General features: G+C 49.1%; 3 protein-coding genes across 7 annotated transcripts; all 3 read right to left on the bottom strand.

Annotated features, from left to right (window-relative positions):
- Positions 1 to 7,681: 7,681 nt before the first annotated feature.
- Positions 7,682 to 18,034, bottom strand: ZNF436 (zinc finger protein 436). 2 transcript variants are annotated; one of them, XM_069477455.1, is made up of 4 exons: positions 17,558 to 18,034; positions 16,181 to 16,273; positions 15,257 to 15,383; positions 7,682 to 11,442 (listed from the first exon to the last, which is right to left on the bottom strand). In XM_069477455.1, the coding sequence occupies exons 2-4, from the start codon at positions 16,211 to 16,213 to the stop codon at positions 10,190 to 10,192; spliced, it is 1,413 nt and encodes a 470-aa protein (XP_069333556.1). In that variant the 5' UTR covers positions 16,214 to 16,273; positions 17,558 to 18,034; the 3' UTR covers positions 7,682 to 10,189. The 2 variants fall into 2 exon arrangements, with proteins under 2 accessions (XP_069333556.1, XP_069333557.1); XM_069477456.1 differs by lacking the exon at positions 16,181 to 16,273.
- A 6,309-nt stretch (positions 18,035 to 24,343) lies between these two features.
- Positions 24,344 to 58,548, bottom strand: TCEA3 (transcription elongation factor A3). Its single transcript, XM_069479533.1, has 11 exons — positions 58,376 to 58,548; positions 52,658 to 52,720; positions 51,795 to 51,900; positions 51,161 to 51,302; positions 45,390 to 45,452; positions 37,020 to 37,183; positions 36,774 to 36,830; positions 33,730 to 33,884; positions 30,337 to 30,483; positions 28,558 to 28,629; positions 24,344 to 26,204 (listed from the first exon to the last, which is right to left on the bottom strand). Exons 1-11 carry the CDS (start codon positions 58,442 to 58,444, stop codon positions 26,196 to 26,198), a joined length of 1,047 nt encoding a protein of 348 aa, XP_069335634.1. The 5' UTR covers positions 58,445 to 58,548; the 3' UTR covers positions 24,344 to 26,195.
- A 2,361-nt stretch (positions 58,549 to 60,909) lies between these two features.
- ASAP3 (ArfGAP with SH3 domain, ankyrin repeat and PH domain 3) lies at positions 60,910 to 108,753 on the bottom strand. Of its 4 annotated transcripts, none has more exons than XM_069479530.1 (25): positions 108,565 to 108,753; positions 84,756 to 84,828; positions 84,517 to 84,662; positions 81,510 to 81,584; positions 80,472 to 80,521; positions 73,395 to 73,506; positions 73,076 to 73,161; positions 72,530 to 72,605; positions 72,262 to 72,348; positions 71,968 to 72,077; positions 71,002 to 71,071; positions 70,604 to 70,691; positions 69,387 to 69,435; positions 69,105 to 69,295; positions 68,892 to 69,025; positions 68,533 to 68,627; positions 68,116 to 68,293; positions 67,109 to 67,194; positions 66,832 to 66,947; positions 66,259 to 66,326; positions 66,067 to 66,174; positions 65,738 to 65,933; positions 64,701 to 64,926; positions 64,028 to 64,118; positions 60,910 to 63,035 (listed from the first exon to the last, which is right to left on the bottom strand). In XM_069479530.1, the coding sequence occupies exons 1-25, from the start codon at positions 108,691 to 108,693 to the stop codon at positions 62,961 to 62,963; spliced, it is 2,715 nt and encodes a 904-aa protein (XP_069335631.1). In that variant the 5' UTR covers positions 108,694 to 108,753; the 3' UTR covers positions 60,910 to 62,960. The 4 variants fall into 4 exon arrangements, with proteins under 4 accessions (XP_069335631.1, XP_069335630.1, XP_069335632.1 ...); XM_069479529.1 differs by having other exon boundaries at positions 71,968 to 72,083; XM_069479531.1 differs by lacking the exon at positions 80,472 to 80,521 and having other exon boundaries at positions 73,395 to 73,529.
- Between the last annotated feature and the right edge of the window lie 15,155 nt (positions 108,754 to 123,908).

The following is a 123,908-nucleotide window of genomic DNA, read 5'->3' on the forward strand; positions in this document are numbered from 1 at the left end:
CTCAAAATAAAATAAAATAAAATAAAATAAAATAAATTCCGCCTCTAAAAACTAAAAAAAAAAAAACACTAGTCGGGAGAGGTGGTGTGAGCCTGGAGTTCAGCGACTTGGGGCGGGGCTTAGGTGGGAGGAACTCTTGAGCCCAGGAGTTCAAGGCTACAGTGAACTATGATGGCACCACTGCACTCCAGCCTAGGCAACAGAGCAAGAATTTGTCTCTAAAACAATAAAAAAATTAAAAAAATCATTATGATCAATTTGATGAATAAGTTAGAAAATACTACGTAGGGTCCAAAGCCAACTGTGATATAAGATGAGAACATTTTCCTTATGTGGTTTACAAATTGGCCTTGTATGCAATTTGAACTTATTCTGAGAAATAACAGTATCTAAGAAAAAAATTGTGGCTTCATGAGGTTTTAACTTTGGAGAGCAACAGTCCTTTGGATAGGTTCGTTGGAAAAGAAAATGTCTTATAAAGATTATACCTATATGGACTTCATACTAGTTAACACATGTTAGTTAGGCACTTATATTATCTCATTCAGTGCTCACAACAATATATGAAGCAAGTACCAAAAGGCATCCTCTCCCTTTTGCAGATGAAGAGACTAAGGCCCAAATCAGAACTGAGACAAACTCCTGTGTAACTCCAAATTCTATCTTCTTAATCATTATGTTATACAGCCAAAAGAGATTAATCTAAACCTTCCTCTTTTTAAGTCTTCATATTCTCAAACCTGATGCTGGTAGTCTCTGATTTTGAATTTCTTTTGTCCTTATTATTTTTTTTCATGAGTTCTCTGTTCTCCTTGGGTTCTGAGGGATAATGGAAAAGTAAAAAAAGAAAGATTGCAGAGTGAGCTCTCTCTTCTAAACTTCCAGTCCCCTAAACAAACTAAAGAAAGTAATAATCAATTTTGAAGTCCAGTTAGGATTGTTAAATCCAATTTAATAGCCAGGTGTGGTGGCTTGCTCCTGTAGTCCCAGCTGCTGAGGTGGTAGGATCCCTTGAGCCCAGGAGTTTGAATCTAGCCTGAGCAACACAGCAAAGCCCCGTCTCTAAAAAAAACAAAACAAAAATCCACTTTAACAGTGCTCAACAGGCCAGGCATGGTAGCTCACACCTGTAATCGCAGCATTTTGGGAAGCTGAAGCAGGAGGATTGCTTGAGCCCAGGAGTTTGAGATAAGCCTGGGCCACATAGTGAGACCCCCACCTCTACAAAAAAATTTTAAAAATTAGCTGGGCTGGTGGTGTGCACCTGTAGTCCTAGCAACTTGGGAGGCTGAGGCAATAGGATCACTTGAGCCCAGTACTTCAAGGCTGCAATGAGCTATGATCCAGCCTCTGCACTCCAGCCTGGGCAACAGAGTGAGACCCTGACTCCAAAAAACAAACAAACAAAAAAGAGTGCTGAACACTTGGTTACAACATTCTTCCATTCCACAACAGTGGATTCCCTGGCTCATCACCAGGACCTTGGTGCACCCACCCACTAACACTGAACTCTATAGCCTTTTTAAAGAGACAGACAGCCAGGCATGGTGGCATGGGCCTGTAGTCCGTTGGGAGGCTGAAGCAGGAGGATCTTTTAAGCCCAGCCTAGGAAACATAGTGGGACCACCCCCATCTCTAAAAAAAATAAAGTAAAAAGACAGAAAAATAAAAAGAAAGAATTTAGGCTGCTGCCTAAATCCCAGAAATTGAATTCTAGGAGACTGTTGTACTTTATTGAGTTCTAATTATTTTAAGGCTTTCCTGTAGGCAGGCAGAAGAGCCACATGCTGCAAATCTTTTATAGAGGTGTTATTGTAAGCTTTTAACTAAAATCCAGTAGAATTGTAACATAATTATTATCCATATTCAAATATACAAGTTAAATATATAGTTCCACAAATCAGATTCTATAGGAGATTTTGAGTCCTGTTCCCAACATTGGTGTGGTGCCATGGAGTAATTAGAGGATTTAGTATAACTTGAGTGTGTTTTGAAAATTCAGTAAAACAGTAAGAATTAGTTATTAATAGACTACATATATAACTAAATTCTCATTACCCTTTTAAAATATCCATTAAAGGAAGGGAGCAAGTGCTCTCTAATTATCATTAGTAATAACAATAATAACTTATATTTAACAGTTTTTCCATTTAAAAGAGTTTCAAATATCATATCTCATTAGACATCTTTGCTGCAATTGGCCATCTTGAAATGTGCCACATCCTTGGTCCTGGGACTCTCCTCTCCAGGTTCTTCTCTCGGTTCTGTAATACTTCCTGCCAGGACCTCTCCTCTGTGCACTGTTACCTGTTGGTGTTCCCAGGATTCCATCCTTGACACAGTTCTCATCCCCTGTCATGGTCATCTCATTGACTTGCATGGTTTTCACTACTTGACTTCAAAAAAAATGTTTAAGTTTTTTTTCACTTGTTTTCTTTTTTCCATGCCCTCTCCTGCTCCATACCCTCCCCCCCGTTAAAGTTTATTAAAAGCAGTTGCAGACATATGAATTATACTGTATAAGAAGTTCCTCATCAGACAAGAAGAATCAGCAAATTCACTGTGTTAATTACAATACATTTTTATAACTTTGTATTTTAAAAAATGCAAATCTCCAAACAGGTACCACTCACTATTCCCATTTCTTTATCTGTTGTACCACTTTTGGTCCTGAGCACTCATATTGCCAACTGCCTGCTGGGCATAGGAATATATGTTTGGATGTAACAGTTTCCTCAAACACAAGGACGAGTCTCTAAAGATTATTTTTATCTCCTACCACTTGATCCCTTCCTCTGAACCTCACCCATACTGACCCCACCCATACCGATCGGCTGCTGGTTGTTCTTCCAATGTGCCAACTGCTGCCTCAGCACTTTTACATTTGCTCTTCAGTAAATTGAGCACTTAGAATAGTTAATTTAACCCCAGATATCCTGATGACTTGTTCAGAACTCTGCTCAAATATCACTTCTTTAGAGAGGTTTTCCATGACCACCCCCTCTAAAAGCAGTCCCCATTCACTCCCTTATGTTTTTCGTTGCACTTGTTACCACATGATATTAATCTGACTTTATCGTCCATCTCTCCCACCAAAATATAAGTTCAACAATTGTCTCATTCAGTCTTATGCCAGGCACAAAAGTTGATGCCCAACAAATTTTTGTTAAATGACTTAACTAACTTATAATCTTTATCCCACCCCAGACTTTCCTCTTTGTTGCGTTCTGGGTGCATTAATAGCATACTCGTCTATCCAACAAATCACGTACCTTGAAAATCTGTATTTCATAGGTTTTAACTCCTTATCATAAATCACTCCTGGAAATGTTTGAGAGTATGCCTGGAACCAGGACCGAAGGAAGAGTCTGAATGGAGACCTGCCCCCTTCTTTTCCTATTCTGGCTCTGTCCTATTCCAGGAAGGCCCTCATGCCCACATGTGTGGCAACCCAATCTGCAGGTCCAAACTCTGTCCATCCCCTCAAACCCTAGGGGTACACACAGGCATCTTGATCTGCCCTCAAAAGAACAAATATGAGGAACAGCTTGGAAGTTTGCTGTTTCTTTGGGCAAAGAAGTCTAGGGTCCTGGACACTTAAGAGTTTGTGATCTAGAAGGAAGGGGGAGGGTGAGCTATGCATGGGCATGGCTCCTTGGCCCCATGGGGGATGGTGCAGTTGGCGGAGGGCCAAATAGAGCCTTTTAAAAAGCAAAACCTGGTGGCTCATGGCTGTTATCCCAGCACTTAGGGAGGCCGAAGTGGGAGAGTTGCTTGAGACCAGGAGTTCAAGGTTTTGGTGAGCTATGATCATGCCACTACACTCCAGCCTGAGCAACAGAGCGAGACCTTGTCTCAAAAAAATATAAAAAATTAAAAAGCACGGCACAAGGAGGCAGCTCCATCACCCTGGTCTAATGACAGTACTACCTGGGATGAAACCCAAACTCCAGTGAAGGGTGGACATAGATAAGCATGAAGTCAAGAAAGCATGCTTCTTCCCTCCTTTGCCTAAAAACCAAAGATTTAAGTTTTATGCCTCAAGAGCTATCTATGTGGAGATTTAGAAATGAAAACTTTGGGTAAAACCCCACCAGAAAGCTGGACTTCATCAATATTTAAAGCTTTGGTTCTTTGGAAGACACTACTGAGAGTGAAAAGACAAGACAAAGACTGGGAGAAATATTTGCAAATCATATATCTGATAAAGGAGCTGTATCCACGATAGATAAGGAACTCTCAAAATTCAATAAAAATAACGTGATCCAAAACTTTCACAAGATTCTGAAAGGGATCTAGGTCCTCCCCCAAATATTAACCACCACTGGTTTATGTACTTGGCTTGGCGTATTCAGAGATTGACCAAATGCCAGACTGAGAGTAGGGAGCTTAGAATCCTGTCCAAGCTCCCTGTATTGGGAGCCTGACTTGCAACACGTTTCAAGGCTACCACAGAAAGAGCCTATTCCTATCTAGCCTATTCCTAACTGTCCAAAGATGATAATGAGTCATCATTAAGTATAGGAGCAGCCAGGGAAGGGACTATCCTTATCCTAGCTTTCCCTGGAGGTGGGGGGTCTTAGATGGGTTACATCACCTCTGGGTCCCTTTTTCCTCTTATATAATGCCCCCCAGATGCACCAAGGACAGAATTTCTACAGTTTTTTTTTTTTTTAGTAGCTTGGTGTAGTGGCAAATCAGAAATAAAATCACCAACCTTGCTGAAGGGAATGAAGTTTTTACATATTCTCCTCTTATTTATTCAAGAAAGATTTTTGCCTGCTTGCTCTAGGGCAAATATTTGCTAGGGGTTGAAGACACAATGGTAAGCAAGACTCAGTGACTCCTTCAAGGATATCAAGGTTTAATGGAGGAGACAAAAAATGGAGGAGTGAAGTGCTTTTATTGGGATAAACCACGGAAAGGAAGGAAAGAAAGGAACTCCTGATCCAGTCTTGTGGGCTCAGGAAAGCTTTCCAAGAGCAAGTAGGTTTGAGACCTGAAGGATGAGTAGGACATCGCCAGTAGAGTGGAGAGAAAGAGATGCAGTCTGGGGTGTTGCAAGTGCAGGGAAAGTAGAGAGAACTGGAGTTGGGGAGAGCCCCAGAGGCCAGATCACGGATGGCATCGTTAGAAGTCACGCCAAAGGAGTTTAACTGTTTACTGCTAGCAATGGGAAGCATGAAAGGGCTTTACACAGAAGAGTGGCATTAAGGGACTTGCCTTTCAGAAAGATTGTTCCAGCTGCAGAAAGGGAGAATAGACTGAAGGGGGTCAACGTACAAAAGAGTCCTCATTAGTATAGTGGTGAGTAAAATAAGTTCAAAAGAAAAACTAAAATAATAATTTAATAAAGATAAAAAAATAGAAAACAGGAAACCCAATAGGTCATTTCAGTAAACAAGGTATGGCCCAGTAGTGGCCTGAGTTATTGCTAATATTTTGAGCGCCATAATCTCATGTAATCTTTGCAACTCTATGAGGTAGACATAATTACTCCCATTTGCAGGTGGGGAATCCAAGGACTAGCACAACTAAGCAATTGCTCCAAGTCACATGGTAAGTGGTGGCAGTAAAGAGAGGCAGACTGATTTGAGCAATGTTTAGGAGGTGGCATGGACATGACTGGATGGCTAATTATACAATTAATATTCATGACTGATTTGAGGAGTGTGACGTCCTCAACCCTGCCCTCAGGAAGCCTTGATACATTTCCCTGCAAGGGCTAGTACACACCTTGGCAGCGTCCTTCCTCAAGATAAGATGACAACCAAGCTTAAGTGCCCATGCAGTGGCATGAGGACTGCTGGCCACTGGACTATAATTATGTATGAGTTAAATATGATGTGCAAAGTTTCTAACTTGGGTAACTGGGCCATGACTGAGTTAGGAAGTACAGGAGAAGCAGGTGAGGAGTGGGGAAAGAACGTGGGAAGTTGAGTTCGAGGTTTGCTTTCAAGGTGCCTGGGTAATTTCCAACTGGAGCTGTCCAGAAAGCAGCTGCAGGGGCTGGTGTGAAACTCAAAGTGAGATTTTGGTGTCAGGCTCAACCTCTCCCAAGAGGAAAAATAAAACAAAACCACCTTTGGAGAAACTGAAGATGATACAAACCTTGAAAATGAAGCATCTAGAAAACCAGATAATGCAATGGGATTTCCCACAAAACCATTTTAGGTCATTACAGGGTAATTTTCTCCCATTAGTTTTATTCCTCAGTTGTTTTTCACTAAATATTTTAACAGTAAAGCTTGAAGTCTCCCATAAATAAGAAGGGCCCAAGTCTGCTACTCTACGGAAGACGTAGGTATCTAACAACTGCTTCCAAAGAGTCCATTTCTCCAGGGCATGGGAACTCCTTTGGGAGCAACACTAAGTTGTGAAACACTAGGGAACCATTTAGCAAATTATCATTTCAGTGCACTCAGTGGTTTCCTAATGGTCTGGAAACATGGCTATAACCTACCTCTAGTCTCCTAGAGAACAGTTCCCACAGAAGGAAATTTGCTCAATAATAGTAACAATGGTGAAATATTAACCTATCCAATACCCTTAGCGGTTCTGGAGCTATATTCCTCCAGGTTAATCAGCATTTCCCTTAATTTCCTTCCAAGCAATGAAAAATGCTGAACATGTAGTAAGGAGAAATGTTTTTTAAATGTTCTGATAAAATTTCTTTTTTTTGCAAGTCTTGGCTATAGGGCTAAAATTTTTCTTTCATATTTGGATTTTTCTCCAATATAAAGCACTTCCATCTCTACCTTTGCCTGGCCCTCCACTTAAATAAGATTTCATAAGAGAAAATGATTTGTAAGTGAATTGAAAATTGTGGCCACACCCTGGCAATACATAATCACTGCCTTGGGCAGACTGTGCAACTATATTAAGAATAGAGTCTTTGTTTCTAAGAGGTATCTCTGCTCTGGGAACACAATCCAAGTTTAGTAGAAATAGTTTTATTCTTAATGGATATGTCAAGATATCTCTTAAGGCAACAGGCCTTCTCTCATTTTTCCTTTTGGATGTGTTGGGTTTTATTCCTTCTCCAAAGCTAATGAGTCACCCATACAAAATATTTCCATGTTGCTTTCACCACCAGTATAACCTTCATAGGAAACTGTCGAGGTTTTTGCATCTTCCCAAGACATGGCAGTATCTAGAGGGCTCAAGACACCATACTCCTAAATTTCTCTTTTTTTTTTTTTTTTTTTGAGACAGAGTCTCACTCTGTTGCCCAGGCTAGAGTGCCGTGGCGTCAGCCTAGCTCACAGCAACCTCAACCTCCTGAGCTCAAGGGATCCTCCTGTCTCAGCCTCCCGAGTAGCTGGGACTACAGGCATGCGCCACCATGTCCGGCTAATTTTTTCTATATATATTTTTAGCTGTCCATATAATTTCTTTCTATTTTTAGTAGAGATGGGGTCTCGCTCTTGCTCAGGCTGCTCTAGAACTCCTGAGCTCAAACGATCCGCCCACCTCGGCCTCCCAGAGTGCTAGGATTACAGGCGTGAGCCACCGCGCCCGGCCATACTCCTAAATTTCTACAAGAACATCTGTATAAAAGATCTGTACATCTGTACAAAATGCATCAGTGTAAAGACAATCATGCTCAATTTTAATGAATTGGATGAAAAGCCATTCTATGAATCACTGCTGGATTATTAAAATAATTCTCAGGTTTCTTTGATTTTAAAAATTATCCTTTTAATTATAGAATATTGTTAGAATAATACAGATGTAGATAAACACTAGGATAACTGTGACCAATACCATATGTTTTACATGTTTACTTGTTCATTCACTCTCCACAACCATAGAAAACAGGCACAAAGTGTTCACGGCAAGTGCAGAAGCAGCCAGGGACTTGGGAGCAGAAGGCATGCAAAAAGCATTACTGAAGAGAGTCTGATACATAACCTCTACACAAAGTTCAACACAGCAAATGGGCGGCAATTGGCAGAAAGAGAGGAGACAGAGCTGGTGTGGCCCTGGCCCTCTGAACTTCCCAGCTGCACTGTACATGTATAGAGACATGGCTGGGCACTTAGAACCCTTCACTTCTAAGAAGCCAAAAGCAGCAGCAAGAACAGGGTGGGATGGGACAAGAAGAATAGGGAAAGAAAAGGGGGTGGAATGCAGTTAGGTCATGAAGATGCTGTCTTCTCTGGCCACTCCCAAGCTGATACCCACAGTGGCTCACAGAAGCAACAGGAGAACTTTCATATTTATTAAAACCATCAGCAACACTGATACAGGTAAAGACATATTTGAGTTTAGTTACCAAGAACATATGCATCACCCAACAATTAAAATATGAATACCCACAGTCTGCTAGATTTTGTGTAGAACAAAAAACATGCTCCCTGTCTGAGTCTGTACTTAAATAGGAGTGGCAACATAAAGAAACCCCCTTGGTGGAGTGGCTTTTCATTGTTATTTCCGAGGTTGTGTCATTTGCAAGCGATGTAGTCCCACACAACTGTGGGTCACAGTAACTGTGAGTACACTACCCAAGAGAGACCACTGGCTCCTTTAATACCAAGTCCCAAAGAGCTATGGCAAAAGCATTTTTCAAATGTTACAACATTCACAATAAAGCACAGTAGAAATAAACTGAGGCACGCTCAAAAGAAAAAATATTCCTTACTCCAGTCCCGTCTCCGGGGCACCAATTCCCTCCACCCCCACATGCTTGGATAAGCATCAACATTTGGGATATTTCTTAATTCCTACTCTGGTTGAGATAAGGAGAACTGACACTACTGGGCTTAAATTGGGTCAACTCTTATTTTTAACCACTTGTATCTGTAGGCTGGGAGAATGCAAATACATTCCTACCTAGGTTTATTAATTCCTTCTGAGTAGGCCGAAGAGTTCTTCATTGCCATAGAAGATATTTCAGTCTGAGAACAGGACAATCAGCCCATTTGTCCAGTCATTACCTCCCACAATTGACGAACGCATACAAACAAGTGCTTAGTTCTGTACAAAGACAGACCTTACAGGAGAGTGCACATTAGAGCACTAGTGCTTAAATTTTTTTCCATAAAGAATAAAAAAGGACATTTCTCACATTGGAGTTATATCTGTAATTCTGTCACTTGATCTGTACCACCCAAGAACATGCTAATTCTATGTGAATGCAGTTTCTGCTATTAGAAAAACCACAGGAATACACATTTCACTGTACATACACATGCCCTGATGCAAGCTAAGATAAACACTGGGATGTGGCCCTTATTAAATCCTAGAGTTAGCAGGATAGGACGAATTGATCTTAAAGATTAGAGGGGAAAGACAGAAATGACCTGCATTCTTTGGGAAGAGACTCTGTGCTTCCTTCCCTGAAGGAGTCAGTTTGCTCCCTATACTCCACCATCACTTATGGTCCTATCTTTCCTTGAAGATATTTTCACTACAATGTTCCCTATAGAGATCCCCGAAGAAAATTTATAAATCTGACTAATGGCAATAATAACAGTGGGCATCTTTTGCTAAAGTCATCATCATTGATTTGTCCTTGGTCCCAAACCTGGGTCTCATTTTTCCTTTCAAACCGTTTCTTCAGTTAGCTTTCACAAAGATGCAAGCTTTAAACAAGTTAATTGGAAACAATGAGGAGAAAAGTTATAATCATTGCCTTCATTGTGCAGAATCCTGCTCTCAGGAAGATGAAAAGATACAAACGCATAAGTAACTCAAGGAAAAAGCCTTTTGGAGGGGAAGATGTGTATACCCAACTACTATGGTGTGTGAATAGGCATGGCAATTCAGGCCAAGTCTCTAGTTGCCTTTTTCCAAAGTAGCAATGACCACCCCATTATGGTCCCGTGTTTCCCCTAGCACAGTTCTTTGGGCCAAGGATGAGAGAAAAAACTTTTAAAATTTACTCCATTTCCAGGCCTGGGAATTCACCAGCATTTGTCCCCTGGTCTTCAGATTTCCTTGTGGGGCTGCTTTTGGTGAAGTAATCCATTCAGTGAATAAAAATCACTGTTTTGGAGGAGTGGATAATGTTCCCAAAGCTGTGGGTCGGAATTTCAAATGGCTTGTCTTCTTTGATGTTTTAAATTGTGGCCCACAACTAGGAAAGTGAGTACCATAAAAGCAGCTCAGTCTTGAGGCAGCTCATTGATATCAAACAAAATTGGGTCTTCAAATGAATCACTTCTTAGTATTATAATTACAGGACTTAGTCGGTATGAACTCTCTTATGTTTAATAAGAGCTGAGCTTCGGCTGAAACTCTTCTCACATTCAGTACATTCATAAGGCTTCTCTCCCGTATGAACTCTTTGATGTGTGATGAGGTTGGAGCTCTGGGTGAAACCTTTTCCACACTGCACACACTCATAGGGCTTCTCTCCTGTGTGGGTTCTCTGGTGTTTAATTAGATCTGACCTTTCACCAAAGCTTCGCCAACACTCATTACACTCATAAGGCTTCTCTCCAGTGTGAATTTTCTGGTGTGTGATGAGATGAGAGCTCCGGCTGAAGCTTTTCCCACAAGCATTGCATTCATATGGCTTCTCTCCAGTGTGGGTTCTCTGGTGCTGAACCAGGTGTGAGATGCGGCTGAAATTCTCCCCACATTCATTACAGTGGTATGGCTTTTCTCCCGTGTGGGCTCTGCGATGACGCACAAGGTCTGAATTCTGACTGAAATTCTTCCCGCACTCGTCACACTTGTAGGGCCTCTCCCCTGTGTGGACTCGATAGTGTTTGATGAGATCAGATCTCTCACTGAAGCCTCGGCCACATTCGTTACACTCATAAGGCTTCTCACCTGTGTGGGTCCTCTGGTGCTGAGCTAGGTGAGAGCTCCGGCTGAAGCTTTTCCCACACTCCTCACACTCATAGGGTTTCTCCCCACTGTGGGTCCTTTGGTGCTGAATTAGGTGAGAGAGCCGGCAGAAACTTTTTCCACACTCATTACATTTGTGAGGCTTCTCTCCAGTATGGATTGTCTGATGCTGAATGAGATGAGAACTTCTTCCAAAACTTTTCCCACATTCATTACAGTCATAGGGCCTCTCTCCAGTGTGTGTTCTTTGATGCTGGATAAGGTGTGAGCTACGACTGAAGCCCTTTCCACATTCATAACATTTATAGGGTCTGTCCCCAGTGTGGGTCTTCTGATGTCGATTAAGGTCTGAGATCTGACTGAAGGCCTTTCCACAATGAGAACATATATGATATCGGATGCCTGTGTGGACTTCTTTGTGGACAAGCAGATCAGTGACTTGTTGGAGAGGATAGCTTACCCACTCTTCTGCTGTTAAATCTCCCCACTGTCTTTCTGACCTATCTCCACTTTCAAAGGCCTCTTCACTTTCAGTATTTTCCTCAGCATTCCCAACAGGTCTTTCAGATGTGGTCCCAAATTCTACATCTTCACTCATCTCTTGCTTTGGATTCACCTCGTTTTCACTCCTGATCTCAAAATCTATAATAAAAGGTAAATAATAAGACATGAAATGCACACAAAAAATATCTACTGTGTGCCAGGCATTATACTAAATTCTTTGTTTTTTTAAAGATACAGGGCCTTACTCTGGCACTCAGGCTGGAGTTCAATGGGGTGATGTTAGCTCACTGCTGCTTCGAACTGGGCTTAAGTGATCCTCCTACCTCAGCCTCCAGAGTAGCTGGGACTACAGGTGTGTACCATATACCCAGCTAGTTTTTGTTTGTTTGCAGAGACAGGATCTCACCATATCACCCAGGCCAGTCTCAAACTCCTGGCCTCAAGCAATCCTCCCACCTAAGCCTCCCCAAATGCTGAGATTACAGGCATGAGCCACCATGCCTGGCCCCTAAATTCTTTACATGAATTATTTCATTCATTGTCACAACCATCCTGAGAGTCAGGCATTGTGATGATCTTTATTTTATGAATGAGAAATCCAAGACCCAGACAAGTGAAGTAACTTGCCCAAAGTCATAATAGTAAATGGCAGAGCCAGGATACAAAGAGGTCTGTTGATAAAAAAAAATTCATGCTCTGCATCACTATAGTTATGGTTCTTCAAGAAAAATATATATACTCTTGAACTGAAACAGAAAAAATGAGATTCTAAATTAGAACCTGTAAAAGCCAATTAGGTATTTTATTTGTGAGTGTATTTTTCTAACTTGTCAAGCCTTCATCATTAGAATTATAAAATATTTACTAAGAACCTACCATGTTAGTATAGAGAAAAATTAATTTTTAGATGTTTTAGACATAATATCTACGTTATATCTTAGTTGACACAAAAAGTGACTGCCCAATGTCACTTGTTACTTTCCAGCAGCTTTTTTTTTTTTTTTTTGAGACAGAGTCTTGCTTTGTTGCCCGGGCTACAGTGAGTGCCGTGGCATCAGCCTAGCTCACAGCAACCTCAAACTCCTGGGCTTAAGCAATCCTACTGCCTCAGCCTCCCAAGTAGCTGGGACTACAGGCATGTGCCACCATGCCCGGCTAATTTTTTTTCTATATATATTTTAGTTGGCCAGATAATTTCTTTCTATTTTTAGTAGAGACGGGGTCTCACTGTTGGTCAGGCTGGTCTCGAACTCCTGACCTTGAGCAATCCACCCGCCTCGGCCTCCCAGAGTGCTAGGATTACAGGCGTGAGCCACCGCGCCCGGCCTCCAGCAGCTTTTTAATGAAAATAGGGTTGGGAAGGTTGGAGAAGGCAAAAAAGATGTCTGGCTCAGAACATTTTTGGCATTGACTAAGTTTATTTCATATGCAGTCTTCAAATGAAAATCAAAATATACAACACTGTCTACAAGAACTTTATACCAGGCTGGGTATGGTGGCTCACACCTGTAATCCCAGCATTTTGAGAGGGAAAAGTGGGAGGATTGCTTCAGGCCAGGAATTCAAGACCAGCCTGAACAACATAGTAAGACCCGGTCTCTACAAAATAGAAAAATTAGCTGGGCGTGGTGGTACAGGCCTGTAGTGTGAGCCTGTAGTCCCAGCTACTCCAGAGGCTGAGGCAACAGGATCACTTGAGCCCAGGAGTTTGAGGTTGCAGTGAGCTATGATGATGCCACCACACTCTGGCCCAGGCAACAACACCAAGAAAAAGAACTTTATACCAGACACCGCATTTTTTTCAAATTGTGTTTCTTAATTCTTAATACACTCTTCAGAAGGATTAGTAGATATGTTGGGAGAAAAAGGTCTAGGATAAATTAGTTTGTAAATGGTACATACAATATTCTCTATTTAGAAATCTACAATGCCTGATAACACATTAAAGATTCCAAGTAATCTTGAGATAAAGAAGCCTTATAAACCTGTATGTATGTATGTATTTATAAGACAGGGTCTCATTGTGTCATCTATATCATATAGAAAGTGCTCCTGAAGGCAGTACCTGGCACCCAATAAGTAGTAGTACTAGGTGGCTGTTGTGTTTTTGAGCCTCAGAAGATTGTTCATCCATAAAACGGGGGTGACAATCCCTTTTCAAAGGCACTGGTGAATTTTTTTTTTTTTTAAGAGGCCTCAGCCTCCCAAGTAGCTGGGGCTACAGGCTTACACTATTACACCTAGCTAACTTTTTCTATTTTTTGTAGACACAGGATCTTGTGATGTTGCCCAGGCTGGTCTCAAACTCCTGGCATCAAGCGATCCTCCCAAAGTGCTGGGGTTACAGGCGTGAGCAACTGCACTCAGCCTGTAAACATTATTTAACCCACTTCCAAACTTATTTGGGCAAGAAACCAGTTTTTTGGTGCTTCTATCCTTCTAAAAACTACTCCTTGGGCTAGACTATAGAAATGTAAGTTTACTTTTTTTATTTTTTATTTTTTATTTATTTTTTTTTTTTTTGAGACAGAGTCTCACTCTGTTGCCCAGGCTAGAGTGAGTGCCGTGGCGTCAGCCTAGCTCACAGCAACCTCAAACTCCTGAGCTCAAGCCATCCTCCTGTCTCAGCCTCCCGAGTAGCTGGGACTACAGGCATGCGCCACCATGCCTGGCTAATTTTTTCTATATATATTTTTAGCTGTCCATATAATTTCTTTCTATTTTTAGTAGAGGTGGGGTCTCGCTCTTGCTCAGGCTGGTCTCGAACTCCTGAGCTCAAACGATCCGCCCACCTCGGCCTCCCAGAGTGCTAGGATTACAGGCGTGAGCCACCGCGCCCGGCCTACTTTTTTTATTTTTTGAGACAATGTCTTTTTCTGTCACCCTGGCTGAGGAGTGCAGTGGCTTGATCACAGCTCATTGCAGCTTCGAATTCTTGGGCTCAAGCGATTCTCCTGTCTCAGACTCCCAAAATGCTGAGACTACAGGCATGAGCCACTGCGTATGGCTTACATTTTTAAAAGATTCAGATTTTTTGTTTTTGTTGGATTAAGTGGAATATTTGGGTTATAGACTACAATAGATCTGGGTAGGTAACTATTTATGGTTGCTTTTCTAAACAGAGGATTCAAGAAACTTGGGACATCTGAGAAAGTCCAAGTTAAAAAGGAAAGCCCTCAGAGTCACCTTTTGTTCTGGGAAAAACTACGGGAATAAGGATTTAAAAAAAAGGATTAGTCCAAACGAATGGCAGATGACCTAGTGAACCATACATGCTTGCTAAGGTCTGTCAAGTCTTAACAGGAGACAAAATAAGTCAAAATACTGTTCAGTTCGAGAATATACTGTTTATTCTAGTTATACCCTGACAAAAGGATAGCTAAGAGAGAAGACAGGTTTGCAGACCATGAAAGATAATTAGCAGTTCTAATAAATTTTTGTGATTCTGGAGCAACAGTTGATACACTTGAAATCTATGATCATGAAACATCTCTAGACAATAACCCACTCAGTTAAAGAACGTAAGGCAGAAGCAAAGCAAATCCCAAAAGGTGGTTTTTGTCCTCCCAATAACCTAGGTCAGAACCCCTCACTGTCTAGTGTCTTAGAGTAAAAGCACCATTTACAGGGGCATTTATATCCTGGCAAGCACCATTATGTCAGACCTGTTTGGTCAGTGATCTGTACAAACAGGCTGGAGAATGGCAAATGACTCAGGGTACAAGAAATCTGAGTGTTTCTACAATGTTCAGAAACATTTTTTTTCCTTTTTAGACAATATAACCTGGATGTTCCCACATTCAAAGATTTGCCTAGGTCGTGACTTAAGCCAATATCCAATTAAGTGCTTTAAAAATCAGACAATTAGGCTGACAATTAGGTTGAAAGAGCAAAGTCATTTTGACACAGTCTCAAAAACGCGAGGGCAAAGAAAGGTAGAATCCTTACTTACCTAATGAGACAACATTTCCATAATTCTCTTGCATAACATCCCTGTAAAGGTCCCTTTGTGTAGGGTCCAGAGGTCTCCATTCTTCCCGGGTGAGATACATGGCCATATCTTCAAATGTCACAGGTGCCTGAAATCACACAATGCTTCCTCAATACTTGGTGTATCTAGGAGGTTACTACCAGGTTTTCTTCTTGAAATTAGAGGCATGATTAGAAATGTCGAGGAGGCAAAAGATATTAAGTTTGATCTGTAGAGTGCAAAGAAGCAATAAGCGAACAACAGATGTGGTAAAGAAGGGAACAATTTCTAAGCTGATTGCTCTGGTCTCATGGCCAGCTATCCTTGCCCCACTCGGGGAGCCTTATACTCTAGCCACATTTCTCAGAACACATCTAGCACTTACATCGCCCCATACCTTGCTTCACAATGTTCCTCTTTTCCTGGAATATCTTTCTCAGACTAGTGAAATTCCACTATTCTTTATGGTCCCGCTTCAGTACCAACTGTTCTTCAGTGCCCCCCAACCTTCTGCTCGGTTCCACTCCTCCCTCGGATGCCCCAGATAGACTAAATCGCTCCCACTTCTTGGTTCCCACACTACAGTACTTTGTTCCTAAGGCAAATAGAGAACTTATCACGTTGTGTCACGGCTAACCGGAGGTGTCTTTTTCCCTACAGATTGTGACAAGGCGCGTAGCGCCAGTCTCATCCATCTTTTATCTCCCCAGTATTTCAAGGTATACCACATGTGTTCAATATGTGCTTGCTTGTCGCTATACTGGCCTGGTACCAGGCCTCTGGAGGCAGAAAACCGAAGCTAGCAAATTAATCCCAGGGAATTTCCTACAGGGGTTTTCAGAGCAGTGAAACGCCAGATGAGGTGGGTAAGCAGAGGCAAGGTCCGAGAAGCCACCCCCGGCTTACCTGGGACCCAGCCATGAGCAGGGTGGCTGCCATCTCGGGCACAAGGGTTCGCCTCCCGGGAGAGAGAGCAGGAAAAGCAGCTAGCAGACAGCACTGAAGGAGGCGAAAAGCAGGGCGTGAGGCACCGAAAACAGGCCCTGCCCACTCCCCAGGGCTGGAGTTCTGGCCGCAAGGCGGGCAGGGAGGGCCCTGGACCGGGGCCGGGTCACTCTCCTCCCTGACCTGCGATCTCGACCCGCCCTCTGTGTTTCCGCCACCACGGGGTGGAGGCAATGCCGAAAACCACTAGGACAGCCCCCTGGCTGGGTCCCTCCCGGGCTAGGGGTCAGGAGACGCTGTTTCAGGGAGGAGGCTCTCAGCCCAGCCCACAGAACGCCTCCGCTCTTCCATCTCGAGGCTCGTCCTTTCCGGCAGCTGCCTCAGCCAGTCAGCAAGCGAGGCTCCCAAACCCTCTGCCAATTAGATACCGAACACTAGGCCCACCTCCTGCAGCGTGGCCGGGCTCCTCTACCGCGCCTGCGCCTGCCCCGGCGGCCTGCCGGGAGTTGGAGTTCCATTCGGGCGTACAAAAGCCAGACAGCGGCCAAGCGCCAAGGAGGGAAAAAGAACAAAAGGGCGAAGAGGGAAGCGCGTCCTTCTTGCCAGGGCGGAGTAGCTCTCGCTTTCTCCTCGTGGAGCCCACGGTCCGCTTAAGCCAGGGAGGTTGCCCTGCTTCTCACGTCCCTAGAAGCTTCTCTTCAGTCGGACCTTAGTATCCGCGATGTCAGGCCTAATTTAGGCGGTGGCCTGTGTTGGGCTCCGCTAGGATTAGTCCTGAGTTGACAACTCAGGTCGGAGGGGAGAGCGGCAGCCGCCCACTCCCCTGGGGCGACTCCGAGGCCGCGCTGGAACTTTGGGCCCCGCCCCCGCACTACATCTCCCAGCAGCGCCCGCGGCGCCGTCCGCCGCGCGCAATCCGGCTCTCGGGGGTCCGGCGCCGCCCGGCCGGCGAGTGCGGTCCGCGGCTGAGCCCGTGGAGTCTCGGCTCCATCGCTGTTAACCCTGTAGGGGCGTATGACCGCGTCCTTCTAAGGAGGCGCCCCTTGAGAGGCGGACCGAGTTGCGCCCAGCTGAGGGGAAGCAAAAGCTCTGAGGGAAATCAGAAGCAGGGTAGGGGACAGGGCGTGTACAGAGGAGATAGCCGGGCCCCACGGCGGGGGCGGGACGTCCTCGTCATCCCCGAGGGCTTGTCCGCTAGAACGGTTCCCGGCGACCTCCCGCTTGGAAGGGACCCTGGGCCTCTGAGGGCCTGCTCCAGGCGGGCCCTCAGGATGTTAGCAGTCCCTGTCCGGTGGAGGTAGGAAGCCGACAACCCGAGTTAGGGACGAACAGACTTACCTCTTGGCCCGCAAAAGAATCCGCTAGATCGCCGGCTCCAAGATCTGAGAGGCCTCAAACAGATTCCAAAGCCGCGGAATTCTTTTAAGACCTGGCGTTCAGAAAGAGTCTAGAGATTACTGGTAGATCCCGGCGATCTCAGACCCGCAGGTAGATCTCGAATCCGTAGACTGCAGGCGAAACCCGGAGATCGTAGTCTGATACCAAAGACGCACAGATTCCTGAGACCTCAGACTCTGAGGCAGCTCAGAGAAACCACAGGCTCATAGGCAGATCCCTGAGACCACAGCGGCTGGCCAAGAAACGCCACCAGCGACTAAGCTGCATTCAGCTGGAGTTCCTCGGAACGGAAGGACTTGCAGCCTTCCCTTTCCCCGCCAGGATGAGGGAATTAGACAATGGAAGTCGAGCGCTGGGGATAGCAGGCATTCTGCGTGGGGAAGAGCTCGGAGCTTGCTGCAGCCTTGGAGAGGGAAGTGATGGAAAAAGAATATAACAGCTTATTAGGGACTCCCACCCTCTTCAAGTTATAAATATCCCCAGAACCTTGGCTACGTGCCCGGAAGCCTGTTGTCTCTAACTGTACAGGAGACTTGTCTGCCTGGGCTAGGAAAGGGGATTTTCTTTTGTTTTGCAGATACATCCACCCACTGAGGGACTTGAATTTTTTTTTTCAAACATGACTCCAGGCCATGCTCTTATTAGTGAGTGTCCTGTTCCCAGTGCCCAGTTATTTATGGTTAAATTATTCAAGTGTCTAAAAAGAACTAGTAGGACCCTACCAAGCCATAATGTAGATTCTCCCACTCCTACTCCTCTTCTCACCCCCAACTGTGGGGCTAGGAATTTTTTAAATGCCACAGAATTGTACTATCCTACCCCATCTAAAATTGATCTGGGCACCACATAAAATGGGATCCTAGAGGGTTCCCAAGAGGAAAGAGTGTGGACGTCAAGGTCAGACAGACTTGGGTTGGAATCCAGGCCGTGTTCCTTTGGAATGTCACTGCGTCTCTCACTGAATTTCTCTCTTTCTGTAAAATGGGGGGAATCATTGCCTAATGATGTTGCGAGGACTAAGTGAAATGACTTAAAACCCTCCACACAGAGTGAGCACTCAGATGATACCTGTTATTATTATTAATCCTGGTTTGGTAGTAGAGAGACTTCAGCCAGAGAGGTCTTTGGGTACAACAGCTAAGAAAGTCTGGGCAATCATAGTGGCTCAATAGCTGTGAGAATCTGCGGGTGACCTTATCCTCACATTGTGTTTCTGCTGGAAATTCACATGGAACTGGAAGCTGGGCCAATTGGTGGGTTCAAGTGCAGGGTGTGTTGAGCCTAGTAGAGCAGAGGTACTTGGGGCTGCCAACAGCCCAGCAAGCTGAGGCCTCACACTCAGGGAAACCTCTGGGTCAGGGATTAATAACCAAACTCTTGGAAGAAAGGAGGAGGGAGGTCAGTTCAGACTTCGGCTGAGTAATTGCAGGTTTCTAACTGGGCCTAAGGTGTGCTGTGGACCTGAGCTGCTCAGCCCAGCAGGGCTCCCTTTTCCTCCCTTCCGTGGCAGATTGCTTTGTAAACTTCCTTAGGCCTACCCCCACCCCCTTACTCCAGCACTTTAAGTCCTTCTTTGTCCTCCTGTTCTTTTATTCCCCAGGCCTGCGGGGAGAGGGTGGGCAGGACGACTCTCCAAGCTCAGCTTGGCTGCTTGCCTCCTTCTGTGAGTAAGTGCTTTTCTCTTTCTTCACCTGGGACCCTCCAGAGGGTGGAGGAGAGGAGAGGCTGAGAGCGGATGGAAAGCTTGACTACATTTGGAGCCCCTGGGGGGGGGGGGGAAGAGGGGGAGAAAAGACAGTGGCTGAGGGACTTCCTGTTGCAGCCTTCAGCTGGACTCTAAGGGTTGGGGTCACTCAGGGAGGAGGTGGCTTCCTGCCGCATTGTTCAGGACTTCAGTGTTTCTCAGGAATACTTACTGTATGTGGGTTTCCAATAACCAACTTGGAAAGCTGTATATACATTACTCAGCAAACAGTGAGCACCTACTGTGTGCAGAGACTACAGTGCAGCCTATCACTGGAGAAAGGGCCAGGAGAGTCATTTGGCCAGGGTCTTGAATTTAGGCTTTTGACAGTATCTCTAAATGAGATTATACATTTTGTTGGATCCACTGGCCGATTTGATCAAAGACCCTCCTGTATATCCTTAAACTTGTGCTTGATTACCAGACCACTGTGCCTGTAGAGCAGTGTGAATTATTATATTTTAATAAATCCTGGCATTGGTGAGCAGCTCAATTATGTCATAGTGTTTTTAATATCAGAAACATTAAATTTTGTTAAACATTTTAAAATACGCCTTAATGTTTGTAACACTGTTCTGTCAACTCTTCATTTTCAAATGGACAGGGAACCTCAAAAAATCAAAGTGGGCTGGGTGTGGTGGCTCACGCCTGTAATCCTAGCACTTTGGGAGGCTGAGGCAGAATGATCACTTGAGGTCAGGGGTTCAAGACCAGCCTGAGCAACGTAGCGAGACCTATCTCTACAAAAAATAGAAAAATCAGCCGGGTATGGTTCCCTGTGCCTGTAGTCCCAGCTATTTGGGAGGATCACTTGAGCCCAGGAGTTTGAGGTTGCAGTGAGCTATGGTGACTGCATTCTAGCCCGGGCAACAGAGTTAGACCCTATTTCAAAAAAAAAAAAGGAAGCTCAGGTCACTTGGATTTTTGTTTTTCTGTTTTGTTTTGTTTTTGAGACAGGGTCTCCCTCTGTTGCCAGGGATAGAGTGCAGTGGCGTCAGCCTAGCTCACTGAAACCTCAAACTCCTGGGCTCAGCGATCCTTCTGCCTCAGCCTTCCAAGTACCTGGGACAAGTGTCCACCACCACTCCCAGCTAATTTTTCTATTTTTTGTAGAGCTGTTGTCTTGCTCTTCCTCAGGCTGGTCTCTCCTGACCTCGTGTGATCCTCCTGCCTCAGCCTTTTAGAGTGCTATGTGTGAACCACCACGTCTGGAGGACCTGGGCTTCTCCTGACTCCTGCTAGGAGGGGTGATAAAGACTCATCACTGCACAAGGAGTTGGGGACTGGGGACACATTGACTTACAAATGTGCAGTCCAAATGCTATAGTGAGGGGTGAACTAGTCTACACCCAGGAGGAGGACTCCTAGCTGGGGAGGAGGGGAGGAGGCTTCACAGGGGAGGTAAAATCTGAGCTGGCTTGCAAAGTCTGTAGGAATCTTGGAGGTAGAGAAGGTAGGAGGGAAAGCATTCCAGTCTTCAGCATGTGCAAAGGCATGGAGGCGTGAAAGGACAGAGTGAGTTCCAGAATGGCTAGGACTGGTTATGGCTAGAGGGAAGAGTGTGGGGGTGGAGCGGCAGGGGGAGGAAGCAGAGCAGGGACACTCTCTTAAGTCCCCTTGCCTGCCTGCCCATTTGTCTCTGCCTTTGGCTGCGGATCTGCAAAGCTGGTGGAGGTGCAGATGGGGGCTGGCCCCGGGTGAGAAGAGCAGATTGACTCTGCAGGAGAAGAGGGGAGTGGAGAGGACTGGGAGGCTCTTTATGACCTCATGCATTTGTGTTGGTTTTCTCCAAAAAGAGTCAATATTTTCCGAAAATGTAGACAATTGCATTAAAAATGTACAACAAACTTATTTAGTATTTTTCACCTACTTAAAGATATCAAATAGACCCATATTCACTGAACTCTATTCTGTATCTGACCTGGGCTGGGAAATAGACCACCACCCTTCAAATGATTGCAAGGCTACTGTGAGGATTAAATGTGAGAATGGCACAGAGGAGGGTCTTGGCACATGGTGGCCATCATTATTATGGGTGGAGGTAAAACACATCACAGATGCTCTGTGAGTGAGATGAAGCCATATTTCAAAGTGGCTCAGAACATGACCAAGGGCTTGGGTTCAAATCCAGGCTCTGTCTCCTAGAAGTGAATTACTCTCTGAACTTTGGTTTTCTAGATCTGTAAAACTATAGTAATACAAATTCATAGAGACAGAAAGTAGAATAGTGGTTGCCAGGGCCTGGGGGAGGGAGAAATGAGGACTTGTTTAATGAACATAAAGGTCCAGTTTGCAAAATGAAAAGAGCTCTGGGGATTAGCTGCACAACAGTGTGAATGTACTTAACCCTACTGAACTGTGCACTTAAAAATGGCTAATGTTATGTGTATTTTACTACGATTAAAAAAAAAGTGTAATAATGGTAACCTAGTTCATGGGGTCAGAGGGCTAGTTGAGACGGTCAATGTAAAGTGCTGCCCTATACTCGGTAATAACAATAGCCAACATTTACTAAGCAGCCACTATGTGCCAGGCATGAGTCTCAGTGCTGTGCTTGTATTAACTAAATGAATCCTCACAACAACCCTTTGTGCTAGGAGCTATTATTACCACCATTTTACAGAGAAAAATGGAAGCATGGAGAAACTATATAATGTGCCCAAGATGCCCAACTAGTAAATACTCAATGATTAATAGGTATTACTGTCACTGTCACACAAAGAAATATATATATTTTTTTTCTAAATTCTTTTTTTATTTCCCCAAAATTCATATGTTGAAACATACAAAGAAATATTAACGGGATCATCCTCATCATGGTAGAATGCAACGTGTGCTGTGACAGTTTCACACTGCCGTGGGAGTTCTAAGGAATTATCTCATGCTGCCAGGGGACCAGAGACTTTACAGAAAATGGGCATGTGAGGTGATGCCTTGAAGAATGGGTAAGATTTGGACCGGGCTGGGGAGAAGAAATCAGAATAGGCAGTCACAGTGGGAAGGCCCACTGGGTATTCAAACACAGGGCAAATCTCTTCCTGAGGCTGGAGCACAAGATGAGCCACCGAAGCCAAGCCAGGCAGAGCTCGAGAGCCCAGTGGAGCACAGAAATAAAAGCCTCCAGGCCCCTCAAAAAAAAGGCAGAGGGCAGATGGAGTTTTCAAAGTCAAACCAAGGAATTGAATTTTACTTGGTAGCTGGTGGATCCTGCTCAAGGTGATTGGGAGAATGATTCTCAGAGCCAGCAGGGTGGATGAGGGAAAATAGGGAGAGAGTGCTTTGACTTGGGAGAACAGTAGAGGCCTTTGTGCCAGTCCTAGGAAAAAGAAAACCTCAAAGGCCACGTTGACGGTGATGGCAATGGAAAGACGGGTCAGCCAAGGGAGGGACTGTACAACTGATAACCGGCAGAGAGGGCAAGGGAACAGGGTCACAGATGGTTCTAAGGAATGAACGACTTGACAGAAATAGAAATGGCAGAAGAGGTGACTTAAAGAAAAGATGTGAGGTCAGTTTCAGATTGTGCTGAGAGGGCTGGAGGGCGGGTACTTGGGAGGAATATCCAAATAGTCACTTGGTAACATAAGTCTTGAGACAAAGCAAAATCGGAGCTCATGACAAGAGATTTGGCAGTCTGGATGAGATTACTAAGAAAGACTTATTCTCTGTAGCAGCAGTCCCCAACCTTTTTGGCACCAGGGACCAGTTTCATGGAAGACAATTTTTCCATGGACTGGGGAATGGGGTGGGGGGGATGGTTTCAGGATGATTCAAGCACATTACATTTATTGTGCAGTCAAACCTCTCTGCTAATGATAATATTTGCAGCCGCTCCCCAGTGCCAGCATCACCGCCTCAGCTCCCCCTCAGATCATCAGGCATTAGGTTCTCCTAGGAGCGCACATCCTAGATCCCTCGCATGCACAGTTTACAACAGGGTTTGTGCTCCTATGAGAATCTAATGCCGCTGTAGATCTGACAGGAGGCAGAGCTCACGCAGTGATGTGAGTGATGGAGAGTGGCTGTAAATACACATGAGACTTTGTTCACTCACCTGCAGCTCGCCTCCTGCTGTGCGGCCCGGTTCCTCACAGGCCACAGACTGGTACTGGTCTGCGGCCCGAGGTTTGCAAATCAAAGCTCTATAGTATTTTAGGTTCCTGGAACTGTTTGAAAACATCTTGTAAATTGATCATAGGATTTTGAATGGACTTTTGAAATTTTCAAGGTCTTTCGGCTGTAACATTCCAGTGAGACCTCTCCTCCATCCTGAGCATGTTGCCTGTTTCACATCACCTAAGATCGTCTTTTTCCTCCTGTAAGGTAACCATGTCCCCTCCCCTAGGAAGCCTTCCTGGGTGGCAGAAGGTCATGCTAACTCACGTGTAGCTCACACCCTCTTCATCTTTGATATGAAGGAGATGGGGTTTAACCATGTGTTCTAGCCAACAGCACGTGGAGACACTCTGTGACAAGGAGCACAGCATGCCAGGAAGGACTCAGAGGCCACTGTGGCTGCAACACAAAGTGTGGGTGCGAGGCAGAGGCCCTGCCAAGAGTAGTGGGGGAAATGGAAGGTTGTAATGGGGGATGGTAGAGTGGGGGACTCTAATGTGATCAGATTTGCAGTTTTGAAAATGCCGGTCTGTCTTGTGGACAGCGTGAATTGGATTGGATCCAGTATGGACACAGGAAGGCTCGTGGGCATGGTATGGCCACCTGCTGACGAACAGTCTGTAGCCTGTTCATGCTCTTCTGTGTCCTTTTGTGAATACAGACGTATACTGTATAGATGTGTAGACTTGAGCTGACTTGTTCTCTTGATGTTTAATCTGACTCATCTCTTTTGTAAACAGTAAGGTTATTGAGGGTGGAGATCCAGTTTCGTTTTTTCCCTATGACACAGGGAACACAACAGATATTCAGACTACTGAAGATCGCCCCAGGGTGCCACCTTTAAAAACTCACCCCAAAGTAACCTTTATTGACCTCATTAATTGACAGTGGTTTCTAGTTTGTTCTTCTTTTGGTTTCTAGACATTTGGAGGGAAGACTAGATAATGCAGAGAAAGATCTGGATATCTAAGCCCTTACTACTCATAGTGTGGTCACACCATGAGCATTGGCTTCTCCTGAGTGCTTGTTAGAAATGAAAACTCTCAGGCCCCATCCCAGACCTGCTGAATCAGAATCTGCATTTCAGCACAAACCCCAGGGGATTCCTACCCGTATTACAGTTTAAGAAGCACCTGGGTTCCTAAGCAACATTCCCCTGCACTTCTGTGGGTAGTATTCGTACCTCAAATGCGGCATGTATCACACATCCCATCTGGTGTGGAGTCTGTGCCTATGGTTTCTTTCGCTGCCAGGCTGTGAACTCCTAGAAGGTAGGGGCTGAGCATATGAATAGCTCCAGATCTTTTACAGCATCGAGCACAGTGACAGAAAGTAGACCTCGGTTCCAGTCCCTGTTCCCCCATCCATGAGCTCTGTTGTATCATTTGTGAGAGGATTTTCAATCTTTCCAAGGGACTCACCCCAAATCTAACTGTTAAGTAGAAGATGGTGGCAGATGTCTGTACTTCATTTATTTACGGGCTTCATCTACTGGAGAAAGCATGTGATGGGTGGAAGGAGGAAGATGGTTACCAACTCTAGAGTGGATCATGCCCAGGGTGTATCAGGAATTTGGGCTATAGTCCCAACTGCTGCCCTAAGGCTTTTCCAGAAGTTTCCAGCTTTGCCTAAAGTTCCTATTAGCATCAAAAGCAAGCCAGTATCATCATGAGAGAAGCATGACAAGGTCCCTGTGCTCTACAAACGTCTTCTGAAGCTCAGGCCACAGATGGAGCAGTGAGGAACACATTGCTAGGGCCTGGGCAGATTCTGAGGCTCAAGAAGGGGACATGGGGACATGGAAGTCAGGGGCACTGCTGTAATCTTCACTCAGAAAGCCTGAACTCAGGCCGGGCGCAGTGGCTCATGCCTGTAATCCTAGTACTCTGGGAGGCCGAGGCAGGAGGATTGCTTGAGCTTTGGAGTTAGAGACCAGCCTGAGCAAGAATGAGATGCCATCTCCATTAAAAAATAGAAAAATTATCTGGGTGTGGTGGTAGGGTGCACCTGTAGTCCCAGCTACTAGGGAGGCTGAGGCAGGAGGATTGCTTGAGCCCAGGAGTTGACACCACGGCACTCTAGCCTGGACAACAGAGCAAGGCTCTGTCTCAAAAAAAAAAAGGCCTGAGCTCAAGAGGATCCATCCGCCACCCAGAAGGACCCAGCCTAGAGTCCTCAAAGGCCCTACAGCCAGCTGTAGAGAGGGAATAGCAGAGTTTGGGAAGAGATGAGCAAAGAGTAGGGAAGAAACATTTCTACGTGGTGCAGAAGTAACATCTGCTGAAGCCAAACCATTTATCAATGGTTCTGCACGTGCAACTCTGGGGTGGGGGTGGGGTAAGATCCGTGTTGATCTGGTATTTGTCAATTCAGAAAAGGCTGAGAGATTTGGATGGGAGGGAAGGAACTGGAAGCGAAGGTCTGCCAGCCCACTGTTGAAAACAGGACACCTCGGGTCCGAGGCTTGGAGGTGTTTCTACAAGAGGTTTGTCAATACAGATTCTTAGGATCGTACTCCAATTAGGCTCCCCCAATAGCCAATTGTTATTAATGACTGATTATTAATTTCCAGAAGATTCCTCCTCTAATCCCTACTACCCCATTCAGAGTTCAGTATTTTTCTTCATTTTAGTCTTTATTTTTTCTCAGTTCAGACAGTGTAATGCTTCCTCTTCGTTCTCCTGCACGGTGTTCATGGCAATGCTGGCCACTGTTCCGTCAGCAGAACTACAGAAGCAAAAAGGCAACAGAATGTGAGAGGTTTGTCTGCATCATCCAAGGAGGCTGTGGGGGGAACGTGAAAAAGGAGGGGGCGTCCGGAGCTACACAGGCCAGAGTCCAGATTCCAGCTCTGCCATTATTAGCTGTGTGACGGTGACCAAATCACTCACCTGTAAAATGCAAGCATCGTGCCTGCGAATGGTATCAGGTAATAAATGAATAGTAATCATGTCAGAAATGTGGTGGGCTCTCAATTTATGGTTGAGAACATCACTGTGACTATTATTCATCACTTGGTTAGACTTTAGGTCTCCCACATGGCAACTGTCACTATCTGAAAATGTCAGAAGCTGTGTAGTTGCCACCTCTGCTGAGTCCTGTCTCTCCAACTAATAGGAACGAAGGAGGAGAAGCAGGATTTAGAGCATGCAGAATATCCTTTCCCTGACAGTAACAATCACAAGAGCTACCCTTAATTGAGCATTTACTCTGTGCTGGGCAGTATTAACATGTGTTAACCCATTTCATCCTTACAATCACCCTATGAAGTAGGCACTAGTATCAGTCTCATTTTTACAGGTAAGGAAGCAGCTCAAAGAAGTTAAGTGACTTGCCCAAACTCCCAAAATACTAGTAGTTAACACACTTAAAATAGTAGGAATAGTGGTTTTTATGTATCAGGCACGTCTGTGCTTAGGGCTTTGTTGTATGGTTGTATAAGTTGTTGACTGCACAAAAGAGCCTAGCTAAAGGAGCAAGTTGAGGCGGAAACTCAGCCCATGCTGTTTGCTCTGTACCCTGGCACATGGCTATGTCTGCCTGGAGGAAGGGACATCTTTTGCTAATTTGACAAAGAAGGCATATGAGCTGTTAGAGGCCTTGTTAATGCGTTACATGTATCTTCTTCTCTAATCCTCGAAACAGCTCTGTGGGCTAGATATTAATACCCCCATTTTACAGATAAGGAAACGCAGGCTTAGTGCATTTAGGTCACTTAGCTAAGTTACTGTGAAAGGGGTAAAGCTAGGATTTGAGCCTGTGCCAAAGCCCATGCGCTAAACCACTAGGTCACTATGCTGACTCCATGCCTAAGTGCTTGAGAAGTGAATGAAGAAAAAATACATAATCATCTGGCTTTTACCTTAAAAGATATGGAAGTTCTAATGTGGTCCCAGTAAGGGCTATTGAGGCCCTCAGTAAGAAAAATAAATTTATCAGGAATTTAGAACACTGTCTTTCAGTGCTCCAAACTGTGACTTTGTCTTGTTATTTAACTATTTCTGTAGCTCAATTTCCTCGTCCAAAAGTGCAAATAATATTATAAAAGGGGGCCAGATGCAGTGGCTCACGCCTGTAATCCTAGAACTTTGGGAGGCTGAGGCAGGAGGATTGCTTGAGTCCAGGAGTTCGAGACCAGCCTGGGCAACAGAGCTAGACCCTGTCTCTAAACTATATATTTTATCTCTCTCTCTATATATATATATAAAGGAATAGTTCTTGTAGTTGTTTGCAACATGTGTGCATATGTAATAATCCTCACATCAACCCTGGAAGAAAGGCTTTATCATTATCCTTTTGCTCAAGGACGTGAGTGACATGCTTAGAATCACACAATGAGTAGGGACCTGAAATCAGGGCTCTCCACTTGATCTTGGACTCCTTTCTATGTACCTTAGAACTTTTAGAGCACCTGCGGCCTGCCTGGTGGCCCAGATATCACACAGCGCACGTGCAAGTCAGATGGCAACTGGAAACTGACATAAATCACATGACCAAAAGAAGACCTGGCAGGGAGGAACACTCTTGGCTCCATGCCCCAAAACAAAACCTCTGCCTTTGCAGGAGCTGGGCCGTTACCTTGGGCATTATAAGGCTTTTCCAGAGCTGCCTTAGATGACCTGGTGGCATTAGGGGGCAACTCCCCTCTGACAAGGTTCAGCCTTCCTGTCTCTCATCCCTGGCTGTGGCCAGGTTCAAAGGAAATACCAGCTGTGAAAGCACTTTGCAAAGAGGCGTGGTCCAAATGCAGAGTGTTATTGGTTTTCCTCCCCTCTGTGGGTCTCAGGAAGCCAATTCCATCTGTGCTGAAATGACAGACTTGCCCATACTGTGACAAAATGTGGGCTGCTGCCCCCACACCAGTTTGGTGCCCTTCCAAAATTAAAACATGCACAAACACTCTCTCCCCGCCTCCCCAACAACAACCCACCACTGCCTGTGGCTCTGCAGGCCTAGTCTGTGCAGGCTGGCAAGCCCCCACCCCATGCACGAGGCCTCTTCTGGGCTGTGGGTATACTACTCCTTATACGGGGCAGGGTCTGTGGATGACAGGGGAGGGGAAAGATAGAGGCACACAGACCTTCCAGCGATTGCCACATTCGTTGCATAAGACAAAGGTAGTCATGGGCTCATCAGCGCTCCTTGTTTGCACCTAAGAGAGAGAAGACCCACTCATGAAATCATTCCCCTGCTCTAGCACCTGCCATGGCTCCCACTGTCTTTAGGAGTAGGTCCGAATCCCAGAGGTTGGCACTGATATTCCCACCCCACCCTGGCAATTCACTTATCACTGAGAACTCCATCGTAATGTACACTTTCCTCTCTGGCAGTCCATCAGCTCACTCCCAGTATCTCACTGGCTTAAGTTGACCTTTGCATTTTCACTCTTGTTGAGCCTTTGCAATTGATCTCTCGTGCCTCAAAACTCATCTTCTACAGGAAGTGTTCTCTAACTCACCCCTGAACACACCCTGCTGGACAGACTCACTGTCAGAACTGGAGTGAGCTGGAAGCATCCGTAGAGATCATCTAGTTCATGGTCCTTATTTTACACGTGCAAGAACTGAGGCCCAGAGAGAAAAGGCACTTGAGGATCACAGGGACTACTTAATTAAGTGTTTTCTAGCTTCTCATCCCCTTCACCTCATCGTTCAGGTGTAGGAACTGGATTTCTGACGGCAAAGCCCTGGCATGTCCACATTTAACAGTTGCTGTTCTGATTGTCCAAGGCCAGCCCTGCTTGGCCACGACATGTAGCAAGTCATTACGTTGCTGACATTCAGCTATGAATGCTGTCAGCTGGGAATCTGTGGTATGGGAGGAACCACTCCCACCCTCCACTAATGAGTGAGCCCAGCAGTCTGCCAGGAAGACACAGCCTTGTCGCTGGAAAGCGGTGACACCTGAGAAAGGGTATCAGTGGGGCTCTCTGTGGGAGAGGACACTTGCTAATGGGCAGTTGACTCGGGAAGAAGGCAGGGCACAGGAAGCACATCACTCCGCATGGAACCGTGCTTGGTTGGGAGAGAGCAGGAACTTGCACAAACATCTCTGAATTCCTGAGTCAAAATTCTCCCAGGGACGCCTCCACCATGGCAAGCCTGTATTTCTGCTGTAGCCACAGAGCACCGGTGCTCCTGATAAATCTTGCTTGGCAGGCAGATGGAGGAATGAACAGAGTTCTAGAATGACTAGACAACAATTAGAATCCAAGAATATTGGCGCTCCAGGGGCATACATACCATGTGCAATTTTCTGAAAATTGCAGGAAACAGGAGGCCATTATCTGTTTTTAAGGGAAGGAGCCCCATGGCTTCTGAGGCTCCCCATGCCAGGGCAGTGGTCTCCACCCTTAGGACTCAGGGCGAACCCCTTAGGCTTTACTGACCGAGTTAGCTGGGCTGCAGGCAGAAAGGTCTGAATCTGGGTTTGTTACTATCTCTGCCACTGGCCTGCTCTGCCACTTTGGGCAAAGCTGCAAAGCCCGTCTACCCCCTGTCTGGGCCTCAGTTTCCCTGTGTGTATAGTGAGGGAGCTGGGTCTCACATGGCTAAGTTTTCTTCCAACCATCTGTGACTCTACAGCAGTTCTGTGCTCTGTGAGTCTGGTTCTTCTTAGTCCCACTTCAGGGCAGGCTGGAATACACTGGCCAAGCGTCACAGACACCTAGCTGGGTGATTCCAAAGTCAGGAGAACATTCTCTAAAAGCTACAGGTGCACAGGTTGGTGTACTAAGGGTTGCCCTTCTCTCTGCAGCCTGGACAGTTTTAGCCCTTTTCCCCGTCCGGCTCTTTCCCTAAGCTTCTCTCGGTTCCCCACCTCCATGCTCCTGTGGCCCCCTCCATCACACTGTCCATACCTGGTTGTAGGTGCAGTTCTTCTTCTTGCATTTGCTGCACTGGAAGAGGTCAGTGGTGGTGCCGCCAGTCTTGGCCATCTGGTGCTCACGGATGGCCTCCTGGGTCATGGCGTTCCTCAATTCCCTCAGCTCGTCACTGGCCATTTCCTGGAGAGAAAGGAGTAGGCCCTTCAGAGTTCGGGAGCCCCAGAGGTCCTGCCCCACACCCAGTTTCTAGAGAGCTTGAACAGAGGAGGAGGGAACATGCTGGATTGAGTGCCAGGAGCTGGAGGGAGGCCTGGAGTCCTGGTCCTGCCCCAGCTGGGAGAAAGCTGTACCTGAAGAGTCCTCATTCCACCCATGGCTGGAAGGTCAAACCTGGGGGCTCTGGCTGGGCCCAGGTGAGTAAGGCACGTCCAGGACAGTGGCAGGCCAACAGCCTCCGCCCAGGGTCAGCACTCCGTGCACGCGCCTTCAGATCTGGTGCTCACCCTGCTGCCAAGACCTTGGCCTGAAACTTCCTGCTTGAGCTGGCACGACCACTGCCCACCTGATCTGTGATGCTCCCCTTATCCTTCCAGTCTGGCCTTGACCCAGTGCCCGTTTGAGCTGTGATCCCTGCCCAGCCATCTGCTTAGTGGGAACTTTGTCTCAACTATCCGTGACTTGCCGCTGCTACCCCCACCTCAGCAGAACGCTGCAGCTCTTGGGCCCACACAGACAGCTCACCTGTGAGCATGCATTGCAGAACATCTGTGGGTCCCTGCAGAACAGTCTCTGCCTCCCACCAGCTCGCTGTCGACATTCCGTATCTGCTTTGCCCAGGCCCTTCCCTTCCATCTCTCTGGCCCTTTGACTCCCCTAAAGCCTCTGCCAGAGGAAAGCAGAGAAGGGGATGCTCAAACTGGAGAGAGCTCTAGTTAAGGGTTGGTAGGTAGGGAGGACGATGGCTGAAGCTAACGTTAAAATGAGGATTTGGTCTGGCTAAACATTTCAATTGTTGCTGTCTGTCCTGACTCCTTAAACCATGGAGAACTGTGTTGGCATAAAGGTCAAATCATTTTAGAGTGCTGACCTTGCATTATAATCACTTAGACTTGATAAAATGCAGATTCTTATGAATGGGAGAGGTTAAGGGCAGGCACAGGAATATGCATTTTTATTAGTGTCCCCAAGTTATTCTGGTGCACACTAATGTTTCAGTCCTAGCGTGCTAAATTCAAGGGCTAGGTCCTAACCAATGGCAGGGGCATACAGTAAAACAAGTCAACTGAAAGCCATATAAATAAAAAGCAGCTGCCTTTAATTTGGGGGTACGGAAATTTTCCACAGCATAATGTATTCATTCATTCAAAATTTATTGGATGCCAATTTACTGAATGCCTTTAACTGAAACAGTGTGCTGGTAAGCTGGCTTTGCCTGCGGGGGTGCCTGGTCTGTAGCATTTGTCAACTTTCATGGTATAAATGCTCCCACCATGGCCAATTTCAAGCTACTGATGTGATGTAACTGAATGCAGAGTTGGGAAGAGCTACACGTAATCATCTCTCTTGAGCTGGCAGGAGCAGACTCAAGCACACCACTGCCTCTGAGCCCAAAGGGTTCGGCTATGGAGATTTGGTTCCTGCCCCCGGGTTTTACAACCATTTACACAGGACAACAAGAGAGGGAAGGACGCGCTAAAGCAGAGGCACACAGGTGCAGGGGAAAGCACAGAGTATGGTGGCCAGGTGTTTGGGGTTAGCGTGGGTCATGAGGAAGCTAATACCTTAACCAGTCTTGAAAGACAGGAGTTCCCAAGGGGGAGGGCACATTCCAGACAAATAGAGTAGCAGGTGCAAAAGATCACAGGACAAGAATAGCAAGTGTGGGGAAGAGTATTTGGGGGGGGTTCAAGCTAAGGAGTGTGGGAGAACGTGGCTGGAGGTCAGATTGTGGAAGGAGGGTCTTGGGTGCCAGCTAAGAGTCAGAACAGAAAAATCTATCCACTCACCCACCAATCCATTTACCCAGCTCTGCCCTGACTCATGTAGAATGAGGCAGCATCAAAGACACATGGAGGAAGTGCAAGAATATAGAAAATAAGGTGAAAAAAGAGGGAAACGAGAGTAGGGGGTGACCCAGATGTTCATGTTGTGTAACTGTTAGGGAAAGACGCCAGATGTGAACTCGATGCACACTCGCTGAGCCCTGGGACGCGTTGTCAGCGCTGGGTGGACAGTGAACAGACAAGAGCCCCCTCCTCACGGGGCTGACGGATGGTATGTCCACTCAGCAGCGCTAACAAATATCTCAGAGCCTACTCCATTCTCTGATACGTCTGGGTAGGGAGGAAAAGAGAGAAGGGGGAAGGATGAAGGAGTCAGGTGAAGAAGGAAAGGTGAAAAGAGAGTCGGGGTCCAGGGATGCGGAGGGGCATCCATCCACCTCTCCCCGTGGGCTGCCTTCTGCCTCCTGAGCCCCAGCACAGCGGGCAGCCCCGATCCCCAGCTGTGATTTTTCTTTCTGGAGCAAAAACTGTCCTGTATTTTTTTATAGAGACTTCCTGCCTGGGGCAAAAGGTGAGCCAGGATGAAGGTCTCCTTGGTGTTCCTGTGTTGGGATCCTAACCCCAGGAGGTGAGGTCTTTGGGGGAGGATTAGGCCATGGGCGTGAAATTAGTGCCCTTCTACTAAGGGCCGCAGAAAGACCCCTCGTTGCTTCCGCCACGTGAGGTCATGGCCGTCTAGGAGGAAGTGGGCCCTCACCAGACACTAACCCCCAAATGTGACAGCTCCTTGACCTTGGACTGTCCAGCCGACAGAACTGAGAAATAAATGTCTGTTGTTTATAAGCCACCCAGTCTGTGGCATTTTTGTTTAGCAACCTGAACTGACTACGACACGCTGTAAAGCCGAGCTGCAGTTTATAACTCTGGGCATATGTTGCTATTTGCCTGAAAAGATCAGATATTTTAAACTAGACAGAAAGATAACCCTGGCCCACCTGTGCCAAGGTCCCCATTTTACCCTAAGGCCAGGGCTCTTGGTTGTTTGGTTTGAGGAAAGCAGTGAACCCTCTCCTCAGAAAAATGTACATACGCTATGTAACACATACACACACTCCCTAACATACACCACACACACATCATACACACTCCGCACATCACACACACAACACACATACTCCACACAAAGCCACACATTTTATACACCACACATACGTATGTATACCACACATACACAGCACACATCATACACGCCGCACAGTTAATCCATATCCATGGCTGTGCTCGGGATCCTGCTATCCAGAGCGCCGTGGGGACGCTGGGATGGTTCTGGGTGAAAAGCTCGGGGCTCAGTCTGCTGAGTCACAGCCACTGCCTCTGGGACCCGGCCGAGCGGGAGGGGCCTGCCCTCCCCCACCCCCCTCACCTCTGCCGTCATCTTGGCAATGAGCCCCGCGGGGATGGCCCCGCTGAGCACATTCCGCCTCAGGCCGGGGTTCCTCGGGTCCTTGAGGTTGCTGATTCGGCTGCGCACACGGTTCCGGTACTTCATGTCCGTGCTCTTGAGCTCTTGGTAGATATGTGACATGGTCAAGGGCCAGCCAGCCACTCGTGGAGGGAAACAGAAGGATGCGAGCCTTGCCCCGAAGCCCAAGGAGCCCCAGGGCCGTCTCTTCCTCTCCTTGGACTTCAACAGGGGTCAGGACCCCTTGTGACCTCTGACCTCCCCAAGTGGGGCTCTCACTTGGGCACATGGCGTCAGCCGAGTATCACAGACAAGAAACAACCTCTGAGGTAAGATCAGATCGTAGCAAGCACTGTGGCGTCAGGAACCCCGGGAACAGTCACCCTGAGTTTGCCCAAGCCTCTCGTGTAACCTCGGGTGAGTCACATGACCTCTCTGTGCCTCAGTTTCCTTATTTATAAAACACAGGGCTGTGACGAGGATTCAGTGAGCCAAGCCACACGATGCACTAGCGTGGTGTCTGGGACACATCAAGTGCTCAACATTTACAGGCTGTTAGGATGATGACAATGATGAGGACAACCTCTAGTTTGGAAGGGTCCCTCCCTGGAGGTTGCGAGTCCAGCTGTCAGAGGAAAAGCTTAAGAGCCATGTGTTTCAGGCTCTAAGTGTTGTCCTGAAGAAATCATTGAGCTTCGTTTCATCTGGTGTTCCCAATACATTTGATCATGGAGCCCTGCCCCGCCCCCTTCTCCCTATAACACCTAACACCACGCTGGGAAGGGCCGGGCAGTTACTGCTCCCATTAATAAATGAGGCAGCTGAGGCTTAGAAAGGGTCACAGGGCAAATTCCCGGCAGCGACCGGGCTGGAAGCCAGACCCCCTCCTAAAGGTAATGCTCTCCCCACTCATCTCGCAGAAAGTCACCACTGGCCACCGACCACACTGAGTTCCTGTCCAAACACTCCATCCCAGACAGGCCTCCCTCACCCGCAGGCAGGCGTCCGAGCCTCCCACTCCTCCAGCCTCTGGAGGAGCTCAGGGAACACGGCCTGATTCTCTCGGTCTCCCGAGCCAAGCAGAATCGGGAAGACAAAGCCGTTGCTGGAAAAACCATATACAAGACAGAGACTGCGGGGAGTGTGGAAAATGGAAACAGATGACTTGCTGGAAGTGGTAGGAAGGAAGGTGGTATTATTTCTTTTTTCTGTTATTGTTGTTTTAAGGTTGTTTGTCCAATAAAAGTGTGAAAAGCAAAGAGTATGCCACAATGCATGTGAAAGCTAAAAAAATGTGTTCAAAAAAAAATGTGTTCATTCGGGATTCCTGGAGTGTGTTGCTATGTGGGGAGGGCAGGGTGGTCGATATTTTCATCAGCCCCTTCCTGACTTCTCCGTTTCCGAGACCACAGCAGACCCGGGGTCACCAAGCCCTCAGAGGAGGGCACACGTGTCCCAGGGCCGCCATGTCAGAAGAGAATTGCTCCAAAGAGGATGGATCTTTTTTAGGACACAGAGCAGTCAAGCGCCCAGATTTATCCTCCCCCTGACCTCCCACCAGCTAAGAATAAAGAGCGAAGGAGCCTGAGGCAGTTTTCATTTCCCCTCCTTTAGAAGAGGGACATTGGTTCCTGGAGGAAGTGAGTGAGGAGGAAAGGCCCGGAGTGGAACTGGTACGAGACCACCCACTTTTGTTTCAAACTGGGCTTGAAAGCAGATGGGACGACCGTTCGGGAGAAAATGAAAATCAAGTTTGGGATAGTCCTAATACCTCGTGCTCTGTGTTCCTGAATTAATGGGAAATCATGCAAATGTACTTTCTGAGGTGCTGGGTGGCTGAGGTATTGCTGATGCATCATTACATGGTGGTGGAGGGAAAGGACCAGAAAGTGTTGCAGGGTATCGGGGTGGCCTCGGGCAGGAGATGGAAACAGGCAGATCTGTCGTCTGCAGATTGGCCCCGGCCCTCCCGAACAGACCCAGCTGAGCTCTCTAGCTAGAACCCAGGAGACCTCAAAAGGGTCACATGCACCTCAGGGTGACACTTAGACTCTCTGTGCCCTGATTCTGTTCCCCTCCCTCCCCACCTCTTTATCTCTGACATGCAAACCTTTGTCTCCGATGAAAGAAATTCCACGATTTTATTCAGTGGGGGCGCGGAGGGGAGGCATTTTTTTCTCCTAAGCCTAAGATCTCTTGGTGCAGTGGATCCATATCACAGTGACGGTCACCTCCCCTGTCCATAGAGGGCCCCTTTCAGATGAGAAGTGGGGGAGTGGGCACAGGGAAAGGGTTCACTATATGGAATTCAAAGACCAAGGTTTCCAGTCCAGCTCTGACACCAAGTAGTTCCCAAGCCTCAGTTTCCTCATCTGCAAAATGGGAACAGCCCCCGCCTCACAGATTGCTGTGAGGTTAACAGAGATAGGAAGTGTCAACTGCCCAGCACAGTGCCTGGTGTACATTTGAGAGTATAAAATGGGAGCTGTTAACATCAGAGGGGGACGAGGGGAGAGGCTGAGCATGAGAAATGCCATCTGTTGTGTCTACTCTGAGCCAGGAGGCAATGACTCGATCAACTGAGACACATTGTGATTTGGCCTCAACAGCTGTTGAGCCCTCAGGTTCTAGAGTCATACTTTCTGGGTTCAAATCCCAGCTCTGCCACTACTTTAGCTATACGACCTTTGGCAAGTGACTTAACCTCTCTGAGCCTCAGTGACCTCACCTATAAAACTGGAGCGATCAGGGGACCTACCTTTTGGGGTTGTTCTCAACACTGAATGACGTACTGCTGATTTTCAGGTTTTGCTGGCAGTTGTGAAATGTAGTAATAAATGTTAGCTAGGATTAAGAGCTCTAATTCAGGGGCAGAGCAGGGGCTGTTCCCAGAGCCCTTCCCTGTTCCCCTCCCCCGTCCCCCACTGTCCCAGGTCCCTTGCACTTGGCAGGCCCTGCTGCTAGACGGTCCAGGCACCCACAGACCCGGCACAGTTCAAGGATATGATCTTCGATTTCTGATGCCATCTTGTCACAGTTGACTCCATATTCCTTGTAATCGTCTAAGAGAGATCAGGGAAATGCAGGCGTCAGCCAGACGCAACCTTGGCAGTGAAGCCTGCTTGTACTTCAGGACTGCGGTGTTCCTGAAGCACCCGCAGGGCGCAGAGAAAGACTGAACCTCACCTGCCCTTGGGGCGAGTGGGAAAAGGGACCCTTTCCCTCCCCGTCCCTGGCCCAGGCCCTCTCACCGTCTGCCTTCAGGGCCGCGGACAGCATCTCCACACACTTGTCCCGGACAGAGTCCCCTGTGAGATAGCAGGGCGCCAGCAGGCAGATGGAGGGGGCAAACGTCGGGGTCAAGGGGCTGCTGGGGGTTTTGGGGGTCTCCGCTTTCGATTTGCTGCTGTTTGATCTGAGGACGACAGTAACAGACATTTTGATAATACAGATAAAGCATTTATTGAGCACCATTCTAGATGTTTTTATGGACTCCTTTAATCCTCGTAACAACCCTATGACGCAGATACTATTTTAGGCACTTGCCATGGATCATCTCATTTAATCCTCATAACAACCCCATGAGGTCAACACTATTCTTATCCCCATTTGAGAGATGCATTTTAAAGTGTATCGCAGAGAAAGATGTCTTTAAGGGTGCACTTGACTCAGGTCATATAATAGCAAACCCATAGAAACAGAACTCAAACCCAGGCAGTTGAACTCCAGTAGCCAGTGTTTTAGCCGTAGCGTAGCACCACCAATAATTATACTGCAATCTATTATGCACTGTGCTAGCTGCTCTCTCTATACGCTCTCATAAACATGGGAACCATTTATTCACTCATTCAATAAGTAAATACTTATTTTTAAACATTTATTTTATTTTATAGAGAGGGTCTCACTACATTGCCCAGGCTGGTCTCAGACTCCTGGCCTCAAGCAATCCTCCCACCTAGGCTTTCCAAAGTGCTGGGATTAACGGCGTGAGCCACTGCACCCGGCACAGGGAGTTACTGTTTAATGGATATGGAGTTTCAGATTGGAAAGACAAAAAAAGTTCTGGGGGTGGACGGTGGTGATGGTTGCAGAGCAATGTGAATGTACTTAGTGTCACTCAACTATACACTTAAAAATGGTTAAAATGGGACAATTTTATGTTATGCTTATTTTACCACAATAAAAAAAATCTATATGGTAAGTGCAATCAATAAGCGTAGCCAGGAAGCCTGAAATATACGAGGACAGCTAATCTGTTCTATATATTTGGGTAAATCTTTTTTTTTTTTGAGACAGAGTCTAACTCTATCGGCCAGGCTAGAGTGCTGTGGCGTCAGCCTAGCTCACAGCAACCTCAAACTCCTGAGCTCAAGCGATCCTCCTGCCTCAGCCTCCCAAGTAGCTGGGACTTCAGGCATGTGCCACCATGCCTGGCTAATTTTTTCTACATGTTTTTGGTTGTCCAGCTAATTTCTTTCTCTTTTTTTAGTAGAGACGGGGTCTCGCTCTTGCTCAGGCTGGTCTCGAACTCCTGACCTCGAGCGATCCACCCTCCTCGGCCTCTCAGAGTGCTAGGATTACAGGCATGAGCCACCGCACCCGGCCTATTATTTGGGTAAATCTTAATCCATCTGAAATGACAGAATAACCGTTTTCTTATGCTGTAAATGAAAGGTTAAAATGGCAAATTTTGTTTCATATACTTTACCACGATAGAAAAATAGTAAAAAAGAATGAAATACTGATACATGCAACCAAAAAAATCAGGCTGAGGCTCAGACTCCAACTGTTATTGACCCCTCCTTTGTCCTTGTGAAGTGGTACAGGTGATACAGTGACAGGTGTCGCCCAGCATCCCTGCCGTTGCCTGTGCCAACCAGCCTCATGGTGCCATGGCTTACATGTGGCTCTAGAGAGGTCAAAAGGTCACGCTACAGTGCAATTCAGTCCAAAGACTTCAGCAAGGGATGGAGAGGCAGAGTTGGCCACTCAGGAGCTGATGGGAAAATGTACTCTTGGCAGAAATGCAGGGGAGCGTGGATTCCACGGTTTGCGTGGGCCATGTTGAGCGGCTCAGGGCAGCTGGAGCATGAGGGCGAGGAAGCTTCAGTTGGAGAGAAAGGATCTGGCCAAACTCTGGGGCTTGTGAAGGATGGTGATAACAAAGGCCACCATGTACCACGTGTTTGCTACTTACTCTTCTTGATAACCCTGGGAGTCATGAATTACTGGCCCCATTTCATAGATTAGGGAAGGGAGCCTTGGAGAAGTGAAGTGACTTTGTGATGGTTGCACAACTGCCCCGCTTTCCAGGCTGTGTCTGCACCACTCCTGGGGCAGGGGCCAGGCAGTCAGGAAGTCTCTGCTTTCATTCCTCCACCCTTCTCATCTTCTCTTTCAGTAACACATCAGGATCTGCCAGCCAGCTCCCACACCTCTGCTCAGAAAAAAACTGATTCATCAGAGTAGAAAAAATTTGGGCTCCCTCCTGGAGTGAAATTCAGACCCACTCTAGGGTCTTACTACACCGAGCCTTCGTGGAAGGGCTCAAAGGGCTGCTGAGTTTCATAACTCCAAGGGCTGCCATTCACATTAGTATGTGGGTACCTCCTGGAGTTGTACAGTGCACAGCCTGGGCAGCTGTGCTGCGCAGCCTTAGGGCCTGGATCCACAGTTGCTTCTCACGTTCACTTTCATGCTAGAGATGCACCACTTCCCTTCATGAAGAGGAGGATGCTGGGCTTCTGACAAAGTCTTCCAGGCCTAAGGAGTTGTGTCTGAGAGTGAGGCTGACTGAGCAGCCCCGCCTTCCCAGTATTAAAAACCTGGGGTTACAAGAGAATCCCACCCAACATCCTGCTGCGCACTTCTGTGTGAACTCTGCCAGTGACCTCCTTGTCTCCCAACTCTTGCTGGGAGTTGGGCTGACCTTGGATCCCCTCTGTCACCACAGACCCCTGGACCTCTGGGATTTTTGTGTTCTCTTGGAGCCCTGAGGTTCCTCAAAGGTGAGGTGGGCTGGGGATGGTAGGTCTGCTCTTATAAGGTTTACATTTTGAATTTCTAAAAATTTTTTTTTTTTTTTTTTTGAGACAGAGTCTCACTCTGTTGCCCGGGCTAGAGTGAGTGCCGTGGCGTCAGCCTAGCTCACAGCAACCTCAAACTCCTGGGCTCAAGCGATCCTCCTGTCTCAGCCTCCCGAGTAGCTGGGACTACAGGCATGCACCACCATGCCCGGCTAATTTTTTCTATATATATTTTTAGCTGTCCATATAATTCTTTCTATTTTTAGTAGAGATGGGGTCTCGCTCTTGCTCAGGCTGGTCTCAAACTCCTGAGCTCCAACGATCCGCCCACCTCGGCCTCCCAGAGAGCTAGGATTACAGGCGTGAGCCACCGCGCCTGGCCGAATTTCTAAAAATTTTGTCCAAAGGGATACACTTCCTAGCTTTTATTTATTTATTTTTAATGCAGTTTGAAACTTACTGTCCTAGATTAACTTAGCCTCAATTCTGCCCAACCCTGCCTGACAACTGGGTGGCCTGGCAGGGGGACAGGGAAGCTGAGATCCAAGCAGATCTCTCTGGAGAGTCAGATTTCAGCAGGAGGGAAAGGTGTGGGCAAGGAAAGGCTGGGGAGGGTATAAACTGGGGGGCTGTGTGAATGGGTCTCCCTGCCCCCAGCCTGGTCCTGGCCACTGGGGTCTCGCCTGCACGGTCACAACAGCCCCCCAAAGCTGTTTTCCCCCTTCTTCTTTCCCCCCTTCAATCCATCTGCCACACGGCAGACAGAGGGACCTTTCAAAAATTCACAGCTGATCAAGTCACTCCTCTCTTTTGACCAATTATTCCCAGCATAAAGTCAAATCCTCACCATGGCCTCACCAAATCCTCCATGCCTGGCCCCTGCCCCACCCCTTCTGACTTAACCTCACACCGTGCTCCCCCATGGCTCGCTGAAGCCCCCCACGGCACTGCTGCTCTCTGTTCCTCAAACACACACGTCCCTCCCACCGCTGCGCCTTCGCACTGGCTGGTCCCTCCTCCTGCAACACTCTTCCTCCTCCTGGTCTCAGCTCACATGCCAGGTCCTGAGGGAGGCCTTCCCTGACCACCTCAGCCAAGGCAGTCTGTCCCTGTCCCTACCCCATGACTCTGTAGCACATCACCTGGTTGCTTTTCTCTACGGCACTTCTCCAAGTCTGGAATTAACTTGTTTATGTGTTTATAAACGTTGTCTGCCTCCATCCCCAGATTACAGGCTCCAGAGCATGGGGACCCTGTGGCTGGTTCGCCACTGCACGCCAGCACCTGTGACAGCGCTCTAGGTGGGCACTCGATACTCGATACAGCTTTGTTGAATGAGCCAGTGAACGAATGAACTGCGGGACTGATCACAAAGAGATAAAGGCACACTCAGGGGGTCCAGACAGAGCTCAGTCGTGGGGGGAGGAAGGGCTTCCTTGGCAGGTCAGTGGCCCCACTCTCTGGGGGATCTGTCTCTGAGCCAGCATCTGTCACTCCCATGACTGCAGCCACCCCGTCTCCTGCAGCTGGGATGGTGCCTCACCGACCTGTGCCCCATCACGTCCTCAAGGCTGTGACTCCACAAGAAAACCGCTGGGGGAGCTATCGCATGCTGCCTTAAAGGAGGCATAGCAAACAGCAATAATAACAGTGGCTATTTCTGGAATGTCTACACTGAAGTGGGATATTTACTAAGAACCCAGGCTCCAGGGCCAAACTCCCAGGTTCAAAGCCTGATACCAGTACTTTGTAGCTATGTGACCTTGGGTGAATTCCTCAATCCCGAGGTGCCTCAGTTTTCTCACATGTAAAATGAGAATAACAGTAATACCCATCTCGTGGGGTCGTTAAAAGGATTAAGGCACCTCAGAGAATTCCAGTGACGAAGTATTAGGCAGTTTACATAGATAACCACACTGCATGTATTACTACGTACGAAGTATTGTGCATTTATTGAGCACTTACATGGTTTGGGAACAATGGCAGGCCATTCACCGCCTCGTTTGATTCTCACAATGACCTTCGGCAGAGGCTGTAATTATCCCCATTTTACAAATCAGTAGACTGAGGCTCAGAGAGCTGAACTGACTTGTCCACGGTCATCCATCCAACTAGCAAATGCTGGCGTCAGACCACAAACCTAAGTCTGTCTGACTTTCCGATTCTTTTTGACACACCTCACTGTGTCTCTCACAGAGTTTCCCAGAGTCCTCTTACCTGAGCAAGGCTAGGCTGTCTGGAGCACTTTTTCTACCTTCCTGGCAGGGCGCACCCAGCCCCGGTCCCTCCTGCTTGGCCAGGAGCTGGCTGGCTGGCCGGAGTTTGTGTCTGGGCGGCATTTCAGGCAGCCACGCTCATTTTGCTTTCAATGCACACGACTGGGAACTGCGCCAAACTGCAGAGAGGGAATCACTGGCCAGGGTGGGGCTGGGGGGTGGATTTATCAGCAGTTTCCTTCTGCTCCCCGGACGCGCCCGCGCCGGCCCTTGGAAAACCCTCCTGCCCCAGGTCCGAGCGGAGGTATCTGGAGGCCCGACTCACTGCTCCTGAGCGCCACCTCGAGGGCACTTCAGTTACTGCAGGGCAAACTTCAAATAATTCTGACAGCCCAGGTTAGGAACAGCTGATACATAACATGCAACCACCTTCTCTGTCACCACGGTGCCCTTGGTGGTCTGTTTCCTGGCACTCTGGCTACAGTTCCCAGAGCATCACGCTCACTCACACTGCCACACCTTTCCATGTGCCATTCTGTCTGCTTGAGATGCCTCTCCTGGCTTGTCTACCAAACTCTTACTCATCTTTCAATTCTCATCTCAAATCCTCTCTTCCATGAAGTCTCCCCTGACTTCAGTCATATTGAGACCCTCTTCCTATGTTCCCATGGTGTGTTACGCCTACCCCCTTCTAAAAACAAGCATTTCGGGGTCTGCCTCGGCGCTGGCGGTTAGCTCTGTGAAGGCAGAGATCATGGGTTTCAATCTTTGCCTGGCCTTAGAGGTCCCAAACGGGTGGACTACAAATTTGTTTTGTTTGCCCTGTGTCATAGAAAATATGAATATGTTGCTGCTATTTAAAATTGAGAGTTTCATATGAAAATCTAGACGTCTGGGTTTTCTTTAAATACTTGGAAGACGTGGAACGCTTTGCCTGCATTTCCACAAAGCAACATCAGCTGGGGCTGGGTGGGGGCTGCCCCCTCCAGGCAGGCACGTGCTCTCTGGTTTGCCATGGTCTCCGCTAGTCACCCGGTGTGTGCATACGCCCTTGACGCCTGGAGGACGTTGAGTTTGCAAGGAGGTGCTCAACAGGGGTGCTTGCCAAGCCAATGCGTGTATGAGTGGAAGAGAAAAATGCAATCGAGAGGCAAAGAGTGCAGGAAACAGCCTGGGGAGGAGATAAGTTTACAAGATTTGCTGTGTCCCTCTTGGTTGCTCATCCCTAACACCGAACCATCAGCAAATGGCATAACCGCTGGAAGGACAGACATTCTGTTTGACTGACCTTCAGAAAGAGAACGCATTATGGGAGGGAGCCAGGAGGCTTCAAGGCCACGAAGGCAAAGTCAGGAGAGGACTCTGGAGGTATAAATCCCTACACAAATGTTGACTGTTTTTATTATAGCATCAAACCCAGAACTGACTAGTGGTCAGTGTTTCATCTTGGGATAGGACAGTCCTTCATTCTGCAGGGCTGTCCTTCAGGTTCGAGGACACTTACCATCTCTGGCTCCTGCCACTAAATGTCAGCAGTGTCCCCCACTTTTCATCCCCTAGCCAGGCCCAAGACATAGTGACAACCAAACATGCTTCCACAAATTTCTCAATGACCCCTGTTGAGAACCGCTGGTCTAGAACAAGGATGACACTGGTGCCCCATTCTTGGGCCTCACCCACAGTGGACATTGCTAGTTGAGTGCAGAACGCTTTGCCTCAGAGGCAGGAAACAGCCTCAGATGCCCCTGCCCACCAGCACTCCAGAGAGCCTCTACTCATCAGCTGGAGTAGGCCCTCGGCTGCCAAGCTCTAATTTTCGTGTCCCTACTTTTTTTTCCAATGGCAGTCTTACTGGTACATTAGGCTTAAAATAACTGTGCAGCTCCCACATACTCTCCCAGAAGCCAACACCCTTCCCATCCACCAGGGTGCCCCAGAATCCAATATGGCCCCTGCTTCCTAATCATTCACCTTAACCCGCAGATAGGCCACTTCCTGGCCTGCCCTGCTCTCTCCTGGACCGCTGGCCTCCGTCCAGGACCACACTGCACACTCGCTCTTTTATCCACCATCTCTCCTTGGTGATCTCATCCTGGTTCTTTGGATGCCAGCTACACACTGATGACGCTGCAATTTATATTTCCAGCCCAGACTTTCTTCCGGAACTCCAGCCTCGTATAATCCAACTGCTTATTCTACTTCTCTACCTGAATGACTAACACACGCCTTGAATCCAACACATTCGAACCTGAACTCTTGATAATTCCACCCCAAGCCTGACTCACGCAAGCACAGTCTTCCCCACGCCAACTAGCGTCAACTCCATCCTTGCAGACGCTTAAGTGAAAAATCTTGGAATCATCCTTGACTCCTCTTGTTCCCTCATACTCACATCCAGTCTGTCAGGAAATCCCGTCAGCTCTTCCTTCAAAATATATCCTGAAGCCACCACTTCTCCCCACCTCCATGGCTACCACCCTGATCGGAGCCACCGTCTCTTGCCTGAATTATCACGGCAGCCTCCTGGCCGGTCGCCCTGCTTCTGCCTCTGGCCCCTACAGTCCATTCTGGGCACAGCAGCCAGAGCAATCCTGACAAATTCGGTCATGTCATTCATACTCAAGACCCTCCAGTGGCTCCTGTTTCACTCACTCCCCCAACCCTCCCCCTCAAGCTGCTCCAGCCCCCCGGCCACCCCTCTGTTCACTCCAGGGAATGACCCCAATATCTGCTTGGCTAACTCCCTTACCTCTTTCAAGCTTTTGCCCAAAGGTGACTTCCTTAAGGAGGCCTTTCCTGACCACCCCCGAGCACCCCCTCACTCTCCTCTGTTGTTTCCACAGCACTTCTCACTTTCCAAACCATTGTATAATTTACTTACTTATTACCTGTCTCACCTGCTAGAATCGAGGCCCCATGACTGCGGGGATTTTTGTTTCTTTTGCTCATTTCGGTATCCCTGGCACCTAGAACAGTTCCCAGCATCTAGGAGGCCCTCAATCAATATTTCATGAATGAATGACTCAATGATTTATGCTACTTTTGGGTAGACACCCTAACCAGTTCAGCCCAAATCCAGAAAGCCCACTCCAGGTATGGGCTCTCAAGACCTCTGTCCTCACTGGGTTCAATCTGACCTTGAAGAATGTTCCCCAGACGGTGATGGGGCAACAGCAACTGCTCTCCAGCCACCCCAGTGAAGGGGCCACACTTCTGGCTCAGGGACCCACTCATTTTACTGTGTGGGTCCTAGAATTTGGAGGCAACATAATGTAGGAGGTTTCCTCCTTCCTCCTGCCTCTGGCTTCCTCCATTAAAGCAGAGAGAGGACACATGCTGAACGGGACGTTTGGGATGGAGAAGGCTTGGCTTCCTTTACCTTTCCACCGACGGTCTTTTTGGTGAGGAGGTGGCAGAAGACTTGGAGTCCACAGAGTCTCTCCTGAAATAAGAGAAGTTGGTGATGAGACTCTCTCGTAGGCTGGCATCAGGACTGATCCCTGAGAGGGTGCTGGAGAAGACATCCCAGAGAGAGGCCTGCTGGGCTGAGGCTAAGGGAGCCCACCTGGAACCCAGATGCCTGGGAGTGGAGCTCGAGGTGGCGCTGGCTGGTCACCCTCACCTACCCTCCACCCGATGAAGCACTACAAGGGCCAAGCATCTAATACACGCCATGTATGTTTCATGTGTTATGTCGTGCAATTACTCATTATTGGTAACTAATTCTCAGCAGGCCCCTCTTCTTGCTGCCAGGCAGGCCTTGGCCAGCTGGAGTCCACGGAGACTGGGTTCCGGGAATTGCCTGTATTCACCCAGAACCAGAGAAACTGAGAGATCAGCTTCAGCCTCCCTAGCAGGCACGTTAAGAGGAGGACGAGAGAAACACACCGGACTTGGACATAGAACAGTTGGGTTGAAATAGCAAGTGAAGGCCAGCCACAGTGGGTCATACCTGTAATCCCAGCACTTTAGGAGGTCAAGGTGGGAGGATTGCCTGAGGCCAGGAATTTGAGACCAGCCTGGGCAACATAGTGAGACCTCATCTCTACAAAAAATAATTTTTAAAAAATTAGCTAGGTGTGGTGGCGAGAACCTATGGTCCCAGCTACTGGGGAGGCTGAGGCAGGAGGATGGCTTGAGCCCAGGAGTTCAAGCCTGCAGTGAGCTATAATCACACCACTGCACTCTCCAGCCTGGGCGACAGAGCAAAACTCCATCTAAAAATAAAAATAAAAAATAAAAAAAAGTATATGAAAAAGAGGAGAGAAATTAGATGCATACTCAATGCCTAAAGTAATGCAAGAAAATCAATGCCTAGGAGGAAAAACAGACATTTGAAAGAAAATGCACCCAAATGCTAACCACTGTTATGTTCTCGTGATGGGATTAAAGGTAAAATTTTTTGTTTCCATTTTCCAAAATGCATGTAGCTACATTTTTTTTTATGATATGTAGTTTTTCCTTTTATTGGTTTTATAAAATTAACCTGTAAATTGCAACTCTCATTCCATATCTCACTTACCCTGCTCTCCTTTTTTTTGTTTGTTTGTTTTGAGACAGGGTCTCACTCTGTCACCTGGGCTAGAGTGCAGTGGCGTCATCATAGGTCACTGCAACCTCCAACTCCTGGGCTCAAGGGACCCTCATGCCTAAGCCGCCTGAGTAGCTGGGACTACAGGCGCACACCATCATACCTGGCTAATTTTTTTTTTGTATTTTTGGTAGAGATAGGGTCTTGCTATGTTGCCCAGGCTGGCCTCAAACTCCTGGCCTCAAGCGATCTTCCTGCCTCAGCTTCCCAAAGTGCTAGGATTCCGGGCATGAGCCACCACACCCAGCCTAATTTTTCTATTTTTCTGTAGAGACGGGGTCTTGCTCTTGCTCAGGTTGCCACTCTCCTTTTAATTCCATAGCACATGCTACCTTCTAACATACTACATAACTTACTTATTATATTTATGGTCTGACACTCCCCCCACATCAATTCCACAAGAGCAGAGTTTGGTGAGGTTTGTTCACTGCAGTGGACATTGTCTGCAGAGCCCATTTCCCATCGGGCACTCAGGCTCTCAATGGCACGGCACCCAGGGGCTTCCTCCTGCCGGTTCCCCGGGGCTTCCGTCTGAGGGAATTCTCCACGGAAGTGCTGGGGAGTCACCGACCCCAGGAGCAGCCCTCAACCACACACGTGGGAGAGGGGAAGACAGACCCTCATTCACATGCCCTTCCACTCCCCCTGAGCCCTGGGAGTTCCTCTGCGGGGTTCCTCCCCAGGGCCCCTTGGGGTGCACAAATGCAGGCAGGAGCCCGAAGCCAGAACTCCTGCCCTGGAACAGGGGAGAGAAGGCAGGAGCCTCCATCCCAGAGAACCACCACTTTCTGGCCCTTCCTCCTTGCTTTTCTTTTAGGCTAAATCAGAAATATTCAGTAATTATTGCAAATGACTGTTATGAAAACTATTTAGAAACATGAAAAAATACTCAGAATACAATAGCAAGATAAATAAAAAGATGACATTGTCTGTACACTCTGCCTACAAGAATGGAAAAATTATGTATATAAGTAGACCAGGCCTGGGAGGGAAGAGAAAAAAAATAAAAGCTGCTTCATTTGTCAGATGTGCACAAATAGTTCTCATTCTTATTTTAAATTTCACTAATGTGATTATAGTGTTTGTGTAATGAATAATCATTAAGAAAACTAAAATGGAAGGAAGCTCATTAACTGAGCTGAAATAGGACCCCTGCCAATTCGATTCTCCCCGCAGAATGGGGAGACACCACCCCACTCTCTGCTCAGCCCCAGTGACAACTTCATTTCAGAGCTCCATGGCTGTGCTAAGTGAGCTAGCATGACAATTTAGCAGCCCAGGAAAATGTATACTTCAAATTTTATTAAGAAAATATAAACGTGTATACATATATATATATATATGCTTTTAAAAGACTAGAAAGATGTACATCAAAATGCTAACAGTGCCTATTTCTGTTATTTCTTCTTGTGTTTGATTTCCTAAACTTTTTACACTAAATATGACCTATTATTGAAATGAATAAATATATATGTGTGAAGAGGTTACAAAATAGTATATGGAGTATAATTCCATTGTATTAAAACAAGTGTTTGATAGGTAGTGATACATATGAAAAAGTCTGGAAGGATATATCTATATAATTTTTATATACGTATGTGTATATATCCACACACATAGTTATATATATGAGTACGTGTTTCTAGATAATGGATTTTTTATTTTCCTATCTGTATTTTTAAAGCTTTCTACAATTAGCAAGTAATTAGCCATATAATAAATATAATACAAACCAATAAAACTAAACAACAAATATAATTAAAATTATTACAAATAAAACATTTTATTTTTGAGAAGAATTGAGATAATGATGTCCATTTTTCAGGCCCCAATACTGAGTCTCAGAGAAGGAGGGAGTGAATCAATGATCAAGTTCAGCCCAGAACCTGGTTTTCTCCTTTCCAATTTTCTCCTCTCCCACACTTGTTATCCTTGTAGGCCTTTAAAAGAAATTCCTTAACTGATCATTTAGTGGGATTTGGGGACGGAGCAAAGGAAAATGCATATATTCAGGCCTCCATCTTTACCGGGATGTCTACACCCCCTATGCTACAGATTAGTCCTGTATCCCATTTGGTCCCCTCCCCCAAGAGTTCCGCCTCTAGTCTTGCAACATCATCTCACAAGATCCTTCTCTGCCCTGATCCTCTACTTGCCAAGGTGCTCATAACCAAACAGGTGCCCTAGCTGTGGCCAGACCAACCAGAGCACGAATGGTGGGTAATCCACAGGGTACAAATGGGTCTAGCAATGTTCACTCCATGCCAGGCACTGCGGAGCTAGTTGGAGCATCCCTGCCAGCCAACCTTCTAACCCCCTTGGGAAAACAAAACACACCCATGTGAAAAGTCAAACGCCAGTTAGGATTTTTCCAAGTGGAATACAACTGCAAAACGAGCAATATGAAAGGAATTGAACATCAAAAATGTTACAGAACCCTTTGATAAGTATTACATTTTTAAAAACAGACTATAAAACTGGCAATAACTACAGAAAACAAGTCAAAGAGAGAGAATAGAAAGAAAAACCATATACCAAAAATCTTAAAACATGATTGTCTTTGAGTGGTGGGAATGTGGGTGATTTTTTTCTACTTTTCTATATTTTCCATTATTTCTACAACAGATTTTTTCACTTTTATTTGTTTATTTTTCAAAAGTGCAATTATTTGTTTTGATTTCAAAACCAATACAGGATCATCGTGGAACAAAAACTCCAACCATATACATTAAAAAATTGTATTGCATAATATAGAATGTGAAGATCCTCTTAATTTTATATATTTTTGGTTTTTTTAAAAGCTTGATGATTTTTTATTATTCAAAATTAGTACATATTTATTTCTTTTAAAAAGAAAGAAATCTGCAATAAGAAGAAAAAAAAGAAACTTTTTATCCTACCACCAAGAAATAAATAATCATGATTTCCATTCTAGTCTTTTTTCCTATGTACACACAGAATATTCACTTATTTAATTTTTATAAAAATAGGATCATACTGTATATACTATACTGCACACAGCTTCTCTTAACACTTAGTGAACGTGTCCCCATATCATAAATTTCTTCTGTCCTGCGGAGCTTCTCCCTGGGGGCCCTACTGGCATTTTGAACTTAATAAATAGTCCTTCAATCTGTGGACAATTTTGTGCCCCGCAGGGCGTCTGGCGTCCCTGCCCCACAGTTATTTCTTTTACAACCAAACCTGGAGCGGGGATGGTGGAGGCATGTGTCCCCTCTGGCTGAGAATCTCCCCTCTCACAGCTACGTTTCCCAACGTGTGGGCCTCCAAACACACGTCTTACACAGTTACAACTGTAAACATTAAGTTAAAAAAAGGTTCAGAGTTCAAAAATGTTTCAGAAAAACCAGCAGAAAAATGTTACACACCGAACATAATCTTTGTGCTATAATCTGATTAATTTCTTAAAATGAATTCCTTGCAGTGGATACACTGGGTCAAAAGGAACGTGTATTAAAAATGTCGGTATGTCATGGCGGGTAGGTGTATTATCAAGCACCATCCCTTTATTTACTAGATGAGCATACACAGACCCCTGAAGTTACGAGATCTTCCAGTCACACAGGGAACAGGGAGGACTTATGTATACATCCACGGAGGCTTCTATCTACCGTGATGGATAAGGCATTTGGGGCCTGAGACTCGTGCGGCTTTAGGGAACACCCTGGCTAGCATGGGCACGGGGGAACGGGCACAGAGTTGAGACAAACAACTGTTTTGTTGCTCTCAGCAGAGGTGTGGAGGTGTGACAATCTGTCACATAATAGCTGTGTGATCTTGGGAGAGTTGCTGCTCCCCTGACCATTGCTCCCCTCGTTGCTAAATGGGAACGCTGAGTAAAGAGTTAACAAGACACTTCTCCTCCTCCACGGACAAACAAGTTCCTGGCGCTGTGTACCCTGGAAACCTGACAAAGGTGGAGTGTCAGCTGTGTTACTAGGCAACATTGCTTATGGTGCAAATGACCCCTGATTGGTAAATTGTGTCTAGACAGGAAAGGTTATGAATGAAGTATAAATAATTAGTGGAAAACCACAGTCTTCCAACTGCCCCGAATGCAGTGAATCTTGCAAGCAAGCATTGCCCTTGCTAGGGTCCCGGAAGCTTTGTCTATGGGATGCTGTAAGATTTGGGACACGGGGTTTCTAAGCCCGGTAGGGGGGTTCCCACCCATTACGGTCTCATTTCCCTGCACCTGGGCTGTCACCTGCGTGGGCCATAGAACAGCTCTGGACCACAGTGTGGTCTCCAATGACAACTCTTGCTGACGAGACACGCCTGAGGCTGCCCTGCTGGCGCACTGTTTCCTGTCCCTGTGTCCTTCTAGGTGAAGCCAGTGCCACGCAGGGCCTGTTTGGGTCTTGTGAGTCTGACCGTCTGGTTGAGCCACAGAAGACCCCCAGAGGGGGCACTGCGGGAGGTGAAATCAAGATCTACCACCCCTGGTTGTGAGGCTTAAATGAAATAACGTAAACAGAGGTGCCGGCAGAGAATGTGACAAGTGTCAGCCCCCTTCTCTCCATCCCAGGAAAAAATACCTGTTTGGAGGCTCTTCTTGTTTTTTCCTTGGTGGAGAAAGGCCTGCTTCTGGCTTCCAATCCGAACAGTCAAGTCCTTTTTCCTTCTTCTTTCCTTTTTCTCTTTCTTTTCCTTTTTCTCCTTTGAGGGGTCCGGGGGAGTCTGAAAACCAAAGGGTGCCACTGCCCCTTAGCCAAGCTCTGTTTCAGCAGAACCAGCATGACTTTGGGGAGGAGGAGCAAAGGGCAGGGACTAGGACAGCTGCGCACACCCCCAACACACACACACACACACACACGCACAAGTGCATATACAACATGAACACATGTGCAAATACATGTTCTCACCTGGGGACATAAATACACATGTTCATACACATGTGTATATGTAGACGTGTACTCTATATACAAACACCTGAGCACACAAACACATACATGGGCACACGTACACAAAACTCACACGTCTATTTAAATCTTGCACTTGCGTACACAAACACTGGCACTCCTCACTAGCTAACGCCCTGACACAGAGGCCATCTGTGGTTGATTAAGTCATTCAACAGACCTATACTGAGTGCCTGCTATCAACCAGGCACAGTCCCGTCCCAAGTGCCAGGAGGAAAACATGGCTCAAGTCAACCTTGCCCCCTCTCACCCAGCAGCCGCTTCCAGTTTTTGATGAGGACTTTGGCCAAAGACACCACCTCCTTGTCTGAGCAGTGCTTACGGACCCCGTTAACGGCAACTCCGATCCTGGTTGTCTGCGAAGTGAGAGGGTTTAGGGCCACTCTGGGCACGCAGGACTGGCTGCCCCCGTTGGCAGGCCCCGCCCCAGCTCCACCACCACCTCCCCCTGAGCCTAGACCCCCCCGGAGTCCTAGCCGAGTCCTGGTTGAGGTGATAACCCCGACCCTGTCACTGAGCCCCTGTCCTGCACGAGGCCCAGCCCCCAAAGCTAAGCCCTACGCAGATGGATAGCTGGATCCCTGAAGCTTTGGTGGAAAGCTGAGACGGGCTTAGGGGGGCGAGGAGTAGGGGGCTTGGCTGACCATCAGGACCCCTCTCCATTCCCAGCCCCCTAGTGTCTTCTTTGAGCTCAAGTTTCAGCTTAGACTTCAGCTCGGGCTATTACACCTTACGTCTGTGCTAATTTTTCAGGGCCAAGAGCTTCCTGTAAATTTGGGGGCCACACAGGGATTTAAAAACGGGGGGACGTTTCCCTCTCCATGGATCACCGGCCTCTCGGATCCCACAAACCCAAGGCCCTGGGAACTGGGATATTCAAGGAAAGCAAACCAGACTTCCTCCCAGACCCAGCAGCCACCGTGCCTGGAGGGTACCCTGCCCCCAATAGGCAGCCTCAGGGTCCCCCTCAGTCCCCACCCAGGGCCTCAAAATCCGACCTCCTCCATGCCTCCCTTTGGAAATTCCTCCCAGACGCCACCCTTGGAGGATTCCCCCCCAGCATCTTTCCCTCCCCAGAGCCACCGCCCCAAGGGCGTCCTTTCCCTGTCCCACCTGTAGCAGCTGGATAGTCATCTGACAGCTGTGCAGCTTCTTCAGCAGGTCCAGGGCCCCCTCCTGTGGGAGGACACAAGATGAGCACTGAGGACCCCGGCAGGACCCCGGCCTTCTCTGACTATCGTGTGGTCTTGGTGGGGGCAGAGGATGCAGACAGGCAAGTGGGGAAGGACAGGCCAGGGGCAGGGGGAGGGAGAGAGATGGGAAAGATTCTGTCCCCCACCTCCCAGCTGGGTTCAAACCCCCAGCGGGGGTCCCGCCCTGACGGCTCACCCTGACCCCCAACCTTGGTTCCACTATGCCTCGCACCAGGCGTGCCCGCCCCTTGCCCATCTCTCCCTCCACAGGGAATTACTTCCTGGCTCTAGCCTCCTCCCCTCACTTCCCGACTGTGAGCTTTGCAGGGGGAGGACTGCGGGCTTTTTTTTAAAACAGCTTTATGGAGGTATAATTGACATATAAAAAAACCACACATTTTGCAATGTACAATGTGACGAGTTTTGACATATGCGCACATCTAGGAAACCATTACCACAATCGAGATAAGAACACAGCCACCATCCCCAAAGTTTCCTCATGGCTCTTGGTAATCCATCCTCCCTCCACCCCAAAACCAGACAACACAATTCTGCTTTCTGTCACTCTAGGTGACCTTGTATTTTTTTTTTTTTTTTTTTTTTTGAGACAAAGTCTCACTCTGTCGCCTGGGTAGAGTGCAGTGTCATCATCACAGCTTACTGCAACCTCAAACTCCTGGACTCAAGTGATCCTCCTGCCTCAGCCTCCCGAGTAGCTGAGACTACAGACATGTATCCCCACGCCTGGCTGATTTTTTTCTATTTTTGATAGAGACGTGGTCTCACTCTTGCTCAAGCTGGTCTTGAACTCCTGGCCTCAAGCGATCCTCCTGCCTGGGCCTCCCAGAGTGCTAGGATTACAGATGTGAGCCACCACACCTGGCTGTGACCTTGTATGTTTAAGGATTTTATATAAAGAGTATGTATGGCACGAACTCTTTTTTAATTTGTCTTCTTTCACTCATCATAATCATTTTGAGACTCATCCATGTTGCCTTGTAGATCAACAGTTCTTTTTTATTGCTGAGTAATATTCCATTGTATATATACTCCACAATTTGTCCATTCACCTGTTGATGGGACTTATGGACAGTTTCCAGTTTGGGGCTACCACAAATAAAGGTTCTAGGAACATTCTAGGTACATTTATGTTCAAGTCTTTTTTTTCAGGGTCGGGGGACAGAGTCTTGCTCTGTCATCCAGGCTGGAGTGGAGTGGCATCTTCATAGCTCACTGCAGCCTCAAACTCTTGAACTCTAGTGATCCTCCTGTCTCAGCCTCCCGAGTAGCTGGGGACTATAGGCATGTACCACCACACCCAGCTAATTTTTCTTATTTTGTAGACATAGGGTCTTGCTATGTTGCCCAGGCTGGTCTTGAACTCCTGGCCTCAAGCAATCCTCTCGCCTTGGCTTCCTAAAGTTCTGGGATTACAGATGTGAGCCACTGTACCCAGCCCATGTTCAAATCTTTGTGTGGACAAATACTTTTGCTTCTTATTGAGTAAAGAGAACTGTTTTAATCCCTAAGATTTTAGGGCTCAGCATAGAGCCCCATGCTCCCTGAGTGAATGAATAAAGCACAGCAGAAAGTGAGAGGGAGAAAAAGGAGGCTCAGATTTGAAAATCTGCAGGTTGCCAGGCCCTAAACACCCCCTGACCCACTTCGGCCTTCTCCTTCCTCCCACCCACTTCCTAGAAGCCAGCCCTGGCCTCCTGTCCCAAGACCAGTTACCTGGGGAGCACCAGCTGACTGTGTCCTGTATGTCCCTTTCCTTGGCTCCCACTTCATGGTTCCAGCCGCCAACCCCCACTCTGCCAGGCCTGGACCACGTCCCAAGGGCTGCCCTCTGTCAGTCCTTAGCCTCCCTCAGAACCTGGGTTCACAGTATGTTTTTAGAGGTAGGACCTGCAGATAAGTGTGCGTGTGAACTTGTGGGTGTACAACTCCACGTGTACCACTAATCAAAGGCTTACTATGTGCTGGGCATGCTTCTAAGTATTTTACTTGTATTATCTCGTTTAACTCTCATAACAGCCCTATGAGATAGGTCCTATTTACAATCCCATTTTTATAGAATTATTATCCACCGTCACAGAATAGCAATCCAAGAAACAGAGGTTAAGTAATTTGCCCCAGGTTACACACTTTGTAAGGAGATGAGCTGGAATACAGGCCTTTTGGGCTCTAACCACTATACAACTACGTAGGTATGGGCATAGACCTTTCTAGACATCTATAATGATGAAATATCAACATTGGTAAACACAGTGGTGTGCTGGTCAACATTTAACAACAATCAGTTCTCAAAGAAAAAAACTGACTTGCAGTTTTTGCCACTTTCTGTGGTGTAAATACTCCTCCCACGGCCACTTTCAATCTACCAACATGCCAGCACTGAACCGAAGGAGGTATTGGGAGAGATGTGCAGTACTATACCATTATATATTATTTCCACCATATAGATCTAATAGAAGTAAATTACCTCAAGACCAAATATAATAGTAAAATGTAGTAAAATAAACAGAAAGTGTTGATTTTGGAGGATTTAGTACCTTTTTTTTTTTTTCTCTTTGAGACAGAGTCTCACTCTGTTGCCTGAGCTAGAGTGCCGTGGCGACAGCCTAGCTCACAGCAACCTCAAACTCCTGGGCTCAAGCAATCCTACTGCCTCAGCCTCCTGAGTAGCTGGGACTACAGGCATGCGCCACCACGCCTGGCTAATTTTTTATATATATATTTTTAGTTGTCCAGCTAATTTCTTTCTATTTTTTTTTTTTTTTAAGTAGAGACAGGGTCTCGCTCTTGCTCAGGCTGGTCTCCAACTCCTGAGCTCAAACTTTGGCCTCCCAGAGAGTTAGGATTACAGGCGTGAGCCACCGTGCTTGGCCAGTACTTTTGTTTTTAATATATTTAATTGTAAGCAGATAATTTATGGCAGTGTTTAACAATGAGCTAGCAAAATTCCAATTCACAACCCGTGTTAAGCCAGTTCCAGTTCACCACTGGGTATATGGCTCTGTGTGTCACAGCTATATATTTATAACTGGGTCATATTGGGGAAGAATGGCCATGAGCCTGGATTGTAGCTGAGTTCACAAAGCCTTGTGCATACGTTGCTGGGTGTGTCTCTCTGAATACACACACGGAATGTACAGCCAGCAGTATCTCTGGTCCAGGAACTATGAGTATGCAGCTTGAGGCACAGCTGTGTCTATTTGTTTTTGTGGGATGATGTCTGTATTGTAATGTCTGAACGTGTAAATGCGGCTGTTTGCTAAGTCTCTAGCTTTGCATGTCTGGCTGTAGCTGTGTCGTGTGCACACATGTGTGTGATTGTCTTTGTGTATTATCCTGTAACTATAATGGTCAGTGTGTGTCATGTCAGTAGCTGTGTCTCAAACGCAGTTAGGTTTGTAGTTGCTTGTTTAGCTATTGTGTGTGGCTGTGTGTGCGTAGCTATGTCTGTTAATGAGTAGTTACACGCATGTGTAGCTGTGACTGTAGGTACTTGGTTGTATGTCTGAAGCTGTCTGAGTTGGTGCATGCTCCGAGCATCTGGCAAAGCCCTAAGTTGCTGGGACTCCAGCAATTGGCAGTAAACCCCGGGCCGGAGCTGCAACGTGGAGGATCCGTCTTATTTCAGGAAGTGTGTCCTCCTCCGCCTAACCACCGCTGGGCGGGCCCACTTTCACTCCCAGAGCAGGCCCCGCCTTTCTCGGCCGGATGCCCGGAGTCAGTGCCCACCCAGACGCTGCCAAGAGCAGAGGCGCAGACGTGGCTGTAAGCTGGCTCTGTGCTGCAGAGACCCTGCGGCCAGACTTGCATCTTTCCTAGAGACGGCTCTGGGCACTTCCACAAGAACCCGTTCCCAAGGGACGCTATTTCCTCTTCCCACTTCACGGAAGAGGAAACTGAGGCCCAGAGAGGGAAGTAGAACCGCTTGCCTAGGGCCATAAAAGGAGTGAGGGGAAGCCAAGGCAGGTCCCCTCCTTTTCAGCCAGAGCTCTACCCTACCCCGGCTGCCTTTCCCTGGGCCTCCTAGGCTTCCCCACCCCACACTACCCCTCTCACTCAGAAGCCCAGAATTTCTTTCCTGGCCCAAGCCTGAGCTCAGTAAGGGGCTGGGCTGGGATAACTCGACCACTTGAAATGGAATTCTGCTCAGAATACCTGGCTGGGCTCTGCCACCCCCAGCTGGGAAAGGCCACCCCATGGACTGGAGGCTAAATTGTACTGAGGATTTTGGAGGAGCCTGGAATGGGGGCCGGTAGAGGCTGGGGGTGTAAGGGTGAGACGCTCCCATCGCTCCGCAGGTTTGTACCGTACCTTGCTGTTTCACCTGGCTGCGCAGAAGCAGGGCTCCTTCACCAGCTCCTACCAAGCCTCAGGCCGAGTCCTACTAAGGGCTTTACTAACCTGCCTCTTCAACCCTCACCACTGCCAGCAGAAACAAGAATCCAGTGACACCCCTTACCCCGAGGCGGGTAATCTCATCTCCTTATGGATGAAGAAACCACGGTTCTGGCTTTTACATGGACACCAACTCATTACTGCACAGTGTCTACTCTGGGGTCCCCATGGTTCCAGTGACCCCTCCTTCTGGCCTTGGCCACTCTTCCCTGCTCTAAAATCCTCCTTAGGGTCTCTCCCTTTGCCAAGCTCCTAGGGTCACAGGATGTATTGGAAATGCACGCCCTGCTGCAGCACATGGCTATGGGAGGTGGGAGGAAGAGGACCTTGGGACAGGGCAGGGTGGAGGAGCATGCCTACCTGGCCCCCCTCCCTGCCCTTCCCTTCCCTCCCTGGGTGAGCCCAGGCCCTCCAGGACTCAAGGCCAAATTTGCTCTGGCCAGACGACCAGGCAGCCGCCAGCCCGAGGCAAAGATCACGGGAGATGAAACATTAACTTCCAGTCGCTCTGGGCCTCCGGAGTCCCGCTCCTCCCTCCTCCCTCAGGCCCGCCACCCCCCCCCCCACCCCGCGGACACCCGCACCTGTTCGGCCTCCCCCCCGCCCGGGCCCCACCCCAAGGCCAAGGAAAGGGAAAGTTCCAAACAGAACTGGTGTTGGCACCGCACGCCCGTGGGGGCGCGGGATCGCGGCTCTTTGCTCTTCTCCCGCAGATCCACTCGAGGGGTGCAGGGGAAACGCAGCTTAGCACCTCTTCTCAGCCCAAGTTTCTCTGCCCCTTCTCGAGCCACCCAGGATTTGCCCCCCCCAACCCCCCCGCCCAACTCCCCGCTGTCGCCGCCGCTCCCCGGGCTTTGCACACGTCGTGAGTCCCGGGACTCCGAAAGTCCTTTCCCGGGTCCAGGTCTCTTCGCCCCCTTTCCCGGGCCCTGCACAAGCTGCCCAGAGATGAACCCTACACGTCCAGGGGGACGTGCACAAGTCGCTCCTCCGGGCAGCACGGTCCCCCTGGCACCCTGGACCATGCACACGCCCACCCTGAGGTGCCCAGCAAGTGTTCCCAAGGGGCCCGGAGTCCTGCACCAGCCACACCTCCCTCAGGTCCCTGAGTCCCGCACGCGCCTGCCAGGCGCCCAGCCAGCACGCGCCCCCGGGAGTGTCCCCACCCTCGCTCGCGCCGCGCCTCCTGGGGGCGGGGGCCGTGGCCCAAACTCTGCAGCCTCACCATGTTCTTCCTGGCCACCATCTTCTCCAGCTTTTTGGCGATCCTCAGCAGCTCCTCTTCCCGGCCCATGTTGGCTCACGACGCCCGGCAGGACGAGGGGCGCAGGGGCAGCGGCAGGAGGCGCCAAGGCGGAGGGCGCGCAACCCGCGCGGGCCCCAAACACACAGGACACACACGCCTGGCAGGGGCGGGGCTCCCCCATCACAACCCCACCCCCCCGCCGGCTCGTCCGCCTTCCAACCGTGGGGGGCGGGGAGGGGTGGCGTGCACTAAATATAGACTTCAAGGACTCGCCCGGGCAAAGATTGCCAGCGCCGGCCGGTCGGGCCTCCTGGGAGGGACGAGGCTGTGAGAGAGGGCCCCTCACCTCCGGCCTCTGCCGGGGTGTCCGGGGGCTGAAGGGAGATTTGGGGAGGAGGGCTCTCTGGCGATCAGGGAGGCTGTTGTCCCGGGCCACAAGAGGTGATCGCGGCGTAGAGGAAATCTCCAGGAGCTTCGGGAAGAGTTCTGGGTTCCTGAGTCTCTGCACCGCTGCAGCTCAAAGCGGGAGGACCCAGCTCCCTGCCTATGCCCAGGTGGCGGCATCTCGCTGCGCGCAGATCACATCGTTTGTGTAGGTCATTAAATCCAGCCCTGCCTTAACCTGTGCTCGCTCCTTCGTGCACACGGCCAGTGCGTGCCGCGGGTAGCCAGGCTCTCTGTTTAGGTCTGTATACCCCAGAACTCAGTTTGCTCAGTCTACTTTGTTAATGAGGTTTTGCATTTCTAACAAGCTCCCAAAAGCTGCTGATCCCAGGACTATACTCTGAGTAATGAGGGCTTGGAGATTTTCAACTGGATCAAACTTTGAGAAATACTGATCCAGGTGTACGAGTGCCCTTTATTTATTCAGGGTCAGGCCAGTGCCTTTCCAGTGCGGTTGGGTTTGGAAGGTCATCTTGGTGCAGGGGAGGAAACGCAATTGTGCCGCCTCCCCCAGCGGTGCACAGATCTGCCTTCCTATGGAAGGACCTCTGAAGCATCCCCTGCAGACCTAGTGCTCTTCGTAAACACATGAGTTTAATTGACAGATAATGATCTTCCTGTGAGGGGGATGGGGGCTCAGGGACCTGGAGGAGGGGCATGAAAAGTGGTTCTTAATGTGTTCAGCTGTGGCTTGGGGTGTCCAGTGAAATTTCCAGACTTTCCTGAGAACTCCATCCCAGCTTGGGTCACAGAGACAGTCCGGTGTGGACACCTATAGTCCAACTGCTGATACGTGACTGAGATCAAGGTAGGACAGTGGGTTTTCTTTTCATTCATTCAACAAATATGTATTGAGTGTCCAAGCAATGAACAAGACAGACCCAGTCCCAGCAAGCTGGAGACTCAGTCAGTCTACGGACAAGAGAAACCTTAAAGAAATACACACATGGTCAATTACTGCACTTATCACAGCTGGGGTGAGGGGTGGGGAAGCAGTACAGGGCACCTTAAGGACACCTCTGAGGGGACCTGCACCAGTTGGGGTGTCATCTCTGTAGAAACAAAGTTTAAACGTTGCAGAATGGGAGTTAGAGGGAGGAGGTAGGGAGTGTTCACCTACGACAGGAAGAAACATTCATTCATTCATTCAACATACAGTCACTGAGCACCGGCGGGACGCGGTGGCTCACGCCTATAATCCTAGCACTCTGGGAGGCCGAGGCGGAAGGATTGCTCGAGGTCAGGATCGAGACCAGCCTGAGCAAGAGTGAGACCCTGTCTCTACTAAAAAAATAGAAAGAAATTATCTGGACAACTAAAAATATATAGAAAAAATTAGCTGGGCATGCTGGCGCATGCCTGTAGTTCCAGCTACTCGGGAGGCTGAGGCAGGAGGATCGCTTAAGCCCAGGAGTTTGAGGTTGCTGTGAGCTCGGCTGACGCCACAGCACTCTAGCCAGGGCAAAAAGAGTGAGACTCTGTCTCCAAAAAAATAATAAAAATTATTTGCTGTGCACCTCCTATATGCCAGACAGTTCTTGATCTGGGCATCCAGAAAGGAACAAAACAGTCCTCTTGGACCTCTGAATGTGCAAAGCTCAGGGATGGGAGGGGGCTTGGCATGTCAGTGTTGAAGGAAAACAACAAAAAAATCGGTGTGGCTGCAGCATAGAGGTGAGGAGAGTGTGGCGAGAGACAGTGGGTAGGACCTGACCACTCAGAGCTGTAGGCCATATTTGGGAGATTAGACTTTAATGGTTTGGGATTCTGGGAGGCCTCTTGGCCATCCCCCAGCCAAGGCCTTATGGGTTGAAGGGACAGCAGCTTGCAGCCACTTAGGTTTGTCTTCTTTTAAGAAAACAGATTTTCTTCAAACTTCCACCCAGTCTCTACCCTGAGCTGTGTGACAGCAAAAGAAGCCAAGACTCCTACATCATCAGGGCTTGAAGGGCCCTAAGAAAACACGGGGTCCAGCCCCTTCATCGTACAGACAGGAAGACTGAGGCCCGGCGAGGGTGATGATCTGCCCAGGGTTGCAAGGCTTGGCTGTATCAGACCCTGTTGGTACCCACCATATCCCTTCCGCCTACCTGTCCACCCTGGAGGTCACCTGCAGACAAGTCATGGACATACCTGGGACAGCTTCCCACATTTCTCTGATTGAGGGCTTTGGGGTGGGCAGGGAACTGATGCTCGCAGAAAGGACACCCTCAACCAGCAGGAAACCAGAGTTGGTGGTAAATATCCGGTTTCTTCACTCTCCATGGGACAACCTGAAGGCATGTTCTAATCAATACCATCTCACAGGTCCCCAGCAAGATTACGCCCTTGTTGCCCTCAGAGGTAACCCCTAATTAATGCATCCTTTGTTGATTTTTGACCTTGTTTCACCTTTCTATTCCCTCATTATGCTTCCTGGGATCACAAATAAACCACTTGCCCCCAAATCCTTGTCTCAAGGGCACTGGACAGGGATGGTGGCTGAGGAGCAGAGGAGGCACTGCAGTAGAGTCAGGACTTCAGGTCTCCAGACTCTAGTCCAGTGTTCTTTCCAGGGTTTCTCGGCCTGGGCACTATTAACATCTTGGCCCAGATAGCTCATTGTTGTGGAGGGCTGACCTGTGCAATGCAGGCGGTTAGCTGCTTCTCTGACCTTTGTCCCCTAAATGCCAGTAGCACCCTCCAGTTGGGAACAATCAAAACTGTCTTCTGCTTTGCCAAATGTCCCCTGGGGCAAACTCCCCCTTGCAAACCACTGCTCCATACCAGGCTGTCTCCCTTGTCAGGTCCAGAGAAAGAATTCCGAACTCCAGGATTCCTTTCCCTTCCCTGATGTTCTTCAGATCACATAAACAGAACCACTGGAATTTCCCCCCAAAATCCTTTATTAGAGATGCAGGAAATAAGTCTGAGATGAACAAAACCAGACACTGGGGGCTCAAAAGACCACCCACACAGAGCAGCCAGGTCTCCAGGGTAAGCAGCCCAGCCTCCCTGGCCAGACCACTACAGTGGCATTGGCGCTCTCTGGCCTCCCCTGCTTGGCCTGGCCTGTCCCTGCCGGGGCCCAGCACCCAGTAAAGCTATCTTAGTGGCTGACTGGCTTAGGAGTATCTGCTTTCTAATCAGTGGTGAGCAACGGTGAAATTTCTGTCACTGGGAAGCAGAACTTTGAATCTCTGCCCTCCCATCTCTATTGCTCCCCCTTCTCCTTTCTGGGCCTCTGACTTCCCCAGACTAGAAGGCTCCTGCTGAGTCGGCCAAGAGAAAGAGGAGACGTGGGGATCAGCCAACCCACATGGTTCCTTTCCTTCTTGCTAAGTCAAGGAGATAGGCAAATACAGGTGAGTCCTACTCTACCTCCTGGCTGGGGAGTATAATATAGAGAGCCAGAGAGGAAGGCCGTGCCGTTCCTCAAGAAGAGTGACATTCATTTAACAGCCAGTACAGCACAGGTGGCTATGGCTGTAGACAACTACAGTGGTCACACAGGTATATAGCAGCTGATTGTCCTGGTTTATACCTGCCCAAGCCCAGAACCATCCCCCCGGGATCTGGCCCTGCCCACTCCCAAGCCCGATCCTTGAGACCAGCTTCCCACCAACAGGGCCCTTGTCTTATTCACGCGGCATCCGAAGTGCCTAACACAGGTCTGCACACAGAGCTGGAATTCAGTAAAGGAATGCTGGACCGATAAATGGCCGAGAAGACAGTCCCTGGTCTGGCAGTCTCTGATCTGGAAGTGAATGATGCAGGAGGGTGGTCCTACTCTTGTGCAGCCCCCAGACTGATGGGAGAAACAGTCTTGATCTGAAGAGGGACTGAGGCTTCTGCAGCTGCAACCAGCTCAGGATTACTCAGACCCAGCCACAGGGGCCCCTGGGCCCTAGAGGGTAATGAGATAGAGCAGAAAGAACCGCCATCAGCCCTAACATGGAAGGGCCCCGTGTTCATGGCAGGGGCATGGCCCACAGTAGGAAGAAGGCCAGCCACAGAGGCACAAGGGACACAGAGAACGAGACCCAAGAGAATGAACGCCTCAGCTCGCCAGTTTTGTGAGCTCAAGTCCCAGCTCTGAATGTTGGGGTCCAGCATGAGGCGTGCAGGGGCCATCAAGGAGCTAGTCTTGCAAAAGTTGCACAGAGCTTGCAGGGAGGACCCCTGTCCTTGACCCATCTCCTTCAGTGAAGCCAACCTGCGGAAAAAAGGATGAAACTGACATTTTCTAGGTACCTATTACATACCAGGTGTTTATCTCACTCAGTTTCACGTCTATCCTATTGTGGGTAGATTAAATTATTCCCATCATACAGACAATGCAACTGAGGCTTGAAGAAGTAAAGCCATTTGCCCAAGGTCTTCACTCTAAAGCTGGGCTCTTACTATGATAAATGCCACAACAACAGGCATCGATTAACAGCGTGATGAACACTTGATTTTCAGGGCAACAGTGGAACCGGGATGTGGACCCAGATTTGTGTCTGGTGCCTAACTTTGGTGGGCTGAAGATGATGATTCCTCAGAGAGACCCAGCTCCTGCCCCTGCCATCTCCCACTCCCAGTATGACCAATTTGGTCCCCAAGGAGTCCCCAAAGGAACAAGGAACAGAGGAGGCTTCCTTTCCAACACAACTGCCTCAGATCTATACCTACTCCCAGGGTCAACTAAATATATGTAATTGTTGGAGGCTTTGTGATTCAGCAGGGAGAGGCTGGATTAAGGATGACAGCTCTCGCTCTGTCCCTGTCACATCCTGCTCTGCCTGGGGTCTGGAAGCCCCTGCGGATTCCAGGAGACTTACTGTACAAGGGGAGAGTTAGGCAAACCAAGGACTGGTACCCGACTACCCCGACCCTGCCTCTTCTGCAGGGAAGTGATTCCTTCTGCACGACAGGCCTGGCTGACACAGCTTTGCTCATCCCTCCCTGGAGAGGAGCCAGAGCTTGGGCCTTGTCACCTCTGTCACCTTCAAGGCCTGGGCTCTCCTCAGCTTGGCCCAGCCCTGGGCTGGAGCAGGGAAAAAGGAGCACCAGGACAGGGACTGGCCAAACTGTGACCGCCTGGGCCCACGGGTACTCCAGCCATGGGGAGAGGTCTCCCACCCCAGTACGCCTACTCCTGACCAGCTCTGCGTCCCAGGCACCCTGCCACCACTGCCCCTCGAGCCACAGTCCCGGAGCTCCTACCGGCACGTTTCTCTTGGGCAGAGGCTGCCTGGCTGAGGGACCATCTTCCAGGCTCCGGGCCCCCCGCCGGTAGGAGCGAGTGCTCTCGGAGCTGGAAGGCAGGGAGAGGCCAGCGTCACCCTGGTGCCCAGAGAGCCCCTCAGAGTGGGGATAAAGGGCTCGGGGGCTGATACGATACAGCAAGCCTGGGGCTTAGGATGGGTGGATAGAGAGTCCGCAAGACCCCGGGGCTGGGTCCATCACAGGTCCAAATGGCCTGGAACGGATCTCCAGAGGGCTCCGGGCATCTCCCCAGGTATACTTCTCCCAAAACTCCAGACTGAAGGGTTTGCAAGGAAAGGGGGGGTACTAGATCCTGGGTTGGAGGTGGGGACGGAGTGAGACCCCACACAGAGCCTCTAGAACAAGCTGCACAGGTTAAACCTTCTCTACTCCAACTCCAGCAGCCAGGGTCCCAAGCTCCTCCCCAGGTCTCCAGGCAGGGCTTGGGGAGGTATGTGAAGGGGGCAGAGGTCCAATCACCCTCCACCCAAGGTCCAGCAATGCTGCATAAGTCATGGGCCCCAGAGCTGGCCCAGTCTTTGGGCAGGTGCTGTTTAGAGGTGGGGAAATACATGGATGCTTACAGAGGTCAGGAGACTCGCCCGGGTTGCACAGGTGGGCTCTCACTAACCTGAACCTGACAGGGGGATACGTTTCTGAAGGGGTGGCCCCAGATGTCAGGCTGGGTCGGGAGGTGCCTAGGGGCTCCCGGAGGCCCTCCTCAGAGCTCGGTGGGGCTTGGCTGGGACTCCCGGGTTCCAGGGGGCTTGTGAGGCTGGAGGAGGAGGAGGCTGGACTTCCCAGGTTCTCGGGGGCCTCAGAGGGCTCTGAACTCAGGCTGGGGACTTCAGAACGATCTGGAATCAAAAAAGATAAAGCCTGTCTTCATCACTTGCTCTGTGCTCAATTTCAAAGCAGTCTTTGGCCTCTAGGACCCGTCAGGGTTCTCTGCCAACTTCCCATTCCCTGTCTATCTCTCCATCGCTCTTCAACTGGGGCAGCAGCCAGGGCGGACGCACGTCTTTGCTCCTGCCCACACTCTCTCCTCAGTCTGGACTCTCCTGCCCATCCCTCAGGCTCAGATCGGAGGCTACCCCCACCACCAAGCCTTCCTAAACCGCCCCCAGTCCCAACAGACCCGCTCCCTCCCTCCCCTGACCTCTCAGAACAAGCCTGTTCCTTCACTGAACAAACAGTTCTTACGAACAGCCAGGCCCTGGGCTCGGTGCTGGAGAAACAGAGTCAACCAAACATTCAAAGTCACTGTCCTTTGGGGATTTATGTTCTGTATGACATTGTGCCTTGTATTATAACGGATTTCATTCCAGTTTTTATCTCCCCTCCTAGACTGTGTCTTGGTAGCCCTCAAAGGACTCGGGATGCAGTGGATGCTCGATACATTCTTCTCTTTTCCCTTAAATGCAGCATTGAGGAATTTGGACTAGGAGACCTGGGTTTGAATCCTACATCAGAGACATAGCTGTGGGATCTCGGGCATGTTACTTAACATCTCTATTGCTTTACCTACAAGGGGAAGATGATAACCCCCACCTGAGAGGTGACTGTGAGGATGATACGGACTAACATATGCATTCTTAGCTCGGCGCCCCAGCACACAGTAGGCCCTCCGTGCATGGTATGAGCACTTTTCTGGGCAACCAACTGTACCTCCACTGGCATGTCTTGCACACCCTTGGACCATGGTCCGAGAAGAGTTCTTGACAGGCAAGGGTGGGGGGCAATCCTCACTCTGGCTCTGCGGGGTGCCCGGCCCCAGGCTGGCAACGGTCTCGTAGGTCTTGTTGCTGATGTCCAGCCTTCCACCGACCCAGCGGGCGTGGGCAGGGGGCTTCAGGGGGCAGCGCTGCCGGGGCAAAAGTGTGGGAGGGAGGACAGCCTGGTTCCTCCAGTTCAGCTCTGCCCCTCCCCACACCAGGCCCAATCTGGCTCTTTCCTTCTGCCACCTAGAGGCCTGAGGGGCAGGGGCTGGGACCCACCTTCTCTTCCTCATCCTCCTCACTGTCAGAGCCCGGCTCTGTGGAAATTCCCCAGGAGTAGTCCACATGCAGAGGGAAGGCGAGCGTCCCAGCCTGGGCCTGCTCCAGCTGCCAAAAACAAAGGCGTGGTCAGGGGCTCAGGAGGGAGAGAGAAAGGGTCAGGGGGCTCCTCTCCTCCTCATAAGGCCTCACCAGCTCCTCACACTCCTTGTGCTGCTTCTTCCTGGCTATGTCCAGGGCTGTCTCTCCTGCCTCATTCACTGTGAGGGGGAAAAGTCAGGGGTCATGGTCAAGGTTAAAGAGACATTATAGCTTAGAAATTAAGATGGGTCTCTGGGTTCGCATCCTGGTTCTGCCACTTTCTGGCTGTGTGACCTCAGGCAAGTTACTTAACCTCTCTGGGATATAATTGTTTCATCTATGAAATGAATGTAACATTTGTAACTACCCGACAAGGTTGTCATGAGGATTAAATTAACTAACATGTGTGAAACACTTGGCCCTTTACCAGGCAGATGGTACACAGTAAATGGCGGCTACTACAATCATTATTATCCAGATTCAGCTGGTATTTATTTGGCCGGGTACTTTCAGAAATACTATTTATCCTTTAGTAGGCCTGCCAGATCAGTGGTATTATTCCCATTTTACAGATGAGGAAGCTGAGGTTCCAGAGATGAATGACAAACCCCAGTGTCACAGAGGTGGCTGGAAGCAAGCCAGGATTAGAACCCAAGTCTGCTGGAGGCGGCATTGGAGCCCCACCTGCGCCCACCGGAGCTCTCGCCTTCAGCAGCAGCTTGAGGCAGTCGGGCTGGTTGTGGAGCGCGGCGTAGTGAAGGGCGGTGTTCCCGTCCGCAGCCTTGGCGTCCAGGTGACCGCTGTGGAAGGAGGGTCCAGGGAGGAAGGGAGGGGAACCCCCCAGTGAGGGGGTCAAAGTCAGGGGGAAACAGAGGGAGAGGAAAGGAGGGAGAAGAGTGGGAGGAGAGGGAGGAAAGAGGGGAGTGTGAGGAGGCGGACGGACGGGCAGGGAGTTGCTCACGCGTTCTGGATGATGAAGTCCACCAGAGGCAGGGAGGCCTGGTTGGCGACTTTGACAGCCAAGTGCAGGGCGAGCTCTCCAGGTGCCTGAATACACATCCACACCTCTGAGTTTCCCCCAGATCACCTGCCCCCAACCCCAAATTACCCTCTTGACCTCTTGCTGCCCCCTGAGACCCCAATATGAAGCTGCCAGAACCCCAGAGGATGAGCCTGAATGGACGGAACCTTAGGTTTGGGAGGAAGGTGAAGGCCCCGTCCCTCACTCTTTCCTTCAGCGGTTCTTTGTCCTCTGCCCCCAGCAGCAGGTGTTTCCCAAACTTGGAACTTGGCCCTGGGCTCCTCTCCCGGCTCCCAGTTTCCCACTGAGCCTCAGCAGCCTCATGCTTTCAGCTGTTGCCCGTATGCAGGCTGCTCCAAATTCTCATCTCACTCACGTGCTGTCCCCACACCGCCCTCTGGGCAGCCCCCCAGATATCGGACAGACAGCTCAAAGACAGGAGTCAGCAACTCCTGTCAATTTATTCTTTTCAATATCTCGGATATCCTTTCTCCCTGCTCACATGTTCGTTACTGGAATAGCCAATGCAATGACCTTCCCTGCTCTAATCTGACCTACCCTTACCCATTTCCAAGGCTATTTAAGTAAAGCAAAAAGATACCAGTATTTATTGCACACCCATTATGCACTAGGCCCTTTATATACATGACTTAATTCTCATTTCAACCCTGTGGGTGCTATCATTAATCCATTTTACAGATGAGGAAATGAAACTCGGAGAAGTTAAATAACCTGCTCTGGATCACACAGCTAGGTAAAGACAGAGCCGGGAATCCCACCCAGGTCTGCTTGGTTGGAGCTGTGTTCTTTTGCGTTTACCCCTCGGATGGGTGGGATTTGAGCAGGTGTCAGAGGTGGGGTAGAGGAGAGTAATAGCTGGTCCTGGAGAACTGTGGAGTTACTTAAGCACAGGTGGGTTATAAATGGCCTTTGAAGCAGGTCCTCACCTGTGTGTCAGGCCCTGGCAGCGGCTGTCCAAAGTCCTGCCCATTGGCAAAGGCCTCCAGTATGGACAGGAGGTCCCTATTGCAAATGGCTGTCCAGAGTCTCTGGGGCTCAGGTATGGACCGGCGAGCAAATCTGTGTTCCACATACTTGGCCACGATGTAGTCCCTGCGGGTGCTCCTACCAAAGACAACCGTGGGATCTCAGAGCAAGGACCGTTTCCACCCAGCCGACCCCTGGAACCATGCCACGGGAGAAACAGATCTCCTTTTCCCCAGAACCATGTCCTAGGGACTTCCAGATCTGATCCGAGTCTCCCCTCTTCCCAGACTTCTAATCCATGATCCTTCTGAGACCCTAGGGGCTGGGGTGGCAGAAGCCCCTAGCCAGGACACCCCTCCATCCGAAAATCCCCTTACATGTCACTGTCAGCTGAGGGTTTAGGGCCGCCATGTGAGGGTAGCTGGGCCTCCATGACCTCATTGAAGCTTGTGTTTCCAATGTTCAAGGCCAGCTGGGGTTGCGAGAAAGTGGCGGGGGAGGTGGGGGCGGGTAATCAACCGGGTGGTTAGGCCAGAGCCCCCAGGAGTTGCGAGATTCCAGAGGCCCCGCCCCTCAGCCGCACTCCTGGTTCAGGCCCCGCCCCTGACCACCCCCTTCTGGCTCGTTCCAGCCCCCCTCGGCCTGGCCCCACCTCCACCCTACAAGCCCCGCCCCCGAGGCAAACCACACCCCTAACTGTCCCTCAGGCGGGTCCAGGCCCCGTCCTCGCCCTCACCAGCAACTCCGAGGGGCCCAGCAGGTCCAGGGTGAGGGACTGCATGCGCGAGAAGCGCACGCCCAGCTCGCGGTGCACGCCGGAGCACTGGATGCAGGTGAGCACGCCCAGGTTGGTGCTGAGCCACGTGGGGTCTGCGGAGGAAAGCAGCTCCAGCCTGGAGGTGAGGCCCCTGCCCTCCACTTCCGCCTCCCGCCCTGTCCTCCGGCCCACCTGCAGCCCCGCAGTCGCAGCACTGGCCGTTCCCGGGCCTGCTCTTCACCTCGGCGATGAGCAGCTTCGTGAGGTCCGGGGCCTCCCCGTCCTGCGCGGTGCCCCCCCAGGACCCCGGGCTGCCGCTGGGTTCCCCGTGGAAGGCGCTGCTCAAGGCTTCGTCCTTGCTGTTCTGCAGCACTGACACCCACCTGCGGAGGAGGAGGAGCGGGTGGGGGAAGAGAGGTGGGAAATAGATACAGCTCCCCGCCTCCACCCCCAGGGCTGGCGAGGGGCACTCACGCCTCACACTCATGTTCGTCCTCTGCCTGGAAGTGGTATGTCCGGTTGTCTGTCGGGAGAGAAGGGGGCATCTGGCCCACAGAAATCCTGCTGGCCTTCCCAGGCCCAGGGATCCCCCACCAAAACATCTGGGCCCAGATGGAGCTTCTGTCTCAAGCTAGGAGTGGGGAGGGAGGCTAATGGTAGTGGTGGGCAGCTGGGGCAGTTTCTCAGAAGTCACCTCCGAAGTAGGATCCCACCAAGGCTCCCCCTGCGTGAAGCCCTGGTTCCAGGGTCAGGGGAAGTCTCCCAGGGCACAGAACCCCACTCAGCTCAGAGGCAGGGTATCCTCAGAATCAAGTGCCACCCAGCTGGGCCTCTCCACCTCCTGTCTGGTCTCCCTGCTTCCCATCTTCCCGTTTCCCCAGCCTGTACCAACTCCCCAACTGTTGTGCCTAAGGCTCTGCTCTAATCACACCGCTCCCCTGGCTCCAAGACCCTCCATGGCTCCCTATTGCCAGGAAATAAGGTCCAAAGCTTTAAGAGTCATTCTCAGGCCTTAGCTCTCACTGCCCCTACGTTAACCCTTCACTCTGGCCGAACTGGCTGGACCCACTCTCCTGCTTCCATGCCTTTCTTTATGCCAGTCCTGTGTCCCAAAATGCTCCCACCCCCAAATCTCCAATGTGCATGGCTTTCAGGCTAAACTCAAATGCTCTCCCCTCCAAGCAGCCTTTCCCAATTCCCCACGGCAGGGAGGACCTTCCCTCTCTCTAATCTTCTACAGGGCTACAACTGTGCCTCTCCTCTGGACACCCCTGCTCATCTTACAGTCCTAGACTCCCGCCTCACTCCCCTGCCAGAGAGAGTGCCAGAGATTTCTCAGCCTAGGCCTGCCTACACGTAAAGCCCGCACCAAAGGCTCCAAAAGATGGAAAGTGAAAACTTTAAAAAAATAATAATTTCAAAACCCAGATGACCCAAATCCACTCAGATATGCTTTACGTCAATAATCACATTTAATGTGGAAGGTGGGTACATCTCAGTGTTTAATGTGGGGGGGGGTGAAGCCTCTAGAAAGAGTGTCCAGGGCCCAAGGAGTCTCACGCCTGCAGCTGCAGCTGTTTGAAATCATGCGTGGCCTTGGACACAGACCCCTAACCGACGCCGCCCAGGAGCTGACAGGTCCCTTAGAGAAGCCCTGGGCAGTGGGGGGGAGGAGGGCAGGGACCACTCACGGGTCACTAGGTCAAAGCACTTTTTCTCCTCGGGGTTTGGCCTCACTTGGCACGTCAGCAGGGTCAGCTTCACTGGGGGCCGATTTATCTGTGGGAATTTGGGGGTGTAAGATGTACATGTTACTCTCTGGGCCTCCCAAACTCATTAGGCCTCTGTTTCCCAACCTCTTAAATGGGCATAACAATCCTGTTCCAGTTTATGTCTCCTCCTTCCTCAATGATGTAGAGTATAGACCAAGACTGGGGGCTTTGTGTCCCATCCTTCCTCCCACAAGGGGTTTCCAGCTCCCTGAACCCAGGGGCCAGTCTTGGAGGGAGGGCTTGACGTTTGTCTGCTCAGACCACCAGGAGGAGAGGACCCCTCGTGCCCTGATTCCCCCATGGCCTCTAGGGCTCACCGTGCTGTGGGAGATGGTCAGGCAGCCGTACTTGACTCCACACTTCCTTTTCTGCCAGACTCTGCGGATTCTAAGGCCCAGAGGGGTAGAAAGACAGTGGCCAAAGGCTCACACCTAATTCCCCTGTATCAAAGAACAGAGTCCTGGCCCCACCTGTAAGATCTCTCTAGCCTCATCCTTCCACTTTTTCCCTCCCAGGCCCTGATACCCCTCACTTTCTGGGGCTCCTTTCTGATGGAGACACAGTCCTGCCCTCAGGAAGAGCCCAGTCTGACAGAACAACAGCCCCACTCTCTGGGAATCCTTATTCTAGAGGGACGATGAGACCTGGACCCTCTGACAGCTGGTCTGATGGAGGACACACAGCTTGCAACCTCAGAGAGCTCGCAGTTGGAGAGGAGGCACAGGCTCCTGACCACAACAGGTGAATTATGGTTAAACTAAGCAAGATCAATACTGAGAGCCCCCAAATAAAATGGGCAAATCCATGGCCCAGAGCTACTTAACCCTTCTCCTGTCCGTATTCATTGGTTTCTTCTTCAAAGTTATTCTCTAATAAAAACTGATTAGTAAGTAGAAACATGAATACATCCTATAGAGGCCTTTACATTTCACAGATTTTTTTTAAAAAAACATTAGGGAGCAAGGCACAGCCAACACTTCCCTTTCTAGGCATATTCAGTGTATTGCAGAGGTGAGAAGTGAGAGCATGGTAAATGCTCAGTAAGCATTAGCTGCTGCTGCTTTAAGTTAAGAACAACCAGTGACTTTTAGCAGAGGTTCACATGCCCAGGTGTCTGGGACAACCAAAGATCCGATGATTTTGCATTGCCAGAGTGGAGGGTCCTGCAAACCTCAGGGTCAACACAAATGATAAGAACAGTTCCTTTGGGCAGTTTCCCCAAACCTGTCATTTACTAGCTGTGTGACTTTGGGCAAGTTACTTAAGCTCTCTGAATCACTTACCCATCACTCTTCTTGTACAGAAAGCCCACCTTCTCTGTCCCAAACTGCTTGTTGCCTTGGTGCTGGTGGATGCTGTAGCCACCTCCTGAGTTCTTCCGGCTCAGGTGTTCCTGTCCCTCACACATACAAAGGAGACCTCAGGGCATCTGAGTGGGAAGAGCCCCGTTCTGCGGGGGCTCCTCACTCATGGCGATTTCTCAAGGGGACCCTGTGGGGTCTTCTTTCCTTCTCTCCCTCCCTCCATGGTGGGCCCTGGGGAGGGGGCGCTCCTTTGGGGATGGTTCTGGGGCTGACCTCTCTGCCCTCAAGCTGCAGTGTCCCTCGGAGGGAGTCCCGGAGCTGGGTCAGCTTCTGGAGCTCCTCCTCCTGGGCTTGACGCAGCTAGGGGACAGAGGACAGGACCCCCTCATCAGCCAGTAAACATGCCGGCTGCAGAGCCCAGACCCAGAGTGGCAGGGCAGTGGCCTCACTCTGTGGGCGGGAGCCAGCTCTTCCACACCCACAGACTTGCCTGGAAGGACAGGGGGCTTGGCCACATGCCCAAGGGTGAGGCCCGACTTACTGCATGTACTGAGGCCGCCAGCTTCTCGATGAAGGGGGACAGGCTCTGAGCAGCCTTCCAGCCATCTTGGAAAAAGCTAGGAGGTGTCAGAGGCCAAACAAGGGTCCAGAGAGAGACAAAAATGAGAGATGAAGCCAAAAGTGTGGGAGAAGGATCCTTAACGTGTACTTTAAGGACCACAGGGCACCTCGAGGCGGCATAGACTGACGGTCAAGACAGACACTCCAGAGTTAAGAGTCTCCCCTGACTGAGTTCAGATCCCACTTACTAGCTGTGTGATCTTGGTAAATGAGCCTCAGTTTTCTCATCTATAAAATGAGGATCATGATAGTATCCACTCCCAGAGGTGTTGGGGGATTAAGTGAGATGATGTTTGAACAAGTACTTAGTGCCAGGCACACGGAGAGCACTCTGTAAGGAGTAGCTGCGAAGGCGCTACCAGTGAGTGCAGACGTACAGGACCTCACGGGTCTGCCGGACCCTGGAGAGGGGCCTTGTTCTGTGATACCTGAAGGGGGAGGGGCAGGGATGTGGGGAGACACCTACTTGTGCTGGGCGTGGAAGAACTTGATGAGGCTCTGGAGGAAGTCAGGCCCCTGCTTCATCTGGCTCTCCCCAGCTTTGAGCAGATACTGGAGGGGAGGTGGGGCAAGATCTGTGATGTGAGCCCAAGCAGAATCCTGGGGACAAGGAGCTGCAGACCCCAGCCCAGGCTCATCCTCTTGGCCCTGGCTGAGCCTTGGTGATGTGCCAGAGGGCCATCTGGCCAGGACCTGAGCTGAGCCTGTGACTGGTCCCCAGGGGGTTCAGGAGAAGCAGACAGGAAGGCACATCACCCCCACCATCACCCCGGAGCACCCCTTACCTCACACATGTGCAGCTGGAAGACACGCCGCTCTCTCTGTGTGTCCTGAGCCGTCTCTGCAGGGCTCCCTCCTGTCACCCTGGCCCGATCCCGCTCCTTCTCCAGCCTGGCCCTAGACGCCCAGGAAAGAGAGGCCTAAACAACTCCTGCCAGCCCCTCCACCCTCCTCTCTGCCAGGGCTACATGGGCGAGGGGCATGCTGGTGTGTGAGGCCCTCCTGTTGCCAGCTGCGTGGTGGGCTGGGCACGATGGTGAACGAGGCAGATTCAGGGAACCCACAGGGTGGCGGGGGAGAAAGACACGAGTGAAACCGCAGCCGTGCGGAGAGCTGTGGGAGAGAAAATGGGGATCCGACCTCGTCGGAGCTGCTCAGGAAGTGACGCTGGAGCTGGGATCTGAAGCCTGAGAAGTTAACATGGAGAAGCTACGGCTGGCCAGGAGGACTGGCCCCTGCGACAGCCCCAAGGCAGGAGGACTCAGGGACACATGCAGAGATGGAGAAGTGGGTGGTGCCAGCTGAGGTGAAGAGGGGCCAGACCGTGCAGGGCCTAATTCAGACCATGTTAAGTTCTTGGTCTTTATCCCAGGAGCAGCAGGAAGGATTTGAAGGTTTTCATGCAGGAAGGTGACGGGCTCAGAGGAGGGCCAGCAGGAATTTGGGGAGAACAGTTCTGATTTGCCTGTAAGTGATTTAGGACCTTGTGGGTTAGAAGATCACAAAGTGCCTTCATTGGTCTGAGCCCACGCGGCTTCCCTTTTAGCTTAGAAAACCTTTGTTCTCTTCTTTTTAACCAGAGACAGAAAGCGCTTTCCATCCTTGTAGCTACGAGTAACCTAGACCTTCCCTCTCTGGGAAATGGGTGGATCTGTGTATGAACAGTTGGCCGGAAACCCCGTGCCCGTCAGACTCCCCACACACAGCAAGGAGAATGTTTCCACATCTCAGGCTGGGCGCATGTGACCATGAATCCTATGGACAGGAGACGTCTTGCTTAACATTTTTGTTCTCAAGTGGGCGCCCAGGCACAGAGGACAAAGACAGGGTGGGATTAACATGGGCTCTGCTGCTTACAAGCTGCATTACTTCCTCTCACTTCCCGTCTTTGAGCCTCAGTCTCCTCATCTGGAAAATAGGGATCCTTATCCGTACCCAGAAGAGAGATGGCACTCAAAAGACTTAGCACATAGAAGACATGGCAGCTATTATAGGCCCTTCCAGGCCTCAGTTTTGCCATCTGTAAAGTGAGGAAGCAGTGGCCTACAGTACCACTGGAATAGTGTTTATATGCAGAATCTGTCCCTGGAGACCAGTAGAGCAGTTTCTCAACTTTGAACTACTGACATTTCTGTTTGTATGTTTAGCAGCATCCTGACCTCTACCCACTAGTTTCCAGGAGCATCTCCCAGCTGTGACAACCAGAAATGTCTCCAGACATTGCTCCAGAGCAGGCTCTGCAATTTTTTTTTAAAGAAGGGGTTATTTTTTATTTCCCTAAAGCTTTCTGATACCCCAAGCAGGAGTTTGTGGAAAGGTAGTAGAGTGGGGGCGGGGACTGGCCCTGTGAACCGGGCCTGGGGTCAGGACCGATGCTTTTCTTGTGCATCTGAAGATGAGCGGCAGAGAGGGGAGGTGATGGCTGGGCCTGCAGTGTCAGCAGCAGCACCTGGCAGCCTGCTAAGGAGGGTGGGAGACTGAGTGACATCAGCTGGGAGGGGGCAAGGGGATCTCCTGGCGTATACTGCTACCTCATCTTTCAGTAGTGAAAAATGAAGAATTAACTAAATGGCTGTTGATAGGATGTAGTTAGACAAATTAAGGTATGTCCATATACAGGAATACTATGCAGCTGTTAAAAAGGACGAAGATCTGTATATACAGTCAGTTGATGCAGAACTCGAGGATACAGAGGGCTGACTAAGGGACTTGAGCATCCTTGGATTTTGGTATCCGAGGGGGTCCCAGAACCAGTTCTCCAGGGATACTGAGGGATGACTGTCCTGACAGAAAGACATCTACTTCAGGATAAATGGACAAAAAGCAAACCACAATACAATACGGGGTTAGAAATGTGCATTTTTAAGTGTGAATGGCAGCTCCTTCACACTTATTTAACCTTTATAAATCTTTCTAAGCTTGTGTCCCAATTTTGAAAATGAGAATAATATAGTAGTCCCCCCTCATCTCCAGTCTTGCCTTCTGTGGTTGCAGTTAGCCATGGTCAACCTCTGTCTGAAAATATTACACGGAAAATTCCAGAAATAAACAATTCATAAGTTTTAAATTATGTGCCATTATGAGTAGCATGATGGAATCTCATGCCGTTCTGCTCTGCCCTGCCCCAGACGTGAACTGTCCCTTTGTCCAGTATATCCGTGCTGTAGAGCTACCTGCCATCGGTCACTCAGTAGCCGTTTCACTTATCAGGTCGACTGTCTGGTATCACAGGCTTGTGTTCAAGCAACCCTTATTTTACTTAATAATGGCCCCAAAGCGCAAGAGTAGTGATGCTACTATGTTCTACTTTATTATTAGTTACTGTTGTTAATCTCTTACTCTGCCTTAATTTATAAATTAAACTTTATTATAGGTACATATATATAGGGAAAAAACAAAGTATATATAAGGTTCGGTACTATCGTTGGTTTCGGGCATCCACTGGGGATCTTGGAACATATCCTCCACGGATAAGGGGGGATAAGTGTAATGACACTTAGTCCTTGGATAATATAATGCAAGGGAAACAGTACAGTTCCTGGCATGTGGCAAGCCCTCAATAAATGGCAGGATTATGAGATGCTAGTGATGGTGACAGTGACATTACAGCAATAACTATTGGTGATTCCTTTGAGATAATTTTTTTTAGCATAGGGTACTTTCTTATTTCTTTCTTTGTTTTTTAAATGCTAGTAGAGATTAAAAGATGGAGTTACTTTAGCTCAGGGTGAAGATAAGCTGTGAAGTACTGTGTGTGGCTTTGTCAATTACCATAGCTCTGTCCCTCAGCCTCAGCCCTGATAATTCACAGAGATTTACCCTATAAAGTCTGACACAGTCATTCTGAGATGACCTGACACACCGCAGACTAATAGCTGGGGAGTGATTCCTGCTCCCCAGAAAATGACAACTTCCATTTCCCTCCCTATCCTCAAAGGATAACCAATGTTTTTTAAAATACTTCTGATGTTAGAAATATTTTTATTTCCTATGAGTTGGGTTGCAGCAGAGGGAATGAAATGAAATAATGGGTAAAAAGTGTTTAAATGCTAGTTACTAAGACCAAGACAACTGCAGAAGGGGACCACAGCGACAGTTTAATGTGAAGGATGGGATGGGGAACAGGCACTCCTGGTGCAGTGAGGGCAGAGATGGGAAGAGGAAAAGGACTCAAAACAAATCAGACACCTGCCATCATTGACACACTGAGCCAAGCTTAGCTGCCACCTCTCTTGCGATGCCTTTTCTAATTACACTTCCATCCATTCAAACAAAACTACCTGCTTTTTCTGCCACCTCTGCACTGATGCTATGGTTATGGCACTATCACTGTGCTTTAATTATTCGTTGAGCCTCCTCTCTTCTTGCCTTACAAACCAGGAGGGTCTACTAAGGCAGGGACTGTGGTGGTGTTTTCTTTCTTGCTACTTACCTATAATACTAGCAGCTTTTCCTGCCACGGGCACTAAATCTGATGGCAGACGTAAAGAGCTTATCCCAGTACCTGGCACAAAGGAGGCTCTTAATAAGTATTAGCTGCTATTATTACTAATTATTATTTTTAGGCACTAATTTTGTGCCAGGTGCTCTGCCAGGCCCTTCATACACCAAAGCGATTACCCCATTTTACAGACAAGGAGCCTGAGGCTGAGAAGATAAGTCACTTATCCAAGTCACACAGCTGTTACGTGGTAGAGCCAGGATTGGAACCCACGTCTAACCGATGCTAGGGCCTTAGGAGAAGCACCAGTGACCAACATTGTGGCTCAGATTCGTTCCATCCCTCCCTCCCTGCCTCATTCCTGCCAGCTGGAGACAGTCACACTGTTGCTACAGTCTCAGAACAGGGACCATTTTACAGATGATGAAGCTGAGACCCAGAGAAGGAAAATGACTTGCTCAAGATCGAAAGCTGGTCAGGGTAATGCTAGAAGCAGACGTCTGGGCTCATGCCTCTCAGTGTCTCCCTGTGTTATTCTGGCTCAGAGAGTCAATAAACACCTGTTGAACTTAAGTGCAGGGTGCTTTATATGATTGCACCATGCTTATGTCACCCCCACATTGACCTGCAAGGTATCACTGGCCCTATTTTACAGATGAGGAAACAAACCTGTACATGGAACAGCCCAGATAAACTTGGCTTCTGCGCATGGCCTGGGATGCCCTTCTCAACAGCCCACGTGGAGAGGGAACCCTCTTCCTGTATGGACAAATGGGGTGAGCTCCCAGTGGCATTCAACAGATGCTGTCAGAGCCTTGGCCCTTCCAGCTGCTGCTCAGACTGGTTTGGTAAGAGGAGGTATAGCATTACGAAGCAACTTATGGCTCGTTGATATCTGGCTAGCCTTACGTAGCAATTTTATGGCTCATTGGTATCTGGCTGGAGCTGGAGCCCCTATGAAAAGAAATGTACACAGTCACCTGTGCTAGGACACGTAGCTCAAACCGTGTGGCTCCATGGTAGGAGCCAGGAGACCACGCAGCAGAAAGAACACTGGACTCAGAAGCCCTGGGTTCTAGTCCAGGGCCTGTCAATAACTCACCGAATAACCTTAGCCAAGCCCCCTTTCCCATCAACTAAATGGAGTCTTGTCTACAAATGAAATCTCACAGGAATGCTCCTACAGAAACCTAGTGACAGCACACCTGCTTTCGGAAAGATCAGCAGAGTAGGGCTTACTCTTTCCGTTTGGTAGATGATACCGTGGAAGGCTAAGGGCTTAGTCAAGGTAACTCGGGAAGAAAAGGGCCACGTGGTCCCAGGATAGCCTGTGTCTCTACCATCCCTGGGCCTCTAGAGCAGATGGCCATGCCCCATCACGGGCTCCACGCCCTCAGCTGGGGTTGAAGATGCTCTGGAGGGAGAAGGTGTGGCTTCCTTCTGACCTGGGGAGGTGCCATGGCCCTGGGAGCTAGAGGAACAGTTAAAGCTCCGGGATCCATTTCTTAGAATTGATCCTACAGAAATAATTATGGGTGGATAATTTGTTCCAAGGATGCTTCCCCAACGACAGGGGTGGATTAAATACATCACAGATTGCGCGTGTGTTGGCCCACTGTGCGCCCACTTAATGTTGTATAAGAATGTGTAATGGGCCGGGTGCGGGTGCGGTGGCTCACGCCTGTAATCCTAGCACTCTGGGAGGCCGAGGCGGTGGATTGTTTGAGCTCAGGAGTTCAAGTCTAGCCTGAGCAAGAGCGAGACCCTGTCTCTACCAAAAAAATAGAAAGAAATTAGCTAGACAACTAAAAATATATAGAAAAAATTAGCTGGGCATGGTGGTGCATGCCTGTAGTCCCAGCTACTCAGGAGGCTGAGGGAGGAGGATCTCTTGAGCCCAGGAGTTTGAGGTTGCTGTGAGCTAGGCTGATGCCACGGCACTCACTCTAGCCCGGGCAACAGAGTGAGACTCTGTCTCAAAAAAAAAAAAAAAAATGTGTAATGATGTACAAAGATGGTCACACTGTATTTTTGAATGAAAAAAGGCAGATTACAAAACAGTATGATTGTTATCTCAGTTTTTTTTTTTTTTTTTTTTTTTTGGAGACAGAGTCTCACTCTGTTGCCCAGGCTAGAGTGAGTGCCGTGGCGTCAGCCTAGCTCACAGCAACCTCAAACTCCTGAGCTCAAGCGATCCTCCTGTCTCAGCCTCCCGAGTAGCTGGGACTACAGGCAGGCGCCACCATGCCCGGCTAATTTTTTCTATATATATTTTTAGCTGTCCATATAATTTCTTTCTATTTTTAGTAGAGGTGGGGTCTCGCTCTTGCTCAGGCTGGTCTCGAACTCCTGAGCTCAAACGATCCGCCCACCTCGGCCTCCCAGAGTGCTAGGATTACAGGCGTGAGCCACCGCGCCCGGCCTGTTATCTCAGTTTTGTAAAACTATTTCTTGGTATACAGAAAAATAAATGGAAAAATGTTAATATTTTAGGCTTGGAAATTAAAGATTTTTCTCCCATTTTGGGTAGTTTCTCCCCACACTTCCTTTTTTTTTTTTAAATGATAAAATTACAGTGTTACTCATATCTTGTAAAAACAAAATTCAAACAGAGAACACACCGCCCATGTGACCCTGACCCTCTCCTAGGGATGATTACAATTTTTTCTTCTTTTGCTTCTCCATTATTCATAATAAGCATGTCTTGCTTTGGCAAAATGCAAGGAGAAACAAAATTTTACAAAGAAGGGCAAACGAGGCTCTGAGGAATGGGCCTGGCTGGGACCTGTGTGGAGTCCTCAGAAGACAGAGCTGGGGGAGTCTCTACTCAGGGAGAGTTGTTCACTGGGTGCCTGAGGTTCCTTCTGTCCCTGTGTTGTCCCCGTAGCAGATGCGAGATCTGGAGTACCACGTAGCACACACAGGAAGCCCGGGTGTGGCGTCAACTCCCTTTCCTCCTCTGCGGATCCCACCTGGCACTGAGGAGCAAGGAGCTGAAGCCCACTCTTGCCTCTGCCTAGCTGTGTGGCCTTGGGCAAGTGGCTTCACTCTCTGAGCCTCCAATCCTCCTCTGGTGGTTCTGACACCAGTGCCTCCCTCACAGGACTGGGCAGCTGTGAGGATCGAATGCCCGCACGTGGAGGCGTTCAGTAAACGGTAGGCTCCTTTCCGCCCCTGCCCGCGCCTGGCACCAGTGAGCAGATGGCATCCTGAGGTCCCTTCACAACAGGTCCCCTTCGGTGGTTTCGAGGCCCAGCGCCCGAATCCGGTCAGGCCTGGGTATAAACCACCCCCTGTCAAAGCCTCTACCGAGCAAGAGACCACCCACTTCGGGGTGACACGTCCCTGGCCAATGTCCAGCCTCCTGCTGCCATGCAGTGGGTGCCTTCCTGGACAAGCCACCCTGGCCGCAGCCACTTACATTTTGGCTTCGTAGTCCTTCCACGCCTTCTCCAGCTGCTTTTTGGAATCCTGTGGTTTAAAAGAAGAACAATTTGCCCAAAGGGAAGGTTGAATGCCTGTAGGGGGACCTGTTGCATAATCCCCTATGCTGCTCAGAGCCATTCTCCAGCCAGCCCCTGCCCCACAGCCCTGACTGCAAACCTGTCCCCTCCAATAGACCCAACTAACCCCATTCCTCAGGGTGGAGCCCCTTCTCCCAGTTGACCTTCTCCTCCCCAGAGTTCACTTAGGTTTGGTGGGCCCCTGCCTGGGTTGTGGGGAGATCTTTGGGTTTGCTCAGAAGACAGAGATCAGCCATGAGGGTGGTGATGGGAGATTAAGGTCAAGCTCCCCCTAACTTTGTCCCACCATTTCCTCCTACCTGGTACTATATCATCCTCTTGCCAGGAAGGGTACAGGGCAAGAAACATATGCACAGAGAGGTTGAGAAGTCTACCCAAGGCCACACAGCAAGCCTGAGACCTGGCTGACCCCTGGCCTAGCTTGCGGGGAGGGGGTGGGGAGCCTCATACAGCTGGGCTGCTCTGGCTTTTCTGAGCAGCCCCCACTTCCAAGGTGAAAAAGCTGCCTGTCTGGTTTGGGTGGTTCCCAGGCTGGCAGCCTGGGGCCGGGAGGGAACCCTCTGGGTGAGGACAGCTCCTCCCCTGGGCTGTCTGGGGCAGACTGCCAAGGGAGATTATTCTGTCACCTTCTTTGAGCTCACTCTGCATCCAGCCAAGGGCTGCCAGGCACATAGAGTGCAGCTCAAGCCTGGGACTCGGGATCCCTGGATCCCACACTGGCTGTCTCTCACCAGCTACGTAAACCATAGCAGCTGCCTAACTCCCTGGGCCATCCTGGGCTGGCCCCTTGCCAGGCCCTCCAGGCCTCCCCAGGGTCAGCACTGCTGCTATGACAGCCCCCTCACTTGGCCGCCACCCTCAGCCAGCACTGCCCCCCATGGCCTCCCGCCCACCCTTCTCACTCCATCCCACCCCTGCTCCCCGCAGACATGCACCTGTCGCCCGTCCCTCAGCTGCCCCTTCATCAGACTGTCCAGGGGGAAAGAGACGATGTTGTTCAGGTTCTGAACCTGGAAAAAAGCAGAGACCCCCCATTCCCCACCTCGGGTGACTGGCTGTCCAGCCCCAAGGGGCTCAGGATATGGTGAGGAATCACAAGTCAAAGGAGAGCGACGGGGGACAGGAAGCAGGGGGAGATGGGAGGGCAGGAGGGGGCCTGCAGGGTGTCGGAGTCAGCCCCTCCCCTGACGACTCCAGCCTCATCATCACACTGCTCCAGACACGTCCACAGCCAGCGTCACCTCTGTGCCTGGCCAGGGGCACCCTGGCTCCTCTCTGCCTCAAGTGAACCTGTAGCACACGTCTGTTGTTTGGGTCTGGCTAGTGCCTCGTCTCCCCTTCTAATGGCAACAGAACCCCCTTTCCTGTGGGAACCCTTCCTGGTGGTCAGATGGGGTAAACACAGGCGTCTGACTGGAGCACCCCATCCCCTGGGTAGAAGAACTGGGTCAGGTGACCCAGGCCAGCCAATTGGGATCCTCCCCCAGGATTTTTCTGCCTAAGTCTTGTAAGGAGGAGTATGTCTTTCTTCCAGTAAGATGTGCATCTGGGCCTCCTGGGTTATTTTACCCATTGAGCAGAGATGGAGAGAAACTGTCTAAGGGAAAAGAAAGGAGCCTAAGCCAGCTGGACCCCTGGACCTCCCATTACAGGGGCCAATGCATTCCCTTTTAAAAAATTAACCTAGGCCGGGCGCGGTGGCTCACGCCTGTAATCCTAGCACTCTGGGAGGCCGAGGTGGGCGGATCGTTTGAGCTCAGGAGTTCGAGACCAGCCTGAGCAAGAGCGAGACCCCATCTCTACTAAAAATAGAAAGAAATTATATAGACAGCTAAAAATATATATAGAAAAAATTAGCCGGGCATGGTGGCGCATGCCTGTAGTCCCAGCTACTCGGGAGGCTGAGATAGGAGGATCCCTTGAGCTCAGGAGTTTGAGGTTGCTGTGAGCTAGGCTGACGCCACGGCACTCACTCTAGCCTGGGCAACAGAGTGAGACTCTGTCTCAAAAAAAAAAAAAAAAAAATTAACCTAATTTGAGTTGGGTGTCATATGGCCACCCAACGAGGCCTGTCTAATATTTCAACCCACCTTCCAAGGCCCAGATCCAGGAAGCCTCCCCAGACCACTCCTGTCCCCTGGCCTATTCTGATCTCCCCTTTTCTTTTTTTCTTTTCTTTTCTTTCTTTTTTTTTTTTTTTGAGACAGAATCTCACTTTGTTGCCTGGGCTAGAGTGCCGTGGCGTCAGCCTAGCTCATAGCAATCTCAAACTCCTGGGCTCAAGCAATCCTCCTGTCTCAGCCTCCCGAGTAGCTGGGACTACAGGCATGCACCACCATGCCCAGCTAATTTTTTCTATATATATTTTTAGCTGTCCATATAATTTCTTTCTATTTTTAGTAGAGATGGGGTCTCGCTCTTGCTCAGGCTGGTCTTGAACTCCTGAGCTCGAGCGATCCACCCGCCTCAGCCTCCCAGAGTGCTAGGATTACAGGCGTGAGCCACTGTGCCCGGCCTGACCTCCCCTTTTCTGAACCACGGCAGCATTAGGCGCCCGCCCCACCCGCTGGGTCCTTGGGTGTGTACCATGCTGCTGGTATTGCTTGGTGTCCTTCCACACCCCAGTTCTTGTCTCCCCAACTAGATTGTGGCTCTCTGAGGCAGAGTGTGACTCTTTCCTGTGTCACCAGCCCCTGGTACAATGCCCACCAGACAGCAGACCCTCAGGAAACACTAGTTTAACTGACACAGGGAGAGAGGAGGTGAGACCTAGGAAGACGTGAGTTCAGTTGAACTCAAACACTGTTAAAGGCCTTTACGTGCAGGACAGGGTATGAGGCACTGCTGTGCTGAGAGACGTGATAGTGACAGATGGCAATATCAGCCGTTTACTGAGTGCTTACTATGGAGAAGGCACTTTTAACTTGCCTGATCCTCATTAGCGCTCTGTGTGGTGGGGGCCCTCAGTATCCCAATTTCACACGTGGGAGAGCTGGGGCTCAGGCAGACTGAGTGACTTGACCCAGCGAGCAGCAGGGCAGGGGTTCCAAGCCCGAGCACGCTGCCTCTCAGAGGTGATGTGGCCCCTGCCAGACACGGAGGACACTAGGTGGGACTGGAGTCATGAGAGCCCGGTCAGTGCCATGGAGCCTGCCGGGAGAGGAGCGAGGCTTTCCCGAGACGCAGCACAGCCAGGCTTGTGCTTGGACTCCGGAGCCAGACACCTGGGTTCAAGCCCAGCTGCATGACCTCAGGCAAGCTGCTTAACCTCTGTGTCCCAGTTTCCCAGCCTGTAAAGCGGGGACAACAGTAATACCAACCCCACAGAGCTGTGTGCCGGAATAGATGAGCTAACACATGTGAAGTACTGAGAACTCTGCCTGCACACAGAAAGAGTCGGAATCGCAGGGTGGCCTCAAGGCGGGGACGTGAAGGACCGGAGGGGCGGCAATCACTAAGGAGGCCTTCAGGAAGCAACCTGAGGCCACAGGGCCATGTGCAGAGGCAGAAAGGCTTGTGGAGGCGAGAGCGAGTTCTAGAATGTGAGGGTGAAGCAGGTGTGACTGGGAAAGCAGAGGACAAGGAGGGTGTGAGGAGAGGTGGCAGCAGCAGTGGTACAAAGGCAGGAACCCCTAAGCCTGTCCCTTCCCTGTCCCAAAGCTCCTCCAGGGGACCCTCCCTCACATGGGGCTCTTCCCTGCTGCAAGACCCCTCTGCTCCTGGGTGAAGAGAAAGAGGAGAACAGAGAGAGAAGAGCTGGTCAATAAATCAGAGAGAAAGGAGAATGGGTCAGGGCTGGAAAGGGACCTCAGGTCATGGGTCAGAGGTCAAGGGCAAACTGGGAGAAGGGAGGAAATGACCCTTTCCCAGTCAGGTTCTTAAGACCTAGATTTACCCTGAGCCTGGGCTGAGGGCTGGGCGAGGAAGGGGCAGGGGCCTCACCAGGTTCTTGAAGAGTGCGGCCACCTCGCGGGTGAACACGGCCAAGTTCAGGAAGCCTGTGGACAGCTCGTGGCTGTTCTGGGACAGGTGGCTGTTGCCCAAGGACTCCACGGCCTCTCGGTACTGCTCTTCGTTCTCCACGTGGCCTGTGGAGGCGGGGAGGGGAGCTGGGTTAGCTCCAGGCTGGGGCTGGGGAAGGGGCGGCCTGGCCCGGCGGGGCATCCAGCAGGCTCACTCACCAAGGCCGGAGCTGTGGATCGCCCGCACAGCCTTCTTTATTCTCTGCAGGATGGCTTGGTCTCCTTCCAGGATCTGGAAGCAAACACGGACAGAAGTTCAGGGATGCTGAGCTGGCAGTGGGTGCTTTCTTAAGGAACCCCGACTCTACGATCCCACCCTCCAGACACACACATAGTTTTGCTGCCCTCTGGAACTCCTCCCTACGGTTTCTCTGTACCCCCCACCAAATATAAACAGACCACCCTCTTCCACCCAGACCACATAGAAACTAGAGACCAGTCACGCCACTCCAGGAAGACCACAGACTGTTCTCCCCAGCTCCAATGCAGGCCAAGTGAATGCGGCGGCTCAAAGGCATGTGGCGGAGCGGGTGCCAGATCTGGAACTGAATCTTGGCTCTGGCACTAACTAGTGTGTCAACTAGACAAATCTGTTAACTTCTCTGAGCCTCGGGTGCCTTGTCTGCAAAACAAGGATGATACTATGGACTCACACCGTTGCTGAGAGAATGAATGATTTGATGAGTATGTATACAATACTTAGCAGAAGACCAGAGGAAAGAACACACACATCTCTCTGTTCTGCCAAGACAGACAGGGGGACACTTGTTCACCAAATCCCAGGCTCAATAAGCAGTGGTGTGAGGACAAGGAGGAAGAGGACGGGATGCCATGGCTGGGCAGTGAGGGGTGGAGGCATTCAGAGACCTGGGTCTGGGGACATGAGAGAGGGTCGAGGGAGCACACTCCACCCCCACTGGGGAGAACTGGTAGGATGATATCAGATAACCCCAGAGCCCAGGGACGGCAGAACAAACATCAGACTGTGGGAAAGGTCAGAGATGTCATGGAGAGAAGCAGGACTCATGTGCCCTGGGTGGGCTCAGCCTGGAGGGGAAATGTCCTAGACACACTCCCTGCTTCAACAGGGTGTAGAAGCTGACAACCTCATGAAACCCTTGTGAAATGCAGTTAGTTAGCTTGGAAAGTACAGAATGTCAGAGCTGGAAGAGGCCCACAGTGCCACAGATGAGGAAACTGAGGCCAAGAGAGGGAGGGCCTTGCCCAGAGTCACGGGGTTGGGTAGCAGCGGAGCCAGGCTTCCAGGGCTGCCCATTCACATACCACAGCCCCACCCTGACTCCAGTCCTAGCCTTTCTGACCAGTAACTAAAGTAGGATCAGGGTCTGATTTCCAAAGAAGAGCTACTTCATCATGACAAGAGTTAGCAAATACATTCAGAATGGTATCTCCAAAGACAATGATACTCGCAGGAGAACATGCACGGGGCAGACCTCAGAGGCAACGTGGACTGTTGTCAGATGCCCTTGGCATGTGGAAAGCCTCCAGAGGAAGAGGGGTCTGGTTTCAAAGCTCAGCTCCACCCCTCAGCTGCGACGTGACCTTGAGCAAGTTGCCTATTCTCTCTGACCTTCCTGATTAGCCATCTGTAAAGTGGGAGAAATGATGCCCACCCCTCAGGGTGGTCATGAGGATTATAGGTACGAGATGATGCACATAAAGGATTTGGCTTGGTGCTGGGCACAGTGCACGTCCTCGATGAACAGCACCTACAATCATTATCATCTGCTGCTGCTGCCAGAAAGGGCCAAACTGTGGGTACTTTTCCTACCTCCTTGGGTATGAACTCAAGATATGTTCATATTTGGGACCAGTGGAGGCCCATCCCAGGGCTGAAGAAAGAAAGTCAGGGAATCAGGTAGACTGAGGAGAAGGCGTCATATTTGAGTGGGCTAAAGAACTAAGATATTTCTTACTGGAGACACAGATGAGAGGAGAGAACACGGCCCTCTCTACAGTTCCCAAAGACCCGGGTGGGTGCACGGAAGCACGAGTTCACCAGATCCCTGATCCCCATCTTGAAACTTGGAAAGCTAAAAGGTGATTCATCTAAGGAGCTATGACTTCACTCCAAAAGACAATGCAGGTTAAAAAATATGAACAATCTCCAAAGAGATTTCCAAAATCCCTAGAGGGCAGATCCATGTGCCTAGCATGCAGAAGGTGCTTACTAGATGTTTACCTAAATGAATGATGGTTGGCAAAGTCCTGGGACATAGACTTGAGAGGAGTACGTCCATGCTCTAGATACCTTCTGAGGAGTCTTCCCATCCCATGACACCCATCCTCTGACAACCGCCCCGCTCCCCTCTGGAGGACGGCCCTGCTGCCTTGCCGGCTCAGGCCAGGGTTGACTGAACTGGGCTGGACACCTGACCCCCGCTGGATTGTTCAGATTCTCCCTCCAGGGAATTTGGAATTGAGCTCTGGGAAACTTTTAATTGGCTGAAAATGCTAAAGCTGAGACATCTTTCCTACCATGTGCAGAGAGAAAAGAACAAAGCAGCTATGTAGCAGATGTATATGTGACCCATGCTGCCACAGAGAGGCAGAATGGCAACTCTGGTCCCTATCCTGCTGCCCGAGAGGCCCCTCCACATACCTCATCTTTGGGCCTCTGTGAAATGCCCCAGAATCTACCCCAAAAATTCCCTTTAGTGCTTAAGCAAGTCTGAAAGGATTTCTCCTCCCTGCAGTGTGGCTCCCAGTGTCCATTCTCTCATCTTCCTTAACGATAAGAACCTTGACTTTCCAGATTGCCAATTGGCCGCTAAGAATAAAGATCACATTTCCCAGCCTTCCTTGCAGCTAATTGTGGTCACATGACTAAGTTCCGACCCATTGAATATAATGGCTATTTCATTTGTTAATCTCCAAAAAGTATCTTATAAGGAAAGGATCATCAAATCATTGAATTCTGTACATTAAATATGTACAGCTGTTTACATGTCAATCATACCGCAATAAAGTGGTTTAAAAAGAAAAAGGAAGGGGCTGGGCGCGGTGGCTCACACCTGCAATCCTAGCACTCTGGGAGGCCGAGGCGGGTGGATCATTTGAGATCAGGAGTTCGAGACCAGCCTGAGCAAGAGCGAGACCCCATCTCTACTAAAAATAGAAAGAAATTAGCTGGTCAACTAAAAATATATATAGGAAAAAAAATTAGCCAGGCATGGTGGTGCATGCCTATAGTCCCAGCTACTCAGGAGGCTGAGGCAAGGAGGATTGCTTGAGCCCAGGAGTTTGAGGTTGCTGTGAGCTAGGCTGACACCACAGCACTCTAGCTGGGGGAACAGAGTGAGACCCCGTCTCAAAAAAAAAAAAAAAAAAAAAGGAAGGGAGGAACCACACACCTGTTAGAATGGCCAAAATCTAAAACACTGACAACACCAAGTACTGGCAAGAATGTGCAATGACATTGTTGGTGGGAATGCAAATGGTACAGCCACTTTGGGAGACAATTTGGCAGTTTCTTATAAAACCAAACATACTTTTACCATATGATCCAGCAATTACACTCCTTAGTATTTTCTCAAATGAGTTGAAAACTTATGTGCACACAAAAACCTGCACACGGATGTCTATAGCAGCTTTATTCATAATTGCCAAAATTTGGAAGCAACCAAGATGTCCTTCAGTAGGTGAATAGATAAATAAACTGTGGTATAGCCAGAGAATGGAATATTACTCAGCACTGAAAAGAAATGAGCTACCAAACCATGAAAAGACATGGAGGAAACTTAAATGCATATTACTAAATGAAAGAAGCCTCTCTGAAAAGGCTACATACTGCATGACTCCAACTACATGACATTCTGGAAAAGGCAAAACTATGGAGACAGTGAAAAGATTAGTGGTTGCCAAGGGTTGGTGGGGAGGATGCACAGGTGAAGCACAGAGGATTTTTAGAGCAGTGAAACATTTCCGTAAGATACTATAATGGTGGGCATATGGCATTATACATTTGTCTAAGCCCATAGAATGTACAATACCAAGAGTGCACCCTAATGTAAACTATGGACCTTGGGCGACGGTGATGTGTCGATGTATGCTCATTGATTGAATGAAATGTACCACTCCGGTGCGGCATGTTGACAGTGGGGGGCGGCTGTGTGTATATGGGAATTCTACGCACTTCCTGCTCAGTTTTGCTGTGAACCTAGATCTGCTCTAAAAAATAAAGTCTATTGTTTAAAAATAAAGAAATAAAAATGAATGGGAGGGCACCATCTGTTACCCTTTTCTTCTGACCAGAATGCATTTGTGATGCCTGGAGCTCACACAGCCATATTGGACCCTGAGGTAGAAGCCATTTGTTATGGATGGTGGGGCAACAAAATAGAAGCCTTGTCCCTGGTGATCCGGGAGCCACCCATCGGCCTTGGACTATGTATCTGTGGAATTCTTTTATGTGAAAGAGAAACCTCTTATCTGAGCCCTTGTTATACTGGGTTCTGTCCTTTGTGGCTTACTGGGTTCTGTCCTTTGTGGCTGAACCTAGCTCTAACTGGTACAGGCAGGCAAGTCACCCTAATCAGCCACGAACTGTTCCTTGCTGCCCGTGTCAGACACATATCGGGAAATGGCTTTCCAGCAAGATACGTTCCTGTCCCTACTGCTCTTAGCAACCAAGGTTCACACTCCTATTCGTCTATTCATTCAACTAGTTACTGAGTGCCTGCTATGTGTTCACACCTTGTGTAAAAAAGGCACAATCTCAGCTCTCAGGGACATCATCCAAGGGAAGAAAGAGCCAAATAGACACTGATAATGCAATGTGATGAGGTTATCATGGAAGGTTCCTGGGAGCCCAGGGAAAGCAGAGCTGTGTCTGCTTGGGAGGAACGGGGAAGGCCTCCCTTAAGCTGTGATGCTTGACTCTGGACAGGCAGAAAAGAGACTAAGAGACTGCACCGTGAGGCAGAGTGGGGGAGTGCATGGTGTACATGGCAAGACTGCCAGAGGAGGGAGCTAGCTCTGGGAAGAACAGGCAAGGAGAGGAACACAGTTCATTCATTCATTCATTTCCACGAGCATTTCTTGCTACCTGTTTCAGCCAGGCATGGTGCCAGATGCTAGGGACACATAAGACATGGCCCCTTCGGCTCACAGACATATAAACGTGCAAGTGCCCTAAGGGAGCATGAAAAGGGGAGACTTCTGATTACCCCTTTCTCAAGAAAATGTCTGACAATCATTCCCACTGGGGTAAAAGTGGCTGAAAATGCCTACTGTCTGGTATAATGAAGCTCAGAGATTTAAGCTAAAGAAATGTAGTTTTAAGGAGGAAATTCTGACAGTAGCCTTAGGAAAGGGAGGTGTTTGGGGAAAGGCAGAGAGGTTTCCAGACTCCTGTAACGACACTACCACAGCACGATGAGTCAGGAGCTGAGACTTTAGCCCCAGCCTTCCCAAAACTATTGTATCTCCCTGGGTGACACTAGCCCAGCCAGTTCTCTAAACCTCCTCCTCTTTAAAATGGATTTTTTCTAAATGGGGAAAAAAATCTATTCTCTGCCTAACTCACAGCATTACTGTGAGGCTTAATGAGATCGCAAACTTGGCAGCACGTGGCGAGGGCTCCAGGCATTTGGAAAATATGAGTATGGTTTTTACCGTGGTTTGTTTTCTGCCTTCTGTGTGAGATGAGCCCTCATTCCCCATGCCTGAGAGTGGACAGACGAGGTGGAAGGAAAAAAAAAAAAAGGGATAGGTATATTTACACCTAAAGGGTGCAGTGGGCACTGTCTGGGGGATGGATACACTTGAAGCTCTGCCTCAGGTGGCACAAAGGCAATATATGTAACCTAAACATGCTGAAATTTAAAAAATGACAAAAAAAAATCAGCCTCTGAATTCAGGTGGGCCCATGTAATCCCTGGTAGTGGCTCTCAAGATGGGGTCCCTGAGCCAGCGGCATCAGCATCACCTGGGAACTAGTTAGAAATGCAAATTCTTCAGCTGAGTCAGAAAATCTGGGGGTGGAGCCCAGCAACCTTGGGGGGGGGCGTTGAACAAGCCCCCCAGGTGACTCTGATGCATGCTGAAGTGTAGGACCCACTGGTCTAATTCTACTCTTCTAAGATGCAGTACATCATCTTTGCTAACAGTATGGGGCTGGCCCCAAACTACTTGGGTTTGAATTCCAGCTCTCACAGGTAATTGCCACGTGACCTCTCTATACTTCAATTTCCCCTTTCATGAAATGGGATGAGAACAGTTCCTACCACATAAGGTTTTGAGGAGATTAAATGAATTCATATAGGTAGAGTGCTTAGAATACTGTCTATTGTCTGATAGCTAAAAATGTTATCTACTTCAAGATTAAATTTAGTTTAGGAATTTCTCAGCTTTCCTTGAACTACTTAAACCTACTTCCCTCTCCTCAACCCCCTAACGGCCCTGCAAGATGTGGGAACCACAGGTGCAGAGGGACCACAGGGAAACCTCGGCCACTGGGCAGTCACAGTGCAAGCTGCAACATGTCCCGAGCACCTGCTCTGTGCCAGGCTCGCTACTTGCCAATCCTCCCGGCCACTCTTTGAGGTAGGCATCACCGTTCCATTTTATAGCTGCCAGGAGAAGGGACATGTCCAGGTCGCACAGTGATGAACAGCAGCAGAGTTGTAATTTAAACCCAGAACTTGCCAAATCCAGGGCCAATGTTCTTTCTCTATCACCAGGCTGCCGCACAGAGGTTCTCTGATCCTGGGCCTGGATCTGCCTCTGAACCTAAATCCCCAACTCTATGATATCCACTCATCTCCCTGCAAACTTAGGAGAGAGATCTAAGGAAAACACGCAGTGGCAGGGCCCACTACCAACACTCCAAAGGCTGTCCTGCTGAAAATAGATTTGTTCAGGTTGGCCCTGGAAAGTATTCCCAGGACTGAAAGGTGGAAGTTAGAGTGACAGAAACAGATTTCAGCTCAGAGGACGTTCTTAAGGAAGAATAAGCCACCCCTAGAGGGAGTGAGCTTATTCAGGTGCCAGAGAGTAATTCAGGCGCTGGATTTTGGATTGGAATTGATGGCAATTTAGGTTTTTTCTTTCTTTCCTTCCTTTCTTTCTGTTTTCTTTCCTTTCCTTCCTTCCCTCACTTCCTCCCTTCTTTCTCTCTCTCTTTCTTTCTCTCTTTCTCTTTCTTTCTTTCTTCATAGACACAGGGTCTTGCTCTATCACCCAGGCTGGAGTACAGTGGTAGAACGATAGCCCACTGTTACCTCCAACTCCTGGGCTCAAGCAATCCTCCTACCTCAGCTTCCCAAGTAACTAGGACTACAGGTGTGCGCCACCATACCTGGCTAATTTTTTTCTATTTTTTTTGTAGAGATGGCGGGGGGGGGGGGGGGGAGAGGGGGGGCACGGGGTCTCATTATGTTGCTCATGCCGGTTGCAAACTTCTGGCCTCAAGCGATCCTCCCACCTTGGCCTCTCAAAGTGCTGGGATTACAGAAGTGAGCCACTGCTCCTAGCCTAGATTTCTTCCAGGGCTAAGAGTCAATAGCTCCCTGCAAGAGCCTAGGCAGGCACTGGGCAAAGGTGGAGGAAACACAGAGTACAAGGGACATGTCTGAACTTGGAAAGCCCATTGGAGTCCTTTGGGCAGCCTAGCCTGTCTGGCCCTAGACAAAGCCTGAATTCCAGCTGCTGGCACTACCCTTTGTGCCCCTCCCCCCACTCCAACACACACACACACACACACACACACACACACACCCCCTCCATGCTCTGGCTCTCTGGCTTGTGTTCTCTGCAGGCAGAAGACCACAGATGGCAGCACTAGGCCATGCCCAGCTGCCCTGGCTGGAAGGGCCTTCTGCATGCCCCCCTCCTGGATCAGGATTCATCAATAGGACCCATTCTTCATTCCTGTGGTTTCTCAGAGCCAGCTGTGGTTACTATGGCAACTCAGCCAAGTGGGCAGAACTGCTAGAGCTAAGGCCTTGGGAGCTGTAGATTAAATTTCACCATTAGACATTCATTCCTTTGGACCATTATAATATGGGGCATAGGCACTGCTTTTTTGTCATCCCATGACCATTACAGCCAGCATTAATCAATCACAGTGTTTTTCCCACTGACCCTGGGTTTGGTTCATCATTCTGCTAAGATGGCTCTTCAGGTGGCTTCTACCGATTAAACTAGAGCCAGCACAAGAGATGAAAACCATTTTCCATCTTTGCTTTGGACCATGATGTTGTCCCTCAAGAGACTAAATCACAGAACTTTAAAGACAATCTAATATTACCTCCTCATTTTACAGACTTTTATGGTCTGCAAAACAAAGGCTCAGATGAGTTTTGTGCCCCAGGTCTCCCTGGAAATGCAAACAAACTAAGGAAAGGATACAAACAAAACTCGTACAAGGCTCTGGTTTGTAAGGAAGTTTGACATCCACCATTTAAGACTCATGGCGTCCCCATGAGGCAGTCATCGTTTTTCTTCCCATCCGGCTGACGAGTCAGTGAGGTAAAGAAAGTTGCTGAGCTCATGCAGCCAGAAGGTGGCCTTGGGCCCCAAACTGTTACGACTCTGACTCACTTGTTCATTTCCAGCCTGTGGGCTGGACCCTGGACATCCATGGAGGTCCCACTAGGAATTTGAAGCCCACTTATTGTGAGCACTGTAAACCAATAAGAAAAGTCTCACAAATTAGTTTCACCACATTGCAAATATGTGCATAACTTTATAATCAACAAGACACAGAACTCTTTATAAGTATTCTTGGATTCATGGGAGCCCTTTGTCCTTTCCCATGTATCTCAGTCAATCAGTGCTAACATTACAACCGATGTGGAGAGGTCAGTGACACTCTAACATTAAAAAGGAGTTTTCCTCTGAGATGGCTGAATCCTGGCTCCTTTGATCTTGGATTCTGATGTCCACAAAGAAAATTAAATTATATATACTACATATTTAAAATGATCCTTAAAATACACTATATTTTTAATTTTTTTTTTTTTTTTTTTTTTTTTTGAGATAGGGTCTCACTCCATAGCCCTGGCTAGAAGTGCTATGGCATCATCATTGCTCACTGCAGCCTTGAACTCATGTGCTCAGGTGATCCTTCTGCCTCAGCCTCCTGAGTAGCTGGGACTACAGGCACATGCCACCACACCTGGCTTTTTTTTTTTTTTTTTTAGAGACAGGGTCTCACTATGTTGTTCAGCCTAGTCTCAAGCTCCTGGGCTTAAGCAATCCTCCTTCCTTGGCCTCCCAAAGGGATTACACGCAAAAGCCACTACACCTGGTCTAAAATACAATATTTTAATAAGCAAACCAAGTTACACCTAAAACATTTAACTAAATGATATATAAAGTACAAAAAAATGGGGCTTCTCATTTCTAGATCCAATTGCCAATTTATAGGAAATGGAGAAGACGGGGAAACTTGTTAAACTATACCTGGGTATGCAACAATGAGCACAACCAGACTGCATGAAGCTACAGAACAAGCCACCTAGTTTCTTTAGTAAGTGAACTACAAAAAACCAAAAATATAATTGAGGGGGAATCTCAAGAGACTCACAAGACATATCAACAAATGACAATGCATGAACCTTACTTGAGTCCTGATTTTTCAAAAATAACTGTAAATGAAGTTATGACAATTATAAGATAACTGGAAATTTGAAAACTAGATAATTAATGATTTAGGCATCACTGTTATGTTTTGGGGTAAAATAATGGTACCGTAGTTATATAAATAAAAGAAGGAGTCCTTACTGTTTAGAGATACATATCAAAGTATTTAAGGATGAAACAATACAATGTCTAGGATTTACTTAAAAATAAAATGAGCATTGGAGAAGCGGGTGGGGTGTGGACCAGGCAGGATCAGATGATGAGTAAAAAGGGTTCACCACTCTGTCCTGTCTTTGTGAATATTCCAAATTCTCATGAGAAGAATGAAGGGGCCCTGGGAGGGCTCATGGGGGATATAGATGAAAAAATAAGATGGGCAAAATATTGATAATTGTTGAAGCTAGGTGATTCTACTTTTATGTATGTTTGAAAATTTCTACAATACAAATTAATAAAAAAAGACAAAGGGTCCCTATATTCAGAAAAGTTAGGAACTGTAACACTAAATTACCTGAAATTAGTCCTTGACACCTCAGTATATTGAACTCGTCCCTTCTCAATGAATGAATGGCACGGCTTTCAACAAGAGTGATGGGATGGCAGAGTAGGGTCTGGGGCCCAGGACTAAGGGCAAGGACCACATGGGAGGGTCCTTGAGGGCAAGCCAGGAAGGCGCAAGGCAGCATCTGCTGACTCAAGGCACCCGCCAGGTGTGGTGGCCTAATCACAGCAGCACAGAGCAGAAATAGTGCGGGACGCAGAGTAAGGAGACGAGATCTATTCCTGGCCCAACTCGTTACCAGCACTGTAACCCTGAGCAAGTCCCCAGCTTTTCCTGGGCTACAGGCTCCCCACCTGCAAATGACAGTCACTGCTGCTTGGCCGCCTCCCACTGAAAAAAAATCATGCAAAGATGGGGAATGTTGTAGCCCGTGCAAATGTGGGCTGTCTGGTTCATGTCATGCCTAACTTTGCTTTTTCTCACCCACCTACCCAACCACAGATCCAGAGAAAGGCAGGGAGCCCCACAGGGCCCTTCCTGGTGGCCGACAAGCAGGGGGAAAGGGTAGGACTGAGAAGTATTTGCTAGCATCCTGCCTCTGAGCCAATCCCAGCTCTGCTCTCACTTGAGGTGACCCGAGGTCCCCTTAATAGCCATCTACTCGGGAATCTCAAATGTGCAAACCTATTCCTCTCCATCCTAGTGAGGCAGAGGAAGGGACTGGGGTAAAGTCTCTAACAGAGTCGCTGGCACATAGTAGGAGCTTGTTCATACAAACTGAGCACCGAGGTACACAGGCCCTGTGCAGGAGCTGGGGATAGAGGGATGTCAGGCCCAGTCCCTGCAGTCCCGGTGCTCACAGCCCAGAGGGGGAGACGGAATATAAATGAAGACGTGCTTGCTAAGAGCCTAGGCCTTCGCAAACCTGGGGCAGGAGAGGAGCTTAGGGGAGCACACACCCCACCCCACGATGAAGTGACACTTCATCAGAACCTTAGAGTGCAGAGACACTGGTGGAGCAAAGCAGGAAGGGGGAAGACGACTCTGAGAGCAGAGGCACCTCTGCAAAGCCCCCAGGTAGGAGCACTCAGCACACCTGGGGAGCAGCCAGGAGTTTACCAGGGCCAGTGGGAAAGTGGTGACCAGCTGGGACACATGCTAACGGCCACGGGAGCTGGGCAGATGCTCCTCTATCATCCCCATGTGCCAGGCTTTGTTCTAAGCACTTGATGCGCTTTGTATTATTTCATGTAACCCTTTCACAACCCCAGGAGATTTCACAGATGAGGAGACCGAGGCCCAGGGAAGTTGTGGCATTTGCCCAAGCTCACACAACTAGTAAGTGCTGGAACCTAAACTCAAACTCAGGCAGTGGGGCTCTGGAATCCATGCTTTTAACCAAACCTCTAGGCTTTATTCTCTACGTGATGGGGTGTTACCGAAGGGTTCTGAATGAGAGCAGTTACTTGATAAATTTTCATGGTAGAAAGTCAGACTCCAGGGCTAGGCTGCAGACCTATGTCCAAGCAGGAGGAAAGGGGTGCAGCCTCGTCCCCCAGGCACAACAGAGTGACGGGAATACAGTCCAGCCCTGGCCCAGAGCAGATCACCCAACAGGAAGGACTCCGATTCCAAGCTCCCAGAATGAGTCTATTATTAACATGAATTCCACCACTGCCCCACTTACTGAGGGCTTGCTTTGGGGCAGGCACTTTATGTTTGGTACCTTGTCCATTCCTCCCAGCAACCCTAGGAGGTAGTTATTATCCTCCCCATTTTACAGACGAGGAAACTGAGGCTGGAGTAGGTTTGGAATTTACTCGAGGTCAGGTAGAAAGTATAGAGCCCTCTGCCTCTAGAGCCCTCTCCTACTGTTACACTACAGCAAACCAGGAGGTAAACCCCACTTCTGTGAGCCCCAGTAATCTCTACAAGGACTGCTGTGATGATTGAGGTAGTATTTTTTTTAGTGGTGGATGTTGGGCCTCTTCAGAGGTGATGGATAAGCACTTTGAGGGAATGGCCTTCTAGTGTGACCAGCACAAGGCCGTAGGACCAAGAGCCCTGGACTGGGGGCAGGGAGGGGGTGCTGTGCTGAGTTTTAGGCCTTGTGTCTCTGAGCAGGTTCCTTTCACCTTCCGTGCATCAGTTTCCCCATCTGTGCAGCTGAGAGCTGGTGGACGTGAGCTCTCAATCCGCTTCTAGGTCAATGCTCCGGACTCAGAGTCCCCTGCAAGGCTGCTCCAACCTCAGCCACGGGCAGGAGCAAAAGACTCCAGGTGGTTTTCACCCAGGTAAGCTGCCACCCCAGCACCTCAGAGTCCCGGCTGGGGCAGTCGGAAGGGGGTGCCAGAGGAGAGCAAGGGTCTTCCCAGCTTCCCCTCTGCCTCGTCCATACAAAGGTGGCCCCTGGCCCTGCCCACATTCCCCACTCTGCCCCAGTCCCACGGTGTGACCTCGCCCAGTCTCCTTCCCTCCCTGGGCCTCCAACTCCTCTTTGGGAATGAAGGGGTTGGGCGGCAACATGGAAGGCTCCTCCCAGCTCTGACATTTATTATTTCAGGATCCCTCGGCCTCTCTCTGTCTTCCTTCCTGCGCTGCTGGAGCCCATGACCGGCCGTGCGTCCCCCCTGGTGGGGCCTCTGCAGACGTCTCCTCAGCCTGGGCACCTGTCCAGCCTCGCCAGCTCAGCCTCACCGGCTGCCCCTTGCAGGGTGGGAGGCAGGGAGGAAGAGGGGTTGCAGGAAGGGAGCCACGCCCTCGATGTACGCTGAGGCCTCTGCAAACCCCAAGTTTCCTGGCTGGGACTTTCCTCGGGAGACTGCTCGGCAATGATGAGCTAAGAGAGCGAGAACTTCGCTGGACTGACCACTGAACATTCCTGCCTGACCCCTGGCCCCAAGCCCTGAATTCCACCCAACCCCAGGGGAGGCCCAGCCTGCCCTCTTGGACAGAGCAGCAAAGGGTCTGGTGCCTCCCACCCTCTGGGTTCCCTGAAGGCCAGGACAAATCCCTCCCTGCCCCCGACTCGGGCCTGCTATCCATCCATAATCCCTTAAACTCTGGCCCTGTGACCTTGGCGATTTCCTAAACATGCCAAGCTGCCTCCAGCCTCCAGTCCTTTGCTCCTGTGCCCCCTCTGCCTGGAGGGACCTTCCCCACAACAGAAGCAACCCTGCTTGCCTTTATGCCATCCTGTGTCCACCACAGGCTTTATCACAGCACTCCTGGCCCTTATTTAAGACACATGTCTGACCTCGATGGGGGCCGAAAACCCAGAAGGGCAGGGACCAGCTCATCTGTCTTTGTATACGTGGCACCCAGCACTGGGCTTAGCACATGGGCATCAATAAACATTGTGGAATGAATGAATGATTCAATGAATGAATAAATATTAGCAAGGCTCTAGGGCCACACAGAAAAGAGAGCAGGGGTAAAGAACTCTGGCTCTCATATCACACTGTCCTGAGGTCCAAATTCTGGTTCTAGTCCTCCTAGCTGTGTGACCTGGGGCAAGTAACTTAGCTTCTCTGAGCCTCCATTTCCCCATCTGTCAAATGGGATGATAACAGCACCTATCTCATCTGACTGAACCTAGCCCAGTGGGCGGTGAACAGGGAGGGTTCCACGGTGGCTACTTCTGCCCAGCAGACACTTTCTCTGTATCCAGACAACATGACTTAATATCTGGAAAATGCTTACGACACTGCCTGGTGTGTGTGTTATTCCTATTTTTATTGCTTTTGAAGCAACCCAGACAACATGGATGTACCCTGAAAACATTATGCTAACTGAAAGAAACCAGACACAAAAGGCCACATAGTGTAGGATTCCACATATATGAAACATCTAGAACAGACAAATCCATAGAGACAGAAAGCTGCCGGGAGCTGGGGGAGGGGGAGGGGGAATGACCACCAATCGGTACAGGGTTTCTTTTCAGGGTGATGAAAATGTTCTGGAATTAGATAGTGGTGATGATTTCACAACGTGAATACACTAAAGACCAATGAATTGTACGTTTTCAAATGGTTAAAATGGTGAATTTTATGTTACATGAATTTTGTCACGAGAAGAAAAAGCAACCCAGGGGATTGTGAGGTGCAGCCAGGACTGAGAACCTCTGGGTGGGCTCTCAGCAAATGTTTGACAAAGAAATGAACAGAGGAGAGAGCAAAGGGCAGAGCTGAGGGAAGACCCTGCCTTGTCCAGAACAAGGCTCGGCTATTCATTCCCTGCCACCTCCAAGGTTTTATGTAAGATTTCTTTTTGCTTTGGTGCCAGGACTGCACAGATCATTTTAGCACTCACTTGTAGTAATTACCTTATCCCTATTTGCAATTGCTTTTCTCTTTTCTCTGTGTGGTTCCTGCCCTCTTTAAGTACCCTGTGTGCAAGGGTACGTGTGTCTCCTAGTAAAGGGAACTTTAAAAAAAGATTAAGTACCTGTTATGTGCCCGTTGTATGCTGGATACTTTACATGTTATCCCTCCAAACAAACCCATAAGATAGTTATCATCATCTCTAATTTACAGATTCAGAAAGGTTATGTCATTTGCTCAAGGTCACAGAACCAATAGGAATTTAAACTCAGGTCTAGCTTCAGTTAGTTACTGGACTCTCGCCACAGACCTCAGCCACATCCCTGTATGCTGTGGGCTGTCAGTCATCTTTTCACTGGTACAGTCCTTCTCCTGCCCAGATGGCGACCTTGTCTAGTCATCTCCACGCCCTCAGAGCCTGCGTTTGTACACAGCAGGTATTCGGTAAATATGGTCTAATGAGTTACTAACCCTAAATGGGCCTGCAATAGCTCACCACAACAGTTTTCACCCTGACTGCTCATCAGAGTCACCTGGGGAACTTCTGAACCGCTCACTCGCCCAGGCCTCACCCCTGGGAGACTCTGATTCAGTAGGTTTGGGTGTTGCCCGGGGCATCTGAGATTCTTAAAAGCTGGTTCAAGGTCTAAAACCAGTTGAGTTAGAGAACATTCAACAGCTGTTCCCAGCTCAGCCTCCCATGCCCTGCAAAGCACCTCCAGTGACCCCTGTGATGCCGAGTGACAGTGTTCCCAGGGCCCTGCCCCAGAGTCTGAGCAGCTGCTCGTTGTGCCTCTGTGGGCCTTACTGCTTCTGCTCTGGGCCCAAGCACTAGGCCCATCAAAAGCAACTTATAGCAACTTCTGTCTGAAAACTGTATGATCAAATCACCTTTAGGGAAAGCATTCTCCTGCTCTGACCTAAAGTTCCGGTTTCTGTCCTCAGATCTGCCTGTGTCACCTCTGTGGCCACAAACAGCTAAGCATTAGACAAGGAAGTGAGCACTGAAGAAGACTGACATTTGGGGAGAGAAGACTTCGAGAGATGGGCTCAAGGCTGACATCTCCGGGAAGACCCTCAGCTCCCTGCACAGAGGCAGCTGGCAAGGGAAGAGGCTGGGCCCGGGGAGCTGGGTTCCAAGCCCATCCTAGAAAACCCTCTTGGTCCAGGTCCCCAACACACTCCACATCTCGGCTCCCTTTCTCATCCGCCCCCTCCTCAAATCAGGCCAGGCTGGTGTGGAGAGTAAATGGCACTGAACCTGCTCTTAAGGTCACCAACAACCTCCATGCTGCCAAAGCCAGAGGTCACGTCTCTGTTCTTCCCTTATTTTACCTCTGGACACCTGGGCAGCATCTAACAGAGCTGAGCATCTCTCTCTCCTCAAAACACTCCTCTCCCAGCTTCCGAGGCACAGCGCTCTCTTGACTCCCTTCCTTCCTTCCTTCCTTCCTTCCTTCCTGGAGGCTCCTCTTCCTATCCCAGTCACTTGATACCGGGGTGCCCCAGAGCTGCGCCTGGGCCCTCTTCACTCCTCTCCCCAAGTGACCTTACCCTGTCCCACAGCTTTAAATACCAGCTGAAGCATCGTATGCAAAGTTGTTCTTGGACCACCTGCATGGGAATCTCCAGGGTGCTTGTGTAAATGTAGATTCCCAGATGTCCCCACATGCTGGCAAACCTGAAGTCAAGGACATTTGTCATTTTGTGCCAGTCTGGCATCTTGAACCTCCTTCCTATGTCTGGGGAATTATAATACTTGCTGCACAAGTCTTGGCAGAGCTTGCCTCCTATAAAAGCTGAAAAGACCAAATTCGTGCTTTTCCAGCCTCCTTTGTGTCTAGGCTCAGCCAGTCGGAGGCCTTCGCTGCAGACCTTGAATCAGGAGCAGAGACAGTGGAAGATCCATTCCAATGCTGGTGGCAACAGCAGCGATGGTATCCAGGGGATAGTGACACTACAAGCAATGGCATTTAGTGCATGGTAACAGTGTCCTGCCAAACTGGCTCAGTGGCATGATTTTGGCAGAGAGCCTGCCTGCTGCCCAGCCCCAGTTCTGCAGCTTCCCAGAAATTCTGTGAACTACTGACTATTCCCTTTCAGTGAAGTCCTTTTCTGCTTAAATCAACTCAGGCTGGTTTCTGTTGTTTGCCATAAGAAGCCTAATCGGACTCTGATGGGAATGATGCCAGGTGATTCTTACACAGATGCAAGTTTGAAACCCAGTCTCTCCACGCTGAGAACTCTCAAATGTGTGACTCCGGCCCACTTCTGTGAGCTCCAAACTCACAAACCTATCTGCCTTCTTGACATCCTCATTTGGATGTCTCAAGACCTAAAAAATATACAAATAGAATTCTTGATTTCCCCCCCAAAACCTGTTCCCCTCCCAGATTTCCCCTTCGCCCTTCCATCAGAAATTTGGGGACCATTCTTTTTTTTTTTTTTTTGTTGAGACAGAGTCTCACTTTGTTGCCCAGGCTAGAGTGAGTGCCGTGGCGTCAGCTTAGCTCACAGCAACCTCAGACTCCTGGGCTTAAGCGATCCTACTGCCTCAGCCTCCCGAGTAGCTGGGACTACAGGCATGCGCCACTATGCCTGGCTAATTTTTTCTATATAGATTTTTAGTTGTCCATATAATGTCTTTCTATTTTTAGTAGAGACGGGGTCTCGCTCAGGCTGGTCTCGAACTCCTGACCTTGAGCAATCCACCCGCCTCGGCCTCCCAGAGTGCTAGGATTACAGGCGTGAGCCACCGCGCCCGGCCAGGGGACCATTCTTAACCAATCCCCACATGCACTCCATCAACAAATGTTGATGTTACTACTTACAAAACACTTCTACCACCTGTCCGCTTCTCTCCTCCTCCGCCAATCACAACCCCATCCAGAGCACCATCAGCTTTTCCCTGAACAACTGCAACAGCCTCCTTGGGTCCCCTCCTACTCTCTCCAATCTTATCTCCACAAAGCAGCTGATATGACCTTTGTAAAATATAAACGGATTATGCTGCTTGCCTGCATAATACATAAACTCCAAACTTGCTACCAGGACCTACGAGCTTAAATATGAGCCAGCCCCTGCCTACCTTCCCAAACGCAGCTGGTGTCACTCTTCCACTTGCCCATCATGATGCTTCTGCCCTTTTGGTCTCCTTTCAGTGACAAACATACTTTAGATTCTTGGTTTTTGTTTTGTTTTGTTTTGTTTTTTTGAGAGAGGGTCTTGCTTCGTCACCTAGGCTAGTATGCAGTGGCGTGATCATAGCTCATTGCAGCCTCAAATTCCTGTGCTGAAGAAATCATCCTGCCTCAGCCTCCCAAATAGGTAGGACTACAGGTGTGCACCCCATGCCCAGCTAATTTTTGTTTTTTGCAGAGACAGGGTCTCACTATGTTGCTCACACTATGTTGCTCAGGCTGGTCTCAAACTCCTGGCCCCAAGTGATCCTCCCGCCTTGGCCTCCCAAAGTGCTAGGATTACAGGCATGAGCCACCATGCCTGTGGCTACTTTAGGTTCTTTACTGCCTCAGGGCCTTTGCCTAAGCTGTTCCCTCCATCTGGAGCACCCCCACACTATTATTCTTTATGAATGCTCCTTTTTTTTTTCTTTTATTTGTTATTCAACCAATATTTTCTGAGCACTTGCTATGGTGTTATGGTAAACACCAGGGATACAACAGTGAGATTAGATTCTATTCTCATGGAAGTCAAAATCTACTGAGAAATCAGATTTTAGTAAAATAATTATACAAATAAATGAAACATTTATTTATGATGTGTGCTGCAAAGGAGAGAGAGACGGTGCTATCAGGAGAAACTGAGTCAGAGCAAAAGGGAGAGACCAGTTAGGAGGCCACTGGTGTGTGCCAAGGGAGCGGTCTGGGCTGGAGGAACAAACATGTGAGTCCCCTACAGATGGGAAGTGACCACGGCCACATATGTGGACAGACTGCCTGGAGAGAGAGGCTAGCACGAGAAGAGATGAGGACCCAGGACCAAACCTCAAGCAAGGCCTTGACAAGGAGGATGAGCCTTCATGCCACTTAGCACAACATGCAATTCCTGACTTATTTGTTTACCTGCTTACTCTCTGTCTCCCCCAGAAGACTGTAAGCTCCACGGGGCAGGGACTGCATCTCTTTTACTGGGCAATGCATTTACCCAGTGCTCCACTACAAGACCTGGAGTGGAGCAGTCCCCCAGGCACTATGCTGGCTGCTACATCTCTTGGCAGAGACAAACTCATCCATTCCTTGGGTCACATGATTGGCTCCAGCAGTCCCCATTGCCCAACAAAAAGGCAAAATGCCTAATTGGCATTCAAGGCCCTCTGAGTCTTGCTGTACCCGCCTTAGCATTCCAATCTATATTTTTATTTATTTAGAGACAGGATCTTGCTCTGTCACCCAGGCTGGAGTGCAGTGCTGCAATCATAGCTCACTACAGCTTCAAATACCTGGACTCAAGCAATCCTCCTGCCTCAGCCTCCTGAGTAGCTAGGACTACAGGTGCATGCCACCACCCAGCTAATTAAAAAAATTTTTTCTGTAGAGATGAGGTCTCTCTCTGTTGCCCAGGTTGGTTTTGAACTCCTGATCTCAACTGATCCTCCCCACTCAGCCTTCTAAAGTGGTGAGATTACAGGCGTGAGCCACCACACCCAGCCTCCAATCCATCTTTTTTTTTTTTTTTTTTCCTGAAACAGAGTCTCACTCCATTGCCCTGGCTAGAGTACAGTGGTATCAATCCATCTTTTTAATTCTTCTGCACTTGAGTTTTCCAAACTGGGGTTATCTATACCTGGGAGTATGTGTAAATGATCTACCTCAGGAAGGTACAAAACAGGACAAGCAGAGTGACTCTCCCTGAAGCCTGGATTGTGCCAAATGGAGAGGAATTGCCATGGATACTTCTCCAGGCCCTGCCCCTCATCTCTGAGAAGTGCCTCCTCCCACATGGTAGGACTCTGTGGCAATGTTTACCCTGCCTGAGTCTCTCCCTCCATGACCTCTGCTGATACAACCAGGGGTGGAAACCTGGCTTCTGGAACCAATCCAGAAGCTGAGCTGGGCTGTCAACCTCTGCCAGGAACTTGGAAGTGGGACATGAGACTGGCTAGGTTACCTTTAGACACTGGACCAGTGAGGTCACATGAATGCCGGGGCTAAAGCTGCACTTTGGTGCCTGTGCGATGACAAATGAGCAAAAGCGGCGTCAAGAGAGAGTGAGAAGGACGAAGCAGCTGCTTTTGTTCCTGACCACTTCCCAGACTTGGCTCCAGGCGCTGGTGAGGTCTACCTTTACCTACTGCTCTTTACTACCACGAGGCACCTCTAATTCTGGAAAACAAATTCCCTTCAACAGAAACAAGCATGAGAGGGTTTATATTTCTTGCAAACAATCTCTAAGATTACACAATTTTTACACTAAAACAAATATAGACATATTATGAAGCAAATCACAAAATTCACAAAAATATTAAAAATGGAGAATGAAATCCTTTTTACAACAAGATTCAAAAAGCAAAAGTCACAAAGGGAAAGAAATATTTGCCTCAAAATTTAAACTGTGCATTATAAGACATGATACCAATTCAGGTAAACACTCCCTCGGCTACGTCCCCTCCCCCCATCAATAATACATTTTCTATGAGGACATACGTTGGGAAGCACGCACATTTCCACAGCAATTACGTCTAGGGAGAATACAGGGATTGTGAGTAATGGTCATAGGCCTTTTCTATTATGCTGTATATTTTTTTAATTAAAAATTATGTCCATCGTCTAATTAAAACTTTATTTTAAAATTTCAAAAAATGCATATATAAAACACAAGCCTTTGAAGCTCCCCTGTTTGTGGTAGATTGTTTCATCTAAGGCTCACTGGGTATCTGTGTTCACTAATAGTCTGAGACGCACAATGCAGTATGAATTCTTAGCTCCAGTCAAAATGGCTTACTTGGTTCCTGATACGCTCTCTTCCCACTGGTCTCTGAATTCACTGACTAGATTGTCCTCTCCACTAAATGGGGTTCATTTATCCTTCTATCTGGGAGTGTCACCTTCTCCAGGAAGTTCCCACAGATTGCACCAGTCCTTACTGCTCTCTCCCTGTCCTGCTCCACCGGTCTCTGACGGCATTGACTGCATCTTTCTCTGAGTACTCAGGACAGACTCCTGGGGTCCCTACTCATATCTCCCGAAGATGGGCTGCATCTTCCCAGCCAGCCAGCAAACCAAAGCAGCATCTTTATGTCCTTGGTGCTAGCACAGAGATGACATGGAGAACTGGACGGAGCACAGGCAGGGCACAGCAGAGACACACAGACCCACTATGTGACACAGGGCAACAGTCTTTATCTCCCTGGGCCTATTATCACCTGCTTCTGTGAATATCAATGAAATGATGAGTATAAAGAGGCCCAGGACAGGAAGAAGCCGATTGACGTAATGATTATCTTCATGTACTCCCTCACATTTGCAGTGTTTCACAATTAAAACAAAAAATTTTAACCCAGTGAGGTAAGCCGGGAGGGATTATGAGACCCATTTTAAGGATAAAATAATTGAAGTTCAGACAGTTACATGGGGAGGACACGCAGGTGGACTTTAAAAGGAAAGAGTTATAAGTGTCTTTTAGTGGTTGGAAAATAAAAAAAAAATAAAATTAAAAAAATAATAAAAGAAAAGAGAATAGGACCATGGGTTTAGAACTGTGGTCCCAAACCCCCAGGCCATGGACCAGTATTGGTCCGTGGCCTGTTAGGAACCAAGCCACAGAGCAGGAGATAAGTGGCAGGCCAGCAAGAGAAGCTTCATCTGTATTTACAGCCGCTCCTCATCACTCATATCACTGCATAAGCTCTGCCTCCTGTCAGATCAGCGGCAGCATTAGATTCTCATAGGAGCACGAACTCTACTGTAAACTGCACATGCGAGGGATCTGGGTTGTGTGCTCCTTAAGAGAATCTAATGCCTGATGATCTGAGGTGGAGCTGCTAGTGCTGGGGAGCGGCTGCAAATACAGATTGTCATTAGCAGAGAGGTTAACAATGTAATAATAGAAATAAAGTGCACAATAAATGTAATGTGCTTGAATCATCCTGAAACCACCCCCTCCACCCTGCCCCATCTGTGGAAAAATTGTCCTCCATGAAACCGGTCCCTGGTGCCAAAAAGGTTAGGGACCACTGGTTTAGAACACCTGGGTATAAATGCCAGTTCTTCCCCTACCCAGCTGTGGGAGCTTGCACAAGTCTCTTGCCCTCTTTGGACATCAGTTTCTCCATTTTAAATTAGAGAGTTCCTAGCTGATCTCTGTCTTAAAGGGGCCCTCAGCCCTGACATTCTAGCTTCCGTGATCATCCCAGGGTCTTTCATAATTGCACAAAAGGGCTGCAAGTCCCAGGACAGGGCCCCTAGTTTCTCCCAGGAAACCAGCCAGAACTGGAAGACTTGATTTATCAGTTGCATTTTTATTCAGCTAAACGGAACTTCAAGCCTGGGAGTGGGTTAGTCACGCCCAGAACTAGGGGGAAAAAATTGCAGCATCATACTACATGTAATGCAATATAATAACAAAATATAAACACAAATGCAAAACCAAACAGGAAACCTCAGGAAAGTCTAATCCAAAGGTCAGACTCTAACTTTTTGGGCACTGAAATGCTGAAGAGAAAAGCAATGTTTGGGTGCCACGAGTCTTTCTGTTCCAAGAATGAACCTTTGCATGCACCAAACCAAAGATCTGAAGGCAAAGGAGACTAGGTTTTGTCTGGCCTGAACTGGGGCAAAACTGAGCCCTGACCAGAGCCTGCTGTGGCCTCCAGACCCATTCTAAGGGCCCCTCCCCCAACATACACAAGTGCTTACGTACAGAGCCGGGCAAAGACCGATGCACGGGCACTAGTGGGCATTTCTGTCCACAGAGAAGGGTTCATAGTGCAGCCCCTTCTCCTGCACTGACTTAACATTCTAATGAACAACACAGAGAGCAGGGGAGCTGTGAAATACCCAAGGATGTGGATGGCACCAAACTCTTCCGGGTCATGAGATGCAAGGCTGTGAAGACAAGCCTCAGGAAGTCCTCCTCAGGAGGACTGTGCGGCAGTGAGTCCCTGTGGGCCTCCCAGCAAAACATAATGCACATTCATAGGCAGTGGCCTCCGAGCTACTGGTTTTGCCCAAGGAAGGAAGCCAAACCTCACTGGCTGCTTCTTATTTAAATTAAAACATGTACCCCTACTATGTACAAAGTACTAGGCTAAGCTCTGTGAGAGAAATGAGGACGAAAGAGACCGAATCACTGCCTAAAGAGGTCCATCAGTTAACCTGATGATAATCATTCCACTTATCAAGATGCATGCTTTATACACATTGCCTCATAGAACACCATAGCCCTGTGAGATAAACATTATTATCCCCATTTCACAGATGCCAGATCAGGTCACATGCCCAGGCTTGCCCAATCGGCAGAATGTAGACCCAAAATTTGAACACAGGTCTGCCTTCCCCAAAGTCCTTGCTCCTTCCACAATCCTCAATCTCCCCTGCAGAGTGATACAAACAGACTGAGATAGAGAGTCAGCCTGCCAGGGGAGAAGAGGAGGAGGAGAAGGGATTTCCCGAGACATTGCACCAGGGTGTTAGGAACTATTAAGCTGTGTATCTGCCACACAGTAGGTGCCCAGCACACTTACTGGGAAGGATAGGTTAGAGCTGCTGCTGAGGTCCAAAATGCCACCCAAATTCAGGGTATCCTCTGGAAGGGAGCTGCAAAAACACATTATTCTCCGCTGGCCCACAGCCACAGGGTGCCTGCCCTAGAATATTCCCTGCAGAGAAGCCCGGGAAAGCTGCAGCAGGTTCGGAGAGGAGGAATGGGATGAACTCCAATGAGCATGGGAATGGGGTGGGGCAGCCTGTAAGGGCGAAAGAAAAGGCCTGGGACGCGTTGCTGGGAAAGACAAAGAGGAGCGGGGAGGGGAGGGGAGTCTATAAACTTGCCAACCGCCGGGCCAAGGTGAACCGGGCTCCTGGCGCCTTCCCATCCGCATTCATTCCACAAACGCGGGCCAAAGCTAAGAACCCGCGGCTAGGGGGAGGGGGCCTCCCTGCGGCCTGGGAAAAGTAAGTTAAGTTCAGGACTGAGGCGGGAAGCCTGCTTCCCAGAAGAGGAGTGACTTGGGGGGCACACTTGTGGGGCTCCGAAGATGAAAACACAGAGGCTGTAAGGCGCTGAGCAAACACACACGCGACGAGGTAGGTCACTCAGAGAATTTGAAGTTTGTCCCCCCACCTGTGGAGTCCGTCATCGAGGTGACCTCGAGACCCCCCACAATCGGTCCCTCGGGCCATGCCCCCGCCTCGACCGTGAGGACGCAGATCTCAAGATGCGCTCGGGTGTCACGGATCTGGGGAGGGGGCAGATTTCTGGGGCGCAGTGAAAGGCCATCGCAGCTCCGGTCATGCCCGTGAAGGTCAAGGCCAGGCCCTGTGCGTACCCCCGACCCCTCCCGCCCTGGCCCCCTCACCTCCTCCCGCGCCAGCGCCGCCCCCCGGCACCGGGGCATCTTGGCGGCGAAGGCAGCGGCCCCGGCCGGGGAGTTGAGGTCCTCCGCGGTGACGGCCAGGAACTCGGCGACGCTGAGCTGCTCTGGCATGGCGGGCGCGGGGCGGGGGCGCAGGGCTGCCGGAGCGGGGCGCGGGGGGCGCTGCACTGCACCGGGCTGGGCTGGCCTCACAGCCAGTCGCGGGCGCCGTCGGGGCCTCCTCACGCCCAGCCCCGCCCCCGACCTTCCAGCCTCTCGCCCTCCGCTGGCGGGACATCCCCGCCCCCGGGCCCTCGCCCCGCCCCCGCCGCCTCACCGCCTCCAGGCCCCGCCCCAGACCCCCTTCGGCCCCTCCAGGCCCCGTCCTCAGACCCCACACCGCCTCCAGGCCCCGCCCCCGGCCGCCTTGCCGCCTCCAGGCCCCGCCCCAGACCCCCTTCGGCCCTTCCAAGCCCAGTCCCCAGACCCCACACCGCCTCCAGGCCCCGCCCCCGGCCGCCTTGCCGCCTCCAGGCCCCGCCCCAGACCTCCTCACCGTCTCCAGACTCGGTCCCTGGTCCCCTCGCCCCCAGCCCCCTCACCGCCTCCAGGCCCCGCCCCCGGCTGCCTCCAGGTTCCGCCCCTCCACGGCTCCGCCCCCTTTCATTCCACTCCGAGGCTTCCCAAATCCTCTCTCCCACAGCCTTGGCTGCCCCATCCCTGCACCTCGCCTTAGTGCCTCTTGCCTCTTCCTCCTCTACTGATTCGTTATCAGTCCCCCATGACCCCGTCCCTGCGGCCTCACCCCCACCCCGCTCTCGTCTGTCCCCCGGCCCTTCCCAGTCTCCGTCCTCGCTCCGCCCCGAGTCGCCCCACCCCTCCTTAGCGCCACACGCCCAGCTGTCAGTCTCTGCTCTGCGCACGTCCAGGGCCGCCCACTGCTCAAGAGGGCCGCCTCTGGGAATGTGTGACTCCGGGAAAATTACTCCTCTTCCCGGAACCTCAGTTCCCTTATCTGTACAATGGGAAGCCCGATGCCTGCTTGGTGGTGCTGTTGCAAGGAAAGAACCTAACACGTGCGTGTACCCGCTCTCCCTTACCCACCACTCTCCCACGCCTTCGCCTTCGCTCTTCCTGAGCCTTTCACCCCTCAACTAGTCTCACCATCCTCTGGGGTGGATGAGGGGTGGGGTTCAGGATGGAAATACAGTTAGGTTTAGTTCTGGAGCCTGAGGTCCTCTGGAAAAAATTCCTCCAAGTAAAAAACCAGGAAAGCACCGCGGTGAAGAACATTGATTGGCTTTGGAGTCAGACGGGCCTAAGTTCCGGTCTTGGTTCAGCTGTTGCCCAGCTGTGTACGGTTGGATAAATTGCGTGCTTCTCCAAGCCTTAATTTGCTCCTCTTAAAATGGCCTCGTGGTATTTTACCCCATAAATGATTGGGAAGATTCTATAGTTTTCACAGAAAAGAAAAAAAAAAAAACCTGGAGAGATATACATTAAAATATTATAGCTGAAGACATGAGTAATTTTCATGTATATTCTTTTTTTTTTTTTTTGTGGAGACAGAGTCTTACTCTGTTGCCCGGCCTAGAGTGCCGTGGCGTCAGCCTAGCTCACAGCAACCTCAACCTCAAACTCCTGGGCTCAAGCAATCCTTCTGCCTCAGCCTCCCAAGTAGCTGGGACTACAGGCATGTGCCACTATGCCCGGCTAATTTTTCTGTATATATTTTAGCTGTCCACATAATTTCTTTCTATTTTTAGTAGAGACGGGGTCTCACTCTTGCTCAGGCTGGTCTTGAACTCCTGACCTCAAGCGATCCTCCTGCCTCAGCCTCCCAGAGTGCTAGGATTACAGGCATGAGCCACCGCATAGGGCTTTTCATGTATATTCTAACTTTTACACAATAAGCATATACTACTTTTGTAATAGAATTAAAAGTTAAAAATGTATGTACCATGTGATTGAGGAGACAGGGCAAATATGCTGTGAAACGCAATTCTCATTCACTCCCATTCACCCTTCAACTCACTCCAGTCTGTTTTCAGCCCCTACTACTCCAAGAGTTCTTTCAAGGTTAGCTAGGATCTTTTAAAACAAGGATCTTCTTTTGAAACAATGGGCACTCTTCTTACTTGACTTCTAGGAGCATCTGACAGTGTTAACCACTCCCTCTTCCTTGGAACACCCTTGCCCTTAAATCCTAGAATTGTTTTCCCTGGTGGTCCTCCTCCCTCTCTGGCTGCTCCAAGAGCCCCTTCTGAGATGTGCTTCCTCTGCATGTATCTTAAATGCTGGAGTTGTTGCAAGGCTCTCTGCTAGACCCTCTGCACTTCTCACTCTCCCGGGCTTCCTGGATCCCTTCATCCAACTCCAACAGTAATGTTGATGTCTTCTGTATTAGTTTCCTATTACTGTTATAACAAATCACCACAAACTTGGTGGCTTTAAACAACACACATTTATTCTCTTGCAGTTCTGGTGGTCAGAAGTCTGAAATGAGTGTCACTGGGCCAAAATCAAGGCATCAGCAGGTCTGTACTCCCTCTGGAAGCTCTAGGGGAGCATCCATTTCTTTTCTTTTCCACCTTCGAGAGCTGCATTTATTGCATTCTTTGGCTTGTGGCACCTGCCTCCACCTTCAAGGGCACCAACATCTTCAATCATCTTGCTTAGTGTCATACTGCCTTTTTCCCTGTGGTCAAATTCCTTCCAGCCTCCCTCTTATTTAAGGACATTTGTGATTACATTTATGGCCCACCTAGATAATCCAGGATAATCTCCCCATCTCAAGATCCTTAATTTAATCACATTTGCGAAATCTCTTTTACCATGTAAGTAACATTTATAGGTTCCAAGGATTAGGACCTGGCTATCTTGGGGGCCATAACTGAGCCTACCACATCTTCCAAGGCTCTATCTCCAGCCTGGACCCTTCTCTGGTTTAAGATCTATGTGTCTGACTGCCTATGGGACAGTTTCACTTCACTATCTCACAGACTCTACAGGTCCAAAACTGAACTCATCATCTTGTACCCCCGCCCCTGGCTCCAGCTCCTTTTCTGTCCCTGTCTTGATGGAGAGCACCACCATGCACTGCCAGGGGGGTTATCCTCTCGTCCTTCTACCTCCACTCGGTCATCAAGTCTTGTCACTACCTCCTAAATGTCTGACCAATGAGACCACCTTCTCCATGGCAGGCCAACCCCAGTCCGGGCCACCATCACCTCTCACCTCCTCAGTGGTCTCTCTGCCCCTAGTCTTGTATATCTGATATGTTGCTCTCCTGCTTCGAATTCTTCAGTGCCCCCCATTGCTCCCTGGATAAAAGCCAAATTCCTTTTCATGGCTCCCTAGTCCTGCCTGGCCTTGTGGCTTCTGCCATTTGTAGCCTAATCTCTTACCACTCCCTCCCCGCTATGGTTGAGCCCTCTCACTGTTCTTCCCTCTGCCTGCAATGCTGCCCCAGCTCTGTTCAACTGGCCAATTTACATGCCAATTCCTCCAAGAAGCCTCCCCTGATGTCCTTGCTAGGGACTCCTACAGGACCCAGTATCCCTGACCACAGCAGTTAACACTGTAGACTATACTTATCTGTTTCCTGGTCTGTGTCTCTGGCCTACTTATTTATTTATTGAGCACTTACTATGTACCAGCCACAGGGCCAAGGGCTATATAAGCAACAGCACACTCAATACCCACAACCCCATGAGGCAGGTAGCTTTACTCTTCCCATCTCAGTGTTTATGCAGAAAAATTAAAGCTCAGAGAGGCTAATTTGTATAAAGTCAATTAATATAACCAGGTTTCCGACCCAGGTCTGCATGACTCCAAGGCCTTTTTTTGAGACAGAGTTGCCTTTTTTTGAGACAGAGAGACTCTGTTGCCTGGGCTGGAGTGCAGTGGGTGTTATCATAGCTCACTGCAACCTCAAATCCTGGACTCAAACAGTCCTCATGCCTCAACCTCCCAAGTAGCTGGGACTACAGGTGCATCCCACCACACCTGGCTAATTTTTCTATTTTTAGTAGAGACAGGGTCTCACTCTTGCTCAGGCTGGTCTTGAACTCCTGAACTCAAGCAATCCTCCCCCTTTGGCCTCCCAGAGTGCTAGGATTACAGGCGTGAGCCACTGTGCCCACCTGTTTTCTTTTATTATTTATCTCCAAACTGTGCTACCTAACTAGAAAATATTGCCTTTTGTAAATTAAATATATATAAATGTTCCATATATTCTCTCTTATAATTAAAACATGCCACCCACCAGAGGTAGAGTACTGTTATAATGTCTTGTAGGCTAACAGATTCTTTACTATTTTGTAAAGCAACTATGATATTTCAATGTCAAATCCCTTATCAGATACTCAAACCAAGAGACACGTGCTATAATACTGATGAGCTCGTTTCTGAAGCATCAGTTTTATAAAAATTAACAAATGATAAGTAAATTATAATAGCATTTGGTAATAAGATAAACTCAGCACTGCATCAGGGTAGGGTACAACAGTTCATCCCAGGAATTTTAAGAGAAAACATATACCTTCAAGGAAATTTCCAGATGCTTCAAGATATTTCCCCAGACCACCCCATGTAGACAACTACTTTACTAGGGCTATTTCAAGGGAACAGTCTGAGACACACTCCTTATAACATAGCTGTTCTAGATCCCTGGCCAGCCTGCACAAACCGGGCTCCCTGGAATTCACTTGTTCATTCAACAAATGTTGATCAAGCAGTCCTAGAAGTCAGCCTGGGTGGAAGAGGAGAGTGAGGAGGCTGTGGATACTAAATGGGCAAGAGATGGAGCAGTTCTCAAGGAACTGCTACACAAACAATCATGAGATGCCGACTGAAAATTTAAGCTACCTTAAAGAGGTGCTGTGGGAATTGGAAGGTGGAGAGAAAGAGCCCTTGCCACTCACTTGTGACTCAGGAAAGCTGGGGGTGCTTCACGGAAGAGGGGGCACCTGGACTGAGCCCTAAAGGATTTAGGGAAACTGAGGACAGAATGAACAAAGCCACGGAGGAAAGAAAGTACAAAAAAGCCCATTCCCATCAGCAAAGATCCATGCTGTGACGTCTCCCATATTAAAACAATTCCTCTTGACTTGATTTCTCTCTCCAGCTACTGCCCCATTTCTCAGCTCCCCTTTGAAGCAGAAGTCACTGGAAAGTCATCTCTGGTCACAGTAGCTAGTTCCTCTCTTTTTATTTGTCAGTAAAATAACCTTTTGCTTTTACTTAGATATTATGTGAACAATTCAATGGCACTGAAATTTTCCCTGAATTTCCGGGTTTGGGGTGACCTTTAATCCGTAAGTGTTTGTTGTCATGTAAGATTATGTTTATACTGGGTCACAGTTGACGGGGAGAAGAATGTATGGGTCCCAGTGTTTGAGGTACTTAATGTAAATACTGCACTCTCAGTGTCACAGCTTTTTAAATAGAACCTCTCAAGAGCTTCTCTTCATTTCTGCATACAACCACCAAGTACAGAGTCAGGAACAACTGCTTGGACAATCATCCCCCGGTATCATTGGATTCCTGTGTTTGATTTGGGGTCACTGGCAAACTGTCACGTGTCAAGAGGAGAGTCCATGATGTCGCTGGGATGGAGCAGTGGGGGTGGGGGGGGAGATGAGTTCTGAGGGGCCCTGGAGGCACAGCTCTGCGGAGTCACTGGAGACAGCAGCAGAAGTTTGGTTTTTTTTCCCAGGTGAAATCAAAACCATCAGGGTTTTAAGAAAAGGAGCAGGATGATCTGGACATGGATGGCAAGGGAGCAGGAGCAGCTAGGAGGATGGCACGGGGGAGTGGTGGCGGGGGCCCTGGCCCCAGGCAGGGGCTGCGATGGAGGCACAGGGAGGTTGAAAGGGGGAACCAAGTGTTCTCTTAAACCCCTTCTGATCAGGCTTTTGCTCCCACTGGCCGCTGACACTGCTGTCACCAAGGTCACCAGTGACTGCCCCACTGCTGAACCCAATGGTCATGTCCAGTCCTCATCCTGCAGGGCGCCCAGCAGCTTCCTCACGCTCTCCCGGCTGCACTTTCTATACTTGGCCCCGGGACACCACACTGTTTTGATTGTCTTCCTCCTTCACTGGAGGCTCCTTCTTGATCTCCTTTGTTGCTTCTTCCTCTTCTTTCTGGTTTCTTAACACTGAGGACTTGGTCCTGCCGTCTCCACTCTCCACTCACTCCCTTGATGAGCTCACTCAGTCCTGCGGCTTTAAATGCCATTTCGATCCTGCTGATTCCCAAACTTGTAACTCCAGCCTGGACCCTCCCCCCTGACCTCCGACTCCTATATCCAACTGTCTCCTTGACACTGCCACTAAGGCCATCTTGAACTTAACATGTCCAAAGCCAAGCTCCTGACTTCCCTCCCCAAACCTACACACACTCACACACACACATTCTCCCTTCAGTTGATGGCGACTTTCACTTTCCAGTGTTCAGGACAACATTCTTAACTCTTCTCTTTCTCTCAGACCCTACATCAGGAAATCTGTTGGCTCTACCCCCAGAATATATCCAGAAACACCACTCATCATTCTGCTGCTACCAGCCTGATCCAACCACCACCATCTCATGCCTGGATTACTGCAGAAGCCTCCTAATTGGGTTCTCTGCTTCTACCGCTGCTCCCCTACAGCTTATTCTCAACAAAGCAGCAAGTAATCCTTTAAAGTATAGGTCAGATCATGTCACTTCACTCCTCAAAACCCTCTAATAGCTCTAACTCAAACTAAAAGCCAGTCCTTGCATGGCCTGAAGGCCTACATCATCGGCCTCCCTCTCACCTTCTCTCCTCTCTCTCCCTCTTCTCCAGCCTCTGCTCTAGTCACACTGACTTCGTTAATGTTCCTTGAACACACTCAGCACCCTCCTGCCCCAGGACCTTTGCACTGGCTGCTGCCCCTGCCTGGAATGCTCTTCCCTCAGATATCCACTTGGCCAACTCCTTTGCTTTTTTTCTTTTCTTCTTAGCTCAAATGTCATCATCTCAGTGAGGTTTGTCCTGACCACCCTATTTAAAACTGCAATCACCTGCCTACCCTGACCCCCATCCCACACTCCTAGTTACCCTTAGCCTGCTCTGTTTTTTTTCCTATTTAGCACTTAACACGTTTTAACGTGCTGCTATTCTGATTTGTCTATTGTTTACTGATTGCTCCCTCCATTGGATTGTCTTTGAGGACAGGGGCTTTTTTGTTCTCATTAGGGCTTTGTGGGGAATCAGGTTACTTACTGTGCCCAGGCTCTGAAGGTGGATGCCTGGGTTTGAATCCTGGCTTTGCCATTTACCTTGGGCAAATAGCTTCATCTCCATGGGTCTCAGTTTCCTCACCTGTAAAATGGGGGAATAAGGCTACTTCCCTCATAGGGTTACAGAAATGAGTAAATGAGGTGATGGATGAAAAGGGTTTAGCAATAGTGCCTGGTGTGTCTTAGCTCAATAACTATTAGTTATTTACTGTCTGGTAAATAGTAGGCATGCAGGCCGGGTGCAATGGCTCACACCTGTAATCCTAACACTTTGGGAGGCTGAGCTGGAAGGATTGCTTGAGGCCAGGAGTTCCAGACCAGCCTGAGCAAGAATGAGACCCCATTTCTACAACAAATAGAAAAATTAGCCAGGTGTGGTGGTGTGTGCCAATAGTCCCAGTTACTGGGAGGCTGAGGCAGGAAGATGGCTTGAGCCCAGGAGTTTGCAGTGAGCTATGATGACACCACTGTACTCTAGCCTGGGAGACAGAGCAAGACCCTGTCTCAAAAACAAACAAACAAACAAAAACCAAAACTAGGCATGCAGTAAAAATTTGCTGGATCAAGTAGGTGTTATTATGTTCATTTTACTGATGCCCAAAGTCACATGACCAGTGAGCAGCAAGGGCAGAATTAGAATCCAGGTTTATCTGATGTCAAAGTTCCTGCTTCTTCCACTGCTCCGTGGTCTACCTTCTGAAGGAGGCTCCTAGGCTCACCTCCAGAGAGTGGAAAATGTTTCGTGTCATGGGGAGGGATGAGACCAGAGACCGGAAGGAGTGGAAATGAGGATCACCAAGGGAAAATGGATGCAAAGAGAAGCGCCTCGACCTTAGGGTCAAGTCTACGCTCCTTTGCATGGTCACAAGCCCCTTCCCGATCTAGCCCCATCTGCCTCCCTAATCCCATTGCTCCGGAGAAAAAAACCAACCTCTGTGCAGTTCCTGAGGGCACCAGATTGCCACCTGTCTGCTCTTGCGTAGGCTGCTCCTTCTGCCTGCATTGCTCTTCCAGCTTCTTTGCTTGGCCATGTCCTTCGTCCTCATGACTCAGATGCTGTAAATATCACTGCCTCCAGGAAGCCTTCCCTGATGCCCTGAATGGTTTGGTGCCCTTCCCATAGGCCCCTGTGCTTCCACAAACATAAAAAGTTGAAAACTTCTAAAGAGATATTTTGTGAACACATAAAAATATCTGTATTATTAGCCGGGCATGGTGGTGCATGCCTGTAGCCCCAGCTACTCGGGAGGCTGAGGCAGGAGGATCCCTTGAACTCAGGAGTTTGAGGTTGCTGTGAGCTAGGCTGACGCCACGGCACTCACTCTAGCCTGGGCAACAAAGTGAGACTCTGTCTCAAAAAAAAAAAAAAAAAAAAAAATCTGTATTACAAGGGTATGTATGAGAATCTATCTGCACACTTGTGACTGCCATAGTTCCTAAGAAAGGGGCTAGGGAGTGGTCTCCTAGGACAGGAAATAATGAAAATGATAACATTTGCCAAAGACTGACTTTGTGTAGGCCTCTCAGCCTGGCAGGCAGGGCCTTTCATGAATCGGCCTCTATCCCCATTTTATTATGAACTGGCACTTTTCGGCTTCCTTGCCTCTGTTCTACCTGAAAGGCCTTTTCTTCTATTTGTGGTCTTGAAAGTCCTTTCATTCATCATGGCCAAGTTCAAATGTCGCCTCTTCCATGAAAACTTTTCAGGACCCCCAGAATGAATCTCCCTCGTCTGGCACCAGTATGGAATTTGTCTTGACTGGAGTCATTTGTGTATGCACTGGGTGGGGGCCATTCCCTTCCGGCTGGCGCACCTGCACCAGAGGGACCACTACAGCATAGGTCAGCGGTTCTCACACTTGAGCCTGCATCTGAATCACCTGCAGGGCTCCTTGAAATGCAGACTGCTGAGCCCAACATCCAGAATTTCAGATTCAGTAGATACGGGATGGACCTAGCAATTTGCATTTCCAACAAGTCCCCTGGTGATCCTGATGCTGCTGGTCTGGGGACCACATTTTGAGGACCACAGACACAGAAGTTGAGGCGCTGTCATCAGATTAGACCTAGGTTCAAATCTCAGCTTTGCCCCTTATTGCATGACTTTGGATATAGCCCTAGCTCTCTGCAAGCTGCTTTCTATTCTATAAAAGGATTCATCCTCCCCATCCCATTGGGGAGATGTGAGGAGTAACAAGCTTAGGACTGTTCCATGTACATGCAGGTGTTTAATAAGATGCATGAAGCTCTGCCTCTATAATTTTCCTCTCCCTATGTTTGCCTTCCTAATAGATGTTCAATAAAAACTTGTGAATTGGTTTGAGGGCAAACTACTGACATGGACCCTGGAAAAAATGCTGGCAACGTGAGAAGAGCTAAAATAGCTAAGCTGGGCATGTCTGGGTCAAAGGAATGTGAATGACCTTCACACTGGTGAGCATTTTCCTTTTATACCTGTGACCACCCAGTACAGTAACAGTCATGTTACAAGAGACAGCAGACCAACTATATTGCAAGTTCATGACCATTTAGCCAACAAATGCTTCTCTAGCACCTCCAAGGAGCCTGCTGGATGCCACTGCCAGGGTTACGGAGCTAGAGAGAACGCGCTGGTCCTGAAAGGGCTGGGACCATGGGGAAGATTTGTGCAAGCAGAGAAAGGACGGGACCAGGCTTGGCCTAGGGGCCCGAAAGTACAGCTCAGTGGTAGAGGTGGGGTGGGGGTGGGGTTGCTGGGTTGCCTCAGGGGACAAGTTGCCTGGGAAGAAGGCTCCTTGTGGCCAGGACACTGCTGCAGGCTTCACCTTAGGACACTAACTACACACACAAAAATCATGCGTTCTTTGCTGCTCCTGCAGCCCGATGTCTTCTTACAACTTCCGTTTCACCATTCACACTCTTCGTGGGCAAAGAACTACTGTGTCTTTGTTTTCTCAGCATCTGGCACTGTACGCACACAGGAAATGTCTAAGGTCAGCATGGAGCCCCATAACGCCAGTTAGGAGACTGGACCACATGGAGGTCAAGAGCATGGGCTTTGGAGTTTCATCAGCAGGGTGGAGCCTGGGGTGAGGCAGGTGAGGCACGTGGCTTGCTCACCCTTGTCCTGCCCTGTCCACCACTTACCAGGCTGTGTGACATCAGACAAGCAAACGCACCTCTCTGAGCCTCACTGGGGATAACGATACCTATTCTATAAGGTTTTTGAAAGACTTCAGACTAAAACCTGGTGCTTAGTAAGGTCTCAATAAAGGGCAGCTCTTTTCCCAACTTCTGCATTTGGCAGAATGGCCACCAGAGGGCAGTGGTCTCCACGCTGGGAAAATAACCTGCCCGGGCGGAGGCGCCCCACCCGTGACCAGGCGAGCACCCTTAGGGTGGTTAGTGATCCCTTAGATGGAGGAACCACACACTCCAGGAGGGCAGGTGTGGCATTGATTGCGTCAACATAGCCACCAGCCAACAGATACACAGGTCACTCTGCTGTGGTCACTCGAGGACTGGCACAAGCCTGGGGACCAGTGAGTTGGGATTCACTGGGATGCTCTAATCTACATATTTTAGCCATGGAGCCACCTGGCGTTTTCCACAATGGTTCCCTCTGCCTGCTGCGCAGCCTTCTCCCCCTTTCCACGTGACCTGAGTCCATTCTTCCTTAGATGGGGTCCACCTGAGCTCCAAAGCACTCTTCTTCCTTGATGGCAGCATTTCTAACAGTTTATCAGATGACTTACTTACATGAGGTTTGACTAGGGGTTAAGAGTAGGGTCTCTTGGGGACCCACAGCCTAGGCTCCGTCACATACTGTGTGACTTTGTGCATATTACCTAACCTCTCTGAGTCTGTTTCCTCAATTGTAAACATGGGGCTAATAACAATACCCACTTCATAGGGTTTTCCTGGAAACTAAATGATGTTATACACACAAGGCCCTAATTTGTTGAACAAATGCAGGAGTGGGTGAGTGAATGGCTATGAAAACCTACTGGGCTGTGAGCTCCTCAGGAATAGGGACAGTTTTCTTTCTTTTTTACATGGAGTAATGTCCGAATCCCAGTGTGGGCACATTGTCTAGTGCAGTGGTTCTCAAAGTGGGGTCCTCCTGACCAGCATCCTCAGCGTCACCTTGGGGCTTATTAGAAATGCAGCTTCTCAGGTCGCACCCCTGCCCTACTGAATCAGAAACTTGGGGCGGGGAAGCCCAGGAATCGGAACTTTAACAAGCCCTCCGGGTAATTCTGGTGAACACCGAAGTTTGAGACCCGCCAGCCTAGCACACAGAGACTCAACAGTGCTTGTTTAAATGAATGGTCAAATCTGAAAACCACGTGGTTTGAATTAGACTCGGCTCCATGAAGTCAGGGGCCACGGTTTCTGCAGCACCTAGCAGATGCAGGCACACAGCACGTGCTCAAAAAATGTTTGTGAAAGGAATGAGAGAAGAGCCCTTTCGGTTCTTTCTATGGTTGTCAGTATCTTATCTTAAACTTGCCAAAGTTCAATTTTGTTACCTGTTCTTTCTCCCAGGATTGATGGATAGATCAAGAGGCAAACTAAATATCTTAATACACATAATTGAAAAGCACGGTCACACTGCTGAGCCCTTAGAAACGCCCATTTAGAACCCGCAGAGAGGTCTGGTCTCCTCTCCCTGCTGCAACCCAGACCTTCAGGCACCCCTAGAGTTCTGCTGCAGACACGCACCCGCCAGACCTTGGCTATCCAAGGGGAAGAGGAAGCAAATTCTCAAGGCAGGTAAACACCCTTGACAAGGAAGGAGCGGCAGTTATGGCCCCACTGTGGCACAGAGTAGATGCTCAATAAATGTCTGATAAATAAATGACCCTTGTTCTGGACAGCACAGGAGTTAATTGCACAGGTTTTGAGTAGACAGACGTGGGCTTTTTTCTGTCTGTCTTATTGCTTCCCCCAGGATCTCCAATATGATGTTGATTTGTAGGAGTGAGACTCTCTTCATGTGCTTATTGGCCATTTGTATATCTTTTTTTGGAGAAATATCTATTCAGATCCTCTGTCCATGTTTAAATTGGGCTATTTATCTTTTTGTTTTAAACTTTTAAAAATTTTTTATTTTTATTTTTTAGAGATAGTGTCTCACACTCTCACCCAGGCTAGAGTGCAGTGGCGTCATCATAGCTTATGCGGCGAGTTCCTGGGCTCAAGCAATCTTCCTGCCTTAGCCTCCTGAGTAGCTGGGACTACTTGAGCCACCATGCCTGGCTTCTTTTTACTATTGAGTTGTGTGAGTTCATTTTATATTCTGGACACAAGTCTTTAATTTGATATATGATTTGCAAATATTGTCACCCATTCTGTAGGTGGTCTTTTCACTTTCTTGATGATGTCTTTTCCAACAAGAGTTTTTCATTTTGATGAAGTCTAATTTATCTATTTTTTCCCTGTTGTTGCTTATGCTTCTGGTGTCAAATTTAAGAAACTGTTGCCTAATCCACAAAAATTTATGCCTTGCTTTGTTTTTCTAAAAGTCTTATAGTTATAGCTCGTTATATTTAGGTCTCTGATCCATTTTGAGTTAAATTTTGTGTATGGTATGAATTAGGGGTCCAATTTCATTCTTTTGCATGTGGACATCCAGTTGTCCCAGCACCATTTATTAACGAGACTATTCTTTCCCCCTTGAGTAGTCTTGGCACTCTTGTCTAAAATCAATTGACCATGAATGAGGACTTATTTCTGGACTCTCAATACTATCCCATTGATCTATATCTCTATCCTTATGCTGGTCTTGACTACTGTAGCTTTGTTATAAGTTTTAAAATCAGGAAGTCCTCTGTTTTTTCTTTTTTGAGATTATTTTGGCTATTCTGAGTCCCTTGAATTTCCACATGATCTCAAGATCAGCTTGATTTCTGCAAAGAAGCCAGCTGGAATTTTGATAGGACTACGCTGAATCTATAGATTCATTTAGATTCTATAGATTTATAAATCAATTTGGGGAGTTTTGCCATTTAACAATAGCAAGTCTTCAATCCATGAACATGAGCTGTCTTTCCATTTACTTAGGTATTCTTTAATTTCTCTCAACAATACCTTGTAGTTTTAAGTTCTGAACTTCTTTTGTTAAATGGATTCCTAAATATTTTATTATTTTTTATTACTATTATTTTTAGAGATGGGGGTCTCACTATGTTGCCTAGGCTGGACTCAAACTCCTGGACTCAAGCTATCCTCCCACCTCAGCTTCTTGAGTAGCTGGGACAACGGGCACATGCCACCATGCCTGGCTTTTATTACTTTTGATGCTATTGTAAATGATATTGTTTCCTTAATTTCATTTTTTGGGTTGTTCATTGCTAGTCTATAGAAATACAACTGATTTTTGTATATTGATTTTGTATCCTACAACCCTTTATTAGAACTCTACTTTAAATATTTATATTTTTAATGAACTCCTTAGGGTTTTTTATATACAAGATCATGTTCCTGCATATAGAGATTTTACTTCTTCCTATTGAGCTGAATGCCTTTTTTTTTTTTTTCTTTTCATTTTCTTGTGTAATTGTCCTAACAAGAACCTCCAGTACAAGGTTGAATAGAAACAGAGGGAGTGGACATCCTTGTTGTTTCTGATCTTGGGGTGGGCTAGATGGGGAAGCAGTCAGTATTTCACCGTTAGATATGACACTATTTGCAAGTTTTTCATAGATGCTCTGTATCAGGTTGAGGAAATTTCTTTCTATTGCTAGTTTCTTGGGTTGGTTTTTTTTTTTTTTTAATCATGAAGGAGTGTTGAATTTTCTCAAATGTTTTTTCTGCACCTATTAACATGATTATGTGAGTTTTGTCCAGGTGACAGGTGATAGAGGCAGACCACATTTTAGATCTGAGTGCTGCTTATTTTTCAGTGCCTTAATGGTGAGATTTCAGGCATGGTAATTAGCCAGTGTGGGGAAAGGAGGTTGTTTGGGGGTGCGGGGGGCGCAGCAATCAGCTGGGCAAACATGTGCTCCTGGCATTGGCCAGGACAGCCCCTGGCCCTCAGCCTAGGGGGACCAGAACCACAGTTGGGAATGAACTTCACAAAGCACAACAAAGATAAGACACCCAGAGTTACAGTTTAATGCCCAATTATCACAACACAACGAGGATTACATGGTGCTCAGCAAGGCAGGACCAGGGCAAGACCAGGCCAGAGGAAAATGACCCGTACAGAGTCCCAGCACAGGGACCAGGTTCCCTCTGGCCCAGCTCACCCTCCAGACAAATGTACCATATACGCAAGCCTTCATCTCACCCTGGAGCCAGCAGGCTGGCTGAGCTTGTCGCCACCATGGTCACTGAGGGTTCTCATGGGAGGACGAGGTCCCAGGATGCAATGGGGACCTCAGGATACAATAACAAGAACCAGAAAGCTGCTTCCAAACAACCCCAAAAGGTTTTCACTTCAAATATGCTAAGCCACACAGCACTCAGATGCTAGAGCACCCACCCAAACTCTTTCACTAAAACTCTAAACACTGTGCAGAACTGAGGCTGAGGACACTGGGGGAGGGAAAACAAAGTCAGAACCATCCTAAAGCTTGTTTTATGAGCTTCACCACGTCCCTCTTCTTCCCTGCAGCCACACTAGCCGACCGACTGCATTACTGTGGAAAGGGGATACTACTCTGGTCCACTGTTCTAACACTTTTAACGGGGAGGGACTTGGGAGCATGTCCCCAGTGTTGGGAAATCTCTTTGAATCTCCAACTCTACTGAACAATTTAATGCTACTGGGTTCCCTGGACCCCCTGAGCCTTTGATATCCCTGGGGACACAGGTGAATTGGGGGCTGCTCGTGGGGCTGGGAAATTTCCTGGCTGAAAATTAAAACTAGTCTTCTAATTTTAAAGCTTACCCAGCCCCTAAAGGAAATACCACCCAAAATGGCATCCTGAAAACACTCTATGGAACTTGGGAGGTTTCAAGTGTTGGCAAGAGGGATGGCAAGAGGCATGAGCTTGTTTCCCACACCAAGCCTGAGGCTTAGCCTGGGAGGCCCAGCCTGCCAGCTAGGCCGGGTGTGGAAGGGACGGCACAGGAGCAGGCAGGGG

This window comes from Eulemur rufifrons, chromosome 8 (assembly GCF_041146395.1).
Source record: "Eulemur rufifrons isolate Redbay chromosome 8, OSU_ERuf_1, whole genome shotgun sequence".
Lineage (NCBI taxonomy): Eukaryota > Metazoa > Chordata > Mammalia > Primates > Lemuridae > Eulemur > Eulemur rufifrons.

Bases quoted from the DNA above. Each gene is read 5' to 3' on its own strand.
- ZNF436 (XM_069477455.1), bottom strand. From the start codon at position 16,213: ATGGCAGCCACCCTGCTCATGGCTGGGTCCCAG. The intron at 15,384-16,180 runs GTAAGCCGGGGG...GTGTGATTTCAG, and splicing joins TGCTCATGGCTGGGTCCCAG to GCACCTGTGACATTTGAAGA. The intron at 11,443-15,256 runs GTAAGTAAGGAT...CTTTTATTATAG, and splicing joins TGGAAATGTTGTCTCATTAG to ATTTTGAGATCAGGAGTGAA.
- TCEA3 (XM_069479533.1), bottom strand. From the start codon at position 58,444: ATGGGCCGGGAAGAGGAGCTGCTGAGGATCGCCAAAAAGCTGGAGAAG. The intron at 37,184-45,389 runs GTAAAGGAAGCC...TGTCGTCCTCAG, and splicing joins AAAAGACCGTCGGTGGAAAG to ATCAAACAGCAGCAAATCGA. The intron at 30,484-33,729 runs GTGAGGGGGGTG...CTTTCTCTCCAG, and splicing joins TTGCCAAGATGACGGCAGAG to GAAATGGCCAGTGACGAGCT.
- ASAP3 (XM_069479529.1), bottom strand. From the start codon at position 108,693: ATGCCAGAGCAGCTCAGCGTCGCCGAGTTCCTGGCCGTCACCGCGGAG. The intron at 73,507-80,471 runs GTAAGTGGCTGC...CTGGGCGTCTAG, and splicing joins AAGGACTACGAAGCCAAAAT to GGCCAGGCTGGAGAAGGAGC. The intron at 66,948-67,108 runs GTGAGCAACTCC...CTCCTTCCACAG, and splicing joins GACTTCATCATCCAGAACGC to CGGTCACCTGGACGCCAAGG.